The 144,179-nt window shown below is 36.6% G+C and overlaps 2 protein-coding genes across 2 annotated transcripts; one reads left to right on the plus strand and one right to left on the minus strand.

Annotated features, from left to right (window-relative positions):
* Positions 1-297: 297 nt before the first annotated feature.
* On the plus strand, positions 298-3,459 carry LOC129253014 (uncharacterized). Its single transcript, XM_054891227.1, has 3 exons — positions 298-521; positions 2,623-3,059; positions 3,149-3,459. Exons 1-3 carry the CDS (start codon positions 393-395, stop codon positions 3,237-3,239), a joined length of 657 nt encoding a protein of 218 aa, XP_054747202.1. The 5' UTR covers positions 298-392; the 3' UTR covers positions 3,240-3,459.
* Positions 3,460-16,115: 12,656 nt separating this feature from the next.
* Positions 16,116-58,786, minus strand: LOC129245978 (odorant receptor coreceptor). The gene is made up of 8 exons (XM_054884452.1): positions 58,675-58,786; positions 51,027-51,354; positions 50,460-50,596; positions 49,945-50,322; positions 48,139-48,337; positions 22,751-22,955; positions 19,588-19,743; positions 16,116-16,799 (listed from the first exon to the last, which is right to left on the minus strand). Exons 2-8 carry the CDS (start codon positions 51,320-51,322, stop codon positions 16,749-16,751), a joined length of 1,422 nt encoding a protein of 473 aa, XP_054740427.1. The 5' UTR covers positions 51,323-51,354; positions 58,675-58,786; the 3' UTR covers positions 16,116-16,748.
* Between the last annotated feature and the right edge of the window lie 85,393 nt (positions 58,787-144,179).

The raw sequence follows: 144,179 nt of genomic DNA on the forward strand, positions 1-144,179 counted from the left end.
TAATATATTAATTATATATATATATTTATAATAAATAAAATATTTCTTTTGCCAAGTATAATATATATACACATGTACACATCTACACTTTTCAATAGCTGATAACCTATGGTAAATGTGTCATTACTCATTTTTCTTGTAATTGGAGGCAATTTTTTATCTACAAAATAACAATACTGAGCCTCAAAGTAAGACTTTCAGGTATGCGCTAAAATGTGTCAGCTACGAAGATATTAATAACGACATGATATAAATGATCGAAAATACGTCCTCTTTCAGTTTAGTTTTACCACTCGAACGAGTTCCACGAAACGCGGTGTACAATTTCAAAACAAAAATTCGATTTATTAACTGTGCTACTGCTTTTGAATAATCGCGAAGGAATCTTAAAAATGCATTCGTTTTTACAATACGCACTAACTGTGGCATTACTCTGCCTTTGCAGCAGTAGCGTTATGGCACAAAATAATACACAAATTTCGTGTCAAAATGCCACCAGCTTAACTAGCCTTAACAGCTCAGTGAGTGTCATATGCTTTTCAAGTTAAAAAAAAAAATATTGGATCTTTATCGATATTTGTATTGTAATGCAACTACAATTCTTAAAGAAGGAATAAGGACAATAGTCGTTTAAAGGAGAGAAATTAGAATAAAATATTTGCATACAAAATTTACTGCTTTCAGTTCAGATCGATGGAAAAAAATGTCTTTAGACATATGATATGTATATATGTATGGTGGGTGTGCACGAATATCTTCAAAATGGTGTCGATTTACCCAAGTCTGCTTGCGCTTCCGGTGGACAATTCAAGCCAAAATTGAAACAACTCAATCAAAATTGACATACAAGATCGGTTAATAGCCACGTCCACTCTTGCTAAAATATGTTTAAAGAAACACACAAATAATTAATTAAATTCGTCTATAACTAATATGCAAGCATTGCTAAATCTTTTTCTTTCAAAGAAAGAAATCCACTGTGTAAAAGTGTAGTTTAAACGGATTTTACTTCGCCTCAATACTTGAAATTCGTCGATAGATGTAAAAAATGAAATACCTATAACGATTTAAACTTCCTTTTTAAGAGAGTGAAACATTTTTAAGCAAATATATTTTAGAAGTTAATTGTTTTACAAAAAATCTTAGGCAGTACGTAGCAAATTTTATAATTTGTATAATTGTTTAGAGGAGGAGTTTTTTATGCACTTATGCCTTGTTTCACCAATCAATTTTAAAATTTATCAAGCTGTTAAAATTCAAAGTTGACCCATTTCGAAATACGAAAGTTTGGTATTTTTTGTTAAAAAAGTCTGATAAATTTAAAATTGATAAGTGTATTAAAGATTCAAAAATTTGCAAAGTTAAAAATTTTTGAAAATCAATAGTTAAAAATTAAAAGAAATTTTTCAGTTTTTTAAAGGCTTGAGAAATGTTTAGGTTTAAAACTTTTGGAAGAATTAATGACTTAAAAAGCTTTGAAAAGTTACAAATTTAAGAGTGACAAATGTGAAGAAGCAAAATCTTGTAAGGAGTTTTAAATTTTTTTTTCAAAAGTGAGACACTTTTAGAAGTTTAAAGAAAGCGCTAAACATGTAAAACTGAGTTAAAGATTACACTTTTTTTTGAGAAGCCAAAAGTGCCATATTTAAGCAATTAAACATTTTTAAGTACTCAATATTTCGAAAGGGGTAAAGTTCTTTTTTTTTAAGTTTGAATAATTAAATTTTCACAACTCGTTAGAGATTTTCAAATATTTAAAAACCATTTGGAGCTAAAAATTTAGATATTTTTGAATGGTAAAATTCTTGAAAATTCAAAATTTTGAACAGTTAAATATTTTTAAAAAGCTAAAGGAATGATTTTGAAACGGTTAACCCTTTTAAAATAGCTTGAAGAGGTACCAATTTTTTAAAGAGTTGGGGAAAGAGTTTTGAAAGATTTACAATTTTTTTGATTTTATATAATAATTTAAAAATTTTTGTAAAGCTTAAAATTTGAATTTTTTGAGAAGTCAATAATTTGAAGGGGTAAAAAGCTTAAACAGTTTAGAGAAATAAGTTTGTTTGAGGAGCTTGGATTAAATATTATTACTCTTCAAAGAGGTTTTTAAAAACTGAAAAAAATGATGGCGATACAATTTTTCATAGAGTTAAACATTATTTACATTATTTAAAATTTACAATTTAAAGAGTTAAACATCTGTAAAGAATTAAGTGATTTACAATAATATAATTAAAAAGTTTTGGAACATCAAGACGCACAATACAAATAGAAGTAGGAGCCCGGCCATACACCCAATGAAGGGTGGAAGTGGCTATTATGTATTTGTTAAACAGTTTAAAGAGTTAAATATTTTTGTATTAAAAGTTAAATATTTTTATCAACTTACTAAATTTTTGGAGTTAAAATTTTTGATAGGGCTTTAAATTTATATAATAAAAATTTTCTAATAGTTTAAAGCATGAAGTGAGAAAGAGGTAACCTTTTTAGGAAGTAATTAAGCATAATATGGCAAGGCTATAGTAGCCAATGCTTTAGTGTTTTAAGTGGAATAATTATTTGTAATAAATATGTAAAGAATGTAGTATAAATTTACAAACGAAATTTATTTTTCGTCTACAGTTTGTTGGCGAATGGTACGAGGCGAGCCGCAGTCCAGCAAGCAATTCGAGTTGTGTCGGTCTCAACATCTTTACAAATACCTCCGGCTTATACCTCAATCTAACCGTATCGGCTAGTAATACATTGCTTTACGAAAATACCACCGTTAGCTACAGTTTGGCAAATTCAACAGTAGTCTCATCGAATGAAACTTCACCAGCTGGCGGTTATGTCTTTGTACCCACCGCCAATGTGAATGTTACAATAAAAGTCTTGATGACTGACAATACCAATTATGCGCTCGTTTGCGGCTACTACAATAACACAGGTAGTACATTTGGTGCCATCCTTACACGCCAACGTCCAGTTTCGAATGCGACTCTAACGTCCTACGTCACTATGGGCAATGCCTCCTATGCAGACTTCGCTAATATGACTGCCGTTGTGCAGAACAGCACGTAAGTGTGAAACAATTTGTGATATAAAAAAATATATTGTTTTGCTTAAAAATATTTTTCCAAATTTGAAATTTTTGTTTTTATTACAGTTGCTATCTAGCAAGCTCAGCTGCCTCACATGTTTCGATGCTGTCTTTGATTGTTGCAACTATTTATGCTATGCTCAAACTTATTAATTAAAAGCAGAAAAAACACAGCAAACTAGTTTATGAGTTTATTTATTAGAACTTTGAAATTCCAGTTTAACACAAGCTCCTGTATATATATTTTTATTTTTGTTTCTTTATTTCTGTAAATTAATTAAAAAAGTTTAGTTTATATATTACATAATTAACGGTCCAAAACATTGGCTTAAATGAACAAATAAAACATCAATAGAAGGAGTCCTTAAGTGACTTGTCCTTGTTATTAAATTAATTTATTCATTTATATTATTTCATTAATTAAATTAATAAACAAATATTTTAGAAGCTTAGATACAATTTGCAGCTCATTTGATGTGTCAATCTATAGTACAGTGTTCATATGAAACATTTTCTATGATACTTTTTGATTTCAATTCTAATGGAGTTCCAGCCTTACATAACGTTGATAAAAAAAGTCCGGTAGAATGCTTCTAAATTAAGAAAAATCGCTTTGTCATTCTGTGCTTGTATCACAGAAGCGCTTATACTTATGAAAAATCATATTATCATGCTGTCTTCTATCATATGTAAGTGTGTACAAAACCAAAAAAAAAAAAAAAAAAAACAATTTAAAACTTTTATACCATAAATAGTTAGTGACGTTCTCCTAAGAAATAAGAACAAAAAATACCAACAACCCACAAGCCAATAAACTACGCCTTAAGTGGCATATAGGAAAAAAATGTTTCAAACTCACATCACAATTTAACAAGCAAAAGGTAGGAAAGAAAAACGAAATAATCAAGGCGCAGCTCATCAAAAGCAGCCACCCATACTGATACGTATGCCACAGCACTGCACTCCAGTGTTTCGGTAATAATTAAACTAAATATTTGTTTTTGCTTGGCTCTTGTTTTTGTGGAAACACCTTAACACACACCTATTCCTACGTACTTACAATTTTTTAATTTCTTTTCGCTGGTAAATTACGTGACATACGCTAGCGACAACATGCCACAATGATAAGATAAATCAGAGTTGAAATAATTCCTCATTAACTCCTTTGTCGCCAACCTTCTGCAGTGCACGCTGAACATCATTAGTACATATGTAGGTATGTACAGTTACAAATTAATCATGTATGTACATTTACTTTTGATAAGAAATAATTGATGTTGACTTATGCTTATATACAAACGCGCATACACATATACACACATTCACACAATATGTACACATGTGTAAGCAGAGTAAACAAGTGACTCATACGCCATGTCGACTGCGGCCGGAAGTATATCTACGTTCAGAGTACTCGTGCGCTAGGTTACGATACGATTGTTTGCAATCAATAGGCAATGTAAAAACTAATATAACAGTTGTTTGTAATATTCGAACGGAATTATACAGCCTTTTATGCATACATTAGCTACTCTAAATTCATTTCACACATAATGCGCTGAGTTTTCACACAATCGTGCTGCCTAACGTTGGACACTTCCGTTGGTTGGTTGGTTGGTTAGAGTGGTGATGCATCCAGAATCTAACTAGCGCTTCCGCACCATTTTGTTGCCACATCCTCGTTACCAAATTGTTTAACAGTTATTTACAGCAAGACTATATCCAGCCTGTGCGGTTTAGGAACCTTATTAGGTTGTTGACGTCTAAGCCAGACAGTTGCTCGAGACTCTCGAACAGCGGTTTGCCCAGGGTTAACATTCTGTCCTTCCATGGGGCAGGGCATTCGCAGAGGAAATGGAAGATTGTTTCCTTTTTCTTCGGTTGTTTACAACTATGACAGTATGTGTTGTGAGAGATGCCCATTTTGGCGGCTTGTTCTCCGATAGACCAGAAACCAGTTATGACTGCCGTTAGTCTACAGGCGTCCCGTCGTTTCATGTTTATCAATGTCGACGATTGCTTGAGGTTGTAGGAGGGCCATAACGTCCTGCTGATTTTGCATTTCGTCAGGTCTCTCCATTTACAATCTGCAATTCGAAGGTATTTTAAGGAAAATGCATTCTTGACCGCACCTAACTTCCGGCTGGAAGACACTGCTGGTATTAGGGAGACGCACAGATTTTTCAATTCCAAGTCTATGAGAATATATACCAGCTCCAGCACCACAATCCATTTTACTGCCATCTGTATAGACTGTGGTATCGAAGTTGTTTAGAGAGAATCCCTTATTCCGTTCGTCTTTAGATGGAAAGAGTGTGGCAAAATTCCTATTGAACGTAACCATCGGGACGATGTAGTCAGTCCTCACCGTGATTAACTGAGCTTGTCGCAATAATAGACATACGTTTTTTCTTTCCAGCGACCCGCTGCATTTAACCTAAATGCACTCATGGTTGCCGTCTTCTTTATATGTAGGTCTATTGGAATAACGTGTGTCAGTGCATTGAGAGCTTCTCTAGGACAAGATCTTGTTGCACCGACCGTTATTGCACAGGTTGATCTTTGTATTTTGCCGAATAATTCGGAATTGTACTCTCTCCCTAGAGCTTTCCACCGAACTACCGAACCATACGATAAAATAGGTCGTATAACTGCCTTATACAGCCATAACACCGCGTTACACACATTATGTCCTATGAACCAAATATACTTTTTCGGAAAGGGGATAAAAAATAAAAATAACGTGTATCGGCGATTTTCATATACACGTACAATTTTTTTTGTATTTTATAACTTTAAACGAACAATTCTTGTATGCATATCTGTATAGCCACACGATCTCAGGATTAGCTTAACGGATTTGAATGAAATTGGGCACACAGATAGTGTATCACATTTCTAGACTTTTGACCTAGGTGTTGCCACTGACAATGTTTCACAGGGTTGCCACCTGTTCGAAATTAAAAAAAAAATTGCATGAGTTATGCCGATGTGGGTATCAAAAGAAAGGTATTTCATTCCGCATTACAATAGAGATATAAGACCCCGAATTTTTTTACTAATTTTATTATATTAAAATTAAAAATTGTTACATTAAAAATTTTAATGCTTTTAAAGAAACTTAGGCCTTTTATTTTTTTGTTTGTAAGCATTTGTATCAGTATCGCGACAAATAGACCCACAGTATTCGCCAAGCATATGCGTAATGTCTTGTCCTTTAAAGCGCTTTTCAATAGCCGCAATGTCCTGATGGAACCTTTCGCCATGTTCATCGGGGGTGAATGCCATCTCGAGGGGGCGGTTCTGGTGTTTCATCTTTATCTAACCATTGGCGTTTGCGAATAGGATTATTGTAAAGGACCCATTTTTCATCACCAGTAACGATACGGTTCAAAACACTTTCATTTTCAAGCCGTTGCAGCAGCTGAGAACACACATTCACTCTCTGCTGAAGGTTGGCGACGAAAAGTCTATGCGGAACCCATTTTCTCAGCTTTAAAACCTTTCCCAACTGAACCAGGAGCCTGTGAACTGTTGCACGTGATGAATTTAACCTCTGAGCTATCATATCGACTGTCAAATTTGGCTCAGCTTCCACGAGTTCGAGCAAGGCGTCAGAGTTAAAGACTTCAGGACGACCAGCGCGCGGGGCATCCTCCAAGTCGCACTTACCACTTCGGAATTTTGAAAACCACTTGCGCGCAGTCCTTACACTCACGGTATCCTCTCCGTGAACAGTGTTTAATTCTGCAGCAGCAGTTGTTGCATTTTTACCACTTTTATAAAAAAAAATTCTAAATATTCCTCTTATACGCGTTCGAAGATTCCATTTTATTTTTTAACATGTGCTTCTATCCGCGATTAAAATCACTTGCTGAATGCACAATATATCACAGAAAGTATAAATAGTTCCGTTATATTCCGCGATTGTATGCAAAAATCGTACAAAATTGAAATTAGGGGTAAAATACGCACGAACTTATGGACTGACCTGATAAATAAAAAGTATCTTTACTCAAAATACCTTTCTTTGCACATTCGAATATGGCGGAATTTGCCTTGGTACTGATAGAGACGACCACGAAAAGTAAAATAAAATACAAGAATATGTATTACGAATATTTAAAATTTATAAAAATTAGTGTAACGATAAGTATAAATATATAAAAATAAGTGTTTCTAATAGCAGCCGCCCCTCAGCAAACTATGGCACATGACACATGCCGTGATTTTCCTCCATGTGCAGGAGTAGTCTAAAACTCATCGATCCTTCCAATAAAAAATCAACAGGTACAATGAGGAATGCTACACGGCCTATACTTAACGCCAGCCATGTGGGATCGATAGAGCAAAGGGCTAATGAAACTGGCCGGTAGAATAAAGCTCGACAGAGAGTTCGGCGGCTCATAGAAGGTTTCAAGGCAGGGGTGATTTCCTATAAGGAGAAACTAGTACCTTGGTAACTGGCAGGCTTTTACCACCTGTTAGTGATCTACATTAACTATCGCGAAATTTGTCCTCTGGACATATCGTAAATGTTCATACAGGCAGCTGTATGAAAAACTGAAGCCCATCAACAACCAAAATATTGGACTTTATCAATCAACTATACACCACGTATTCACAATATACAAAGTCCTTTTTCTTTGTCGATTTTAGAGCCACTTTCGTGACCACCAAAACGTCGCTGCAATACCAGCAGCTCTTTCAAATTGTGAAAGGAATCTTCCGAGACATATGATACCCAATAAGACTTCGAGTGCAGCTACTCTCTGTCGTATGAACTTTTTAAAGTAGTGTTGGAAAAAATTATTCGAGCCGTAGGAGCTCTGCCATATGTCTCCGATATTGATATTAGCGATCTTGAAAACCGCGCTTTTTCTAAGATGCATTAATAAGCAACATGAATAAGGTTAGTCGTAAACGAGGAAAATATGTCTTTGAACGGGCAACCAATGCACTAAAGGAAACCTCATAAGTTTTAAATGTGTTCCCAATAGGCAGTGCCATTTGATGATACCAACTACTGAAATAATGGACGCTGGCTAGACTGATGAATAATATAGTTCTCTGTTCATTCCTTCTAGGCCAGACCTGTCTAGTTATCTTAAAAGTGGGATCCGTGGTACATCAGATGTTGGGCTGGGAGATGTAAACAGATTTGATCTAGAGCTTACATTTAGGTAAAAAGTATACGCATATTTTCAGGAGTTTACTGATTTAACATCAGTTCTATACAGCCTGTTTGCGATTCAATTTCCTTGAATGTCCTTGAGTGTATCGCACAGCCAGCATTTTTAGAATAGCGCTATATTCAATTGCTGCCTTTTATGAAGTATTTTGTCACTGTATATATTTAATAGATGCCTGACTGGCGGAGTAGATAGTGATAACATGTGCTAGAGCAGACGTGTCTCTGATTTACTACGCAGCCCTTCTTTTTGCCATTAGCTCAATTTTAAAGAAGTTGTCGTAGTCAGGTAGCCACAGACTAAGCTTCAGCTTTCGCTCTTTTGAGTGGATGCCACTGTCGACCCTGTTGTTTCATCTTAAGCCATCAGTGAAGATAGCGACTCACCCTAGGTCAAGATCCTTAAAGTTATCGCGTTCACATCTTCATGGCATTCTTGTGAAAGAAATACTTTCAAAAGAGAATTGAGGAGCAGTGTAATTTAAATGAATAGTTCCGAGAATTTACGAGTGTCTAAATCCGGAATTTACCATTGACAACATGAACATTTCTGGCGAGGAGGTCCAATAGAGTCTTATGAACTTTAGTTGAGGTAGAAGGCAGTGCTCCTGTGATAAGCTGGATACTGCACTTAGCCCTCTTGCCATTGTGCTATTGGATATCATCTTTTCCAACGCTGACCACTAAATAGTGACCCCATAGAAGGGGTTGGGTTTTCTTGAAAGGTATTTCATATATATGGATCATGTTGGTTTTTCCGGAGGGCAAGTGAGTAGCGAAGTACTCTCTCGACGAGCGAAAATCACCCTTTTTGTCTCAATTTTTATTGCTGATGTTGCAATGAGTCATGAGGGCTTCATGGGACATAGACATAGTAGAGCGAATAATCGTTCAGTGGTTCCACTGTTAGGATCACGTCGTCCGAATGGAGACAAACACTCCAGTTTTGATAGTATTCGATGCGTTGAAAAGGTAAGGTTGAGAAAGAATTGGCTTAAATTGGTGTGCTCTACTGTTGTGGGTTAGTACGAAAAAGAAACGATTGGCGCGCTTTACTAAATTCGGCCAACACATAAGCTAACGGCTAATGGCATCAATCAAGATTGAATCTCAAAAGGGATCTTATTGGCACAACGGCAACATGGAATGGACTTCAAAAAACGCTCATGATTCTTTATCACCGTTCATGTTAACACATCATGCTGCATTTAATATAAATGGCTCTGAAGTAGTCTTACTAATTTTATCTTCAGGTAATTTCAGAAACACTCAATCACTTTACTTATATTATATAAAATATTGTGCATATCTCAAAAAAATAAAATTTATAGCTATGCCAATTTATGCCTAATATTGCTGGATATTTTCAAAGCAATTTTAAAATAATGGAAAAAATCAATTAAGGCGATAAAAAGTATAGGAAAATATTACAAAGTGAATCACAAGTTGAAGAAGAAGTTCGGTTATAACTGATAAAGATTCTAGTATCTGCCAATCTGCTATCTGGTTATAATTTGAAGAGAAAATTAACATGCAAACATGTATATATACATACATATATATGTACCCAATTATTGACATATTGACAGAGAGATACATTCGGCAATAATTAAACGTTTTGAGTTAATCATATTTAACTGCGGATCCTAATCACCCAAGGGCATTTTAAAAATTGGGGTGATAAGCTTCGCTATGTATGTAAGTATGTCAGAATTGAGGTGTTTCGGACTTTTCTCGCTGTTATTATCATATATTGCCAACAAATAATTTAAAGAATGCGCTTGGCAACTTCTTCGGGTATACCATATATTTATTTATTAAGATTACAATTGAGATAGATTATACAAATACAAGTAATTCTTGTGATAGAAATAAGTAAATAGAGTTTTCTTTGACCTTGAAATGTTCGGTAAAGTAATTTATTTCAATTAGTTAAATACAAAATGATTGAAAGTTATAAACATAATATTATGAAATGTTTAAAAAATTAATTCAGGAACGGCTGGTATCATCCGACGAATTCACGGCTTGACCATTAACGGCTTAGACAATGTCAGCGGCTTTTCAATGAACACATTTTTTGGCTACTTGATGACGTGAAGGACGATTCGACCATTTTCGATGCACGATACTAGCTTCAATTTATGCTCTATAACTTCCTTATTGCCGCAACTTCTGCTTACAACCCTTTTTACATATATGCAAACCTCCTTTGAGAAAATCTCTATTCAATGAAATATCAAAAAAAAAATATATATTTTATTAGTAGCTTATCCAACTTTGAAAGCAGGCTAGTGATAACTTCATTTAAATCATATTTGGTCCGATGTAAGTTTATATGAAACAAATTGTTAAGTTGCAGGTATTTAAGACGAACATTAACAGCACAGATCAACCAGTTCTGCCATTAAATTCAAGTCAATTTGCAAACACTATATGAAACTACCTGAGAGCAAAGTATAAAGAATGTTAAGCGAAGCATACGAATCTCCTCTGAATGCGCAATGTACGATGTACAACAGGGACTCACAATTACGGGTGCGCATTCATGCCTTGAGTCAACAAACAAAACACATAGGAGCTGCAGAGTGTAAAATCAGTAAATTCCTTGCTATTACGTCGAACAAAAGAGAATAAGCTTTTGGTAGTTTCTAGTTTCAGTGGGCAATGACGGTGAAACGGGAATCAAAAACAACACCAAAAGCTAGGATGTCATCAAAGCTGGTTGTAACAAAATTTCAAAGAATTTTCATGACAGAAATACACTCGGAGGTTTGCTATTGCCTGTCGAGGAGCGACTGCTATTAGAAAAAACTGTTTCTCTTATTTAGTGTTTCATGCTCAGAGATTCGAACCTACGCACCTCCAAATGGTAGCCAAGCTCCAACACATTCGGCTATGGCCGACATAAAACATACTATGCGTTTAAAAATCATTGAGAAATATCATTAAACAAAACAAACAATACTTCCAAGAATACTTCCTTGTGCAACACCTGACGATGCAATCAATGAATACGATATAACATTGCCCACAACTACTACCGAATTTTCTACTTTCCTGCATTCATTTTATATGAAGGCGACTTAAAATATTTTAAAACTACCTTAAGTCTGTTTGATTCATTCAAACTTCAACAATGTCGTGGCATTGTGTGATAACAATATATTTCGACAAATTTTAAGAAATTTTCTCATGCTTCATTTTCTAAGTCTAGCCTATATTAAAAAAAAAAAATTCGCGTATAAATGCTCTTAATGCAATTTCTGATTTGGGCGTAGTCTTAGCTTCTACTTTTTAGTTTGAATTTTGTCATCGCCAAGTCGTATTCTATATTTGCCTTCATTCGGCGTTTTGCTTCTAATTTTACGGATCCATACACTCTAAAGCCACTATTTACCTCGCTTGTACGGTTTAAGCTGGAGTATGCCGCCTCTATTTGGAGGCCATATCATCAGTGCCACATCAGTAGTCTTCAACGCATTTCAAAGAAATTTCTTCATTTTGCGCTCGAATCTTTAAACTTTGCTGATCCAATTCCATCATGCATTGCAAGGTGTGCATTATTAAATTTGAGATCGTTACAAAATAGAAGAAGTACACTTTCACTCTGCTTTGTTTTTGATATTTTAAATGGGATAGTTGACTTACCAATGCGCTTAGAGCGCACTCATTTTCACATACATCAAACAAATCTTTGTAGTATTATTCTTTCCAAAGCAGGCTAGAACTGTTTATAGCTCGAGTGAACCTTTGAGGTATGACATATCGGTTACTAGGGTAAGATTTAAGCCAGTTAAAGAGTGCGGCATAAAGTCCAATTTTCGAGAGCTTAGAAAATAAAATGCTATGTGTTGGAAGGTCTAACCGCAGCAGAGCTCCGTACGATAAATTTTAAGCGTTGTGGCATTTTATTCAGCAAGCCAATTTCATGAGTGAATTTTTTTGTGTGCTTTTAATGCAATGGACGAGAGGTGCATCGTATGCGTGTCAGCTACCCAAAGACTATTGTTTCTACTTGTCTAAACTTAACAAGAAAATTCACTTTCATGAAAGTAAAAGGAATTTTATTGTGATGACTATAAATATACTTGTCCTCACATGATTAAGTCACTTTATATTTTTTACAATTTTCGTAATATTTCTTCGAGGCCATGGCATTTTTTTTAAATATTTTTAACAAAATAATTATTAATAATGTAAAAGTTCTAAATTCAGAAAAATTTAAGAAATTTCATAAATTGTCATAAAAATTCTCAACTTTTTCATCAGGATATTTGGAAAATTTCTAGGTGTGCAGTTTTATAGCCGATTCATTCTGGTGTGATAAAGTATAAGTTTGGAGGAGTCTAAAAATCCGAACAATCAGTTTCTGTATAAGTCTGAAGGCATAGCTATATCCTATAGTTCGGCAGGTTTACTAAAGTGTGGTTAAATTTCAAGGATCGATGTTGAATGTAAGCTACACCTAAACGTCAAGTTTTTTTCTGTATTTCATTTGACATTTTTTAATTTCAGACTAATTCAATTTGAATTATAGAAAGATGCATAATCGAGAAACGCGTTAAAGTTATTCAGGCTTATTATAAAAAAGGGCATTCAAATTCGTCAATAAGCAGAATTGCCACATTTGGGCGAATGATAATCCAAGAGTGATTGCCGAAAAACCAATGCACCCACAAAGAGTGACTGTTTGGTGCGGTTTATGGGCCGGCGGCAGCATTGGGCCGTATTTTTTCCAAAATGAGGCCGGTCAGGCAGTTACTGTGAATAGTGTTCGCTATCGTGAGATGATAACGAACTTTTTATGGCCCGAATAGGAAGATATAGATGTGGGCGATATGTGGTTTCAACAGGACGGTGCCATTTGTGACACAGCTAACGAAACAATGGCTCTTTTGCGCGAAAAATTTGATGGCCTAATAATCTCACGTCGCGGCGATGTCAATTGGCCGCCAAGATCATGTGATTTGACACCGTTTTACTTCTTTCTTTGGGGTTATTTGAAAGAAAAGGTGTACGTCGAAAAGCCAGCAACAATTCAAGAGCTAAAGGATGAGATAATTTGGCACATTAACGGCATTTGGACAATCGGATGGAGGTGTGCCGCGGAGGCTGCGGCGGCCATTTGGCCGATATTTTGTTCCATACGTAATTGAGCCATACCAATATTATCATAATAAAATAAATAATTCCGGCTTTTCGATCTCTTATGTTACCCATTTTCGAACAAATGTTACCATCCAATGGACCAACTTAATCTTAATTCGGCGTAGGCGTTAATTCGATTCAAAAGGTTATTTCTGGTCAAATTGTGTAGCACTCATATATTCAGCTACTTTTCGAGTCTAACCTTATGCAAATGGTGCCAAATGGTTTCCTGCCTAATCTGTAGTTTCTGGACTATATAATAAGTATGCTAACGCTCATATTGATATTCTTGACGTTGGCTTACCAGAACGTGTCTCGTCTTAAACCGTTAGAGCGGCCTTCAATAACACAGATATCTTCAGCCGCCTGAGGTATTTCATCTTATCAACCCAGTGTTCCAAGAACAAGTTAAAAGTTATTAGTTGTATCAAATAGTTTGCCTCTAAAGAGATTATTGGTTTATTGTGTTGCCAGAATAACATGGAACTTTAACGATAACCAACAAAGAAGTTCGCAATAGACGCCACCAAAAGTTGACTGTACAATATTCGAATTAGGTGCGCCAAAGATTATTTCTTGGGCTCCTTGGAAAATTACTAAATTACTATTTCTACTCTCACCTTACTATTTTCACTACTACTGTTTTCAACTTTATTTGAAATTTCGTTTAATGGCTTTAAGCTGGAGTTATGCGAAGAGCTCCCGATAAATATTTATTTGAACTACCTATGCTATTGCTGTTTTCAAAACGGAAGTAACAGCTATCAAAGAAGCATTCGATTAACTGTTAATTAGTGGATACCCTTTTCCGACTCTTATTTACAAATATATGGATTTGATTGCTGAAACACTTATGAGTGAAGCTAAGTCTAACAGAAAGTTTTTAAATCGTAATCTAATTTCACTGCTTATTAGGTTGCTTTCAGGTTTTAAGTAAAAAGTAAGATACATATTTGTTCTAACAGCCGTTCAATAATCAAGATTCCAGGCTCACTGACGGTGCGTTAGAAATTGACAAAGGGAGTGGAGCGGAGAGTATAAATAATGCGTGATTGATATAAGAGTACCCGGTCACAAAAAATTGCAGAATATTATACGGCACATAAGCTGGCTAGATACGGAGTATGTGAGATGATTTCTCTGGGTAAAGGTGCTCGGCATTGAGCAAGACATCTTTGGGCGCGTGGTCACACTGCCTTTTTTATTATTAAGTAATTATGATAAATTTATGAGTGTTTTGAGGATAAGATGAGGGGTATCATTCGCATGATGACGTGAATTGGCCACTAAGATCGTGCGATTTGGCTTACCTGCTCAATCGATTGAAACCCGCAAAGCCAACAGCATTTAATTACGGCTCAAACAGAGCCGGATCTATTCAGCGGAGTCATTGAAAAATGAAGCCAAGTGCTAGTGCCACCTTGCAAAGCCACTTCTCAGATTTCAGGGATGTTAGAAAGGGTGATTTTTTAAGAGTTATAGGAAAAATTTTGAAAACTGCATGAAATTTGTATTTAAATCGATAGTACAGTCCATATAATTTAATGTTTGAAGATTATTTCATGCAATTGTTGACCGCGACTGGGCTTCAAATGGTCCATCCGCTTAGTCCAATTTTGGCATACTCTTTCCAATGGCATACTCTTTCCAGGTCCTGAACGTGAAATAAAATGTTCACCGAACTCGCTTCTCAACCAGCCCATTGTTACGCGTGCTGTGTGGCATGTGGCACCGTCTTGCTGAAACCACATGTCATGCAAGTCAAGCACTTACATTTTGAGCAAAAAAAAGTTGGATATCATTTCACGATAGCGCTCACCATTCACAGTTAAGTTACGATTGGCAGCATCTTTGAAGAAGTACGGTCCAATGATACCTCCAGCCCATAAACCGCACTAAACTCTGACGTTTTCTGGATACATTGGTAGCTCTTGCAATTCTTCTGGCTGATCTTCACTCCAAAATCGACAATTCTGCTTATTTACGTACCCATTGATCGAAAAATGAGCTTCGTCGCTGAACACAATTTTTTCGATAAAAAAGTGGATCTTCGGCCAACTTTCCAAGAGCCCATTCACCAAAAATTCTGCATTGCGGTAGGTCGTTCGGCTTCAATTCTTGCACCAGCTGTATTTTGAAAGGCTTCACACCTAAATCCTTTAGCAAAATTTTCCACGTTGTTGATAATTAATGGTCATCATTAACACTGGCCGACACAGCTGCGATATTTTCTTCAGTTCGCCATCTATGTAAGCGTGTTAGTGGTTTGATGTCCAATATGGAAAATTTGGTTCTAAATTTAGTCACAATAGCTCGAATAGCCACTTCAGTGGGTTGATTAAACTGACCATAAAATGGAAGAAGCGCGCGATAAACTTTCTTAACAGAACACGCATTTTTATAATAAAATTCAATGATTTGCAAGCGTTGTTCGTTTGTAAGACGATTCATTGTTTAATTATAGACCAAACTGAAGATGTTTGACAGTGAAACAAAAAACGAAACGTGCGTCAACTGTTTAAAAAAATAATAGCTGAAGAATCACCCGTTATTATATATCCAAGTGCATAGATGGGTCTTCTAAATAAATAAAAAATCGTTAGTACTTCACGCCCAGTTTATTTGAATCTACTTTGATCCTCCCACATTGAAAATCACGAAATATTAAATTTTGAAATATTAAAACACAGATTTTATAATGTTTGATCGTCAAGTGATTCACTACTTGCTTTATTTATTGTACTTTTCACTAAAGTAAATACTGCTAGCTGTGTTTAAAAGTGGCTTATAAAATATGTGTGTATGTAAATGTATTGCGAAATTTTGCGATCTCGTAGGGAATGCATTAAAAGAAAAACTTTATATAGAAGAATTCATAGAAGAAAAATATGCTGACATATTCTGTAAATTATATCTATCAACAAAGTATGTTAACAATCTGCAGTGCTTTGCACCGTTATACGAGTACATACGTTTAATTTAGGCAACAATGTTGCTGTGAAAAAATATATTTTGTTGCACTAAAAAATGATAAATTTCCTGCTTTATAATCCAAAAAAACAAATTATAATTTTTGCTCTTTCATTTCCTGCTTGAGTCATGCTGTTGTTGTTTCTGCTTTTAAGGTGGTCACAGCTCGAAGAGTCTCCACACATTGTGCCGATTTTCCAGGCGACTGCTAACACAAACTTGTTTTGGCCCACGCGTTCAATTTCCATTTCTCCTCTGCTGCTTGACAGTGTTATTGTTCTGCTTAGTATTGTTTTTGTAATATATTCTGTTAGTTAAGTCAGTGTGGTTGTTTATGCATTCGCTTACGCTGCTTCACTTCAATTGTACCAACACCATGAAGTAGGTGACAACAGCGCCAAGAACCTTAGAGAGAAGGAAATATAAATGCGGAGAAGTTGTTAGTGATTTAAAGCTTGCATTTAGAAAGGACGAAAAGACTTGGTGAAAGTGAGAAAATAGCAAAATAACATATAGAAAAACAAACATGCCGTTGAAGATAAATGCTGAATATTTCGTGTGGAAATGGTAAGTGGCACTTTGGCCGGCGACAAAGAAGCCAACAGCAGCCTAGACTTTTAGCAACCCACACACACATAAGCAAGTGAAAGTATTTCGATGCAGTCCATTCAACTATTTCCTTTATTACGAGTGCCAGTTTGGTTTGGAGCTGAAGTAGTTCGTTTTTTAACTTTCATCAATGTTGGCAACTGGTATTTTTATCGTGGCGATGCCCTGTGAGGGGTTAATTGGCAGCCTATGCATCAGCATCTACATTTTAACAAACTCAGAAGTATAACCAACGCACCTTGGTACGTCCCAAACGAAGATATTCATCGCGACCTCAACATCGATACAGTAGCAGAAATCATCCGCAAACCCAGCACAAATCGTATTGTCCGTTTAATGAACCATACGAATACTGACATCCGACAACTCCCATCAGCAGAAAGGGCAATCTCCAGGCTGCTCAAACGTCCAACCCCAACTCAGCTGATGACTAGAATAATTTAAAGCTATGCACATACACTTGTAAACTCACACAAAAACTTAACCAAAATGTAATATTGATATTGATTAATGTTATGAAATCCAAGCTGTAGAAAGAATTACTTAGTGTCATACGACAGGTGTACTTAATAAAGGAGGCACATAAAAAAGTTAGCCCATGCATGAACAATACAATGGCCCAAAAAAATGCTTGATGAATTTATGCTGAAAATGAAAGAGCCAAGACCAGGAAATCGTGCTCAAGTACTCCTTCCGTTGTCTATTGTAAAGAACCTCACGCTTACTCTTCTTTAGATCCAGCATCTCTTTGCAGATTTCTTCTGTTAAAATTTGAAATAAACTCGGATGTAGTTCATGAGTGTCACTTGTACATGAATTCCTTAGTTAGGAATTGGAATTCGGTAACTCAAGACATCAACAAAATCTGATGTTGATGGGCTATACGCTATTTCATATAAATTTATTATAGAATTTTATATTTTAGTTAAAAAGCTAACATTTTATTAAAAGACGAGGAGATCCTATAAATCTTTATAATTAATATTAACTAAATTTTTTTGATTTATTTCATTTTTTTAATATTAATTATTTAGTTGGGTGATGTTAAAATTTAATGAACTTTAAATTTTTTAAAGTCATTAATTTATAAATTATTGATATTAATAATAATTATAAGATTAAGTTACTTTAGGGATGACAGCGTTTTTTTGTTTTTTTTTTTTCAGAGTTAGTATCGAAAAAAAAGTTTGCGACCTCAATGTTGGATTAAGGCATACTTTTGGGTGTAGCGGTTTAAAAATTAAGTCTGTTCGACTTTTAAATCATTACATGATAAAAAAACGAGTTAAAGTTAAATATAAGCAAGTGTTTTAATATTTCTTATCTAAATCTTGTTCTCTTATACTCCCTTTCTACTATATTGACTGTTCTAGTTTATCAAATCGAAGTGAAATTATTGATCTTACTGTGGTATTTGACTCTAAATTCTCTTCTACTATTTAAATTACCTATTGCAAACCATATTCCGTATTTGCTTTTAATCGCCGTTTTAGATCGGACTTTGTTGATCCATATACTCTTAAGCTGTTATATGCCTCTCTGATGCGTTCTAAGCTGGAATACGATAATGAACCTTTGTCTATTATATTTTGCGTTTGAATTTCACTGATCCAATTTCTTCCTATATAAGTCAGTGCTTGCTCATTAACCTAAAACTATTAAATATAAGAAGCATTATTCTCCTCTGACTTTCGTTTTCGACAAGAAAATTAATTCCAATATTCCTCAGCGAAGCTTACATAATCATGATATTTTCTGGTGAGGGATGGTCAGAACTAATTATGCTTCCAATGCTTCGAGAGAATTAAATTCGCTTTCAAATATATTGGTGTAGATTTCTCTTCCACAAAGCAACACGTCAAAATGTTACTAAATGAGTTGTTGAAATAGATTCTAAGTATTATTCAATATTCTTTGTCTGTAAACTATGAGAAAATGAAACAAGCAAATTATAAGTTTAATTTATTTTTGATTGAACTATTTGTGTTTTCATAGTCGGTAAGAATTGCTGTATGTTTAGATTATTAAATAAATACAATAATAAAAATCACCAGATTTGGATAACTTGAAGAAATAAATAAAAATGTATAAATGAGCTTTACGAAAATAATTAAATTTAGATTTTTTGTTTGACCTAATATGATTTCATTTTTAAAAACTATATATCTTTTTTTTTATTTATTCTAAAAAACAAAAACCACAACAACAACATTATAGGAGAAATTTTTATTTTACAAAGAGTTATATTTGGCCATTTTGCTATGGTCCAATTTTAATCTCTCTCGAACTAGTAGACTTCCTTCATCAAATATCGATTCATAGCCTAAAATGTCTGTTGAGTATTTTCTTTTAAGGGTAAGAGTGGCTATGTGTGTGTATGTTTATGTAGAAGTGAGTGTGTTTATGTAGAAAGGGAAATTTGTGAACACTTTTGATGAGAGTTCGCTGCAGCAGCGGCAGCAAACAAACAAACTACCACAAATTATATGGAAAAATAACCGTAAAAGTGCATTCACTAACTATTAGCGCACAGCGAGTACAACCCCATTAACAATACCAATGACAAGTGTCCATATATACATACCGATGCAAACAAATCCAATGAAACAGTGAAAAACTTCGCTCCTGATATGGACATCGCCTTTTGGCACTGTTGGCAAACGATCTGGACAAATGTCTTAGCCTCCTCGGAGCCATCATACCAATGGCAAGAGTAGGCTGCCTCCATGACGGATGAGCTCTGTGGGTAATAAGAACGGAAAAAGAATGTATAATAGCAAATGGAAAATGAAAAATTGCAAAATAAAAAGTTGTTGAAAAAGTTGAAGCGGAAAGTGAAATAAAGTTGAGCGCAAACGCGGGTTTGGTGGAATGCCCGAGTTTAGTGGAAGAGAATGCGAAAGCCGTGCGACCAAGGAAATTCGCGCGGAAGATATAATATTTTCACCGAAACTTGCAACGTGCTACAAAGCAAGTTGTGCGTCAGGCAACAACATATGGCGGAAAGTAGCAGAAAATGGGTAATCCTAGCAGCGCTAAAAAAAAGGGTGGAGGAGTAGCGTTGAAAAAAACATGGAAAGCGGAATTGTGTCGAGTGCATTTCCGTGCATTGGCGCATGTTTGTGCGGCGCGCGGCACCTTTTCCGCACCTATTTTACAAATTTCGTTTCCATTTTTATAATGTATTGGTTTACAAAGCTTTTAGTTACGCTGTGATTCTCACTTTTCTGTTCCAATCTGATCTTCTTGATTTTGTTTTAAGAGAAACCCCCTTGCTTACATAAATAACAATGGTGAAAATAAATATCGTAATATACTGAGTTTGATTTCGTTGTTTAGCAGAAGACCGTTCTTTCGAAAGTTTCAGTTGTCTCCCATGGATCGTTTGCCATTTATAGAATATTCGCTTTTCATTACTTAATTTAACGAGTGGTAGGACTGTTTAAATTGTCTTCACTAAATTCACTAATTTATGCTCAAATTCCTTCTTCTTGCACCAGCTCTGCAATTCTTACAAGACTTATGAGATGCGTACCAATCCTGAACCTGCAACTTTTAGTCGTACAAAGGATAGTCAGGAATATCCAATTTCTACAGTTATTTCACAATGAATTAGATCATATATTAATATTCACAGTAATTGTTCTATTAAAATTTCATTTTTCAGGAATGTCCAAATTGATTAGAATTAATAGTTTCACCACATGAACTGACTACCGTTCTGCTTCAACGTCAAACAGCGAATGCCCTCAATGCTCTCGCAAACAAACTGTCGGTGACAGGATGTAAATTACCATTGAATCGTTAGCTTCTAAGACAGTAAGACATACGGTAGAGATGGTAGGTTTCTGCTTATTAAGCTTTTTCTTCTTCTGCATTGTCACTATAATGGTTTAAGCGATTTTGGTCGAGTTCAACAATTCGTTCCAGCAATCTCTTTTTCGCACTAATCAGAGTCAAGTAAGTTCAGTTCCTCCACCAGATCTTCTTAAAGATGTTCAAACGAGGCCTTTCTCTTCCTCTGCTATTACCAGTATCGCATCGAACAATTTTGGAGCTAAATCGTTGTACCATTCGGACGACATAAGCAAGTAAGCGGAGCCGCTGTATCTCTATTAAGCTTCACTATTTTTCAATATTTGCAAGCAAAGCCTGAAGTACGCACAACTATTCTTAGGGTGGCGGAAGGGATAAATGATTGAAGGTTGTACCGAGGGAAAATGTACAGGAGAGAGATCGAACTAGAGTCCTCCGTGGCCTGCTCTTGCTTTCTTAAAAATGATCCAAAAACTTACACTGAGACTGAATTCCGTCGCGATGCGGCATGAACTTGAACTTATTTGAGTACGAGTAGTTGTCAGGAAAACGGATTAGTTGAAAATCAAGATTATTTAATAGATTGGGATCTTGTGCGCAAACATTCTCTCGAACATTGTTGGTGCAGCCTGAGCAGCAGGGGAAAATAATAACATGGCCCTTAAAAAATACTGGATGGAAAGTAGCGCGACTTCTTTTACTACTGAAAATACAGAGGATACCCCTGATAATGGAAGTCGAAGATTACTGCAATAGTGATATTCCCAGAAATGTGGAAGCAGACAAGTGCTTGAGGACGGAGTCTGAAAACCGGAGACAGGAACTGAAGCATGCAAGCTGCTCTCAGGGTTCATCTGCTCACAAGTTGAATATCAAGAGGCGAATCGTAGAGCAGCTAAGAAATTAACTTGAACATCTGCGTACATTTTTTCCATCGAGACCTACAATTTTATGCCACCTCCGAACGCTATAAGTAGAAAGGTTGTGCGTAAGGTTGTGTAAGAATTTGTTCCACATTCTAGACGATAGCGCTTGTTTTAATACTATAAATCCTTCCTGGCTGAACACTCGCGGTTCAGTATATCTTCATCTGGTCCAGTGAGGTGGCATACCTTCTGGACCGGCCTTTGATCGTTGTTGTATTTCACCGTAACAGCTTGAATGAGGTTATCATTGAGGTTATCATTTTCTATGGCGAGTGCGCCATTGCCTGCCGAGGAGCGACCGCTATTAGAAACACTTTTTCTATCTTTTTGTGTTTCGAGCTGCAAATACGTTTAATATTCTTTGGACATTTTACAACAATAATGGACGCACAATATGTAAGCGTGCATTCGGGGATGATGGTGAAATGTTACCTACATATAATATATTCCTTCATTAAGTAAACTAGACAACTACATAAATATTTCAATAATGAACTCTCACCCAAAATAGGCGCTAAAATTGAATTAAGAAATAGAAACTCAAGCTTGGAAGACCCTGTATTTTAATTTTGTGCGGAATTGTTTAAATATGAACTTAACATTAAAAACTAGGTGGCAACACTATTAAGAAATATTTAGTCGTAAAAGTATTCTAATAAAATAATTGGTATTCCCCAATTAAATAATTTTAAAAATCTAACTCGTTATACAAATAATCGGATATACACCTATCTAGATAAACTTCGAAAGTGAGTCACTATTAAATGATAACATTTAAATCAAATTATCAAATATATGTCGCCTTTCTCTTCAAACGTTTTTGGTGATAATAATCTGCTTAAAGTACAATTGCGTTGAAAATTTTAATATTCCTAGAAAAATAAGCAGCACCTGCTTTACTTCTAATGAAATGAGTCACACATTATTTCTTATCGAAATGACGAATTACACTCTTAATTTTTTTAGGTTTTTTATTATCATTTCCGCTCTACTAACTTTACTTACCTCCTCAATCAGCCGATTGCCAAATATACAAAAATGAAATACTTGGGCCAACGCATAGCCCAAGTAACCGATGACCGTGAATGCGTAAACATTGACGCCGGTTACCTTAGTGGCCTGATATGCCAACAACGTCAACATGATGGTAGATGTCAACATGTGCAAGAGCAAAGCACCGCCGTAGGTGTCACCAATGGCTGCGACCAATCTGTGAAATGCAATTGAAAATTTGTGCAAACCATTAAACTAAATTTGATTGCGAGTGAAAAAATAGAAGAAAAGACGAACTAAGATGAAAAATATATTTTCTAAGATTATCGACTTACAGGTACCAACAGCAGAAGCCATAAATATACATGCATATGTATAGAACTGTTTATGAGAATTTACAGTTAGTCATTTTGAACATTGGTGTGGTATATTTTAGAATGTTATAATTAAGAGCCATATATTTATATCGTATCTGCGATGGCTGCCTCATCGATTAGCAGCTCAAATTTACTCAATGATATGGACAAAATTTCCCGTATTAATGACAAATTTGATTTATATTAGACGGCATTCTAAAATGATTCCATTTTTTCTATTATTTTTAGTTGACAGTTAAACTACCGGACTTGATCGTAACAGATTCGAATAAACCCCACTAAAAACTGCATAACAGAGCACGAAGAAATTAAAAGACCAATACGATTAGAAAAATGACCGAAAAGAAATTCATTATTTAGAAATTAGATGGATGTAGCGATCGGTATCTCGTAAAGTATAGATCGAACAATTTAAAGTTTATGCTCGTTGTCAAGGCGACATTTCATACTAAAGAAAATCGTTTGCTGTTTTTGGTTTGTTTCATTCAGTTGTGAGTTACAGGGTGTTTACAATGAAAGTCAACTAAGAGAAAATGTGGTACTTTTTACATTTTTTCTGTTTTTTGTTCTCGCGGGAGCGAGGGATATTTTAAAATTTTCTCCGATAGTCAAGCCGCGATCAAGGTGCAGAACCAAACCATTAAACTCCTGTAAGGATAAGATCAAATCTCTTGGGTGTGCAGATACCATTTTTCTAATCTGCGTTCTAGGTCATAGGAACGTAGACGGAAATGAAATGCTGATGAGCTTGTTAGGAATGGGACTGAATTGGCCTCAGATACCTCCTACCCAGGCATCGGCATCCCGCTGAGAGTTTTAAAAAGGGAACTGCACAAATTATTTCTCAGGAAAGCGCAGAGATAGAGCTCCATTTTCTCCAGTGCTATTTTGAAAACCCTTTGGCTCCAGTACAATATACAATCTTCAAACTCGTGTCTGTGCTTACCGGCCACTGGATGATCGACACATATGCGCAAAAACTAGGGTTACCATTTCACCCACATTGCAGAAGCTGTGGGGACTTTTCAGAGAAGGAGACTGCTTAGCACTTTCTCTGTAAATGTCCGGGCTTGGCAGTTAGACAATTAAGATCATTGGATGCTCCTTTTTTCGACAGCCTGAAGCAGTGCGCCAACCTAAATTCCACGAATCTTCTCCATTATATCAACAGCTCTGGCTGGTTGTAGATATCTGGTTGCTGGAGGGCTGATAATGGTATCAAAACGGCGCTTTAGTGCTATTTGAGTAGTGCCAGACTGGCACTTCAACCATTTCACCTACTTACCTACCTACAGTTTTTCTTTGACAAAGGCGAAAATACAAGACAGGCCACTGAAATTGTGAATGGTGCTTATGGTGCCGATACTGTAACTGCAAATTACATACAATTTTGGTCTCATCGATTCTATTTAGTTATATTTGATGTTAAAAAAATGTAGATAATGCCGAGAATTTCGATAAAATCAATCAAATTTTAGTAGTCGTAGCATCGCCCAGGATCAAATGATCGACAACAAAACAGTTTTAATTTATTTGCGCCAAGTAAAAGTAAATATAGGCCCCTATTATGAGCAACATTCGATCTTCGACTGTAGTCGAAAGTGCTGATCGAACGAATTTTGATTTGGTATTATGGTGCTCATTCGTTGAAGAATAGGACTATTGTGAATTTCGATCGCTCGACGCATTTACAATAGATAATTTTTTCTCAGCTGATACAGCAAATCAAAATAAAAGAAAACCCGATTGTGTTGAAATTCTTTGCTAACATTATTTTTAAAAGTTAAAAAAAGTAATTTATGTGAAAATGAGTACAACGGAGTTGTGGTTCGACGATTCATCGGACGATGAAAGATTAGTGGAACTAGCTAAAAGTAGAAAACAGTTGAGGGACGCCTCCAACCCCCTAGAAATGGTTTCCACTGAGTAAGTTCAGAATTTTCAAAATGTGTTGACGTACTTAATATTACAGAAATTTCCTTACAGATTTTTAAAGAACTTTAGATTATCTAAAGAGGCGTTTGTGAACCTACTGTCCACTACAGAAAACCAGTTGCAGCAGTGCACCCGAGCCAAATCGATTCCTAATATTTTAAAGCTAGCCACAGTTCTGCGATTTTGTGCTCAGGGATCGTACCAATTGAGTATTGGTAATGAAGGTATGATAGGACTTGCTCAACCCACTGTGTCTGTTGTGCTATCAGAAATAATAGATGTCCTGGAAAATTATATTTGCCAAAGATGGGTAAAATTTAGTAGCACAGAGGCTGATCTGCAACAAAGAAAAGCACATTTTTATAGCAAATACCCAACGATGATGCTGAAGATATTGAAGTGGAGTCAAATAACGGAGAAGCAGAAAACATAAGAAATGAAATTCTTAGAATATTATAAAAAAATCTAAAAAGTATTAAATAGAAACCTTTATGCCACAGTTTCTGTTTTATTTTTGTTATAAATTTTCTTTATTCAGTTATTCGTTATTCGAAAAAAATATGTATTTCAGTTCTACGTATTTCAATTTGCTATTTAGTTCAAAATCAATTTCATTTCTTTAATAAAAAACATTAATTCATTTGTTTAACCTACTTTAAATATATACAGTCTTTTCCTTATACTAATATAAAACAAAAAATATCACTTCAGTTTCCTTAACACTAAGTATAAAAATTATTTCGATAGCAATTTCTTTTTGATCTCTAAAATCGCTACTTTTAATTGTAGTTTTGATCTGCGGTATTGTTGCTTCCTCAGAACTTCTTCTTTGTAAACGCGCAATTTCTCCCGTTTTAGTTGCAAGAGTTCGTCGGTTGCGTTTTTTTTAACTCGTAATTTTTTTTTTGAGTATTTCGCTGTTTCTGCAGCACTTTGCTTGATTTTGTGCAATGTAGATATCATTTGTTCATAAAATTGTTTTTGGCCATCAGTCTGCAACTCCAGTAACCTCAATCTCTCTGCTTTTTGAGACTTTTTGTTTGTTCTGGTTTTTCCTGCTGGCTCCTCGTGAACATTTAAATTTAAATCGGCTTCACTTTCCTCATAGTTTTGGACCAGAAGCTCTGGGCTGGGATTTGACGCGGACAAAACTGTGAACTGGTCACTGGTAGTTGTATCCAGGGCAAATTCCACCCCAGGCGGATTTATGCAGACATCAAATTGCAGCAAACCGATTATGCTTTCTTCAGTATTTGAAAGTCCCTGAAGTTTGTTAGGGCCCCCACCTGTTGCTCGGAGCTCAGCTTTGGTTTGCGACATTTTTTTTTCGCTTTTGACTTCATGTCAGCCCATACCTGCCAAGGGAAAAATGTACTTATATAAACATCACACAAAAAAAAAAACCATTATTAACCTTAATCCATTTTGCTGCCGTTCTAATTGGCGGTCCCAAGCAATTCAGCTCCGTTGTGACTTCTTCCCATTTTTTTGCTACATGTACTTTGCTGCAAATCCCTTTTGCAAATTGTGGATTCTCTTCCATTAATGCAACTAGTTTTTCTAGTTGCTGTTTGGTACTCACGACTTTCGACCTGCATAAAATTAACAAAATTAGTATATATTTATTATTTGGTTACTATAAAACCATAAATAATCGCAAACAACTTACATTTTAACAAGTTTACCCACAATACGCAACACAGTCGAAAGCAAAACTGCATTCGACTCTAAATTCGGTATTCAACGAAAATTTCGACAGGGCTGCACCGCTCATAATACCAAATTGACATTCGATTTTCGATCTTCGACAACCAACGAATATCGAAGATCGAATGCAACTCATAATAGGGGCCATAGTTTCTTAATTTTATTGTTTTCAGTATTCATGGGCATTTCATCGTTGAAAGATTTATGCCTCAACAACATTTACAAATCATACAATTGTATTACAAAAATCGGCACTGTGTAAAAAGTGTTCACGCGAGTTCTAAGCGCTCGATGATGAACGACTTTTTGATGCCGGAAATTGAAGCCTGTGATATTCAGAGCATTTAATTCGAACAAGACTGTGCTATTTGCCATTGAGCCTGTGAAACAATGGATTCCCTGCGCCATCGATTCGGTGAGCAATTTATTTCCCATCTCGGACCAGTGGATTAGCTACCAAGATAGTATGATCTTGGACTTTTATTTGTGAGAGTAAGTAAAGTCTAAATACATTGTGGATAAACAAGCTTCGATTGAGGCATTGGAAGCCAACTTTAATAAAAGTTCTTCACGAGATACCGACCGAGTCCCCTCAGCGAGTCATAAAAAAATTGGTGTTTACAAATTGCAGCGCAGTTGTGGCCAAAACTAGAAACGGATTATCTTTAAAAAATAAATATCTATATGGTTTATCACAAAAATGATAAAATTTGAATTTTCGTAGTTTTATTTCAATTAAAAATCCGATACCTCTAAATTGATCACCCTTTATATGAATCCGATGAAATTAGCAGTAGATTCAAGAGATCTGTATTCGTGTCAGGTTCAGAATTTTTTCATGGAAACATTTTCCCATGTCCTTGTTACTAGACTCTTGTGCCTCTTCTGAGGAAATAGGATAGAGATAGGAAGAACTCGTCTACCAAGCAACACAAAACCATTCTGTTAGTTCTCTATCAATTCCGGTTCCCTTAGCAAAAATTACAGTCTAGCAGTGTTGCTTTATTGACATATCTACAAGCAAGCAAGTTTATGCCTATTATGCAATTCACACTCCATAAAACCTTTTCATACAGGAAATAGTGACAATCCAAAAGATGTCTACGATTTCATAAACTATAATATAATTTTAACACTGGATTTAAGAACTGAGACAATTCTATTGTTGTGTATAAATAAAACTGAAATATTATTACAATTTGAACATTGGCTTAAATGCTTCAAGCAAATGACACTCATGGCTTACATCGAGAAAGTTCTTCTCATAATTCTAAAGAGAGCAGATACCTAAACATTCAGGATGAATCTTGTCAATTTATTAGTTAGCTGGTGTGCCAATTTATTGATTACCTATATTTTTGATCTGTTTTATATATGGTCCGACCAGAACTTTTATTTTATTTTTTTTACATCTATTAATTTTACATCTAATTAAGCAGGGCAGCTATTATGAAAATTGTTTTTTGCTAAAAAACTAAACAAAATAAAGGAAGACGAATCGGATGAAACATTGAAAGAGATGTAGGTATACCTTATTCAAAGAGGTTTCGGGTACGGCTGATTGTTGACAAGGGTATGATGGCAAATAGATAGTAAAACCAAGCACCGAGTTTGAAATTGGATTCCATATAAAGATACCACCCAAGCAATGATTTCAAGAAAGAATTTTAGTTTCCAATTAGCTGAAGAGCTAAGAAAAAGCTATATGGTTCGCATTTCAAAAATTCATGGTGTTGACGTATGGAAGAATCAATCAATTTCAAGCATCATGCAGGAGAAATAGATGTAAGAGCCTTTGTGCTAAATGCAATAAAAATATTTACGGAAAATGTATTTAAAAACAGAGTCTATATGTAGAAAATGTTTTCCATGAAATTTTTGATAATAAATGTTTTATTTCAACTTAGTTGGATCTGTTCTTTTTTTTTTCAAAAAGTTTCAATCTTATTATATGATATACATACATTTATGCCACTGGGAATTATACACTAAGTTTTTTGTGTTATTTATATCTTTTTAATTAGCAACAAGAGGATGCAAAATGGCACATAGTGCAAGAAACCATCACTTTATTTAAACGAATTTGTGATGGCCAAATCATCCCAAGGAAGGAGTCAATTTGCTGTGTAGGTCAGTTGACTTGACTGCTTTGAATTATTTTTGGGACATTATCTTGGGATACGGATGGGATAGGATGCAGTTAGTGAAGCCTTATACCCAAAATATTTATAAACTCTTAATTCATGCAATCTGCAAGATAATAATTTGAAATTATTAGTCATCATCTAATTATCACGTGTTTTTTTGGGAAAGAATTCTATGACCCTGAATTAAACACCCATTGGATGTATAAAAGGAAACAGCTCACAATAATAATAAGTCGGCAAATAAACAAATAACTTTTGGCAAATATAATATCGTATACATACTTGCACATACACACCAAATACATACATACATACATAAGTAGGTAATTGTAGATAAGCAAATAACAACACATTAATGGCATAATAAGTTATTTATGGCAAAACTTGTGTACATTGGGAGTTGTATGTGCGAGTATATATTCATAAGATTTGAAGCTATAAATTTGTGAGTATTAAATCAATAAGTATCAGACACACATTTTGCTATCAATAAATTTTATGCAAATGAATTAGTAAAGTTTACGAAAATGATTAAATTTACAATATTGATAAGGTATTGCACAAGCGACAGTGAAATTATTCAATTCAAAATATATAAATTAATTGAATTCAAAGAAGGAAATTATGGTCCGGCCTTTGTTGGGCGACGTGTCGTATGAGTAATTTAGATAAAAATCGTCTGCTTCTATTACCCCTTTAGCGTAAGTGTTACTGTGTACAACTTATAGGCTAGTAATCATACAGTCATGAGTTCGATTTCAAGACAAGAAAATATTAAAGTGGATGTTATACTTTTTTTGTTTTGAGAATGGTGGAGTTGAGTGAGAGCAACAAAATCTTCAATGACTTTGATCTGTGGAGATTAAGTATTTTTTTTTTTTTGTTTTTTGTGACCAAAGCTCTCCAAATAAGATCCACTCCACGAGTCACCGAGCCACAAGGCTTAATAAATTTATCCAACGGTGTTTAGTTGCACCACTCTGAAGTGTGCAAAGCTCAGGTACCATTCTCGCTATTCTCATTTCATCCACCTCATCCCTGAGCTATACAAAGGGGTTGGTTTGTTGCCACATCTTCGTTACCAACTTGCCTAACAGTAAATTCCATCAAAACTATTTCCAGTCTGTGCGGGTTAAGAACCTTATTAGGTTGTTGACGTCTAAGTAAGATAGTTGTTCGATACCTTCGAACAGCGGTTTGCCCAGGGTTCACATTCTGTCCTTCCATAGGGTAGGGCATTCACAGAGGAAATGGAAGATTGTTTCCTTTTTCTCTGGTTATTTACAACTGTGACAGTATGTGTTGTTAGGGATTCCTGCTCATTTTGGCTGCTTCTTCTCCGACAGACCAAAAGCCAGTGATAATTGCCGTTAGTCTCCAGACATCCCGTCGTTTCATGTTTAACAATATTGACTATTGTTGGAGGTAGGTAGGTAGGTAGGGTGGTTGTCGTAAGACACACTTAGACCTTCGGCAGGTCCATTGTGATACCACTGGAGCTTCTCCTTACTCTACGTGTTCCCTTTCAAACCATCCGGTTGCTTTAATAAACGAGCAGAGCTTCGTTAGTTTTAGATGGGCTATATCCGCTACATCGGTTAGAAATGCTGTATCGAGGGTGCGCAGCCTTCTCCTAGCTAGGCTTTCACACTCACATAAAAGGTGTCTGACTGTTTCCTCTTCTTCTGTATTTAGACAGCTTCTACAGAAATCGAAGTAAGGTAGTCCTAACCTTCTAGCGTGGCTGCCTATTAAGCAATGACCTGTTAATACACCTATCATTTTTCTTATAGATTCTCTGTTGAATCTTAGCAAGATCTTCGATCGACCGCTGTTCCAGTTCGGCCATGTCTATCTGCTTAGTTCGCATGTTGTGAGGTTTTGCCAGATTGTATTTACCTTTTTGATGGTTTCCCTGTCTATGAGTGATTTACAAGTGGCTATAGGCATGGGTATCAGCGCCTTATCCGGTTCGAGATCGAGCGTTGTACCGGCTCTTGCAAGTTCATCCGCCTTACAATTTCCTGGAATGTTCCTGTGGCCTGGTACCCAGATAAGGTGCACCTTGTAGCACTTAGATACGTCATCTAGTAGTTTAAAACATTCTAGAACTGTTTTTGACGAGTGTGTTTTTGATTCCAGCGCTTTTATTGCTGCTTGACAGTCCGAGTAAATGAAGACTTCATTTGTGGATAATACTCTCGTTTTTATTTCTTTAAGCCCCTCTTTTATGGCAGTGACTTCCGCCTGAAATACACTGCAATGATCAGGTAAGCGAAATGATTGGCATACTCCGAGTTTGTCGGAGTACTACTTTGTTATCCAGTTTTGAGCCATCTGTGTAGATGTTTAAGTCATTTATCTTAACAATGAGCCCGTTATCCCATTCCTCTTTGGAAGGAAATACTGTGACAAAGGATTTATTAAAATTGATGTCCTTGGTCCTACAGAAATCCGTTGTGTTGGGAATGCAGGGGAATTGTTCTAAATTGAGGAGTGTCCTCTTTGGTTCGTTCTGAGTAGGCCGATTTCTCTTAGTCTGAGAGTTGCTTTGGCACCTGTTTGCTTACCGTACTGCTCTATTGGTAAAATGTTAAGCATAATATTTAGTGCATCTGTGGGTGTGGTTCTGAGGGCCCCGCAGATGCAAAGACTGGCCATTCTTTGTACGTGTGCCATGGTTCTTTTAATGTACAATTTATCTAAAGCTGGCCACCATACTAATATGCCGTATGTTAGGATAGGTCTGACAATTGCCGTGTAAAGCCAGTATACGATAGATGAGGAGAGACCAAAACTTAGCTATTGTCGCCCTTTTTACTCTATCTTCGACATTTGCCTTCCATGCTAGCTTTCGGTCTAGTATTAGACCTAAGTAGCGGGCCTCATCACTAAATGACAGTGCCGTTCCGGGAAATTGTATTCTTAACTGCACCTAATGTTGTGAATATCGATTCTGCAAGAGCGTTATTCATGGCATTTCCCCCTCTTACCCGTTCTTTTGCTTTTTCATTACCTTCAATATTCCGATGTCCCGGGACCAGGATTAAGGTAGCTTTATGGTTTTCACTCAAGGTGGAAAGGCTATTCCTACTTTGTTCCACCACTTTAGAGGTTGTTGTAGCCAAACCCTGTGCCTGAATTCTAGCTTGGCTATCCGAAAGAATAGCGACATTGCCCTTAAAAGAGAAATCTGCTATTAGTAGAATACAGGCTTCCACAATTACTTCCTGGAAGACACTGCAGGCATTTCACATTTTTAAATTTTAAGTATATGAGAATATATGCCAGCTCCAATACCACAATCCATTTTACTGCCATCTGTATAGACTGTAGTGTCGAAGTTGTTTAGTGAGAATCCCTTATTCCATTCCTCCTTACCGTCGTGCAATTTTACCGTCGGGACGATGTAGTCAGTCCTCTCCGGGGTTAACTGAGTTTGTCGCAATAATACCTGTAGACTGGCATGACGATAACTTTTTTCTTTCCAACGACCCGCTTCATTTAATCTAAATGCACTTATGGTTTCCGTCTTCTTAATATCTAGGTCTATTGGAATAACGTGTGTCGGTGCGTTGAGAGCCTCCCTAGGACATGATCTGATTGCACCGACCGTTATTGCAATCTCTCCCTAGAGCTTTCCACCAAATTACCGAACCATACGATAAAATTGATCGCCACCTTGTACAACGATAATGTATACTTAGGTTGAAGGCCCATCTGCTTCCAGAAATACGTTTACACGCATATAAAGCAATTTCTGCTTTCCGTACCCGTTCCTCGACGTTTAATTTCCAGCTAAGTTTGGAGTCCAGAATTACCCTTAAGGAGCATTCCATGGAAAATGGTAAATTTCGACCGTTGAACAAATTGCATTTCCGGATGATTATATTAGTGCTAACGTATTTAAAATATATCAAACTTTATTATAAGCATCGACCTTTTACTTGACCTCAGTTTGAAGTATCTTTTTTTACAACAAAAACAACTAATAAAAATTTTATTTTCTTCTATCGAAATTTGGTCAAGTTTAAGCGCTTAGTTCTCATTATGTGTGACATATAGCGTGAAACTGATAATTGGTGTTAAAAGAACAAACTTTTACGTTTTGAAACGTAATATTAAAAAAAAGAGTATTTATGAACAACGCAGATATGCTCCTTTAAAAAAATGGTTCGATGATGTCCCGTACGAACGCACTTAACACTGTACAGTTATTTTTGTGCTCATCCGAGTAACTTATTTTTTTTGATTACTTTACATTTAAAGCAAACTACTGGTGCTCTTTTTACTTGTAAAGCATTGATTTCAGTTTGCGTCGCAAATAAGTTCAATATTCAGTCATTATTTTGTCCCGTACGAACACGGCATATAAGTTTTTCTTTTAACTAAAAAATGGAGAAAAGTAGTGAAAATAATAACACCCATAGCGTGTCACGTTATAAAAAATGGAGAGACGAGAAACGAAAAAAAGGTCCAGATTTCAAAAACACCGAAAAAGAAAGAGTGAGGAAAAGAAAAACTGAAGCCATGACCCAGGAAGAAATACAGAAGAGGAAGAAGTACGAAAAAGAAAAAAAGAGAGTTCAAAGAGCCAAAAAGTTGATCCAAACCCAAGACAGGGAGGCTGGTTCAAATATTGTTGGTGATTGCGAATCTGAATGTTTTCCATACAAATGTAAGCAAACGTATGCTAAGGCTGTACAGAAATGTATGCGAAGTCTACCCAGTTCACCCACTAAAAAAAGGCTGTTGTAGCGGGTGTGGCAAAAAAACTTGGACTTAGTATTGATAACGTTAGGAATAAATCTATAAATTAACCAATTAACGATGACGAAACCACCAAAATGGTGAAAGATTTTTACTTTCGTCCAGACATTGTTTATACCTACATGCCCGGGCATGAACGACACAATGGTCTGTTGGACTAACGGTAAAAAACTTACATTACAAAAGCACTACCTCACCTTATTTTTAAAAAAAGCTTTTTATATATTTAAGGAAGAGTTTCCGAACATAAAAATAGAGTTTTCTAGATTTTGTGCACTACGACCGAAAAATGTTTTGTTATTAAAAGACACGCCATCAGAACAGTGCAAATGTATTTACCTATGATTCACGAGAATTTTATTCTAAAATTGAAGTGTTTGAAAATAAGCTACAATAGCTCCTACTGGAGCAACATTCTCTGTGATACGGCTCTTGATTCAAGCTGTTGGAGTATTGGAGGGAAAATGGAAGTAAAATAGTAATACCTTATGACCCAGGAAAAAAAAAAATTATAAGCAATGGAAAAAAGGAGACGATCAACGAGTAAAACTGAAGACAGAAGAAATCAGTTGTGGAGAGTTACACGAAAACCTTATATTCGACTTACCATATGTCATGTATCACATAAATATAAAAAGAGTACAAGCACAAGCATTCCAAAGCGATAAAAATAATGAACATGCAAGAATACTTCACATTGATTTTGCTATGTCTTATTCTTGCGCATATCAAAACGAGGTGCAGTCAGCTTTATGGAGCAGGGAAAGTGTTACTCGTTTTACCGCTGCTTCATTTTTCATGGCACAATGTAAAACTTTTGTGATATGCTCTGATACAGTATATTCGCCTTCGTGGCATATTTGTATGATAAAATTTTTGCAGCAGATCATGACGAAAGAATTAAAGAAGTTATATGGAGTGATGGTCCTTCCTCTGAATTCAAAAATCGTTATATGGTCTCGTTATTGGTATATCTCTCTGAAAGATATAGCAAACAATTTGAATGGAAGTATTTTGCCACTTCCCATGGTAAGGGAGTTGTAGACGGAGTCGGTGGCAATATAAAAAGACTTCTTAATCAAAAAGCCCGTAGCCAAGGAAGTAATACTGTAATCCAAAACGCGAATAATTTCGCAAAAGTTGCTGCCACATTAGTTCCTTCAACATCCATTTTTTATATTTCTGCATCCGAAATAGCTGACAAAATTCGGGATGTTCGTCCCTGGGAATCGTCCAAGCCTATACCCAGAATATCCAAATTTCACGAAATATTAGCAAATGGGCGCGAAGTTACATGTAAAAGCCATGCTCAAGATAACAACAGCATCAAATTTTCCCTTTAGAGAACGTTAAACTCAAAATTTAAGAGCTGAATTTCGTACGCGTCCCGTACGAACACAATTTGTCCCGTACGAACATTGTCATTTTTACACTATAAGTCATTTAAACTAAATATGTTTTAAATGTTTTTGTTGTGTTAATAAACTCTACTACAATCACAATCAAATGTCATTTTCGTTTTCTTGTTAATATTATTAGTTTCGCTGAAATTTCACTTAATTCACTATAACTCAGAGTAGTGGTAGACTGCAGCTGTCCCGTACGAACATATAATATTTTTTTGATTTTGCAAAGATATGCGAATATTTTAAAGCACGTTTATAGGTTTCGTTTAGAAAACTACCACACAGTATTAGTGCACTAAATAACTCGTTTTAAAAAGTTATGGTTTGTCTATAATTAAGGTTGTAAACTGTAAAAATTCGTACGATCTGTCCCGTACGAACCATGGAATGCTCCTTAAGTACTTTGTACTGGGTGAAAGTGAGAGGGTTTGTTCGGTAATATTTGGTAGGGTAAAAGTTGTACTATGAATATATTCCTTGGAACTATTTCCTAGTTTTTTTCCTGTGTGCACATGCAAGGGAATGCATACAAACTAATATAGGTTTCATAATTCTACGCTCCTCCTATTTTTAAATACTATTAGTCAACCAGCGTCATTCCAAAGGTCATTCCATAATTTTCGTTATGTACTATCGTAGCAGTAATTTTTTTACCAAAAAAAATATTTCAAAAACTTAAGACCTTTCTTCCGAGCTACTTTTTGAACTACCCACAAAGGAGCGTAAATTTATGACACTAAGTGTAAATATGTGCTAATGACTTTGAATATGGTCTAAGTTACTAAGTAAAAAGAGAGACAATTGCTTATTAGTCATGTTACCTCAATCCTACTAAGTTCACAACATTTTTTTTATTATAATTATTTTCGTTACTGCCAAAGGTAAAGACTTCTTCTTCTTATCTCTGTTTTTTCACACAATTAAATAGTTATAGATTACAAAGTATTATTAAAATTCAAAATGACGAAATGTTATTGTCCTTTCGCTGATGTTGAAATCCAGCTTTCACGCCATCTCTTTGGTGGTCTTCCAGGACCGCGCTTTCCATATGGTATTTAGTCCCTCGCCATTCGGATAATTCTGTCGTCAATAGCTCTAGAAACGTGATTATTCTAAGCTCATCTTCTTGTTCTTATAAATTTCAGTACGTCATTAACGCCAGTTTCGTCACGAATGACCTCGTTTCTAATGCAGTCAAGACATGTTTTTCCTACGATGGATCGTAGAACTTGCATTTCAGCTGTACGCAGTAGCTGTTTTGTTTTTGCATTTTCAACTCATGCTTCGACTCATAGGTCAGGATTGGTCTTATTACAGTCTTGTATATACGCGTCTTGCTTTCAGTGGCCATATATTTGTTCCACCATACAACATCCCTAATGCAACCTGCAATACGTGCGCTCTGCATACATCTCTCTCTCTCTGACTTCCTTAATATGTCGCGGTTACTGGATATTTCTATCTCCAGGTATTTAAATTTCATAACTTGCTCTATCATCGCCCTTTCTATTTCAAGTTTGCATCTGATCGCATTCTTGGCAACTACTAAAGTTTTTGTTTTTTCTCTGGAGACCTCCATATTAAACTGTTTGGCTGTAACTACAAACTTATCTTTGCAAATTGTCTTCAGAGTCCGCAACTAATATGGCATCATCTGCATAACACAAAATTGGTATGCTCATGTTATTAAGACGATACCCATCTAATGACTTGACTTCTTTTATTATTTCGTCCATTATTGTATTGAAGAGTATTGGGCTCAGCGAGCCTCCTTGTCGTATTCCGCTTGCGCATGGAACTTCGTTGATATATTTTCCATCTATTCTTATTTTTGTTTTGCAATCACAGTTCAGGTTTTTAATGACGGTAAGAATGTCTGCTGGTACACCTTGTTTGGCAAAGTTGTTTAAAACATCTTGCAGTTTGACTCGGTCGAATGCTTTTGTTAAGTCAACAAAGCACATATACTATATGCTGGTGCATTACATTCAATTGACTTTTCCACTATCTGTTGAATGATATATATGGCATCTACAGTGGATCTATTTACTCGGAAACCTTGTTGTTCTTCCTGTGGGTCCAAGTACGAGTTTAGTTTGCTCAATAATGTCTTTGAGATTAGTTTTTGCGTTGATTGAAGCAATGATATACCTCGATAGTTTTATGGATGTTTTTTTCACCTTTTTTAATTTTGGGTATCGTAATGCTGGTTTTCCATCCTTGCGGGATTTCTCCGGTTTTAATAACGATATTGAATAAATTTGTTATTTGCTGGTGTAATTTTTTACCGCCATATTTAAGCATTTCATTTGTTATATGATCTTCACCTGGTGCCTTTCTATTTTTTATCTTAATGGTAGCATCATTAACTTCATCTATATTAACCTCTGTACCGGACGCATTTGTAGTTTGTGGTATACTTATATGGTGAAGACGTGGACAGTATTTGTTATTTCATTAATGAGCGAAAGTCTTTTATTATTAATTATGAAAATAGTCTAAGAAAAAAGCCCAAAAATTGTTAATTAGTTATAGCAGTCAGCCAACACTGATAAACAATACGATGGCGCCTCCAGTGGAACTAGAAGCGCAACTACAAGTAAAGTGCCAATACTATAGATTGTGTTAGCTATTAAGTTATTATATTTATTTACAGGATTTTTTGCCGAATTTCTTTATTAAATTTGTGTTTCCAATAAAGTTCATATATTATTAATATACTTTGAATTATTTGTACGTTGGTTATTTAGTTGACCTTGACAATGGGCTAATTCATTTAAAGCTAAAAAAGCAATTTTGAGCACGATTTGTACAAACATTAATACTCATAAAAAAATTTTTTTTTGCTGAAGTCCATAAAAAATCGAACAAAATATATCTTGCTTTATAACAATATTTCTTAAGTTACTCAAATGTAAACCCTTAATTTAGTCGTAACAACAAATGTTCAAATTATGAGGTATTTGGCCAAGCGCCTGTTCCTGTTTTATGTGACTTCGAACGGTAAATGGTTTTATACACTATTTACGCAATAGCTATATGGGACACTCAAGGAAGAAATTTTTTTGTAATAAAATAACCAAAGGTTAAAAATTTTAATCATTTTCAAGGGAGTAAAAAGATTTATGGGACAAAATTAATATTAAGTTAAATCTTAAGACCACAATATAAAAAATATATATAATTATATTTAGCTGATACTAGTGATCGTGGCATTGAATTTACGAGTGACTGCAGAAACTATGGCCGATTATTGTCCATTGTCTTGAATAGCTTTTCTAAGCTGTAATAGGTTATTAAACTGGATTTTTTCTTTATAAACTCGCTTGCTGAGAATACTTCAGATATTCTCCAATAAACCTACTTGTAGGTCTGGACTAATTGCAGGCCACTTGAGCACAGGAACATTTTTTGACTAAAAATTCGTATGCATGTTTAGCGCTATACATTGCTGATACGTCCAAGACTCACCGTGAAATTCTTCGCAAACTTCAATAAAATATTATCTAAGATCTCTAAGTATGCGTTCATCTTTTGCGAAATAAACCATATTGAGGATTTGCTATGTTAGCTAGAGTGCCCGCGTGGAAGTTTCGAGAGTGATGCGTTTGTACGGTTATGACTATTCGAGTACATTTGCTTTGTGGCGTAATGTAAGCTTCGGTTTAGCCTGTTTATTTTGATATTTTCACTTTGAATCTCTACTCAGAATTTTCTGTATTCTTTTCTTCGTAACATAGAGAGAAAGTTTTGCATTAAATTTGGTTAGGCCTGATATTTTTATTGAAAGCCTACCATCTTATCTCTCTCTCTTATACCTATAGCCAATCTTAAGCCTTGGACCAGTTCTTCTAATTTTTCCATATCCGTCAGGATTTTTCGGAAAGTTGCGGATGCCATATTCTCGCTATTTTGTGAACTGAGACTTCCGATGTACTATAAGCGAGAACACTAACGCGCTCCTCGGTAGAGAGCTGCGTGCCAACTTGAGCCTATTTCGCTTAGTGTACGAGAAGCTTTCTCGTGGCAGAAATGTCCTCAGAGATTTGCAATTGCTTTCCTAGGGGTGGCTACCATAAGAGTACATTTTTTTATCACTTGATATTCTTTGGCAAAAATGGTCCACCAAATGAGAATTCCTCATAATCCCACTTGGCTATGACGCACAGTATTGTGAATGCGGTCCAATTAGACAAAAGATGGTTCAAAATTTAGTAGGAAAAATAATGGGGATTTCTCAAAATACCTAAAATTTACCAATTCCTAATTAATATTGCAATTGTGTAATATTACTAATAATTTAGTATTTAAAGTGAATAAAAATATGCTCTGGGAAAAAATATATTAGTTTTAAGTGATTATCACCTGCTGTAATTTCACCGTTTTTTATCTGTTGACAGTTGTTTCACGCACATTGGGCTTTTAGGCGAAGAAAAAAGACACTTGATTGATTGGCTTTAAGCCCGAGCATGACTTGTAATGTCGTATGATCAATATTTTCGGAATTACACTTAATACGAAAAGATAATTGAATAGTCAATAGTCGGTTTTGCCTAACGCTGTTACAAAACATCGTCCACCTTATACCAATAAAATTAAAAAGTTAAAAATGAAAATGTCAAGTTTCAAAGTTGCTTATAAAGTTAGAAGATTTGGTTTCTGACATAAAAAATTATATGTGATTTTCTTATACGCATTATATTTTGGGTTTTGGTGTAACATAACATAAAACATCCAAAGGTTAATCAAGTCAACCCTTTCTCGTAGTATTTTTCAACTTTTGAAAATTTGCACATTCATGCTTGGGGCAAAAAGGGACGATATGCCCACAAGTAGTGCAACAATATGCCATCTCCATGCGGCATTAGTTAGCTATGTGGCAATGACAAGGGAAGCAAATGCTACAAAGAATTCATGCTTCATAGATACATACAATCATTTCAAAATATCACCATTTTTGGCCTTTGCATGAGAAAAGGAACTAAAAAGTTCGACCCAAATTGGGGGACATCACCTCGTTTTAGAGGTATGGTTCCTTCGGCAAAGTTTCTTATTTTGATCCCTAGAATATGATTTTCACAGAGCAATGGGCGATTTTTTTGCCTCCCCACAAATCGACCCGGCCTACTAAATATCCTATAAAAATATGCGCAACTAAATTTTGTTATATATACATACTATTAAAGACGATACCTTTGCTAAAAGTCGATTTGTACGAGTTTTTAAACAATTTAGATCAACTTGAGTTCAAATTAGGAAAATTTTAATAAACTTTAAGAAAAAGTGTGATGTTAAGGACTAAAAGGGCAGATGCCCCAATATTTTACAACTTTTTCTCATTCATAATTCTAATATCTTATTCTTGTCTTTCACGTCAAATTTATCTCACAGTGTTATTTTAACTTAAAAGTAATTTCTTTGAATTTCTTTCCAAAAACAGAGCCTAATTTTCATCCAGATTATGGTATTAGTGAGAAATATCACTAATGTAAAAAACTCATATCCGGAAAAAATGCGGAGATCGCGGAAAATCAGGAAAACAGTGCTAAGCTCAGCTCAATAGTGGGAGTTAGTACATTGGGAAAATGAGCAAACTATATAATAATGAATGTCAAAATGGTTAACCCGTATGTGATTACTTTGCTGGCATTAACAATTATTTAATTATACATATATGAAACTTGTTCCATTGAATAAGTGAACCCAATAGTTACAACCCTTAATTTTTAACGGGGAATCGTCATCGATTTGACGAATACTCCACCTCTCTTTCCATTTTTCTCTCCATCCGCTTATTATATAGGTTTACTAATATTAAAAGTACTGAGATAATTTTATATATTACCGCTTTTATGAACAAACAAATTGAAAAGGATTAGGTAGATATGACGAATATTGCCCTTCATCCGAGATATCTTCATTTCCAAATTTTCAAAAATTTCATATCTCCTCTGATGACATTTTCAAGGGGATGCTTTCTCTCAAACCTTCGTCATACTACATATGCAGATACTGACAGTCTTTCAACTATCTTGCTTAAGAATTGTCCAGCGTTGGAAATTCCTGTTGAAATTATTCTTTATCTGCTGGGACTATTTTAATTGAATGAAAATTTACAATCATCACACCTTTTTTTAAAAGCGGAAGAGAAATGATGTGCGCAATTATAGGCCGATTTCCAAGCTATCAAGCATATCTATGTAGCTACTAATCTTACTGTTTTTGGTGAGTTCTGTATGTCATCGATTTCCAAAAGACTTCAAGTTGATTGCATTTACACTGACTTCTTTCAGGCAATTGACAAAGTGTCGCACGATATTCTAGTAAACAAGTTAGCTTGCTTGAGCTTTTACTCCACCTCTCTGCAACGGCTTAAGTCATATTTGATGGGCAGTAGATACGTGGCTGCTTAGGGCCACATCTTTTTGACAGTTTTACCAATGACATAAGCGAATGTTTTCCTTTTCGAAATTCTTGCTCTTTGCGAATGATTTCAAAATTTCCTCATCTATTAAGGACTAAGTGGATGTTCAGAAGCTTCAACTCGACTTGAACAATCTTCACTGATGGTGCAGGAAATCGCGTCTGTCTTTGAATACTGAAAACTGTCAGTATATTTTCAACACATCCTACGCCATTTCTAATAATGCACTACAAAGTGTAACAGAGTTTAAGGATCTTGGAGTTTTATTCGATGCAGAATTTTCCTTCAGTGGTCACATTAATTTTATTCTTTCAAAATCGTACTTTTTTCTAGGCTTCATTCGTTGTAATACATCTGAATTTTCTGATCCGTATACCAGTAAACTTCTGTTTACAGCTCTTGTTCGTTCTCACTTCGGGTACGATGTTATCATTTGGAGACCTTACGACCAACTTTTAATAAATATGATTGAGCGCATAAAAAATATTTCTTAAGCAGGCATTACGTTCCCTACGAGTTGAGGCCCCTATTCCATCCTATAATTCTCGGCTAAAACTAATTAATCTACAGGGTGTTTTTATAGAGGTTAGGCTTTCACGATGAAATAAAACATATAAAATTTAATGTTATGGCCAAGAATTTAGCTTTATTATAAAGATAAGGGTTTGCCATTATGTTTTAAAAATGATTTCGGGCAAGTGGCCGCCGCGGCTGGCTTGAATAAATTCCAGCCGAGAGGCCCAATTTTCGACCACTTTTTGCAGCAATTGGGGCCGTATGTCAGCAATAACGCGCCAAATATTCTCTTCCAAGACGTCAATCGTCTCGGGCTTATCTGCGTAGATAAGCGACTTCACATAGCCCCACAAGAAATAGTCCAGCGGTGTTATATCGCACGATCTTGGAGGCCACGCCACAGGCCCACGGCGCGAGATAATGCACTCACCAAAAGTTTCCTTCAATAAATCGATTGTTGCGTTGGCTGTATGGCATATAGCGCCGTCTTGTTGGAACCAAAGGTCGTCCACATCAACATCGTCCAATTCAGGTACGAAAAAGTCATTAATCATGGCTCTATAGCGCTCTCCATTGACTGTAACATTATGGCCGGCTTCATTTTTAAGGAAATATGGACCAATGATTCCCTCTGCCCATAGAGCACACCAAACAGTGACTTTTTGAGGATGTAACGGCGTCTCAGCAATGGCTTGTGGATTATGTTCACTCCAAATGCGACAATTTTGCTTATTGACATACCCATTCAACCAAAAGTGAGCTTCATCGCTGAACAAAATTTTCTTCGATGCGTCGCGCGAACCGAACCATTATTTTCGTAATAAATTTGCACGATTTGCAAACGTTGTTCAGGTGTAAGTCTATTCATTATGAAATGGCAAACCAAACTGAGCATAAATCAAGTGACAGCTGTCAAAAAGATCATCTACGAAAAAAGTAGTGCCAACTTGAAAACCTAACCTCTAAAAAAACACCCTTTAGAACCTTTAGAAAAGAGAAGAACAGTCGTTTCACTTTCGTTTAATTTCAGTATTGTTAATGGCATCGTCGACTGCCCAGTTCTACTTGAGCGGAGAAGCTTTAATGTTCCATGAAAAAATCTTTGCAATCTTTACCCTTTTTATGGGGGAAATTTTAAAGCTACACTTGCGAGTATTTCACCCACTGCTCGAACACTTCGAAACGATAATTCATTTTCCAGATCCAACCCGCTTGATTTTGTTTTATCTAAATCTGATTTTGTAAAAAATTTAAACTTAGGTACTTAATATTGAATTTATATTGATTGCTTATATTTTATAATACAAATAGGTGAAATAATACTAACCCTTTAAGGGTTAATGCCCATGAGCACAAACAAACACGTAAATAAAATAAGTGCGTAGTTAAATTTTTTGACGTTCGTTAGTTTTTTTTACAGAAATGCATGTACGTGAATTAAGTGCACAGGTACTTAAGTCATGTGTACGCATTCCCATGATTTGTTTATGAATTTACTACGACGCGTTTTAAAGGATAAAGTTTTCGTGCGTCCTTTCATATTGGTAGATGGGGAGAAGAATGTACGTGTGCCCTCATTGAAAGCTGCTTATGAATTCTACAATTGCAATTGTGAGAGTACTTATGCACCGTATACGTGCATACAAATGTACTTAAATATAATATACAAATCTAAATTTATAGATTGAAAGAGTGCTCCGCTTTAGAAATGGTTGTTTGAAAAAGTAATAAATTAGCAGATAAAATAGGTGAACTGTTTAGTCGTCATAGGAGCAATTAATCCCTGTTTATAAATATTTTGGAAGCAATTTCAGTAGCATATATAAGATAACATCCGACGACCTAGAATGTTTGATGAAGCATTAGTCACTTTTTAATTTAACCGTAATTATATTAATTATTATAAATCGTCTAAAGACCAAAGCGCTATCGTGTGGATATGCACGTCACTACCGGCGTTTATAACTTTGAAATAGTAGGAGACTTAACTTACTTAGTAATCAGATAGCAGTCAATAAGTTTAACTTTGACTTGCCACAAGTGCTGCTTTGGATGAAGTAAGCAATTGAAAAGTGTCACGTCGGTCTCCTTGCTGCGGGGATGAGGTTTAAGTGGTGAATTAACCACATGTTATGGAGATTAATTTACCACGAACAAAGAGGGCAGCTCCATATAGGAATTGGGTATCCACCCATCCGCGGAACGGCGGAATTGGTGACCACCAAAGTGCTATGTGGAGAGTACCGTACCGACAACCTGGCAGTAGGTATAAAACGCATTTCTCTTTCGTAATGTGGAGGCTAACAAAGGATATTTCTGCACGAGGTAACCCACTTTCGGGAGATCCTCCCGTCGAGCAATCGACGGCTCGGGCATTGGATGCGCAGGCCCGGACCCCACAACCCAGCGCACTACTAGTGGTGAAACATGGCACATTGGCTATGCCAATGGTGAACCAAGAGAGTGTGGGCGATACACCGTCGTTGAAACGATCCGAAGCAACTGAACGAGTTGTGGAGGATGTGGAGATGGCGGAAAATTTCTCAGTAGACTCAGATGGATCTCTGGTACGAAGTAAATCTTTGAAAACAGTCAAACCTGGTGCGACATTCGAACGCAGGTGCTGTCTGACAAGGCAAAGGCTAAGGGACCTCAAATTTCGAATGACACTCTTCCGTCAACGTCTGACGAATCATTCGCGAGAATGGCAGCAAAGGCAATGACGGTGGAGATACATACCGACAAACAAGACGGTCTACTGTCCAAAGGACAACAAGACTATTTTGACAGCTATCTTTGGAAAACTATCGGTGAGTCGAAAGACGCGCCGACTTGCGAGGGTAAAAGCGTGGTGAACGCCATCGTAAAGGTGCACTGTTCCAATGCTTTTTCCCGAGAATGGCTGCAAAAAGAGATAGCAAAAATTCCAGCCTGCGAAAACAGCAAGTTCATTCTTGTTTGTTTTTATTAATTTTGCTTTCACCGAGATTCGAACTAATGACCTCTCTGTGAATTCCGAATGGTAATCAAACACCAACCCATTCGGCTACGGCGGCCAATGAAAATAGATAGCCCAGCTATAAATCCCTTCCAACGGGCATCAAAGCTGGCACGAACCCCAGAAAAGACATCACCTATGGTGAGTGATGTAAGATCAAGGCCATCTCCACCCGCCTTAAACGAAAATAGACCTGCAGTGACACCAGTCCAAGTGAACAGGACTACCTTTCTAAACTAGGAGAGAGCATTAACAAACTCTCTGAATTGATGCGACATCATCAGCGCTCGATTAATAATAGCATGCGGGGCCTTTTTAGCACTATTACGAAGCAGCACGCATGTGATAAAGTGGAAAACGCAGAGCTAAGGAAGAAAGCTAGCCAGAATCTGGGGACCAGAAAAATGGTCGAAGCAACACCAAAGAGGCCACGTGAGAATAACTCTACACGGCGAAAGACGCCCCCAAAAAGGAGCATAATATCGCAAGAACTAGCCAGAGAAGCTGACGTTATTACGCCCTGCGACAAAGATAAGAGCCCAGCTAAAACTGCGAAAGTGGAAACTCCAAGAGGCGAGAACTGAGTGAAGGTCAAGTACAAGACGCGAAAGAGCAAGAACAAAAACAAGAAGAAGATGAATCTCTTTCCGCGACCTGATGCCATAGTCACGAAAAGAATATATTTCCACCAAAAGTTGAAAACATGAAGTATTTTAAAAACTAAACTAGTACCTACTTATTTATTCAAATTAAATGACTTGAACAGAAATATGCCGCTCTCCAATATAAAAAAAATTCATTTTTGTAACATTTATTTAAAGCTGATTTCTTAATAATCAAATACTACAGAAAATTTTTTTTTCACCCAATCATTAAAAGTATTTAATTGAATAAGTGCATCTAATGGGAAGCAGTGAATTTTCCAAACCAAATTGACCCACCAATCAATCAACACCTTGCCATTCGCCAATCCATGGCATTCAACAGCTTCTATACAATTCATTTCACTTTTCTCCCTGCCATTTAAATATCTGAGTGCTGTTATAATAAATTTAACCATTTAAATTGACCGAATTTCGAAAACTAAGACTATCGACAAACCTCCCAACATTCCAACATAAGTAAGGCGCAAATGAAAAGGAAGGTTGGAATAGTCGAAACTAGTCGGAGCGCAGCTAAACAAACGGAAATGAATAAACAAAGCAAGTTGCAAACAACGTTGTTGTTCCACACACTGTTTGCTGTTATAGGGGATGCTTGCTGCGCAGTTTTCACATCTTCAACAGCTTTTGCCTGCCAAGCTACAAAGCATCGTTTCACGCATTCCACTTATCCAGCCCGATAAGTTCAATGCAACTTTTCAGTATTGACTATACGTTTGCGATTGCACACAGATTGTTGGAATTTGCAGTGATTGCAAAAGCAATATCAATAATAACAAAAACAAATGGCGGTAGTTTGTGATAAAGGCCAGCGAGGTTTACTTGCAACAGTTGATCATTGGCGATTGTTTGGCTTTGTATGTAGTCACAGCGGCATCAGCTACGTCAGCACGATTTTCTCCATTTTGAATGAGGGCAATGAGGGGAATTTGAAAATTGAAATTTCCTCAGCAATCAACTGCTTCCTTCCGCTCGGGCGCTGGAGCGAACGACCGCCAAAAGATTGTATCTACTGGCCTTCTCTGTGTTGAAAAAAATCGTTGGCGGTCAGCAAATAGAGACTTTAAGTTTTAACGCCCGATCTTTCATGTTGTGTACAATTATGACCAGAAAATTTGTTCTGACAGAAGCTATCGATATTTGTTCTTAAAGAAGAGAGCCCTAACTACGAGCGAAGTATATATCTACCTAGAGTCAGTAATATTATACACTGACCATTTAAATTGACCGAATTTCGAAAACTAAGACTATCGACAAACCTCCCAACATTCCAACATAAGTAAGGCGCAAATGAAAAGGAAGGTTATAATAGTCGAAACTAGTCGGAGCGCAGCTAAACAAACGGAAATGAATAAACAAAGCAAGTTGCAAACAAAGTTGTTGTTCCACACACTGTTTGCTGTTATAGAGGATGCTTGCTGCGCAGTTTTCACATCTTCAACACCTTTTGCCTGCCAAGCTACAAAGCATCGCTTCACGCATTCCACTTATCCAGCCCGATAAGTTCAATGCAACATTTGTCAAAAATTGTAGTTGAATGCCACAAATTATTATGCGAAGTATTGCAATATTTTAAAACAAACTTGATCTGGGTGCTGGTGCATAGAAATATAAAAGGTAATTGCAAAGCAGATGAGCAAGCAGGGAAAGGTGCAACACTAAATATTCACCCGGATAATGAATTAATACTGATTCCTTTAAATACGTGCAAATTACTAATAGATAGACACTATACTCGTATCAATGTTGCTAATGCACGTTGGAAGCATTCATGTTTTTGACAACTAATTAGGCAAACTTCGCGAGAGTGCAACCGAGGCTGCCTAAAATCGTTACTGAATCATAAGAGACAGAACATGAGAAACACGATAGGTATACTAACAGGGCATTATCTAATTAGAAGGTATGTAAATAGACTGGGGTACCACATAATGACTTTTATCGAAGTTGTCAAGATATTGCAAAAGAGGAAGCCGTAGAACAATGCTCTATAAAGAAAAGGCCTCTTCACGCTCAGATTCGTCCTTCTTGTCAGCATTGAAGAGGTCTCAGAAATAGGGTTGCCGGTTGGTTTAGGGAAGGCTGAGGAGTGTAAATAATGAACTCCAGTGGTGTCAAAATAGGACTATTCAGCAACCCAATTTAACCTAACCTAATCTATTATGAATCGACTGTTTCACGGATTTTCCCTGTAGACGAGCTCATGAGGGAATTTTAAATGATGCTATTTTTCACATACAACTGTAAAGAGCTGTATTTTGAACGAATATAGTGAAACATGAAAGAATATAATTTTTATGTGTTTTTTTTTGTTTTGAAAACAACATCTATGCGCGCCTTTGGAAAGATGCTCCATTATTAAAAAAAATATTTCTACTTTTCCAAATCTGATTGTCCTCATAATTTATGACTTTTACAATATAATAAGTCTATATGTTTATTAACTTTATCAACTCACCGCACAACATGCTTATGCCGTTCCACCCAATACTTTATGGCACTACGCACCATCATTTCCTGCTTTCTGGTCAATCCATTAGGGTTGCCACCATTCATCCCATTGAAGGTTTGTAACGTCGATGGTGCACGGAATTGTGCACCCCAATCAGCTTTAGAGCTATAGACGCCACTTATGTCCAAATCAGTGGGCTCTTTCTCTGAAACGGAAATATTAAAAAACAATGACTTGTAAATATCTACTTGATTTAAAATCTCGCTCCATACGCTTCATATAAATATTTACTGATGGCTTGAAAATGTTGGATAGAGTAGGTATATGCATTTGTTGCACAGAGCTTGGCATCAAGCTGCCATAATCGCACTGGCCACTGCAATATCCTTTAAGCAAAAGTAGTTGCTGTAGAAAAGGCTGCAGAAATAGCATTCGCAAAGGCATCGAGCAACTCCAAAATAAATCTATATGTTGGCAGTCAAACGGCGATAAAGGCAATAAATTTATGTGAAATTTCATCTTAAGATGTCCTTAAGAGCAGGGAAGTCATAGAGAGATTGGCTGCAGACAAACGGTTGCTCATATATTGGCTCCCCGGACATAAAGGTATTGCGGGAAATGAAATAGTATATGAGATTGCTTAAAGCGCTGTTTATATTTGAACAAGAAAATGACATACTGAAACCTTAAATACAATACACAATGACACCAGTGCGGACATGAAAATGCGGATGGACAGGAGGTGGCCCAGTGTAGCCACTTGCAAAACCACGAAATGTGTACACGGAATGTAGACAAATACACCAGATTCATACTACCCTGTCTAGAAAGGAAACTACCTACAATAGGTACTGACAGACCACAATTTGCTAGCGGCACATGCAGACAAAACAGGAATTACAAACAACGATAACTGCAGATTTGGCAATGAACTGGAAGAGAGGGAGACTCTAGAGCATCTTCTATTTCTTGCCCTGCATTAATTAGAACCCGAATGAAATGCCTAGGAGCTCTACAATATGAGAAGTTAGAATGTATCCCGGGGTTTGAGCTTTAGGGCTGTTTTAGATTCGGAAAGGACGCAGGCTTATTACAAGAAGTCTACTAAAGGGTTTTTCAATTGGCGCGGGTCGATTTTGGCGCCCTGTGGCAGCCATTTTGTTTTGCTGACATTTGTCAAATCTTTTGTTTATTATTCAGTTGTTTATGCCAAATTATCATGGCAAGTTACACAATTGAACAGCGCGTTCAAATGATAAAACTTTATTATCAAAATGAGTGTTCATTTACGCAAACGTTGCGTGCATTGCGCCCATTTTTCGGTAGACGTCTTGGCCCTTCCAATTTCTTATGGCCCATATTGAACCATAAGGACCTAGACGACATGTGGTTCCAGCAGGACGGCGCTACGTGCCACACAGCAAACGCCATTTTATTCCATTTCAACATCTACCCGCCCTTATTGATACCATCTGGTACCACTACGGGCCAATAGGTCTACGTGAAGGCTTTCAGCAAGACAGGTCAACCTAATCTTACCTATTTTTCTCATCTGATCTAATCTTATCTGTTCAAACCTAATATAACTAAAATTTGCTAATATACAGGGTATCGTAAAATGAATCACCCTATCGGATGATAATTTTTGCAAATGGCATCGTACTACGCCGATTATATTTGACACTTGTTAACTAGCCAGCTGCAGACAAAAATCAAAATAGAGATTTCCATCACTCAACATTTTTATTCAAAGAGAAAATTGGATGATTAATTTTGCACCACCTTCTCACCTGAAATTCTCGAATCACTCACCTTCATTATTGATCAACTCCGATTTCGAACTGGCCGATAAAGAACGAAAGAGCGCCGCTGAATTGGGCCTGTAAGTGTCCAAAGAGGCTGACAACTCCATCAGTGGCTTCATAATTCCCTTCAAATGCTGCAGCTGTTCACATGCGAAAATCAGCCACGAACAGAAGAGCACATCACACAAATTCGAATGTACCATGGAGAACAGCAGATAGTAGAATTGATAAGCGAAGCTTATTATGTAAAACATGCCCGACATGGCATTCCATGGGTAGAAGGATTTGATCGGCAAACGTGGAATTTCAACAGTGATGGATGAATTTGTATCCTTGTCAAAGGCGAACTTGACGCTCTCACCAAAGAAGGTGATGGTAGTCCATGCTGGAGCAGAGAAAGCAAAAGCATTAAAAAGTTGTATCAAACAAATTTAAATTTCGTTATATGTATGTATATACTTGTATGGTAATTACATCGGTATGTATGCAGAATTATGTAAAATACAATATAAGTGCACTCACCTACAGCCGAAGCAACGGTTGTGAGCATAACCAAAGTGAATAATTTGCGCATCTTGGCGAGGGCGATTGCATGGTAGCGTGCATCCGACTCGGCGAACAATGGATGCGAGTTAACTTGATTCCAGATATTCAATGTTCTACAAATAAAATGCAATGAATTTTATAGTATATAATTAAGCTTGGCACACAAAAGCTGCTCGCCCTGTGTGGTGTGAGTGAAAATTGCTTTAAGACCTGTGCAGGTGAAACGCCTGATTGTGCAGCTAATTAAACGAATTCATGCGCCGCCGGAAGTCCCATTCAAACAGCGGCTGTGCTACGCTCCATTTCACTTTAACTAAGAAAGTCGATGAGTTGCTTCGATTATTTCTTTCAATTGGTTTTCACGCTCACCCTCCTGCCACGCAAGGTCGCACTTTCATTATTTCTCATTTGCAAACATTTCCGTTACTCAGCGAAATGTTAATTAGAGGCGAAGAAGGGCACGTCGTTCTCCCTTTACTGGTATATCTATTCTCCCCAAGCCCCTCTATTTAATTTTTTACACTCTTTTTTGTTTTTACTCACCTGTAGAAGTGCTTTTGATTAACAGCCAAATACACGAATTTCGTAATGCAGTGGGTGAAGAAAAGCACCGTAATCGTGTTGCCCGACAACTCATTCACTTCGTCTGCATTCAATGCCATATTCACCAGAATCAGCACAAATTGTACCAAAACTAATACCAAATGCATGGATGAGTAAATCTTCTTGAAAAGCCCTGAGCCACCTGTAAAATTGTGCATGAATAAGCCCGAGTACTTCATGAGCCGAATGTTGGGCATCAAATCGGCCACAAGGCCCACATATTTGCTGGGCTGCATGTTGACTTAGTGCGAACGGTGAGGTTGATGGGCTGAAAGGTGGAGTGGAAATAAAATGTTTTAATGAAATTCGTATATGCTGTGATGATGAAATTAGGCCAGTGTCGGAATTTAATTTAATTTCACGAATTATGCAAAAAGCCTGTGTGAATCGTATTAACTGTTTATATAAATTTTATTTATTTGTTGAAATAAATTTATAAAAAATTATAAAATAGGGGAGTGCATGAAATAGCGGTCGCCCCACGGCAGGCAATTACAAACCTCTGACTGTACTTCTGCCATGAAAAAGCATAAAAATATCGGCCCGCCGGCCGCCGTAGCGGAATGGGAATTCACAGAAAGAATAGCTCAAACAGTTTATTGGCTATAAAATTTAAGCTTAAAATTTTCATAGAATATTGTATAGGAACTTTTAGGCAATATTGAGAAAATAAATCTTTATTCTTTTTTATGATTATGAGACCGATATATGCATCTAACCGAATTCCGTTTAATACAATAGCTTATACTCGCGCTCAGTATATATTAACATAGAATTCACTAGGTTGTTGTTTTTGCGGTTGTTTGGTAGATACGTGAGCTCCACCTTTATATTATATATTGGTATGGTCCCTCCTTCGTCATATGTGTAGCGGTGTTTTACTTGAAACGCGAACTTCCGTTGCCTGATTTTCTTCTGCAGCCTTGCAGAAACCAGCCTCCGTCTTGAAACCATTTCCTTACCGCTTTATTTGCTATGGAATTTGAAATCTGTTTATGAGCATCTTAAGCTCTTTGTATTTAAACTTTTCTCTCTCCTTTTTTTTTTAAAGAAAAAACTATTGTTCAATTGTTGGGTTAGATTAAAATGGTTACCCAGAGAGAGGGCACACTTAGATAAAAATCGAATTCGTCCTCCGTGATATCATTGCTCATTTATTGCTCTCGGCACAGATGACTGTAGAGAAGCTTTATAGGATGAGTATTTCTGTGTTACAGCAGCTGCAGGTATGGATAGGCAGATAACATTTTAGTTGGCTGGTTGGCTTAAGTGGTGATTCTTCCAGAATCCAACTAGCGCTTTCGCACCATTTTGTTGCCACATCCTCGTTACCAACTTGTTTGCCAGTTATTTTCAGCATGACTATATCCAGTCTGTCCGGTTCAGGAACCTTATCAGGTTGTTGACATCTAAGTCAGACAGCTGTTCCAGACTCTCAAATAGCGGTTTACCCAGGGTTAATATTCTGTCTTTCCATAGGGCAGGACATTCACAGAGAAAATGTATTCCATTGTTTCCTTTTTCTCCGGTTGTTTACAACTGAATGTGTTGTGAGGGATGCCCATTTTGGCTGCTTTTTCTCCCACAGATCAAAGCCAGTTATGACCGCCGTTAGTCTCCAAGCGTCCCGTCGTTTCATGTTTATCAATGTCGACGATTGCTTGAGGTTGTAAGAGGGCCATAACGTCCTGCTGATTTTGCATTTCATCTGGTCTCTCCATCTACAATCTGCGATTCGGAGGTATTTTATGGGAATTGCACTCTTGACTGTACCTAGTTGTATGAATACCGATTCTGCAAAAGCGTTATTCATGGCAGATCCCCTTCTTGCCAGTTCATCCGCTTTTTCATTGCCTTCAATGCTCCGATGTTCCGGGACCCAGATTAAGGTAACTTTATGATTTTCGCTCAAGGTGGTAAGGCTAGTCTTGCTTTGTTCCACTATCTTAGAGGATGTTGTAGCTGAACCCAGTGCCTGGATTGCAGCTTGGCTATCCGAAAGAATAGCGACATTGCCCCTAAAAGAGGGATCTGCGATTAGTAGCCTACTAGCTTCCCCAATTGCCAGTACTTCCGCCTGAAAGACAGTGCAAGCATTAGGGAGACTCACAGATCTTTCAATTTTAAGTCTATGAGAATATATGCCCGCTCCAACACCGCAATCCATTTTACTGCCATCTGTATAGACTGTAGTGTCGAACTTGTTTAGTGAGAATCCCTTATTCCATTCTTTCCGAGATGGAAAGAGAGTAACAAAATTTCTACTGAATGTTACCGTCGGAACGATGTATAGTCAGTCCTTTTCGAGGTATACTGGGTTTGTCGCAGTAATAGACTGGCATGGCCATGCGCTTTTTTCCTTCCAGTAAAATTTTAGTACTTATTTATATTATTTCGTTGAGAGTTGTTTGTTTATGCAAGACTTGGACTATTACATTTCAACAGCTACCCGATATGGTCGCATCTCAGATTGAATGCATTTATGTTAAATTTGCTCAAAATTTACCTTTTGCCAATCAGTCAACCTCTATCCATTGTGAGGTACTAAATTTTGCGACTGTTGTACAAATTATAATTGTTTCTGCTGGTTAGCTTTCTCAGAATAGACAAAAGTCAGATACCCACTACAAACTGGATCTAAAATTATGGTATCATTGACTGTTTTCTTTGACTGCAACTCAAAATTTCTTCTGCAAGTCCAAATCAGTAAATTAAGATTATTATGGGAGCGTACTGAAGTATTTGAGAGGGGATGTTCGTCATAAGTGAAGGGCAAATGGTGCTTTTGCGCCCGAAAATATTTGAAGGGCGAACGGGTTCTTCCTTTCTCAAATTAGTAGTAACGGCTAGTGTGGGATAAAGCTTGTTGAATGGAGTTTGTCGTGTGCGTAACAAAAGCAAAAACAAAATGCATGTAACGTTTTGTTTTGCGACTACCTTGAATGAATTTGCCTTGATTTTGGCGAAACCATATCCCCAAAGAAAAAGGGGGGAAAAAACATGCTAGCATCACCCAAAAAGCTTCAATATCACCAGGCCCCATACAAATTTTTCAGAACTCTACGACTCAAGTTTCAACTTCCCGAAAAAGTTTTGAGATGTTTTCTACATATGTATGCTTATAAGTGCCATCAACTTGAACTCAGCTTTCTTAGGCACTTATCTTAACCCGTACGGTTCTTTATCTTCGGTGACCCCGCGTAAAATTGTTTGCTAAAAATTTTCGTGGAACATTTTAGTTTTCTAATTGCCCTTTTTATAGACATTTCATTATAACTGCTAGAGTACGAGATAGAGGATTACTTCTACTACAAAAAAGTTTATTGTTTAATTCTACTATAAAAATCTGAGGACAGAAATAATATTTGAAATCGTTTTATACATAACATTCTTTATGACTTTAAACCTCCGCAAAAAAAAGAAACCAACCCTCTGGACTAGTACTGCTTTAGAAAAAGTGAATCCTAGAGAGCTGAGTAGCCAGTATTGGACAGTGAAGTTATCATGGATCTCAACGAACTGAGGACAGTGTTCGCTTCTTGTGAACAGTTTAGACTTATATTATATCACTTCACCACTTATGCGAGGTGTGGCCTTGTTTGTCCTGAAGCTTTCTTAAATGCTTAGGGTCCGCCCGTGGCAAAAAGGTCTTTAAAAAATTTCAATTTTCTCAGTCAGCACTTGCTAAGCAAACTCGAGGCCCATCTCTCTATGAGCAGGTTGCAGATGACTAAAGGAACCTCCCCCTCACTTTACGTGGACAGAGCACTTCAAGAGTACACTGACTAACCAGCTCATCAGCTCTGCAGTTTGCTACAAGGCACCTATGATCTGAAATCCGTATTAACTTTATGGCGAAATATTCAGATGCGATCGAATAGAAAATGAGATTAATTTCGATGTAAAAATCAGTGTACCAAGAGACTTTAAACGAGAAATATGTTCTGGTTGGCCAGCCACCGAGAATATTGATAATATCCGACCATTGCCAGGAATCGAAGTTTGATTATAAAACTATTTGGAATTATAAATAATATACAATTTTTCCATTATTTTTCTTTTCATAAATCGTATTAAATAAAGCTATTTCCACCGTGCAACAAACGTTTGTCAATACTTTTGAAACGTTTCAGTGAAAATATGAAATGTACCAAAACTTTTCTTTATAAACTAATTTTTTGGAACAAATAATTTTTAATCAAATCTTAACTGTGTACGTATAGTCATTACATTCTGCACTGAAGTACAAATTACACAGGCCGACAAAATTTAACCAACATTCAGACCCAGAAACCAGACTATATATTTCCGAAGGTTTATGATGCGCTGAATCCAAATCTGGCCTCAGAATTGCTCTGGCCTCAGAATTGCCATTTGAAAAAAGAAGGATTGTATTTAAAGATGCCATCCTTTAATTTTGGTGAAAGAAAACATCTGCAAGGCTACATAACCTCAAATATGGGCAAAAATGGGGTTTTTTGCACTTTTAGGTTAGGATATCTCGAAAACCAGAGCTGATAGAGCAATTCTGAGGCCAGATTTGGATTCAGCGCATCATAAACCTTCGGAAATATATAGTCTGGTTTCTGGGTCTGAATGTTGGTTAAATTTTGTTGGCCTAGTTCCATTAAACACGAAAGATACGATTATCGTAAAAACTCAAACTAATAAATTAATTTTAGTTATCAATCCGAATTTTGCATGGACAGAGAAGCAGATATTAGTTTAAATTATTTCGGATACTTTTCCTTGTAGACTAGTGTTATTAGATTTTTCTAAATGCGCTGTGTTTCCGAGAGTCGATCTTTAAAACAAGTTTCTACGTATTTCTAAAGTTGTGTAATATTTTTTTTTTAAGAAATCTAAATGGCACTAGCAGGCTTTTAGTAGAAGAGATGAAGATGCCCTCTTTTAGAATCGCCAACTTCACATATAAACCCCGTTGCATGATTATAAGAGTACAATGACTTTATTCACATTTTTTATTATTTTGTTATAGAGAAAATATTTTTACATGCACTGTTTGGACAAGTGTGTTAAGAGAAACAAGTTCCCTTGACAAGCAACAAAAATCACATCATTTGTATTAGATAAATATAAATCTTACAAAAATATAAAAGCACAGTACTAATTCTCTTTTTACAAGGATGTTTTTTAAACGAATTCGATTTAACACGAGTTAAAAAAGGTCTTTTTTACACGAATTGTTTTATTGTATGTGTTTTAACTCGATTTTCAATATTTTATGAATTTTTCTTGAATCTCATAGAGCAAATTAAATTAACTAAATTAAGAATAAATAGTTTCACAAGATGACGAACAAAATAATTCTAGTGATGGCAGTGATATTGTAGTCTTATGCAAACGCATGCGTTTATTATCAGAAAGTGAAAGATCATGAAATTTTATTAGATTTATATTATTTTAACTTTTCTTATAAAGGGTTTTTCAATTGGCGCGGGTCGATTTTGGCGCCCTGTGGCAGCCATTTTGTTTTGGTGACATCTGTCAAATCTTTTGTTTATTATTCAGTTATTTATGCCAAATTATCATGACAAGTTACACGATTGAACAGCACGTTAAAACTTTATTATCAAAATGAGTGTTCATTAACGCAAACGTTGCACGCATTGCGCCCATTTTTCGGTAGACGTGGTGGCCCTTCAAAGTCGACTCTTCAACGTTTGGGGGCCAAATTTGAGACGACCGGGTCTGTAAACAATCAGCCAACACCCGTACGTTCAAGGAACGCAAGATCAGTCCGTGAAAGTGTACAGCAGAACCCGAGGCAGTCTATTCCTCGCCGTGCACAAGAACTTGGCCTTTCGCAGACTTCAACTTGGCGAATTTTGCGTCGGGACTTGAGCCTACACCCGTACAAGATCCAACTGACCCAGGAGCTCAAAGTTGATGACCATAGACAACGCCGTTTGTTCGCTGACTGGGCTTCGAATCGTTTGGAAGAGAACCCCAGTTTTGGGCGAAAAATCATCTTTAGTGGCGAGGCGCATTTTTGGATGAATGGCTGTGTTAACAAAAAAAATTGCCGTATATGGGACGACACCAATCCACACGAGGTTCACCAGGTGATAATGCATCCTCAAAAAGTTACCGTTTGGTGTGGATTTTGGGCCGGCGGCGTCATTGGTCCGTACTTTTTTGAAAACGACGTTGGTGAGGCGGTCACCGTCAACAGCGAGCGCTACACAACGATGATAACCAATTTCTTATGGCCCATATTGAATCATATGGACCTAGACGACATGTGGTTCCAGCAAGACGGCGCTACGTGCCACACAGCAAACGCCACGGTTGACATTCTGCACATCTACCCGCCCTTATTGAAAAACCCTTTATAAATGAATTTCAGATATTATTTTCTTTTTTTTTCAAAGTATAATTTACTTCTTCCAAATATATGTATGTATTTAATGAACTAAAATATGTAAACATGAAATAAATTCTTATGTGAACTCTAAAATGCATTTTTTAATACTGTTTTTTCATAATTCTCTTTTTACACGAATTTTTTTTAAACGAACTTTTTGGGAACGTGTCTATCGTGTAAAAAGAGAATTAGGTGTACGGTTATTAAGAAATGAAGAGATTTTGCCATTTTATATCAAAATGCTGCGTGGTACACAACTGACGGAAATGCAAAAAGGTAAAAGCGTTCGGGGAGTATTAAGTTTTCTAAAATAAAGCCACCTCCAAAACTTACCGCTGATCACAAAGTGAGAGGGCAAACCTTCGTTCGACGTAATATGGATCGCTTTGGAATGTGTAGTTTAAAATAAATAAACCAACTTTTCAAAAATGTATAAGTTTTGCAAATTTCACCAAATTTTTTTTAAGGTTATCTTTCTTGATGAAAATAAATTTAGCTTCGATGGGCCAGATGGATTTAGTAAGTATTTGAGAGATTTCCGTTAGAGCCAAAATATTTTTCAAAAAGAATTTTTGACGGTGGATCTCTGATGTCGTGGGGAGCTGTGTGTACACTTGGCTGCTATTTCTCTTCAATGTATTGTAGCGAAAATGATATTTTCCAGGAAGATAATGCGGACTGTCATTCATCTCACCGCACTTTGAGTTGGTTTACTGAAAAATGTATTCTCTTTCTTGAGTGGCCAAATCAATTTCTCCATATCTCAATATCATGGCGAGCGCGTGGGGTGAATTGGTTGGAGCAGTTTACGAAGGAAATAAGCAGTACTCTGCAAAGGAAGAGTTGAAGGATGCCATTCTTCATTGATAAGGCTCGTTTATCTTTGAAGTTAATAAGTTGAATAATGGAAACACCACATATTTAAAAGAAATTCCCAGTTATAGTTGTCTACTCTCTCCTTGCCTAATACAAATGATGTGTTTTTTTTTTTTGCTTTTTATGTGATCTTGCTTCTCTTAGCACATTTGCTGTCTATAACACAATAAATAATATAAGTAAGATTATTGTGCATTCATAATTAGAGTGGCGAATAACTTGAGGGCATTAGAAAGAAATTGAGAAACATATCCATTACGCCTAATATTAGGCATTTTAAAAACCTAAAATGATTTTGAAATTTCGAGCTTAATTAAAAATCACCTTTATTCAATATCTTATATTTCTGTAACACAAATCTCCGGTTCTTATTTTACTAATCAAATCACTTGTTTAGTAATTCCGTTAAGCAGCTTTTTTTATGGTTTAGCCATTTTTTTCTGTAAAACCGAAGTAAACCGAAGTTGGGATTTTTGACGGTGGGAATTGTAATTTCAGCAGGTTTCAGTTCTAATTTAATATTCACTCTTCACTTTTTGTTTGTTGAAAAATTAAAGAACTTTGAATTTATAACTTTCTTTGTACACGTATTAGTATTCAATTTGTATATACACCAAAATTCGTTTTCCAATTTTATTTTCTCTAATAATTCAAATTGGAGCAGCTATTACCAGCTGCCAACGCGTCTGTTACGAAAATGTAACACCACTTCGATTGACAGCGAATTTTCTACAAAAACTTAACATTTCTTTAAACTGCTAAATCAATCAAGCAGCAACGGCTTATTTTCTCACACATGCGGTCATTCATAAAATCGACGACGTGTCCTTAACGGTACAATAAGTAAAGAAAAAAAAAATAGTTCTCACGCTCATAATAAATGGGCAAATCTACTTACGTTTTGAAGTTTGTATACATCCATAAGCACCATAACGATGTGCGTGGCCACGTTCATATAAATAGAAGAGTGGGAATATGCGCCTTCGATGGAGCAAACTCACATACATACATGACAGAGCAAATCCATAAGCAGCAGCCTGTTTGCGGTTAAAATGTGTTTGTGTAAGAGCTTATGCATATTGTTGTGTGTTTAGTAGCCTAATGTTGGGGCTCTTAGTAGCGACGCAGGTTGCAAGGCACATCAATTAAAGTTGGCTTGAGTCCAACATATTACTGGAGTACAAATACAAATATGCAAATAGGCACGTGCTACACAAGTGCATGACATTTCTTTATACCGAGTTATACGCACACATGCATACATACTTATATGTTATTTATACGCATCCATACACCCAAAGTGATTGGTACACATTGACCCATTGATATTGAAAACTAGCGTTGAAAAGGTCATTAAAAATTCCTGTAAAATCGACTGATGTAGCCGATATTTTCGGTGAGTGCGAGTGTGCAATGTGTGTGCTGTTGAGCAGTTAGTATGCATGTAAAAAGGTGATATCGAAACGGATGCGTGATAGCCCCAAAATTCCCACAATTATTGCACATACTCATACACTCTAACACTCTCTCATGCACACACACACATATATATATAAGCACTCACAGTTAATAGTGTCGGTGAAAGTCTTAACGATGGCGACGTTGATAGGTCATGACACACATACGTAAAACATACACATGTATTAGCAGATATTGTTTGTTAACCGGACGTTGATGAATATGGAGAGCGAAGGGATCATGTAATGACGGCCAAGGGAAGAGAAATTCCAAATGCAAATGATAATATTGGTATTGAGGCCTGAAGCGGGAGTGTAGGTAAAAAAAAAAACTTAACTACATTGTCTTACGCCCTCGTAGGGCACAAAGGTACTGGAGAAATTTATTCACAAATGCAAATAAGTGTGAGCATAATCTTTCATAAACGTGCATTTCAAAGGTATTAGAATTCACACAGATGATCGCTCAATAATGTCCCTGAAGGATAATCCGTATTCCGGTATTCAAGGGTGGTGCTACTGAATTTGGAATAATCTAAAGCTGTTCTCACTTCTCTTTTCGATATAACCAACTAAACATTTTGTAGTAAGTATTGCATATTTCTTCACTACTTTGCTTACAGGATAGATGGATTAATGCCGAAAACCTAAGGAAATTTTCGGAATTTTTTCAGGAGGACAATAAAATTAATCAAAATTCTGAAAAAAGTTCCTTAAAGTTTTATTATAAACTGTATAAACTATTTTTTGATGAATCCTTTCTGCTTGAATGGTCCGCGACCACATCAACTGCACCTGACATTTTCTATTTACCGTAAAGGAAAATTTGTTTCTAGTAATAGCCATGTATCATGATACGAGTATAATGATGGTTCATCCAGCCGTTTGCGTCTACTATTGAATACAGGCCTCCTCCATTGATTTCCAATTTTCTCTAAGTTAAGCCTTTTTTTTTAATTTGTCGTTATTATTTTGATGCCTGTTTTGATGTTTTCCTCTTCACTTATCAAGGTCTGCATTCTAGGATTCTCCTTGCCCATATGTTATCCGTGAAGCACGCTATGTGGTCAGTCTATCCTCATTTTTTTTTGGGAAATCTCTCGATTACCATTTATAGATTAGGTTAGGTTAGGTTTGGCAGCCGCATCGCACATAGAGACAACGATGCGACTTAGACCATTAAATGGGTCCGTTGTGAGCCGCGGGAGCTGGGCTACATTTCCCTCTCCATATTGAACCGTCCTGAGCTTTTGACAAAGCGTAAAAGGTTGTTGATATCTAAAGAGTATAGATTATCTATATTCGTTAAGAAGTAGGATTTTAAAAATCGGTTCCTGCTTCTGGCTAGAGCTGGGCATGTTGAAAAAAGGTGTTGAATTGTTTCCAACTGCTTCTCATTTCTGCAGCTACAACAGAAATCATGCATGTAAACGCCTAATCTCCTTGAATGATTTCCTATAAGACAATGTCCTGTGAGAGCCCCTACTAAGGTCCTGATTTGAAGTCTACTCAGTTTTATAATACTCTCCGATAAACGTAAATTTAGCCTTGGCCATGTTTGCCTAGCAATTTCACAAGTGTTAACGCTAATCCATCTTTTGTTTGCAGAACTGATTAGTGCGTCCTTAATGAGAAGCTTACAAGTTGCGAGAGGGCTCTCCATCAAATTATTTATGCTGGCATGCAGGTACTTTCTCTTGCAACTTGGTCTACCCCAACTATCCCTGTGGCCTGGAATGCAGGATAAGATTATACGGCCATCTCATTTAGAGATTGGCAACAACGTAAGACACTCCTTGATGTTGTTTGGAATGCATCCATGGCTAGTAAGGTAGCTTGGCTGTCTGAAGAATACAGATATCCGTTGACGATATTCTGTTTATCTCTAACCATTTTAAGGCTTCATGAATAGCGGTTATTTCCGGTTCGAAAACACTACAGTGATCCGGTAGTTTAAAGGATTCACTAAAAGAAAGCTCTTCGCAAAATAATCCTGATCCTACACCGGTGTCCATTTTAGATCCGTCCGTGTAGATCTTAACGGGTGTGTTGGGTGTTGGATCTTCCTCAAGCCATTCCAGTCTAGAAGGGATTTTCATTAGGAAATTCCTTTCGAAGCAAATAATGGGCGGGTGATAAACATAGTCGCTGGGTATATCCGTGTAGGAGTCTAAGATGAGTGAAAGTCCATGTGTGACAGTCCTCCATTGTGAGCTCGCTTTGAGCCTTAAAGCGGAACAGGCCGCTTAGTTTTTGAGGAAGAGATCTAGGGGTGGCAGATGTAGCATGATGTCCAAAGCCATGGATGGCGTGGTTTTCATGACGCCACATAATGCTAATTCCGCTAATCTCTGCACCTCATTCAATAAATTAGTTTAGGTTTTTTTCTGCAGAGCACACCACCAGACAACATTTCCATATAGAAGAATGGGTCTGACAACAGCAGTGCAAAGCCAATGAGCACCCTTAGGTTTAATTGCCCAGGTCTTACCTAAAGCTCTCTTACAGGCATAAAGAGCTAGGTTCGCTTTTCTAACTCTTTCTACGATGTTTGACTTCCAAGTCAATTTCCTATCTATGTTTAGTCTCAAGTAAAGGGTGTTTTTTTAGAGGTTAGGTTTTCAAGATGAAATAAAACGTATATAATTTAATGTTATGGCCAAGAATTTAGCTTTATTATAAAGATAAGGGTTTGCCATTATGTTTTAAAAATGATTTCGGGAAGTGGCCGCCGCGGCTGGCTCGAATAAATTCCAGCCGAGAGGCCCAATTTTCGACCACTTTTTGCAGCAATTGGGGCCGTATGTCAGCAATAACGCGCCGAATATTCTCTTCCAAGACGTCAATCGTCTCGGGCTTATTTGCGTAGACAAGCGACTTCACATAGCCCCACAAGAAATAGTCCAGCGGTGTTATATCGCACGATCTTGGAGGCCACGCCACAGGTCCACGGCGCGAGATAATGCGCTCACCAAAAGTTTCCTTCAATAAATCGATTGTTGCGTTGGCTGTATGGCATGTAGCGCCGTCTTGTTGGAACCAAAGGTCGTCCACTCAACATCGTCCAATTCAGGCACGAAAAAGTCATTAATCATGGCTCTATAGCGCTCTCCATTGACTGTAATATTATGGCCGGCTTCATTTTTAAAGAAATATGGACCAATGATTCCCTCTGCCCATAGAGCACACCAAACAGTGACTTTTTGAGGATGTAACGGCGTCTCAGCAATGGCTTGTGGATTATGTTCACTTCAAATGCGACAATTTTGCTTATTGACATACCCATTCAACCAAAAGTGAGCTTCATCGCTGAACAAAATTTTCTTGCGATGCGTCGCGCGAACCGAACCATTACTTTCGTAATAAATTTGCACGATTTGCAAACGTTGTTCAGGTGTAAGTCTATTCATTATGAAATGGCAAACCAAACTGAGCATAAATCAAGTGACAGCTGTCAAAAAGGCCATCTACGAAAAAAGTAATGCCAACTTGAAAACCTAACCTCTAAAAAAACACCCTTTACTTGGTTTCTTCCGAAATCACAAGAGCTTCTCCCTTGAGCATAATTGGACTTAGGTAAGGGGTTCTGTGTTTCCTACAGAAAAATATTAGGTTTGTTTTGCTTGGGTTGACTCCTAGACCACAAGAGGGTAAGCAAACCTGGTAAAGATGAATTATACTTTAATCAGTTTTTAAAATTAGTTTTTCAAAAAAACTGAGAATGATAGAAGAGTTCAAGCTGAAAATGGATGCATAAAAAGCTGCAAATTTGTATGCATGTAATCAAAATAATAAAACTTTTTGATATTTTGGAAGGTAGATTTAAAGAAAACTTGAATAACACATCCGAATCCTGACCGACTTAGCCTTCTGTATCATTGAGAACTTTTGTTTTTTTTCTTTTTTAGTTTTGATTTCTCAGAAAACTAACCCATTCATACCCAATTTATTTACTTGTGACATTTGTTCGCTTTATGTACATTTTTTTTGTATTGTATTTAAAATTGATGTTAAGAGAATATCTTTAAAAAGGGCCGAAAAATATTCTTTTGTTGTATTTGCGGTTATGTAACAAGATAAGGTACTCCCTTTTGAAAAAAATTTCTAATTTTTTTTGTTGTTTTTTAATAAAATTACTATATGGCTTCTATTTGTATTCAAAAAATTCGGAGGCTTTTTAAAATTCACAAAAAGGTTTGAAGTGTTAATAAGAGTTAAGAAAAGTAGATGTTCTTGCATAATCTCAAAAGGAGCAAAAAATAATATTTGGAATTTCAAAACAGCAAATTTTATAAGAATCAACAAATTTCCAATGACTCTAAAATTTTCTCAGAGTGACCTTTTAACATTTTTGGATCAAAACGTGTTTTAGAAAATGTTATACTCCCACAAGAACGATTATCTATGGTTACAGGCGCTACTTTCCTCTCAGTTTGAGAAGTTGCTAGCACGCCGTGTTGATAAAGATTTGTTCTCATCTAAAAATTTGTATTTCGGACCGCTGATTGAGAAATGCAGACTAATTCTATTGATTCTACTATGGCTGGATTTACTCAAAAGAGTCTTTGTGAAACGTGTTAAAGATATTATGTTGAGGATTTAAAGATATTAACATTTCACATTGATAAATTAGCAACTTTTTGAAGTTGGACAATAAGGGCAGCTACGTAACAATAAACAATTGTTGGTGTGTGCATTGGAAATATTCAATCCAGTTTTGAAAACCGATTTATGTCCATATATTGAAATTGAAATTGAATCCGATCGTAACTGCATATTCGAGCTCAGAAATGGTGTTGATTTTAATTTGTCATAATCTATGGTCGAGTCTGATTTTTTAGCATATTCGTTATTCTGTCTTTCGGTTTATCGGAAATTTCTGATCAAATAGGTGAACGAATTTGCTGGGCACGTTAAAGTCTACCTTTTAAATATACTGAACAATGTATGATACTATCTAGGTGAAGCAGGTGTCGGTTGGGTTGAAATATTTTGGAAAACTATCCATCCATATGATCCATTATAACTAGAATTCAGAGCAGCCAAAACTAGTACAGGTAGACTTTTTTATTAATTTATTTTCTTATTTATTTATTTATTTAATTTCGTTTTCACTTGCCTTGAGAAATTACAACGTATGTATGCACTTACTCGGTAATGAAGTTTTGGCTGCAAAATGCGTAAATGACCTCTATACCGCTTAGCAGTTTTTATTAGGTAGGGGGAAACCTCTTCTTCAAAAATTCAGCATTAGAAGCGAAACCGGAAAGAAATTAGGTAAATATAACATTTAATGGCGTTTTTTGCTCAAGTTCCATTTTTCATTTCAATCCTTCTTGCCTGGTTTTCACTATAAAATCTACGTTTAAGCCGCAAATCGACGAAAGCACATATAAAATTTCATTTATAAAGGAAGTAAAGAAAACAGATTGCCCCAATCGCTAACTATGCTGAGTGAAAGCAAATCGACCAAGTAAATTAAAGCAAAAGTTGGACCGAAAATATCCTTAAATTGGCCTAGTTGAATTTTAATTTTTCTTGTTACTAAAGTGTCACCAACAGATTTATTCCTCAAATAAAAGAACATGTTTACTCTTTTCGTTTGGTCCGGCTTAGATTGGCGGCAAGATAAGTGAAAGGGAAAGACGAAGAAAAAGTACGATGTTTACTTTAAGAAAATCAGTAGTGCATCTGAGATTTTTTGAGAGAACGCTCAAACGTGTGCCAGACTGGAAATATTCATTCACCTATACACTTCTATTGAGCTCAGAGAAAATTTTCATATTTCAGATGTCAACGAAATTCTTCGGTAAACTCGAAACCCATGAAATAGTATTTGAAGTGTTGTTATATATCACCGTCGATATATTATCCTGAATGATATTTTCTCCTTTTTTATCCTTTATAAGATTTATTTATACAATAAAATATTTAAAAAATAAACAGAGGTTGCGACTTCACTTCCTCGTCATTAGTAGATATTTTTGGTCGAAGCTTTTTCACTTTGGAAATATTCTGTACTTCAATAATTAAGGGAGATTAGTTAAGCCACACTTGTGTAAGACAGCTATTGAAACATACAAAGAAGTACACCGTTTTCAATCATTTTTCTATTAATGGTACCTTTTCGTTTCTCTAAAGGCTTTGAGTAGTATATTTCAGAAATATTGACACAGTTTTCATTATAATCGGCCAACAAAAACCGAAAAAAAATTACAGAAACCATCATATTTGCAGCCAATTATGAAATTGTGAAATATTTTATTGTATAAATAAATATTTTAAAGGAGAAAATATCATTCAGGAGAATATATCAACAGTGACATATAATAACATTTCAAATACTATTTCATGCCTTTCGAGTTTTCCGAAGAATTTCGTTGACATCTGAAACATAAAAATTTAGCCTAAGATTTTTTCTCTGAACTGGGACCGGTTTCTAGTGGAAGGGGAAGGTCCAACGATCATTTTCCCCCACCATCGCTTGGCAGACGCTCCGCGCGGGAAGGCTCATTACTTTTCAATCAAAGCCTGTATATATATATATGACGCAGACATTTAATTCAGTCAACAATTGACCAAATTGAAACAAATGTTCGACCAGAAGTGGCCCGAATTATTGAATGGGAAGGGAATTGCACTCAATCAGATGTATGTATAATCTAAATCCCAAGCGAGTCTCATCTTTTCAAGCATTTGCAAAATTTTCTTGATAGTACAAAAAGAGCATTGAAAGAAGCTTGTGAAAATGAGATGGTTACGTTTTTTACAAATGATTATGAAGACTTCTTCAATCGTGAAATTATAAAATTACCCTCGAAAGACACGAAAAATTATCGAATAAAATTACGCATATTTTATGTCATTAGGAAAAGGTTTTGGTGTCACTAGGTGGAAATGCATTAGAAAATCTCTTTATTCCTAAATACCTCTGTTGAAAAAACTAATATTCTGGAATACCTAATAAAAGCGGTCGCCACAGAAGAATTTAATTAATCAATACTAGTATGTAACCCCCGAAAATCGGGTGGGCTTTTTTCCCACGGAAAGTAAACAGCATATGTGACATTTTTTTTTAGAGATCTTTACGTTTTAAAAAATTTTAATAAGAATGGTAAAAAAAATTTTCAAAGTTCATATTCATATATGATTTGATAATGGCTGCATACATAAAAATATACATGTACACACATAGAATACAATACAAAGAAAAAAAAACACTTAAAAATGTATATCTGTGTCAAAAAGTTCGTTGATTTGATGGGTAATAGTGTTCTTTTAAATGGCGTTGGGCATCGTCTATTACTATAAAATTTGTCTGAGAATAGCCCAAATACAGTTTACCTTTGAAATAGTATCAAATAAATAACTAATTTGTCTCTCTCTCTCCTCATTTTTTAAAACTATTTAAAATTTTGAGTTTTGCAAAAAGGATCAAACGCACACACAATTTTTAAATACATACATACGTTTATATGTTGTAGTTCAATTGTACCATATATGAACGAAAACAAAAGTGGATGCTTCTACCAATCATATCCAATACGTGACGTTTCAAACATTTATCACTTACTTACCTGCTCTATTCCTCCACTTAAAGTAGGAACTTTTCTACGAACTCTTCTTGGTCGTCGTCTAGGCATATTTTAAAATTAAATATGGATGTACTTTTTTCTTAAAATAAATTCTATTTTGCGTCTGTCCAAAACTCTTTCTAATTTGCACTGTTACCGTTGTTTTAAGTGAATTGACAAATTTCAAGTCAATTGTCAATTCATACCAATTATTGCCATCACAACAAAATTTTGAAAAAAATTCGTAGCACCCGTTGGGACTATGTTCATGAATACATATTTATTAGTAGAGAGAACAAAACAAAACAATTATTGAGAATCCAAATGTATACAATGCTGTGTCCATTAGAAAGAGAGCTAAACAAAGCAAACGTACTCATATATATGCGTATATTTGTGTGTCATCCCGCTTTGCATAGACATCGCAAATATTTCATGAACAAATTAACCAATTTTAATTTTTATAATTTTCCGGAAATATGCTCATCAAAACCTTTCTTTTGATATATATTTCATATGTGTACATATTGTAGTTTAGTCAGAATAAGCGCCATGCTTTAAAATAATACTATAGATGAACCTGAGCAGAAGCCTACAGGTATATATAATTGGCATTTACTCTCTTTTTGGGTATTTGGCCAAGCTACTTGCCTTATTTGCTTAATTTTGTCGCAAGACAAACTAAGCTTGTACTTACATATATGGGTTCCAGAACACCCTAGTGTTCAAGGAAACGAAATTGCCGATGAATTGGCCAACCGTGGATCAGCGGTGCCCCCACAAGGGCCAGAGCCAATAATCGGAATCAGTTCCGCAGGAATCATGAATTGGATCAGCGATTATGTAGGCAATCTACATAAAAAGCGATGGTCCGGTCTAGAACGCTGCAGAACTGTAAAGCGCTTTGTGAGAAGTCCGAACAGAAAACTGTCAAACTTTCTACTAAAACTTAGAAGGAAACACGTTCGGTTGATGGTCGGTACAGGACACAACCCATAGGGTCAGTATATGACCACCATTGGAATCATTGAGGACCCAATATGCCTGTCATGCTTGGAGGAGACGGATAGCACTGATCACTTTCGCTGTGAGTGCTCTGCCTTTGCTAGAGCAAGGGTACGAGTTTTGGGTTCCGATGTCGTGAGAAATGTCGGAGAGTTGCTATTGTCTGCCGAGAAGCGAAACTTACTAGAAACAACTTTTGCCATCTATTGGTGTTTCGTGCTCGGGGTTGCGAACCTGTGTACTTCCGAATGGTAGTCACGCACCAGCCCATTCGGCTATGGCGGCTATTCGTAATGGCTTATTATATTCCGATTGCCGTTAATTTAAGCTTGACGATCGTTGGGCCAGCGCACCGCAATTTTACTACTGTTATTGACGTATTTTACAATTTTTTTTTGATGGTTTTCATCCATTTCGAAAGTTGGATGACGGCTGATTTCATTATGTTATCTTTATGTTAAATCCCAGGGGCTAATTGGGAACAAAAGCTTATTTTGTACCCATTCGTGTGGCACCCATACATGGAGTTTCTTCTCCACCAACCAATGCAAGCTACAGGTCCAACTTCATGATATCCACGACTTTATTCCCATTTTCTTACCAAAACGTGTCTCTTTATCGACCTTCTAACATTATGTGTTAACTTGATCGTAGAGGTTTTGAAGAATTTATGTAATTTTCTCTCTCTTTACCTTCATTTTAGGCTCCTCTTTGCCAGGCCATTTTTGCTTCACAAAACATAAAACTGTTAAATCGCCGAATACTCGTATGTATATGATCCGATGTATACATTGTGAGATATGGCTTACTAAGCATATCTAGCGGAAAATGGTCAGAGCCATTTACTTCAAATATTCTTTCCACATTCCTTCTAGGTATAATTAAATAAATCCCCTGGCAATAAGAAAGTGTGAATTTCGATTGCGCGCGAAGGGGTCAGTAAGTAATTTCCAATGTTTCGTTTTAACCTCAAGCGAATAACGGCACAAAATTATACTTGTAGAGCCATCACCAATAACCCCAAGAGCACTAATAAAATAACAATAACAACAACAACTTAAGTCACACAACATAAAGTGCAGTCATAACAATAGAACACTACTACCACCCCCTGGGCCGCGCCATGGCTTTTCCGTGCTCTCCTGTGTGCGCCAGTTGATTCTCGGAATTGCTCATAATCTCTTGCAGTCCCCTACTTTGGGGCACCCGCGTGTCATTGTGTTAATCTACGTCAAATAGACGGACATCCATTTAGCGACCATGCATGCTTCCATTGACTTCCGTTATTTCTCTTGACATTGTTTGTTGCATTGTGTATGTGAAGGATTCCACTACACCCAATATGTATAAGTATGTAGTGCTGTACAGATGTTGCCTCTGGCGTATTTCTACTAAGCAAGTACAAACACGTTGTAGTTGTTATTATAACATAACATTGTTGATGCGCAGTACGGGTATGAGCAATTCTGTGCCTTAACGTAACTACTCCTTAAAGATCTTTCCCTTCTTTTGTTTGTCTCACTAACGTCTACTATTTTAAAGCTTACGCTTCCGTTTCTTCCCTCACCCAGCCAACTGCTGGTTTTGCTTCGCTGATTTATATCTGCTGACATTGCTTTGGTTTCATGTGATTTCGCTTTTTTCAACTTCCTATGCAGTAGCTTTAGTGTTTCGTATGGACGACATTGAGAATATATAAATAGGAGAAGCAATTTAAAATCGCTATCTCAGTTACTTCGTAGGCTAGGCTGAGTGAACTGTCCGGCTGGTTGGTTGGTCGGTGCAGTCATGCATCAGATTTTGTTATTTGCCTGTCAATTGGCTACAGGTCTGGGCATTTTCGAAAATTGATTTCGAAAAACAAGCGGTGAGTGGAAATCTTGAGCATGCTCGCTTGCTATGACTCTCAGAGCGAAAATGAACTGCTTTGTTAGTGTTGCCATATTGTAGAAATTTCCTTATTTTAAAAAGTATAACCCACCCATAGCCGAATGGGTTGGTGCGTGACTACCATTCGGCATTCACAGAGAGAACGTCGGTTCGAATCTCGGTGAAAACACCAAAATTAATAAAAACATTTGTCTAATAGCGGTCGCCCCTCGGCAGGCAATGGCAAACCTCCGAGTGTATTTCTGCCATGAAAAAGCTCCTCATAAAAATATCTGCCGTTCGGAGTCGGCTTAAAACTGTAGGTCCCTCCATTTGTGGAACAACATCAAGACGCACACCACAAATAGGAGGAGGAGCTCGGCCAAATACCTAACAGAAGTGTACGCGCCAATTATTTATTGTTTTTTTTATTTTTATAATAAATAAAAGTGTAGATTAAAATTTGCTATTTAATATTGCGTGGGCTTTTTAAGCAGTTTATTTTAGGGCCATTTTGAGTCAGCACTTGCTGTAAAGGGATGGTAAGCTATTTAAATACTTCTCACATTTTTTATTAATTTTATCGATCAAAACGAAATTGACGAATATATGAGTTTTAAGCATCCGGGTTTCCATATCTATTAAATTTTAAAGCGTTTATCTGAGTCTTGTTATTTATGACATTCTTGTACACCATATCTCAGAATTTACTGAACCAATCGGTTTGAAATTTTGCACAGTTCACAGTTCACCAGGTGTCTGGGAGAGCTTTGTTTTCATTAGATTTCTTAGTGAAAATCGGCTCTGGGTTAATAAGTAAATATAAGAAAATAAATAACAAATAAGTAGAAATATAAAAATAGGGGGAAAAATTCTCCGAGGGATACCAATTCCGGAGATTCATTGTCACCTTGTTTAATTTGCAATATCTTGTAATGAAAATATAGACAATATTATACAAAGGTTGCGCTAAGATTAGAAGTTTACTGAATAAACTAATACTATATAAAAAACTTGCTTTCTACACCTAAGTACGCCTATCCCATATCTTTCCGTCTACAGCACTAATTCCACAAAACCCCCGTTTCTATTTGGTTTATTAAAATTTATACTTGAAACAAACAGCATCATGTCAATGAAAACTGGAAATTATCGCGATTTGATTAAGTGATTAAACTCCTTCTTAAAAACTCCTTCTTTGTTTCTTCTTATTTCGAAACAAATCTTTAGCGAAAAGTAATCGGTTCCTGAGAATTCTGCGCCTTCAAATATAATACCGTGCAGCAGTACTTGCCACAGATGTGAATATTGATATACATACGTGCGATATTCTTACTCAATGTTTGAAAAACTAAGCTTTTAGTTTTCACCATCACGCCAGAAATTTAAAGTTTCAATTAGAACCTAGCGATAAAAACACTATTCAAATTATAAGACACTTTTCATACGGGTACCAAATGAAAGAAGAATCTCAAAATGATTAAAAAAAAAAATATGTACAGTTTACCATAACAATTCTTTTTGAAATTTTCGTCAACCTTGCAGAGTTTCATGAGACTTATTAAAAAGAAAAGTGTGATAAAAACCATTATGCACCATTTTTAAAGTTTCAAATAAACTAATAGATTAATGTTAACCAACCAATTTTTATGTTATCAATTTCAAGAATTAAAATCAGGAAGAACATAAATAAACAATAATTTTATGTGAGGATTGTTATAAAAAATTTGTTTGAATTTTCTTAAAATTACCTTTTCATTATCTATAATATGTCACATAATTTTACAGAATTTAGATAATTTTTTTAATGTTGCGTCCAATCTGACACTTTGAGTTCCTTTAAGAAACTTCTGGGGAAATACTAAAAACACAAATTACCATTGCGTTCTAGTATTGCGCAAACATTGATTTTTTAGTGTATGAGAAAAATAGTTAAAATTTGTCGAACTCTATAATTTAAAGGTAGAAAATTGGGCTCGGCTATTTCAACACGAAAGACGACTTCCACTTGGGCCACCTAGTGACAGTACCAGCTACTTGTTTGCAATTGTTTCTAAATGAAGTCGCTCGTGTAAGTAATTACGATCATTTTGAATCCAGAATTATTAAAATCGGTTCATTTTTGACTAAGTTATGGGCATTTAAAAAAAAAGTTTTCTTATATAATTAAAAAAAATCGAGTTTGAGCCGAAAAACAAAATTGCCGATAACTCTTGAAAAAATTTTTTTTCGGATGAACAAAAAAATATGTGTCTCATTATTTTGACCAGAGAGCAACATATTTGAGTTACATCGAAATCGAAGAACATGACCCGAATAGCCCAGTTGAATTAAAATGGAAAGCATCAAAATAGCTGTTATTATTTGCTCTGTAGTCTAGAGCACGCCAGACTCATACGCTATGCAGATTATGACAGTTCACGCAACTCCAATAACAATAAATTGAATTGCTTGCAAAATCTAAATTACCAGGCCATTTTTACTTGAGTATGAAGTGCCTTATTTTAAAATTCAAAGATATTCCCATTTTTTAAAATGTCACTCTAAAATTTTCTTTCAGACTTTTTTTCATTCTGCCAGCCATTTTCCATTTTTATTGTGTATTATTCTTTTCTTTTTTGATTTTTTTACTGGTATTATACGTATTTTCGTATATGCGGCGTTTTATATGCCATTTTTATACTAAAGTAGCCCTCACAGACAGATTTCAAATTAATTTGCTATACTTGGTATTGCTCGCGATTCCATCTGCAAAGTGTTTTTCACTTAGCATTACATTTCCTTTCTTGGTCTATTTAAAATCTCTAATGCCACTCCCACAAAAATAAGCCAGTGTCTGGTGTTCTTAGGTAAAACTTATGAAGATTAAAACAGTTTACAATTGTCTCTCTCCGACCAAAAACTTTATAAAATGGCCATTTTTACAACATACGAAGTACACTAATTACACCTTCGTTTGGGCTCTACTGAAGAGATTTGTCTGGATTGAAATGGGATTCCGATGATTACGGCATTGAATGCACTATAATATCCCCTTCATGCCATTTATCAGGTCTAACGTGAACCTGGCATGCTCATAATATTCGGGTGTGAACCAAATTGGACATTAAGTACGTTTTTTGGTATATGTGAACGCGTCTGAGAAAAGGTGGTTAAGGACCTACAAATTTATTTTTAGTTTTTGTCAGTTCTTTATAGCTTAAGACCCTAAAAATGTAATGTTAGCAGTCTCATATGAGAAAAAAAGTATTTCTTGGAATTTTGTAAAAAAATAAAATAAAAGTTTTATTTTGAATAAATATTTTTATGAAAATTTGGATTGGTTTAAGACAAAAATTTCTCTTGTCATTTTCAATAAAATTTAAATATTACAAAGTGATGAGAAACATTCATGAACTATTGAACCGTATAGCTGTTTTAAGAAAATTATTAGTTAAGGAAATGAGGGAAATATTCGAGATATAAAAATGTGCCACAGGCACGCAAAACTTTAGCAATATTTGATTTAAACACTACCGTCAGTAGAGTGAACCTCTATTAAGATTTCAGGTTAAGGGAATGTAAAAGCTTTACTTAGAATTTAAAGAATTTAAAAAAATTATTTTAAGCTTATTAAAAATTTAATACAACAAATATTTGTATATAGGAATGTTTAATTGAACAAAAACCATTCAAATTTTAATTAATGTGGCAACGTTAACTTCCGCTCCAATATACAGAATTCCACGTGCACATGCTAGCTTACCAGAATATCTCTCTCACAAAGCTCTCAGTTTACCTACTGTGCGCTCTCTCGAAGACACCGTTTTGTCTGGTACCATTATGGGTGTTGCTCCATACAGCGCCGTGCTGTGTTCATTAAACGTCCTGGTATGCTAATGTACACACACACAAAATGCAGAGAGGACGCGATAGCGTTGGCTTTGCCAGCACCAGCAGCAGCAGCGGAAGCAGAACGTAACAAATACAGAATACACTGAGAATTCACAACGCTCAGCTGTTTTTGCTTACAAGCCCCTAAGTACGTTAACTGGCGGCAGCAGCAGCTGCGCCAAATACTACCACTGGCAGCGCTGCTTCCTTACCGCTGTTGCTCCCGTTACACAAAAACACGGCCGATATTAGCGATGGAGCCCAGTTAAAAATGGTCCATCGTGGCGACAGCATCCCGGGCAATTGGCAAAGCGGAATACTGATGATACTGTCACCGAAAGTGTGGACCTCTGCACTGAAATTTAAACTGAAACTTAAACTGCCTTTGATTTTGGTTTGACTTCAACTGACTAAAGCACACAGTAGTGGCTGTATTGAATTCGGTTGAGTTGAACTGAATTTAGCGCAAGTCGAGTTGAATGGAGTTAAATGGACTGTGCCGAAGAAGTGTGGTAGCGAAGTGAAAGTAATAAGGAAAAGAGTGAAGTATAGTAAACGGAAGCAAAACAAGAGGAGATTTGTTGAAAACTCAAAAGAATGCCAGTGTAGTGCAGTGAAGTGTGCGAAAAAGTTTTGAATTTGAAGAAGAAGTGAAAAATACGCTAAAATAACAGAAAAAGAAAAGTAAGAAGTAACCAAGTTGAATTAAACTTAAAAAAATGCAAAGCGATGAAAATTTTACATTTTAATTTTTACTTTTTTCCTTTTTGAAATGAAATTGCAGTTACATAATAATAAAAGCAGAAAAATTGTATACATTGGTTGGTTGCTCGTCGTGGTTTGTTTGTGCTTCTGTCTGTGTTTGTGTTACATTCGAAATGCGTATACGCTAGGGAGGGAAAAATGCGGCCGGATATTTTGGCCGCGCTGGATGCCTTTTAATTAGGCGGCGCAAGAGCAAACAATAGACAAGGACTATTTATTAAAGCAATAGCAGCAGCAACCGCAAGAACAACTACCAGTACGGAACCACATATTCATAGGATTTTTCTAGCAGTACTAGGATCGCAAAGAATAAGCCAACCAGAAAGGTTAACGAGCTTTTGATTTTCTAATAAGCAGAAGAAAGAAAATTATGAATATACAAGCATATAAACAACAACAATTTTGTATAAATTTTATGTGAAACTGGGTGAAATAACAGTAGTAGCAATAACAACGCCAAAAAATACCAAACTTTTCGCAACAGTGATTGGGATTTTGGCAAGGCAAAGGATGTCACCGGAAGTTTGGAAACTGGCTGAAAAGCAATGAAAGTACAAAAGGGATTAGTACTTTGTTGTCAGCCAAAAGGGAAAACAACTTTTTTTTGTGAAAATATAGAAAATAAAGCAAAATATTGATGTTTTTGAATTAAACTTTTACGAAACTTCCAGTGGTCGCGGCAACATATTCGAAAGTTATCAAACACTTTTCTACCTAATGAAATAATAATTATTCGCCAGATTCCAAGAAAGACCAATTCTGTTGTGTTTGACTTAGAGAAAGTGGCGGACCGGTTATAAAGGAGAGAAGTAAGGAACTAATGTGAGAGGGGCGTCAGAATAAATTATCATACCTTTGTTGAGATACTAGGATCGTTTGAAAAGTCCGTCCACAAATAAAAACTACTTAATTATTTGCGGTTAACCTTTTTCATTTTTCGACATAGTCTCCTTTTTTGCTTATATACTTCGACCAACGCTGTGCTAGTTTCTTCATCCCTTCCAAACCATAGAATTTATATAATTTGTCTATGTAGCCGTAGCCGAATGGGTTGGTGCGTGACTACCATTCGGAATTCACAGAGAGAACGTAGGTTCGAATCTCGGTGAAACACCAAAATTGAGAAAAACATTTTCCATTTTTACCTCCGAGTGTATATCTGCCATGATAACGCTCCTCATAAAAATATCTGCCGTTCGGCATCGGCTTGAAAATGTAGGTTCCTCCATATGTGGAACAACATGAAGACGCACGCCACAAATAGGAGGAGGGTACGCGCCATATATTTATATATATATATAGAAAAATGGCCATTCGTTTCTGCAATCACCTCCTTGTTTGAATAAAACCTTCCTCGCATGCCAAACAAAGAAATATATAGCGTTCTGTTTGAAACTTGGTGTGTGTACTTCCAACAGATGGTTCTAACTAAACATAACCTCGATACGCACCAGTAGTGCGACGACCCTCTTAGTGTGCAAGCAGATCACTGCGCGAGGAAAGGCTTTGAAATAGAACTTGGGAGGGCCAGACCAAGTATTCAAGCTCCACTGGATTCACTGTTTTCAAACGTTAGGTAAAACGCTAGAACAGCTATTAAAAACTAGTGCATTAAGCTGAATATTTGCAGAGTATCTCTTTCACTTCAGCAAGCATGAACGAAGCACATGAAACTTACCGAGACTTCACACGGGAACATTAACAGACGGCTGGACTATTAGCTATAGAACCGTCAGATTCTGTAGAGATAAGAAAGCGTTAAAAGCCCGCATCAAAGCTAGCCAACAAAAGCTGAGCGAGGAGTCTAGAACTTCTTGAGACTTCCACAAATGAAAATATAAGATCATTTTCGGCGATACTATAGATGAATTGGATAATTGCACGTGCGGTCGGCAGGTTTGGATACATAAGAACGATCTTAATAAGAGCTGTAGATGTGAGAAAGAGGTAGAATTCAGTTAGTGGTTTATGTGCGAATGTCCTGCACTTCGAAAAACATGCCTCGGTCTACCGCGGGAACATATTTTCAAGGACCAAGGTAGTTTAGGCAAAGTTTTTTTAGAGAGTCTTACTAGATTCACTAAAGGATTGGGACAGGAATGGGCACTGCATTGCGCCCTGTCATTGGGCTTACAGTTAAACTTTATTTAAGGGAAGCCTCTTTGTTTTAACTAAATGGTAATGTACCCAATGTATTAGTAGTAGGCAAATCTCAGAAATGTGTTCTTATAGGTTGTAACCACACACCTACATAAGGATTCGTATTATAAGTCTCGTCAGAAGTGTACAGGTTAGCTAATGACACTGAAACGAAAATGGCTTACTAGCACTTGCCAAAAATGGTTCCTTTGTTTGTGGAGTTTTAGTATTCTTTGTGGAGTTTTAGTATTCTGGAATCGGCTGATAATTGCAGATCTGTATGTTAGATGAATGAAAAAATAAACCAACAAACATAGGTAGCTGGCTTAAATACATTCCATTTACTAACCCTGGTTACATCAGTTAATATTATATTCCGCGTAAGCCAACGTTTCAAAGGGGATCCTTTCATTGCTAAATCTTCAGCAAGGCAGTGGAGACTATACCGAAATCAGGGGTTATGAGTTCTTTGAACTGTATGGATGGGATTAATTTGTGATCATTCCCAATCAACTGACCCATTCAGGTGGTTTACTTTAACTATTAAACTCTGGCCCAAAATCGCATTTACTACATATACCGAGACTTTAAAACTAAAAGCCAAGGCTTAGTTCTAGCTTAGTTTTTTCTCCAATCGCTTGTCACATTGGATTCTCGTTCTTTCTTTCTTTTTGTTGCTTATTATTATTAAAAATGGTATGGCAAACTTCTATACTACATTCTTCTTATAAAAACCGGAGATAAAAGGAACAGTATGACGAAGGTATAGTTCTAGTCAAAAGCCCTCAATCTCACTAACATATTTAAAGAAAAGACCCAGAAGCAGAGTGAAAGTGTAATATGGACATTTACCAACAATCTTGAGTAGACGATTCCGAGTGCTCAAGGAGTCAAGTATATTACCTACGAGATATGGTGTATGGTTAGATTCAAACAAGGAGAGCGTAGTGAAGATCTAACTAAATAATTTGGAATCCAATGCGCTATACGGAACTCCTTCAAATACTTTCATAAAATTACAATCAATCATATCTAGAAAGGGATGTGTGAAAGGTATCCCCTCTTGCATTTCGCATCTTCCCTCAAGGGGGTGAAGCATTTAGGTGTGGTTAAAAAAGTATCGCAAATTTTGAATTTTCGCAGGTTACGTATATTCGACTTTCCATTTTTTTGTGGCGATATGTTGGTACTCATGTCTCTCACTCATGCCGACGAGTTCGACTATTTTGAATGTTCAGTTAATTGTTGAAAGCTGCTTCGCTTGCACTTGTTTCGGCTCATCTTCGATTTTTACCTATTCAAAAAGATGGATCAAAGAACCTGTATCAAATTTTGTGTGAAAAACGAAACTAAGTGTGTAGATGCATTGCGAATGCTGACTGTGTCATACGGAGAAGCTACTTTGGACCAAAGCACCGTTTATCGATGGTACAAAATGTTCTCAGAAGGTCGAGAAGATGTGAACGACGAAAAGTGTGCCGGACGCCCGAGCACATCAACAACAGACGAAAAAATTGATGAAGTGAAGAAAATGGTATTGGCCAATCGTCGAATCACCCTTAGGAAAGTTGCTGAGGACCTAGACATATCGATTGGCTCGTGTCATTCGAATTTTTCAATAATTTGGGAAAGGTCACCGCAAAATTCGAACCAAAACTGTTCAATTTCGACCAAAAGCAGCATCACATGAACATTGCTAATGAGATGTTGGACTCTGTCCACGACGACCCAAATTTGCTCCAGAGGGTCATAACTGGTGACGAATCGTGGGTTTATGGTTATGACGTGGAAACCAAAGTTCAATCATCTCAATGGAAGCTGCTGCACGAACCAAGACCGGAAAAAGCGTGCTAAGTTCGGTCGAATGTAAAAGTTTTGCTTACCGTTTTCTTCGATTGCAGTGGCGTTGTGCATCATGAGTTCTAGCCACAGGGTAAAACGGTCAATAAGAAATATTACCTGCAAGTTATGCGCAATTTGCGCGAAGCAATTCGCCAGAAACGCCCGGATTTGTGGAAGAACAAAAATTGGCCCTTGCATCACGACAACGCTCCTGCTCACACATCGTTGCTTGTGCGCGACCTTTTGGCCAAAAACAACACACTTATGATGCCATAGCCACCTTATTCCCTAGATCTGGCCCCTGTGACTTTTTCTTGTTCCCGAAACTGAAGAGGCCCATGGAAGGGCGACGCTACGCTACGATTGACGAGACAAAGACGGCATCGAAGGAGGAGCTGAACAAGAAAAAAAAAATGATTTTTTGAAGTGCTTCGAAGATTGGAAAAAACGTTGGCACAAGTGAATAATATCTCATAGGGATTACTTTGAAGGGGGAAAAATCGATATTAATGAATAAATAAATAATTAAAAAAAAAAAACACAAAATTCGCGATACTTTTTGAACACACCTCGTACTATTTTGTATGTGGTTATGATTTCATATACATAGGTATATTGCCAGCTAGGCTTGACAGCGCGATTTTTAGATCGAGACAGATGTTCTGGCTTTTCGAACAGCTTTAGCGTTTTACCTGGCTTTCTTACCTCTTTGGTGAAATGTATCTTCACTTCTTGAAGAAATCGTTCGTGCAGTTTTTCCAATTCCTTTTTTGAAGAGGATTGTCCTATATTCTTGCCTTTTTTGGATTAACATCAAAACTCTTAATGTTAATTAGACAAAGTAGGTCGCCTGAAAGGAAAGATGAAGCAGTGCATGTATAGGTGATATTCCTGGTTTTATATTATATTGGGCCAAGTAAGTACAAAGTTCAGAGAGTTGTTCGCCTTTTTCCGAAGGCGAAACTAAAATAGTTAAAATTATTCGATTTATATCATATCTATGCTGTTTTCGATAACGTTCGTGGCTCTCGGGGGCCATTGCTTTGGTATGTTGGAGTGTAAATTCCTTCCCTCCCAGCAAAACCTGCGTGACCGAAACTCTAACACAATTACACTTTTTTGTATGTTACTAACACATATGCACTCGTATTTGTTTGAAAATCGACTTTTTTTTTATTCTCCGTCACCTTTGGAAAATGTGTAAGCAGTAAGCAAACTTCATTCATATATTTTTTCTCATTTTTGCATCAATAGAAAAAAAAAAACAAAAAAAAAAACGGCAAGTGGCTGTCAAAGCAATAAGTCAAAAAGATATATTTTCTCTCTTTTTGATATCAAAGTAGGCCGAGAATCAAATTGTCAACCTTTGGCAAATGTGTAAGCAGTAAGCAAACTTTATTCATATAGTTTTCCTGATTTTTGCATCAGTCAAAGTAAACAAACGCCGTAGCCGAAAGGGTTGGTGCGTGATTACTATTCAGAATTCACAGAGAAAACGTCAGTTCGAATCTCTGTGAAAGCAAAATTAATAAAAACATTTTTCTAATAGCGGTCGCTCATCAGCAGGCAATGGCATAATACCGAGTGTATTTCTGCCATGAAAAAAATCTCCTCATAAGCATATCATAAAACAAAATGAAATAAATGTATAAAAAAAAAATTTTTTTTGTGATTCGAACCAAGGATTTTGGATCGGAAGCCCACATTGCTAGCCGCTGGGCTATCGCGCTGTGCTGTCGCCGCTGGCCTAAAAGTTATTTTATTCGTCGCTACGTTTATATGAAACTGGCACTGGCAAACGAATCCATATATATGAAAGGGATAGAAAATCACACGTACACAAAGTTTTTGACACGATTTTCCCAACGCTTTTAACAACGTGATTGTAAAGAGGTGTGGTTAGTGACCGTTTAACGGCCACGCGTGGCGGTTACGTGAAGGGTAACGTGATCGCCACTCGTCTTGCTGGGCTTGCGTAAAACTAACTCTAATTAAAAAACTAGCATGCATATTCATACTGTTTGTTCTCATTATTTATTTGGCGTATTTTCTTTTTGTAACTTCTACGTATTCTTCAAAATGTGTTCGGTTAAGTGTGACCTTGTTGAGAAAATCGTGTGCAGAAAGCAAGCAGGGGGCCATTTGTCGCACAAAGCAAATAATTTAAATTGCCCGGAAGGTACCGTAAAGTATGTGTTAAAAAAGTTTAATGAAACCTTGTCGGTGGAACGAAAGTCTGGCTATGTATGAATAAAAAAGGATTTGTGTAGAAAGCAAAAGCCAAAGAATTGTTTTATTAATTCGAAGAAGATTGTTGGACGCAATCTAGCCAAATAAGAGTGATAAAATTCGTGCGCGAAATTATGCACTGAAGATATTCATAAATACGACTGGGTCGTTATGGACGATGAAACACACGTCCAAGTAGACTTTGAACAGAGTTAGGGCACTGAGTTGTATACTGCTATGAAGAGAGTAGAGTTCCAGATGCCTTTAAGCTAAAATATTGGAAAAGTTCCCTAAAAAATGTTTGGTTGGCCAAGTCATCTACCAGTGTAGTATAAAAAGCAAAACGTGCATCACCACGGACATTATAAATCAAGAAATTTAAAAGAAGGAGTGTTTACACAAACGTTTCAGCTCTGTTCTGGTCCGAACTAGCATCATATCATTAAAGCCATCTTTCTGAACTGGTATGAAAATCATTGGGTAAATATTGTTCAAAAGGACTACAACCCACCAAACTGTCCACAATTGGGACCCATTCAAAATATTCAGCAATTGCTAAAAGAAAATTGCTAAATTTGAAAAAAAAAGAAATTAAAAATGAACAGCAGTTTAAAATAAATTTGCAGAGAGCAGCAGATACCGTAACAAAAACTAATGTCCATTGCCTAGTGAGAGGAGCCAAATCTAAATTGCCCCATTTTGTTCATAACAAAGAAAATTGATATGAGTTTTTTGTTTAACATAGTACGCTTAATAAAGCAGAAAATAAAATAGAAATGGGTTTGATGGCTTATATAAATTTAATGTTATAACGATTGTTGCCGAACAATATATTTCGAGTCCATTCTTTATTCGTCATTTCTGACGTTTGCTTCTGTTTGGTCAATTGTTAGAAGTAGAGGTCCAAATTGAGTGATTGATCCGATACTTCCGACCGGGGATGACTTACTTTTAACCTCGTGAAATACATAGCAAGGACTTCTTGGGTATTAATGTGGGGCATTACGCTTTGCAGGGGTGGGTTCACCACAAACTGACCATTCTATCATACTTCGTCTGTTGTTCTCGTATGTGACCATTGTGTTTCGTTACCTGCCACCACTTGTGTCAAAAATTTATTGACTTCGTTACGTCTCAGCAAAGAATCGCAGACGTCAATTGGGTCGAAGAAGTTCTTCTGCGTCATTTCGTGGGGCATCCATATATCGAGCTTCTTTGCGGCGCCTCCTATGCTTAAATTCACACCTATACTACTACACACATTTATTTATTTATGCATAATCATGTTGTTGGCGGTTTAAAGTCATTACCCACACTCTAATAAATACATAAAATACATTAAAGTTGTTGACATACATTAGACAGCCGCCTTGTTCATCCATTACACTCCTCTCCTCTCCACTCCAGCTTCAACTGCTCCCAGCAATTCTTTCATACGCCCCACTTAAATTTGCTTAAATACAGTTATTTCTGGCGCAGCGGTTTCTTACTTTTTATATTAATATGCTGCCCTTGTTGTTGTTTTTGTTTTATCATTAAAACGCAACAAAGAACAAATTGTCGCGTATAAAGTTAAGCAACCAAAACAGGATACATACTCAAGAGTGTTTGGATATATGTGTGTATGTGTGTGCTTTTATTATTATGAGTGTTTGCTTGTGCACGCACCGCCCATTTATGCAAACATTTGGCGCACATAGACACTTTTCAAAGTTGTCATCACTTCAGCGCGTCAGCTTGAGGCGAAATGTTGCTGTCATTCACAGCTGTAACAGTAAAAATGGCAAGAATAAGGACAAGAACACCAACACTATTGTAGAAGCAGCAGCAATCAACAACATCCATTGCCCTCTTCAACACCAAGGCGCGAAAGCGGCGGCACATCGCACAACTCAAAGCCGGCAGCGATAGCGCTCGCATGGAAGAGTGGGTAGAAAAGAGTTGTGTCTGTATGTGTGCTTAATGTGTGCCAACAGTTGCAGTGGCTGCTGCCGCAATAACGTTGACAACTGTGTCGAATCAGCAAAATACTGCTGCGGAGAATGAGCGGGACGCGGTGGAAGACGAACATGTTGCTGTGGTGATTATGGCCGCGATGATAGTGATGATAATTATCCTCAGCAGCGATGTCATTAAACGCATCTCGTCATGCCTGCAGGCCTTGTTGGTCGACGCCTCGTCAATTGTGGTTTTTTCCCCTATCTCTTTTCATTTATTTTTGTTTCTCTTTACACTTCTCCTCTTCTCTTTCTTTGTTCACACTCTTCAAGCACGCAGTACCGCGCAGAAGTAGGAAGACTAGGAGGACAGCTAAATTTATACCACTTTCAAACGCCTTGGCTGTGACTGTCGAGTCGTAATTCGTGGCCGAAAACAAGTATATACTCACACTGGCATGCATACATATGTATATAGAAGAAGCACATGTGTATGTGGAAACAATGGAAAAGCTAAAAGCGGCAAAAATGACTTCTTAATTGTGTCTGCTTGGTCTAAAGCGCGCAATGGTAACAAAAATGGCGCGGGGCTGCACAGTCTTCTATATACTGCCACGTCAACGAAAGTTCTGTCTATTTTTTCTTAAATAATGAGAAATATTCAGATATATGGCAGAAGCGCAAAGGACAGCAAATTGTATGTTACTTATGAAGTGCATTGTTAAATAATTGTGATGATTTGCCAAACTTAAATTTTTTGTGCAAAAATACCAACATTTTTGTGAGGTTTCTAAACGCTAAACCCTACAACTATGGCTCAAACTCTATCACGCCTGCTTTGTGTTCTGTTGAGCTATCAAGATCTGGGTGCTTGTTTTCGGTTGGCATAGTAGAGGTGGTCGATTGTACTTTAAAGCGAAGAAATGGGAAGGTAGTGCTTATTAGAGGCGTCAAGTGAGTCATTACTCTATAGTAAATACGTGTCTTCATTTATTAAACTCTGAGTTTCCAAAAGGCAGTCATCTGAGCTGGAATGCTCGGGAGGATTCGGGCTGCCCGGATGCAGATAGTCACCTTAAGAGGCTGTTAAAAGGCAGTGACAGTCGCCTAGACTAGCACCTCTTCTTACTTGTAAGTCATGCGCGCTACTACGAGGATTGTTTGTGCAAATTAAGGGGGTCTTCTGGTCTCGAGGCCCTGAAATGAAGGGTTTTTTTGGGGATTGATTGTGACAAATCCTGTGAATATTTAAAAAAAAATTTTTTTTATTTTAAAGGTACATATCTTGGGTTTTAAAAAATGGTTTTGACTTTGAAAAAAATTAACACCCGCGACCTTGAAATGGCGCTGAAGACGTCCACCTCCAAACGAAACAGGTCTCCATTTTGGTCACGGTTTTTCCACCTGGGTAATCAGAAAGCAAAAATTAGATATGCGTTGTCTTCAGAGTTGCCCTGGTTAAGTTTTTCCGTGACAGATTTTTTTTTTTTAATTTTTTTCAAAAGTTATGCAACAATTTGCAAAAAAAATTTTTTTTTGCTCATTTTTTGAACTTTAAAAGGTTATAAAAATGGAATGAAAAAAAATTTCAAAAATCGTACACGGGGAAACTTAGCGGTAAGTTTTCCGAACCTTTTAAGACCAAAACCATTGAAATCGGAGTATAACTACTATGAAAATTGTGACCAAAATGCTTAAAAAACACGATTTTCGGCCGGAGGAGGGTACACTTCGGTGCCCAGAAAAATGTGAAAAAATGCGATTTTCAAAAAATCCTTCCTGTGGCGTATTCTCGCATACACATACAACAAAATTATGCAAAAAAAAAAATCGATTTTTTTTCGCTGGAGACCAGAAGACCCCCTTAAAGACTAATGGAAATAGTGTTCCAACTCGTTTTACACATATCTTACAACTTTTTTTTACTTATCCAATATTTTAGGTGGTTTTGCGACAATCTTCTATTGCCTTTTACAACAGGGAATAATGATTTCAATTATAGTGCACCAAATCTTTTTCAAATATCCGCCATTTTTTACACTATAGCACTAAAACAGCGCGTTACGCCAAAGTTTTTTCTTTCCTTTCTTATTAATATTTATTTATTATTTTTATTTATTTAATCGAGGAATACAACTATATTCTTATTAGCTAAGAACTTATAAATAGGATCTATGAGTTTGAATATGGATTATCACTAAGTTTTTCAAAGCTTCAGAATGACTAATCGATATCTCAAACATTATTTAGTTCACTTAACGTTCGCACAATGGATGCAGTCATAGTGCATTGAATTTGTTTCATTACACATGAAATATTCCCAAACAGCATAAGTTTCTAGCAGGTATATTGAGAGGCAATCTGCTCAAGGTATCAGTTTAACAGTTTAGCGCATTTAATGCACAAGAACCCGCACAGGAACCCGACCGAAGTGTTCTTCCACTGTGTAGTAATGTTTAATTCGAGAATCGTATGAAGGAAATAGCTCTGAAATATTCATATGGTTACTGAATGTGAATTTAGAGTTGATCTAAATCCTTAGATCTTTAATTTGGTCTACAGTTTTCAGTTTAGACCCGGAATATGGTAGGTATTTGGTTTTCTTGAACAGAGATTTGTCTGAATCACTTTTAGTGTATGGCATTACGCTAATTCGCTGGCAGTGCAGCATAGCTTAACTATGTAAATGATCTTATACAAGGTGGCGCGAAAGTAACCTTGCGATGTTTCTTGGCTGTAATTTAAAACAAAAATGAATAACTTTGATTCTTCTTGTGGATTATTTTTATTTAGTCTTCTAATTTTTTTTACATCAAGTCGAGAATATGATGTCATGTAAATGGCCGCCACCACAGTTTATTGTCATTTGAGCCCTTTTGTATGGCATTTTCCATCACTTTGGCCAAAACTTCCGGCGATAGGTCTTCACATTCTTGACGGATATTGTCTTTATGAGCTGCAAGAGTTTGAGACTTGTTGACATAAACCCGTGACTTCAAAAAGCCCCACAAAAAGAAGTCTGGAGCGGTCAAATCAGGCGATCTTGCTGGCCAGTGCAAATCGCCAAAACGGGAGATTAGGCGCCCGGGCAATGCATCCTTCAGCATATCGGTTATGGCACGTGCAGTGTGTGCCGTTGCACCGTCCTGTTGGAACCACATGGTTTCTAATCCCAATTCATCAAGTTGCGGCAAAGAGAACTCGTTGATCATTGCTCTGTAGCGCTCACCATTCACAGTAACCGTTTGGCCCGCGACGTCTTCGAAGAAAAAAGGTCCGATAACTCCTCCAGCGAAAACAGCACACCATACAGTGACTTTGAGCGGGTGTAATGGCTCTTCTTGGGTTACACGCGGATTTTCAGTGCCCCAGAAGCGTAAATTTTGCTTATTTACGTACCCGCTAAGATGGAAATGGGCCTCATCACTCGTGATTATTTTTGATGAAAAATCATCTTCCTCTTGGTGATGGTTAAGGATGGCTTGAGCGTATGTTAGACGCGATTGGCGGTCAGCAGCTAACAGCTGATGCACCGTCTGGACTTTGTACGGAAACATCTTCAAACCTTGTACCAAATTTCGCTGTAAAGACCGTCGACTGATACCCATTTGCGTGGCACGTCGTTTGGTCGATGCCGTCCGAGCGATGTACTTTTTATATTGCCAGCAACTTGTCTTAACCCTTGACCCAAGCGCTTTCAACGAGCGAGAATTTCTTGTAGCCCTCTCCTGAAGTTGTAATCGCGATTGTGAAGAGAATAGAAGGCAGAAAATAGCCACCAGAAAATATTGGGCTTCATTTGCCATGAAACTTAATGACTATTAAGTGATAGTTTCAGCGCAATGATTTATGCTACTTGTATATAGGATGTTAGTGGACTTAGTAGAAAAGAGTGTTAGGCTCCTGGCAATTGAAACTTGAGAAAGATCGTTGAGAAAACTGAAGAATCGACACGAAAAACGTTGTAAGTGACAAAATCATAATTTTTCAAGAGAGCAAGAAAACGGCTTTTAGAAGCAAGATCATTTCCCTTCTGCTAATTATCTTTTAAAAAAATAAATATATAAATAAATAATTGGCGCTTACACTTCTGTTAGGTATTTGGCCGAGCTCCTCCTCCTATTTGTGGTGTGCGTCTTGGTGTTGTTCCTTTATCTTTTAGCTTGTCAAAAATAATAATAATAATGATAGTTTTTACAATTTAAAGATCTAGCATTGCTGGGATGCTGTTACAGAAATTCACTCAGAGCTATTATGATAAGCTTATATTATGCAAAATAGGCAATTATTAAATGAAAACATAAAGCTCGCATTATAATGAAGCATTTTGACTCAATTTACGTATCTGCTAAACGGCTAACAAAAAGACACTTTTCAAAATGCACAAAAAATTCATTTAAAGGAGAATAAATATCCAGTGCCTTAAACACACTCTCTCATACCAAAATAGAATTATTTGTGCCAAGCAGGAAATCCACGGACACTGAATCGGTTTGAGCTTCGTCATATTCTTTATAGCCTAGTGAATTTAGCATGATTGACTTTTTCGATAATCCACAGCTATAAGGGTTTTGAGTAGGACTTTCGAATAAAGGCGATCAGGTGGTTTCCATGGTGTCTGTCAAAACTGTGGTTTTATATTTAGTCACCGATGCCAAATTAGCATGGAAAGCTACATGATTGAGCAACACGTGGAAATAAAAAAAACTTTATCATGAACAATTTGTGGGCTCATTAAGCGTTATCTCTTACGAGGGTGGAGTAAATTTCATACCAAGATGGTGCGATTTGAGCTCATTCGATTTTTTTAAATTCACCATTGTGCTCAAAGGCATTATAAGCTTAATTACAAAAATTAAACCTTCAGTATATAATAAAGAAAGCAAAAAAGCCATTAGAAATTGAACTTGTGCCATCTCTCAAAACCACAGCCGCGATTTGAGGAGTATTGCCAACTTTGAGTTTCCAAAAGCACCAAAGCTTGGAAAATAGCGGCTTACCACGGTAAAAGCAGTAAATTTGGTTAAGTCAGAGAATATTTTTTTTCATAATTCAGAGGTTTACTACGAGCAGCATCCATCGACCGGCAAACGCATCTTCAGTTACTGTTCTGTTTTTGATATTTTTTCTTAAAAACCGCACGAAGCATTTAAAAAATGAAGCAATTCAGAATTCTAATTTTCATGAATGAATACGAAAAATCAAACCACCCTTTCAGTCCGACTCGAACTATTAACTTACGGACGTAATTGCAATCAGTCAGACGACATCATAGCCTTATACGATAAGAACAATGTTTTCATTAACTTTTCGTCCGCGACACTGACATTTTCCGTCGAGATGTCGTCATTTTCGTCAGCAGAAAAGTGGTTATTGCCGAAATAGTCTGCATCATGGGCCAGAGCTAGTTCAAGAGTTTCCTGCCTGGCATGAAAAGCGAATTTATTCACATAAAGCAGCAACAAAAAATTGGTATAAATCTGCTAAATAAGCATCGGGTTTTTGCGCAAAACAGTATTTTAAGCAAACATCCTAAAGGTAGGCTAGTAAAATAAATGGAAAAGGACAAACAATTATTTGCTAAGTAGGCGTTTAGTAGATATATCTTTTATGTTTGAGTATTTTAATCGCATTAGCCATGGCAACCTTGATTACATCATCAAAAAGCGTGCCAGGTAAATTGGATTGAGATAGCTCAGTGACAGCGCATAAAGGAAGATGGATAAATATGTTTGCAAGTAACGCAAGATGATGAAATTTAGATTAGGAAGCGCAAGAAAGTGTGCAAAATAAATCTACAGAAAATCAATTAAGGCAGCCTAAGTAAGACGACACTTTTTTTTTAGTTAAACAATATAAAAGTTTTGGTAATTAGCTAAGTTATCTCCAAAAGCATAAATATTAAGTGCGACAAGTAAAATAATGATGGGCGCTTTCGTTTCAAGTGGTGGTTCTGCAGTTTGTACTTACGTTTAAAGTGCATCAAATTCGAATGAAAAAAATTTAACTACCGCTTTTCACTGAGTGTCATGTTACTTGTCCGTCTTACAACGTTTTTATTGTTATTTAGTTATGGTTTTAGTTTATACGGAGGCACAAATGGTAAGAATTTGGAGAGGCGGATCGAAAATTCCATAAGCTCCATACCGATCATTATTGGTTTTGCGCTGGGCCAAAAAGGGCTGGAGTTTATTAACCGTCGAGATCTAAAATTAAACAGAAAAAATTCATCAGCTGAATAAAAACCTAAAGGTATACTACGATCGTCAATTATGTATGGAGAGAAGAGAGTAGCGTTTATTTAACGTTGAGAAAGGAGCCCGATATATCAAAAGTGCTGGAATGAGTATTAAAATGTTGGCTTGAGTATCGAAATGGCTTATTAAGGTCATAATTGGTTCAACATGGTTCTAAAAGCAGAGGGCTAAAATACCTTGATATGCAAAAGAATATTATGGACAACTTCTGCTAGATGAAATGGACTATAAATCGCTATAAATTCCCATAATTTTTCTGCGAATAGTGAGAGTGGAAATATTTATGAGCTTTAGATGGCTACTAAATGAGGAGATAATTATTTTGTGAGCCTTATCGGAAACGCCTTAAGCTAAAGGATAAAAACTGTTTTTGACCGGCTCTGGCCTATCTAAATAATTTTTTTTGTTAACACAAATCCTGTACTATTGCCAAATTAAACACACCGATTGAGATGCCCATAATTCACACTAAGAAGAAACTTTTCCGTACTCCGAAGTTTTCATCTGGATAATTTATAACAGTCAACTTTTACATAAAAATGCGCCATTTGAGAGGTAAAGATCTCCAAGAGTGCCGCGAAAAAACAATTGTTTTACAGCATATATCACAACTTGCAACAGAATCATCTGATACAGCAAATAATAAAAATGCATTTATTAAAGGAGGTTAAGTACCTCTCAAAGTATTCCTAGGAGGAGTTTTATTACATTTTTCTTTAATTTTCCGTAGCTCCCAAAACGATTTTCGCTAAAAAAATTTTAATTTGTTAATATAATATAAGATTAAAAATTAATCAGAAAACAAAGATCTTCGAGGGATGCCTGGTGAATTATGTGAAAAAGTACTAGGCAAAATTTCAGGCCATAACAAACATTCACTCACATCTTATTTGATCCAGATACAATTTTTGTAAATTGTTGTATATTTCATAATATTTTTTGAAAATGAAACAGAGTATGCTAATAATTTATTTCTAATTTTAAAAAATTTAAGGGTTTAAGTACTTTGTTGGGTGTCCTTTATTATCAACTACAGCTTGAAGTACACGTTGCATGAGGCCAACCAATTTTTTTGTGTATTCTGGACTAATTTTCCATAAATTTTCCATGACTTTCAAATCCGGTGATTGTGCAGGAGTTTCAACAAGGTGGGAACATTAATATGTTAACCATATCTGCATTATTTATGATTTAAGTCCAGAGCCGTTGTCTTGATGAAAGCGGAAGTCATCTTCAATTTGTAATTTTCTAGCGCGCTGAAACAAATTTTCTTGCTGAAATTTTAAACAAGCGTATTTGTTCATTGTTTCTTTGGAAGTGGAGGTGGAAATTTGACCTTTAAATTTCCACCTCCATTTGATGGCATGCATGTCCAAGCCATAACGGTGCCGTCGCCGAGATTTGAGCTCCGTATTGGCCTCGCACCATATAAAGGTCTGCTATCTGGTTCAAGTAAGTTTATTTTTACCTCGTCTGCAAAATGTACTTTCCTCCAAATGGCGAGGTTTTATTTCGATGCTGGTCGGCGCAAACTGCAATCTCTTACTTCTATTCTCTGCACTTACAAAAGGTTTATTACGGACTATTCTGCCATTTAAATTTGCTTCCCTCAGTACTCTTCGAATAGAGTCCGCTGAACTTTTCTGCACTTGTCGCACTAACCACTGACACCATTTCTCTGTGGAAGTTTTATTTGGAGCCTGTCCTTTCTTATTTACCATTCGATTTCCATACATAAAGCGTTCAATAATGTGCCGAACTGTTGATGCAATGAAATGTATAATTTCCGCTATTATACGATGCGACATTCCTTTTTTGAAATGCTCCAAAACCAGCTTATGTTTTTTATCGAAGTACACGGTCCTACAAAAAAAAAGCAATCTTGCATAAAATGTTTTGAAACTTGCACCGGGAGTAGTATTACTTTTAACAGCATAATTTAAGCTGCGGCGTGAATGCTCTATATGTTTGCATGTTTTTTTCTTTTTTTGCGTGAACACTGTTTTGTATTTTACGTTGAGAAATGAAATACAGCAAAATAAATAAGATGCCTGTTCTCACACTTTCGCAAAATATTGTGAAATGTAGAGAGCTTTACAAAAAAATTCTATCTGTATCAAATAAGATGTGAGTGACTGTATATTGCCATTATTTTTCCTTCTCAGCAGCTGAAAAGGAGTTACATAGCATAGTGCGTTGTGCAAAGGAAATGATCTACTCTGACTAGGCGTATTTTGAACTGCATTTCAACCGTATTTCTGATCACTTAACAAACTGCCGCCTTTGAGGAGCTGAGTAAGCAAGCGGCTTTCTTCAACATTTCTTGTATCCATTTTGAGCTGGTAGAGTCATTGTATCGTTATTCTTCGAGAATGTGTCTAGCATTGCAATAATCGTCAACGATATATGTATGCTAGCATGGGACGATAGATAACTTCCTCTGATCAAATCAATATGGAAGACAGTTACAACAATGAAATTGCTTAGCAAAAAAATGTTTAGGGTGAATTATTCCAGCCCAGCTTGGTTCAACAGAAAAGGTGTATACTTAAAACTCAGGAAAATTCTATAAGGCGAATTGCTGAAATGCGCCATCTGTCACCAGGCGATTATTCATCTGATATTGAATTATTTCCGTGCACAGTTTTGTGTAATATGAAAAATTTGTCTCATAATCAACACTACACTAACACCAACACGTGCATATTTACAAGAACGCGTATAGCATTTGCTGACTTGACAAAAAATAGCAAAAGACTCCCTGATTATCTTCAAAAACACTTTCGTGTTAGTTTCATTTCCTGTGAGAAGAGTATTCACTAAAAGCAAACACAATTTCACAATCGAACACATAAAATGTAAATAAATAAACAACAACCAATGCTTATCACATATGTATGTAGGTATGTTCAACCCCGATTATATCATTAGACGCTGCGGCATGTGCAGAGAAAGCTCAGTAAAGTTCGAGCAATATTAGGGAAACAAAAAACTCAGTATGCATGAATCACTTTTACCAAAATAACGGCAATAAAAATTGATTGAAATCACTTGCGTATAACGGTACTCTCCCCGGATACTTAGCTCTTGAGAATATTATATACACTTTTTAATCAGCCATTAGAGTTGACACAGCTCCGACTAAAATACTATGACTCAAATTTCTACTAATCTTATCGAATATAATACCGTGGACAGCAAATGTTATGCAGGAAAAATTTCTGTGCATGTGAAAGTACAGATTTGGTATAGTAACGCTGTAATGTTTTCAATTTCCTTATGAATTAAATTTTTAAAGGATTTTAAAAACAAACATTTTTTTAATAGCTGTATTTATCGTTTCTTTCATATCCATAAAAAAAACTGAGACTATTTTGTGAAAATTTAATTCTTCCTTTAAAAATGGAAGATGAAAATGTATTTTTATAATTTTTTTTTAACATCAACTTCGCGTTAAAACACACTTGAGCACTTTAGGAAGCTTATCATTCGCAAAGCCTTTCAAGCCGTGTGATACTCAAAACAAAGGGGCTTAATGTAAGAAATGTGGGATGATACTTGAAATACAAGAATAATAACGGAAATAAGCTTAAGAGCCACGCATGAATGTATCAGTTGGTGTGTATATTCATGGTAACAGCGGAAATTTACTATGTACCTTCTACTCAAATATGAACGCGACGGTATCAATAAAACGGTCCGCGGATGACATATGGCAAAAATGAACTTTTTATTTTTTGGTAGGACTGTTATAAGCTTACATGGCAAATTTCAGCGTGATATGTCACATAGTTTGTTTTCTATGCTACTGTAAACAAGTCAAACTCGAGTGTGTTCTTCGAATTTAACGATGGAAATTCAAGTTGAACAAAGAATTTGTTTGAAAGTTTGTTATTCCAACAAAATTTCGGCTTCAGACGCTTTAAAAATGTTGCAGACAACCTATGGGGACTCTGCATCTCTGCTCTATCGCGTGCACGTGTTTTCCAGTGGTACAAATCGTTCAAAGAGGGCCGTACATCGGTTGAAAACTTGCCTCATGAACGTCGTCCAGCAACATCAGTAAACGACGAAAACATCGGAAAAGTAAAGGAAATTCTGCTTGAAAATCGCACAAATCGCAAAATCGGTTAACGCTGAATATTATTTAGACGTTTTAAAGCGTTTGCGCGAGAACATTCGTCTTAAAAGGAAGGAATTGTGGGACAACAAATCATGGTAATGCACCAGCTCACACATCACGTCTTGTTCGCGATTATTTGAACAAAAATAATGTTAATATCGTTCCGCAAGCACCGTATTCGCCTGATATGGCTCCATGTGACTTTTTCCTGTTTCCCAAGCTCAAGTTGTCGCTCCGTGGAAAACATTTTGAGACAATTGAAGTCATAAAAGAGAATTCGAAGAACACACTCGAGCTTGACTTGTTTACAGTAGCACAGAAAACAAACTATGTGACATATCACGCTGAAATTTGCCATGTAAGCTTATAACAGTCCTACCAAAAAACAAAAGAATTTATTTTTGCCATATGTCATCCGCGGACTGTTTTATTGATACCGTCGCGTTCATATTTGAGCAGAAGGTATATGCATTTTGTCCAAAAAGTACCGAGAATTGCTCAATAAATTAAAATTAGTGGGAGTGATTAACGATTTATTCCATTTGTGTTTGATGTGCAAATTGTTCCACTTGTAAATTTTGTATTTATTGCTAGTTATAATAAAAAAATTAAATATATGCAATTTCAAGTACAATACTTAAGCATTGATAATCATTAATGCTTAAATCAATGCAAACTGATTTTATTTTCAAATTCACCGGACAAAATTTTTGGCGTACATCGCCCAAAAGGAGATTCGATAGGTCTGGTTGTAGTTAACCCCAATTTGGGAGTAGTGATAACGATAACTATTTTTATAGAAATTATAGATTATACATCAGTGATTCTAACGGCAATCAACGATTTGCTTTTTGTCCACTTTATTCTTGACTATATAGCCTTCAGCCTAAGATATTCTAGTCTCAGGATAATAAGGCTCTGATAATAAGTAAGCAAAAAATTGAAATAAAACTTAACTTGGCCAAAATCGCTTAAGCAGTTATGGCGCCAATCAAGAAGAATTACTGATTCTTCTTCTTCAGTTTAATATATACTTAAAGTAATAAGGCAAATATGTACATAAGTTATTTATTAACCTGTTCAATCCTAACTTTCTTGGTCCTATTAAAACTTATTTATAAAAAGATAGTGCTTTAAAGTAAAAAACATTCATATAAACATTTTTTCTGCCATATGAGCCTCTTTAAATTTCATCATAGACGTACCTGTTTCGTTGAATCTTTGGGACAGAGACAGATGCATTTATAACGTCTGGCGGGTTTACAGGAGTAACTGAAGGCTTATTTATTTATTTATTACCATTATCATCCTTATTATCCTTATCGCGAGAATGCAAATTAAATATTGAACCTTATAAACAGTACAGAGAAATTGGTTGTATATGAGGTTCTTCATACTGGGTTCAGTTCACAAAGATTTAATTCATGGAGAAGACATTATTCAAGGAGGATGTTATCTGAATAAGCCTTCAAAGCTCGCAACAAAAAAATGTTCAGAGGAAAAACGATCCAGTATTAGACGAATACTAGGTTATTCAATAAGTTTTGCGGTTAGGTAAGAGAGGGCGTTGTTCTTGTTATGTTGGTAGAGTCTTCATACGAACGTTTATGAAGTTTCATTCAATCTGTTAAAATCTATTCATCCTGTTTATGTAAAACTTACTGAGCATAATTTTTTAGAACCAAATTTATTATTTTTGTGCAGCCCCAAAATCCCCAAGGATTCGCAGGATCGATAATTTTCAGGACTCAGATTTCCGCAAATCTTTTAATTACACTTAACCTCTTTAGTAAACTACTATAACGGTGTGCCAACAAAAGCGTAGTGATGAAATGAAGATATAAGACATAATCTGCATGTACGTAAAAATGTAATAAATTTAAATTTTTTATGTCAAAATGTAACTGTGAAAGCGATTTAAAGGAATTTCCAATAAATTTAAATCGAAAAAGTTAAAAATCAGCTCAATAAATCGTCTACTAATCACCAAAAACCGACTATTCTAATAAAAAACAGTCTAGTCTAAAATATATCAACAAAAAACTTTCTGCCCCGGGTGGCAACAACGACGCCACTGTTTCATTCACATCAATTTTTCGCTGAGGCGGTTGACTGGAAACAGTTGGCACCACGTTGCATGCAGCAGGCCTCACACCGCTTTTTGTGGCCGGAAGCGCTTCACCAACAACAATAATACCAAAGGCTGAAAGTGAGTTACGTGCGACGGTAACCGTGTAACTGCCACAGCTGACGTGCATATCGGCTGGCGAATCAATTAATTATGTAAAAACAACCTGGAATTTTAAATGGAATAACAACCGAATACCCACAAAAAATATTTTCACTTCGAAAAATGCCCTTCTTGCGCTCCATTAGTTGCAAGTGCTTTTATTTATTTACTTTGCATGTGTGCGTATATGCCGTAAAGTGATTAAAAAGAAGTACTTTTACTTTTACATTAAAAAAAATAAAGTTCTCCGCCTGCAGGCGATTAAGTATTTAATTACAAGAACTACAACTAGGCGTCTACGCATATTCTCACTAGGGCACCCAATTAAATTTATTTAACTTAATATTTGTGGATTGAGAAACGTTCTCACTCCAAGTGCCGATGCCAGCTCCGGCCACGCTTGCGGTTTCGGTTTCGGTGTCTCTGTCGGTCCCGGTCTCGGTTTCGTTTTCTATCTATCTTTGATTTTCACTTGAACTTTGCGTTTTCCCTTAACTGTGGTTTTCCGTTATTCCGCATAATTACCTAATCCTCCTCAACGCTCGGTCAAACACTCGCGAGTTGTTAACCTTGAAAAGATTAATGAGTCAGTGGATTCATTACAAAAACTCTGAAAAAAGTCGTAAATAAATAAGACAAACTCAAGTGAAACAAAAGCAAACAAAATGCATAGAAAACTATGTAGGCGGTGCGGAAGTACGAGAACAATCTTGAAATAAAATAAAAAGTATCAAAGGCAAGAAAGCAGCAAAGAAAAAGGATTTCAAACGAAACAAAGCACGCTACATGAAGGTTAGTACACATTTGCTTATTTTCCTTACATTCATCTAAATTTTTGCAGATAATAAATATTGTAAAATTACAAAGGCCTTAGTAATATATCTTCTTATTTTTCTAATTTCACCCTACACTTCCTTTTTTCTAATAACACCAGGCGGAAACCAAGTATTTCCATGAAATTGACATAACTAGGGGTAACTCTAGATATGAAGCAGATATCACCTCTAGTAAGAAATGGGTTCTGAAACCGGATATTATATTTTGGGCTTTAGTTAGACCAATCTTAACGTATTCAAAAACCATGGTTTCTGTGTTAAGCCGACTACTTAGAAAAGTGTATCTGGATATTACGGGCGACATGAGTATAATGTCAGGATAGGTTCTTAATGCTATGTGGGATTTGCAACGAAACAACAAATGTGGCACGATGATCAGAGTTCCGGACACAGGGAGTTTGTTTTAAGTTGTCAGAGCAGTACCCATTTTTTTTGGCACCTAACAAACTATTACGCCGAATCTCTCTTTGAAAAAATTTTGTCGTCGGTTTTTATATAAGAGAGCACCGAAAAAATGCAGGCACTCTCTTCTGAAGCTCGGTAAGGTCTTCCTACTTATACACCGACACTTTTTCTGCCGCTGTTTTCTCTAAACTCACTTATATGGTGGTGTTTTGGGTCGGTTGTATTGAGCTTCATTCTCTTTCCTTAGCAAACAGCTGAGGTCCATAAAAAGACTCTGAAGTTAACTGAGAAGCAAGGAACCCCCACCCCACCCATGGGGTACGATACGGAATTGTTTTAAATCCTACCTCTTAGCCTTAAGAGCAATTGCAAATATTGCTTGAGGGCTTGGAAAAAAATTCTGGCTATCCACTAGGCGAAAAAGTCAAGAAGAAAATGTCTACCCCGAAAATCCGTAAAAAAAGTTTAGCGAATTAAATTTTTTTCTAATAAATAAAGGGTGATTTTTAAGAGCTATAGGAAAGTTTTTCAAAAACACACACGTAATATTCAGAAAAATGCATGAAATTTCTATTTAAATCCATAGTACAGTCCATATAATTTAATGTTTGAAGATTATTTTATGCAAATGTTGACCACGACTGCGCTTCAAATGGTCCACCCGCTTAGTCCAATTTTGGCATACTCTTTCCAATGTTTCGGCTGGAATCTCATATATAAATGCTTTAATGTTGTCTTCGAATACGTTAATTGAAGCGGGCTTGTCTGCTGAAACCACATGTCATGCAAGTCAAGCTCTTGCGTTTTGGGTACAAAAAAGTTGGATATTATTTCACGGTAGCGCTCACCATTCACAGTTACGTTACGATTCGCAGCATCTTTGAAGAAGTACGGTCCAATGATACCTCCAGCCCATAAACTCCACCAAACTGTGACCTTTTCTGGATACATTGGTAGCTCTTGCAATTCTTCTGACTGATCTTCACTCTAAAGTCGACAATTCTGCTTATTTACGTACCCATTGATCCAAAAATTGACTTCGTCGCTGAACACAATTTTTCGATAAAAAAGTGGATCTTCGGCCAACTTTCCAAGAGCACATTCACCAAAAATTCTCCAGCTGTATTTTGAAAGGCTTCACACCCAAATCCTTTCGCAAAATTTTCCACGTTGTTGAGTAACAGAGGCCCAATTGCTGCGAACGGTGACGAATCGATAATTGATGGTCATCATTAACACTGGCCGATACAGCTGTGTTGGTGGTTTGATGTCCAATACTGTAAATTTGGTTCTAAATTTAGTTACAATAGCTCGAATAGCCGCTTCAGTAGGTCGACTAAACTGATCACAAATGGATGAAGCGCGCGATAAACCTTCTTAACAAAACACTAATTTTTATAATAAAATTCAATGATTTGCAAGCGTTGTTCGTTTTTAAGACGATTCATGGTTAAATTATAGACCAAACTGAAGATGTTTGATAGTGAAACAAAACACGAAACGTGCGTCAGCTGTTTAAACCAACTGTTTAAAATGATAAAAGCTAAAAAATCACCCGTTACATACACACAAAGGTTAGGTAAGGTTAAACTGGATGACGTGCAGTCACGCATAAACCGGTTAGGTATATAATGAAACGAGATGCAGTTAATAAGTTTTCTGTCCATATAGTCCACCCGCATGATGCCTGTTTGTATTGCGAATTTAAGGAGACATTTCCAACCTACTGCTGAAGAAGTGGCTTAGAGCAAAATTTAATTGATTGAGTGAATGCATATGCGAACTGTTTTGGGGAAAAGTTACCCGAATTGGGAAAGTCGAGAAAATTTAAGATGGGCATTAAGTTAACGTCTCACAGGCCGGTAGTGAAAAGCCGTACAGTATTCCCATTCCAAAACAGCGCGTAGTTGAAGAAATATTGTTACCGATTAGCAAGCAATCACAACAGCTAAGACTTTCAACCGATGATGCCAAGGGTAGCGCGTTGGCTTTTGAGACTGTTAGAGTATGATTGCAACATACTACATCGGCCCGAGTCGTCGATGGGTCATGTCGACGCTATTACTCGTTCCCCAATTCTATCGAACGGCTTAGCAGAGCGCGTAAATCAAGCGGTGTTGGCATACTTAAGAACAGCGACTAACGATGCAAAGGACTGGGGTACACAAATTCGTATGTTGCAATGGTCACTAAATACAAATGTGAATGCAAAAACGAAATTTGCACCGATCTGCCTAGTTTACGATTTTCCGAGTTATATGGAAGGTGCTAGACATAGGAAACCAGTGCCCTATGAGGAAGGATCTTCAGTCCTCATAGACGCTCCACTATCAAGTACAGACGAATCGCGAAAACTCCAGCCAAAGTACAAGAGCCCATACATTGTCAAGGAAGCCCTAAGAAGATATTCAAGGTATACAACGCTCGCAAAGAATGTACAGTATAATTGCACACCATGGATCCTGGTGTGTTTTATTCCCTGAAAATGATGATGAGGGTGAACTCGGGGTGAGTTTCTGCCAGGAGAGGATGAGCTGTCATCGCTAATTCTATGTTATTTGGCATCCCTTAGTAGGGGCCCTCACAGGACATTGTCTCATAGGAAATCATGCAAGGAGATTAGGCGTATACACGCATGATTTCTGTCGTAGCTGCAGAAATGAGGAGGAATTGGAAACAATTCAACACCTTTTTTGCACATGCCCAGCTCTAGCCAGAAGCAGAAACCGATTTTTAAAATCCTACTTCTTAACGAACATAGATAATCTATACACTTTAGGTATCAACAACCTTTTACGCTTTGTCAAAAGCTCAGGATGGTTCAATATGGAAAGGGAAATGTAGCCCAGCCCCCGCGGCTCACAACGGACCCACTCCGTGGTCTAAGTGGCATCGTTGTCTCTATGTGCGATGCGGCTGCCAAACCTACCTACCTACCTTGGCATCCCTGTATATTCATTTTTTATTATTTGCTTACTATTCATTGTTCATGCTATTTTCACGCAGCTCATTCTTTTGCTGAATACGAAATCTTTTTAAGCAAATGTGAAAATAGTCGTTAAAGTGATTTGAATAAAGCTGGTTATCCTGAATCTGTCCATGGTGACACTAACATCTAATAGAGTTCAATAGTACAGAAAATTCTTCCTTTGAAACTGAGAAATCTTGGAAGTATGAATCGGAGATCTCAATAAAATCTCGAAGAGCACATTCAATAGGAGCATTACGAGCATAGTTTGTAAGAAAGAATACATAGAAAGAAAGAGCGTTACGAAGAATTCTTGGAGGTGTGCGAAAATTTATATTTTAAATAATATTATAACGGTGAAAACTAACGAGAGAGCAAGAATCGATCTTCTATAATACTTTTTAAGAGCTTCAAATTGATCAATAGCAAATGTGATGTGTGAAATGTGATAGGATCAGATCTTAGTCCAAATATCAGAGACATCGGTTGAACACCCTTGAGCCTATCGATTAAAAATTTATAGCATGGGCTCCGAATAAACGCCTCGTATTTCATTCTAGAGCGAACGAATTCAGTAAAGAGCAATTTCAGGGTACCAGTGTTCGTTTGAGCTATTCCGTCGTACAGAGCCTAAGACAGAATATGATTTTGATAAGATAAAATTAATGCGACTATTAAATGAAAAATTACAACTAAATTATTAGACTCCTTAATAAATTCAAGTGCAACAATAGACATGCTATAAGAAATATGTAAAAAGTAGAAATTTTGGAGAAAGTGACATGATAGCATTTTCTGATATTTAAAGAAAGTTGTAATTTTTGACACCACACAAAAATTTATCTATACCTTCAAACCTATATACATCAGTTGTGTTATTTATAATTGAAATTATTTTTGATTAGCAATTGAGAGCAATGGCTAATTTTGTTGATATATAACACAAAGAGCAGCGGACTTCAAACACTTCTTTGAGGCACTCGAGAGCAGGGAATGAATGTTTCAGAGAAATGTGTGCCATCGATTGTGACCATACAACTTCTTCCGCATAAATGAGATTCAAACCAGGAAAACAGAAACGCTAGCGTAGATAATTTATAAAATAAAATTTTGTGAAAGACTCTGTCAAAAGCTGTGGAAAAAGCAATGTAAATACAAATGTAAATAAATGAGCAGTAATGATTTATTCTTTCTGGAGCGGGTTAGCACTCTTTACGCCTCTTATGCTCCGATACATAGAACACTGAAATAGTTTAATAAAATTTCAAATTCTTAGGTTTTCGATTTGTCGCCCTCTAAGTAAACTTACATATTTTCCCTGAACTGAATTTATAAATACGAATATGGTCTAATTCGAATATAGTTGATCTTTAAAATTTGCGTATCTGAAGTTAAAAAAATTATTGGCGCATTGTACATTGTACATATGAATATAGATTTATGTATGTATATGTACGTATGAAAACGGGCGTGTTTATTTGCAATGTTACTCGACTCATACATATTAATGCAGAAACGTATGTCGCCCATTAATCCGTAGGTAATGTAGAATGCAGGTAATGCGGCGGCCGCCATAGCCGAATGGGTTGGTGCGTGACTATCACTCGGAATTCGGAGAGAACGTAAGTTCGAATCTCGATGAAACACCAAAATTAAGACAAAATTTTTTCTAATAGCGTTCGCCCCTCGGCAGGCAATGACAATGGCAAACCTCCGATTGTATTTCTGCCATGAAAAAGCTCCTCGTAAAAAATATATGCTGCTCTGAGGCGGCTTGAAACTGTATGCCCCTCTATTTGTGGAACAATATCAAGATGCACACCACAAATACGAGGAGGAGCTCGGCCAAACAATCAAAAAAGGGGGTACGCGCCAATTATGTAATATATAAATAATGTTGAATCAAACAGGTCAACTTCATCCATTCCATCAACACTTTAATATAAACTCCACAGCTCACGAATATATCACGGAATATGTACATATTTTTATTGGTTTTTATGTACTATCTGATAATGAAAATGATAAAAATTGACGCTTTCAATCCAACTTGATTTTTATTGTACGAGTACAAACAAATCAAATTATCGCGAAAATATGTACGCACTTAGCTGGAAAATGTTGTCACATTGAAATCTGATTCCAAAAACAAACAAAACCAAAATAGATTACGTGACGGGAGTGCATATTATGACATTTAAAAAAACAAAAAACGATTATGAAATTAATGATATTTTAAACCCATTAAGAATTGCGTAATTGATGTATGTATAGCTTATATACATTGAAATGGCAGTACTCTTAAAAAATTATTTTGAAGATGGCATTGAAATAGCAGTGAAGGCATTGAAATAGCAGTACTTTTAGTTTGTTTTTATTTTATACAAGAAATATTAATAAAATATGACGCAGATTTAAGCGAAGAAAGTTTTTTATTTTTTATTTATATTTTTATTTAATTTTGATGAGTGTCATGGAAATATTTCTAATTTTTTGCCTATAGTGGGTCGAGCTAACTGCACCACAGAACAACGAAAGCAGATTCTGAACTTGAGAGCAGATGGAAAATCTTACACAGAAATACTCTCTTTCTGTGTAAGAAAGAAAGAAATTAGAAATATTTCCATGACACTCATCAAAATTATGTTCAGCAAAAATTATTTCAAATGCAATCAAGTTTGTGGAAAAGCCTAAGAAAGGAGGAGAGAAACGAAAAACTTCCCTGCAAGGCGGAAGAATCACAGAATTGCAAAGTTCTCTAAAGAGAATCTCTTGATGTTAGCCATAAAATCAAAGAAAGATGTGAACTTAGATGTTTCTGACATGACTGTACGTAGAAGACTACAAGAAGCTAGATAATCAGCCCGCAGACCACGAAGAAAGTCACTCCTGATACCAAAACGTTTGAAATTTGCAAGAAGGCATTCTAGCAGGACAGCTGACAAGTGGCGTCATACTTTATGGATTGATGAGTGTAAAATAAATTTGTGTGTTTCAATATGTTAGATGTCCACCTGGCACCGAAAATCATCCACAGTAAACTCTAAAAACCACTAAACACGACGTCTAAAAATAATGTATGGGAATATTTTTCAGGATGGCATAATGGACAGCAATATTTGTTTGGAAGTAATGGATAATGCTATGTTGCCGTATTGCTGAGAGAAAATACCAATAAAATGGGTATACCAAGAAGTTACGGCGGCCGCCGTAGCCAAATGGGTTGGTGCGTGATTACCATTCGGAATTCACAGAGAGAACGTTAGTTCGAATCTCGGTGAACCAGCGGTCGCCCCTCGGCAGGCAATGGCAACTGGAAATTCAACTAAATATTAGTTTCAACTTTGTATCTGCAAACTTGATCGATATATTGGGCAGAATGAATTTCTATTTTTTGTTGTACAATTTTTTTTTTTTGCTCGTACATATGTACACTTATGCGATTATAAGAATTTTAGTGTTTTAATAATTTCATATCTAGATATTTAAAAAAATAATAGAATCGCAGTGACATCATTCTTCAAAAGCCATATATTTTTACTTTTGTTACGTGAAAAATAGATATACATAAATATGAACCCCGTTTATGATGTACAGTAAAACTACGCATAAGTCTTGAATATCTCTAGCGTGAAGTGGAAAGAGCTAAGTTCAGTTTATGAAATTTTACAGGAGAGAATTAAAATCTTTCAAAATTATTTTCTTCAAGCACCTTCTGTGTTGTAATTTCTTATACTCGTACGAAATTTTGTGTATTTGAGAATCTAAAACAACTTCAAATGGACCAATTTCTACAACGTTGAACAAAAGTGTCTTTGGGACTTATCACATTTTCGGTGAATATGTTTGACTTGCACATTACTGAATAGAAACAGGCTCTTTTGATATTTTTGGAAACAATGAACCTTTTATTTTTCTTGCTTCTTGCAAAAGACTGGGAGTTTTCAGAAGAAGTAGACCTAGCAACTCTTCATTCTAAGCTAGCGATATAGGACTCTATTTCCTAATTTTAATGGGAGTATGCCAAAACTCAATAATTGTTTATTTGCTATAAGTATATAAAATATATTACGGCGGCCGCCATAGCCGAATGGGTTGGTGCGTGACTACCATTCGAAATTCACAAAGAGAACATAGGTTCGAATCTCGGTGAAACACCAAAATTAATAAAAGCATTTTTCTAAAGCGGTCGCCCCTCGGCAGACAATGGCGAACCTCCGAGTGTAGTGAGTCGGTTTTAAACTATAGGTCTCACCTTTTGTAAAACAACATCAAGACGCACACCACAATAGAGGAGGAGCTCGACCAAACACACAAAAAGAGTGTAATTGTATGTGTATACACACATATATATATAAAGTATGTATATATATATATTAAAACTCTTCAGTTTAGTACCGATGCATTTTTTTTCTATTGAGGTGTGATAAAAAGCAAAGTTTATTCATTTATTTGAACACCTTTCCTCAACTCATCCCTATTTGGCACTGATAACTTTTTTCGAATCGAGATCTTGGCCACAAAAAAAAATTGCTTACGACTTTTAAAATCTTTACTTCTTCTTCTTAATTGGCACGATAACCGCTTACGCGATTTTGCCCGAGTTTAACAAAGCTAGTCGTTTCTTTCTCGTTCTAACCGGCGCCATTTGGACACATCAAGTGAAGCCAAGTCCTTCTCCACCTGATCTTTCCAACGCAGAGGAGGCCTTCCCCTTCCTCTGCTACCACCAGCTGGTACCGCATCGATTTCTTTCAAAGCCGGAGCGTTTGTATCCATTCGGACAACATGACCCAGCCGCTGGATCTTTATTCGGTGCGCTATGTCTATGTCGTCGTAAAGCTCATACAGCTCATCGTTCCATCGTCTGTTATATTCGCCGTTGTGAACGTGGAAAGGACCAAAAATCTTAAGCAGAATCTTTCTCTCGAACACTCCAAGCGTCGCTTCATCGGATGTTGTCATCGCCCAAGGTTCTGCGCCATACGTTAGGACGGGCATAATGAGAGCCTTGTAGAGTGTTAGTTTTGTTCGTCAAGAGAGAGAGAGGACTTTACTGCTCAGTTGCCTACTTAGTCCAAAGTAGTACTTGTTGGCAAGAGAGGTTGTACGTTGGATTTCAAGGCTGACATTGTTATCGGTGTTAATGCTGGTTCCTAAATAGACGAAGTATTTTACAACCTCGAAATTATAACTGTCAACAGTGACGTGGGTACCGATATTTACTTATTTTTCTAAATATATTAAGCCTACTAGGTTGTTCAATAAGTTTTGCGGTTCGATAAGTAAATTGTGATGTTGGTACGGATGTTGTGGTCATATGGACGTGTGTGAAGTTTTTTTCAATCTGTCAATTCATTCTTTGTTTAAAAGCCATGTAGTATCGACGTGTTACAGTATTTTCTACAATAGAAAAAATCAATTATCGTACATTTAGTGATTAGATTTTTATTTTTGGAAGGTTTAAAATCAAAGGAAATTTATGAACGAATGTTGAAAGTATATAAGGACTCTTCGCCATGAATGAGTACAGAAGAAAGGTGGGTTGTTGGACTTAAACGTAGTCATACAAGTCTTGAAGACAATCCACGTCAAGGACGTCCAAAAACAGCAACAATACCAGAAATCGTAGAAAAAATACAGAATATCGCATTGAAAAATTATCATCATGCCTGAGAGAGATTTAGTAGAAGCCCTAGGCTTCTCACTGCGTAGTGTAAACAAATATTTTGGCAGAAGTATTGGGTTTCAAAAAACTGAGTGTAAAATGGGTACCGCTTTCGCTAACAATGGAATAAAAACACATTCGAATGCGACTTTCTCAGCAACAGATGCAGCGTTTTCAAGAGGATAAGATGGATTTTGTGCACCGATTCATCACGGATCAGACTTGGATCAATCTTAATGGTCCCAAATCAAAACAAGAGGCTAAAGAGTGTCGTGAACCGGGTTCTTCGACTCCCAAACGAGGTCATACCCAGAAATCGGCACCAGTTATTTGGTATGCGAAAGGAATTTTGCAAACTGGTGAACAATAAATTCTGAATATTATTGTAACTCTTTGGACCAGCTGAAGGAACAAATTTGTTTGCAAAAGAAAAAAATCTTTTTCTCAGTACAATGCACCGAGTCACAAGAGTATTTTGACAAGGACTGAAATCTATGAATTAAAGTTCGAATTCTTAGAGCATTCACCATGTTCACCAGATTTGGCCCCTAGTGACTTCCATCTGTTTCCAGACCTACAAAAATTCATGCGTGAAAAGAATTTTTCGTCAAGTGGTAATTGAAGTGTAATACCCTTTGGCAATTCTGGCCACTGGCTTAAAAATTAATTTGACTTTCGCTACGACTTTGTTACGTTTCATTAAACACCGCACTCGATGTTTTTCTTGGTTCCAAATAGGATAATCTCCGGTTCTTGGACAGTGGAATAATTGCTTACTTGCCTATTCGATTCCTCGTTTTTTATGATTTTATAGACATTTAGTATAATTGGGCAAACAGAGCGTGTCTCATCTGCGATTTCTTCGAAATAGTTGGAACCACCGGTTTGCTATCGCATTCAATACTGTCCAACAAGTGCATAAATAGCCGCCAGCTCTGACATTTCACTTGAATTGTGATAGTACTGAAGACTTTATCAAATTGTCTCTGTATCAGCTTCCATTGTGGAGCACTACAATAAACCACTGGTTTCATCAATCACTGAGCTGTCAAAGAAAATTTCTTTGGAGCATAGTGCCACCTTTGACGCGTCGAATAGTCCTGAACCGATGCAAATGGTACGTATTAAGGCGTGACTAATTACAGAAATGTATAAGTAGTAGGGAGCAATCCGAATTTCGATTCTTCCACCGTAACTCAGCCCTTCCTATCAAAACTTTTAGGCTTTTGACAAAACGACAAATTTGACTCTAAATACTTTGATTTTAGATAAAGAAATCTTGATCTTTCAATGAAAAAATGCATAATCGAAATAATTCCATTTATATATTGTCGATGGCTTCAGAAGATATACATTTTATTTATAAAGCTAAATCAAATATATCTCCGGTATCCAGAAAATAATCTCGTTAGAATGTACTAAGGCAAGATTACAATATTTTATTTATTAAAAATTCTCAGACATTGAACTTCAATGCAAAAGCTAAAGTTGCTGCCTAAAATGTATTTCAATTGACCTCAAAACAAAACAAAATAAAAAAAATAGTTCCACATAAATAAGAATTGTACTAATGCATATATATATGTACATTTCTACACACGCATGTGTGTGTCAATGCATAGCCATGCACGCCTGTGTCACACTGAAACATCAAATTGTGAAATTATAGCCTTAATTAGTGGCGGCAAACGAATTCGAACTTTTATTCCGATATTTCAATAAATACACAAATACATTATTTTTTTCTTGGTCTTTACGAATTCGTATGTATGTATTTGTGACATTACTAATAGTGTTTACGCATCGTAAATTTTAATGCGAATTACTTAAGTAATTGGAGCATTAAATCAAAAATGATAGCAGAATTAAATGGCTTTAAACTATTTTCCAGAAATTGTGACCAGTTTAATAGGAAATGAGTATCAATGAAATCAAATAGCTATAGGATTATTTTTAAAATATGTCTTTGTTAGAGAGATAAAAGGAAATTTTAATTGTTAACGATTTGTAAGCCCATGTGACGTCATGCGATTTCAATGAAATTTCCTAGGCCGTTTAAATGTATGGTATGTAGAAATTAATAATGATAATAAATGAATTAGTCTGGGCCACAAAACAGAAATAACAGATATATTTACTTGAGCGTTAAAAACTTCCACTCTGCAACACAATGGACTTTATGGTTGTTTTTGTTGTAGGCAGCATAAACACTCTACATACATATACGGGGCATGCTGCTGAAGTGACAGCCCTTGGCCGGATATAAATCCGGACTTTGTGGTCGAAGGGTATAATTTCCTAATAACCCAATAATGGGTATGAGAAATAGCAGTTCGTAAAATATTTACTCAAGCTCAGTTGTTGAGGGTTTAATGAAATTTACTTTTTCTCATAGCATTTTTCGTTATTTTGTTACCCTTGCAAGGCAAGGTCATTAAGTAGTAATTTAGTTACCAAGCCGGTCGCAGTTACCAGCCTTCTCATATGCACCGGTTTGCGCTATCTATTGAGAAATATTAAAATACCATTTATTTCTTCACTTGTTTAAGTTAATACTAAGAAACACACTGATTAGATTTACAGGATTACATAACAAATACTTAAGAACTAAAATGAAATTGATAGTTTATTTCACAAATAATAAGACTCAATAAGTGACTTAAATAGAGGAGTTGGCATCGCAAAGACTTTGAGGAAGCCGATTAAGCTCTTCAAGTCAAGCGAAATTAAGGAATTTCAACATAAAATTGGTTATTAGAGCGAGGTGCTCTATTAGGAACATGAAAATTTATTTGCCCGAGTAGACCTGAACAGTCAATGGTGATGGATATAATATCGTATAAAACCTTTAAGCTTTGAACAAGTAGTCAGTGATAAAACATTGACAAACATGAGCCTAGTGATTTAGGTTGGCAAGGGACTATCAAAGTGTAGAGGTTGAAGAGCGAACCGTATAAACTGGCAATTCCTTACTCTCCTCCTATTACAATTCTAGGAGGAGAGTAAGGAATACATCGGATTCCAGATCACGGAAAACACCAAGGTCACGAATTTCATTTAATGTGACAAGAGTTACATTTGAAACATAATAGGTTGAGAAAAGTGGAACACGTCTTGTGATAACTCTTACTAGTATTAAGACATGCGAAAAAGTATCAAATCGTCTGCATAGAGTAAATATTTAGAATACTTGAAACAACGATCAACATCATTAATGAAAAGTATTTATTTGGGGGATAATTTAATAGAGTTTTTATCGAAAACTTTTGTTTAAATGCAAAATAATAATTGTATCAATAAGTTAATCAATTACCTGTTCGCTATTGCGGTTTACAACCTCTTTGAGCAATTTGTGATACCGTTCCGCCAAAAATCGCCTAATCTGGTGTCAAAGAAGTTGTTGAGCCAATTTTTAAGGACGTCTCTGTTATCGAAGGTAACACCCTTATGGTTTGACAGGGAGTGGAAAAGATAGTAATCGATCAATGCAAGGACCGGAGAATACGGCGGATGCTGAAGAACCTCCCATTCGAGCTCTTGGAGTGCGGCTTATGCAACATGGGGCCTGCAGTTGTCGTGAAGAAGTATGCTTTGATAATGTCGATCAAGTCTTTTCAGTCGAACATCCTCATTCACGAGGTATAGCTGGGCAATGTGGGGCTCCTTGTTGACCGGTACTCTTTTCGAGCATTTCTCAGTGCACCGTGCCCTCCCAGTCCCTTCTTTGGATGAAGATCCGGGCTGACTATCGACGTGGGCGTATCTCCTGGAGCCACCCACTCCTTTCTTTCCTTCATATTAATGTATAGGCACCATTTCTCATTTCTCGTGACGATTCGATACAAAAGCGCTGTTTCTGACCGCGTGTTGTTCGATGGCATCTCAGCATCTCGAGAAGCAATTTGGAGGCGATTTTCTCTGTTTTTTTTCAATGAGCTTGTGAGGCAGAAGGGTTCTACCGAATGAATACTTATCATTTACCAAATAGCAAACAAATGCGAACGCATTCCTTAAAGTAGTAGGTCAAGTTTGGCTTTGGACACAATCACACAGAAAATGTAACTCCATAGACAGGGGCAATTAAAAAGTGAGAAATACAGAGCTACAGCTGCTGCATTTCTTAACGAAAAATTAAATACCTAATGCACTAAAAAAAGTGCGTGTAGCCTAGTACATATAACAGAAGTGAAACTTTCAAAGCAGACAAAGAAAGAGGGAGAGACCCGAGAGCGAATGAGAGAGAGAGAGAGAAAGAATATATATCTAAATACATAAATTCAAAATATCTGCAGAGAATACAAATAGATAAAGTTTACAAAAAACGGAGAAGGGTCGACCGGTGCAGGTAAACGCCACGGCAACAACATGGACTACTCGGAGCGTTTATCACCCGCACAAATGCAGCGATTTCAGGACCGCAGCAACGGTACAAATTACCGCAAGGCAATACCAATAAATCCGACGCCGGAATGAAAAGCACTTAATAGTACGAACAAGCACTAGCCAGGAAACGGAAATAAGCGCCAAAAAGTAGGCAGTGCTATTTCTCACTAGAAATTAGCAACCACAAAGAAAAACTATTGCTGCTGTAACCGAGGATGTCATGGAAGCGCCGTCGACATCGACCAGCCGGCGTGCCACGCAAATGGGTATCAGTCGACGGTCTTTACAGCGAATTTTGGTACAAGATTTGAAGATGTTTCCGTACAAAGTCCAGACGGTGCATCAGCTGTTAGCTGCTGACCGCCAATCGCGTCTAACATACGCTCAAGCCATCCTTAACCACCACCAAGAGGAAGATGATTTTTCATAAAAAATAATCACGAGTGATGAGGCCCATTTCCATCTTAGCGGGTACGTAAATAAGCAAAACTTACGCTTCTGGGGCACTGAAAATCCGCGTGTAACCCACGAAGAGCCATTACACCCGCTCAAAGTTACTGTATGGTGTGCTGTTTTCGCTGGAGGAGTCGTCGGACCTTTTTTCTTCGAAGACGTCTTGGGTCAAACGGTTACTGTGAATGGTGAGCGCTACAGAGCAATGATCAACGAGTTCTCTTTGCCGCAACTTGATGAATTGGGATTAGAAACCATGTGGTTCCAACAGGACGGTGCAACGGCACACACTGCACGTGCCACAACCGATATGCTGAAGGATGCATTTTCCGGGCGCCTAGTCTCCCGTTTTGGCGATTTGCACTGGCCAGCAAGATCGCCTGATTTGACCGCTCCAGACTTCTTTTTGTTGGGCTTTTTGAAGTCGCAGGCTTATGTCAACAAGCCTCAGACTCTTGCAGCTCTTAAAGACAATATCCGTCAAGAATATGAAGACCTATCGCCGGAAGTTTTGGCCAAAGTGATGGAAAATGCCATACAAAAGGGCTCAAATGACAATAAACTGTGGTGGCGGCAATTTACATGACATCATATTCTCGACTTGATGTAAAAAAAATTAAAAGACCAAATAAAAATAATCCACAAGAAGAATCAAAGTTTTTCATTTTTTTTTTAATTACAGCCAAAAAACATCGCAAGGTTACTTTTGCGCTACCTTGTATAAGGTATAGCTCTCTGTCTCCTTTTCCTCTACGTTACATCTTTTTTCTCTCTCGGGGAGCAAAAATGCCCAAAACGTTGCGTGGCCTTGCAATTTTACTCTCCATTCTCGCTTGTCCATCGACGCCTAAGAAGTTTCACTTCAAGAAATGTAACATTTTTTAATGAAAGTTATGAAATTTTTTAAAAAGTTATCTAATAAGCCGACAATGAAACTCGCACAAGCGGTTTCTAACATTTCGTTATGAATTGTTACGGTCTTAGCCAAGTAAAATGTCTCCTAATAGTTTCTCTGTGTTAGATCACTGAAATGCAGCCTCGTATTTATACTCTGGATGTCAAACAAATGGCTATATTCCTCCGCTAAAACACAAAAGGTAGTACCTGCTTTGGGTAGATTTCCGTGCCATTTATTTCGAAAGATATTATTCGTCAAACTCTTGCAAGACTCTGCCAATGAATCGAATCTCCTAATTATCGAAAATTTTTAGTTTTTATAGTTGAATGCAAATTTTAATAAATTACATAAATTTTAAAACCCCAAAGAATTTTGCGCAAAAAAAAAAATTGTTACGCTGCAAATCAAAAGTCATACTACTAAGAAAAATGCTAACAAATAGGCAAGAATACAAAAATACTTTAATATACCCTGAAATTATTACCATCCAGTTCAGTTTATCCGATGTAGACATGCTAAAATATTCATATGACCATAAATGAGCTCTTCAATGGCTATATTACAACGGAATCCAACCAGACCAAGTCGCCTACGTCGTACCTTTCGCTATCATTATCAATTCAACAGCATACACGGCGTATGAGTAATGCACCTCTCCCTGTCACAAATGAATGAATTATATATTATCGTCGCGACTGAAGAAAATACCGCATAAGTGGTCGCACTCATTCTCAAAACACAACAATTAGCTATTTACATAGAGCGTGAGGGTGCGTGAGGGAGTGTTAATATTCGTGCCAAGCAGGTTTTTAGGCGTTTTACCTTGACTTGTGCACTTAGCAATGCGCATACGCCGTGTAGGACAATGACGTTTCTTGCTGCTGTGAAAAGCCAGCAAAGGCATTACATATGAATAAATAGAGTGTGTGCAACACAAACAAGAAACGAAATATATTTGAATGGAATAAACATAAATATTTACACATATGAATTTGTTGACATAGCAGGTATAGCTGGTATGTCTACTTATGTGTGCACAGGGCCCTATCAGCTGCAGAGGTGAGAAAATAAAAAGTGATGCTGCATATGAGTATACAATCAAATACTCAAAGCGTAGATTTCGCAATGCATTCACTACCAGATACATTCGTATGTGTGTCAATATGTGTACATGTATGTGCATGTGCATTAAGGTGACTGCTAATTATGAAATTGTTAATATTATTTGCGGCATCCCTCTAGAGCAGAGGCAGCCATTTATTGGCACGCTTGGAAAACTTTTATCTTCTACTTTCACATGTACGCGGCTAATATGTAGAGCTATCTATGAAGCAGTGATGCCAACGCTTATTGTCTTGCTGTGATTGCGCTCAATCGATATGCCACTTTCAAGCAATCAAGTCGTAGCTACGGTCTGACGGACATAAACTTATAAGATCTCTCAAGAATTACTAGATAGAAAAAATAATAATAATTGTAATAATAATTGGTGTTATTAGGTGTTTGGTCGTGATCCTCCTCCTATTTGTAGAGCGGGTCTTGATGTTGTTTTACAAGTCCATAAACCGACACCGAACGGCATGTTAATAGGTAGATAAAACCATGAACTAAATATTTTAAATTTGATTAATAATTAAAAAATCAATACATTCCATTTGCATTATCTAATTTTGTTATAATTATTGCACTGATAAAATATCTACGTGCATAAATAAAGCAAATTAATTTAATTACCTTTAAAATTGGTATTTTAATATAATTTCAAGCTTTATATTCCCATACTTAAGGTCAACTTTCATTTAATTCAAAATTAGAAGAATAAAATTCTCACTTTTTGTTTTAATCCTACTAAAACTTCAGATAAGAAATCTAAAGGAGAATGAAAGTGAATTCAACTATTAAGTTACTAAAACGTTACTTATTCAATATAACTTCAACACTTCCCATTATTTACAAAACACAAAAATTCGCTTATTTTCATTCGCTCAACGTGGACAAAATTGAAATTTGTGATTTTTGTGATATGTGGTATGTTTAAGCCATCAATGCTCTGGAGATATGAGGTTACCCAAAAACTACCAAATATGAAATAGATATTAAGTCAATCGGTTAATATTTAGAAGTTTGGATTTAGATCTGAAGTTCGATAACTTTGTACATTATTTTAAAAGTCAAAGCGATTCAGGAAATCAATGAAATGGACAGTTGGAAGATAGAGCTCTACTAGAGAGATATTTTTCATTTATTTGCTGAAGAAATTATGTTTAGTGCTTTTCAGAAATGGCCAGACAAGATTTGTTTCCCCGGAAGCATTTTTGAAACTTGACTCCAATTGGAGCCTCTAGGCCTTCTTCGACCAGCCTAAAATTTCATATTTAGTATTTTTCGTTTTTATTTTTTGATGAACTGATGATATTCACAAACAAATATGAAATACTCGCTTTCTAGGCCTCCTCACTAAATCGGATGGTACTAGTATTTGCCAGCGAGGTAAAGTATCTCGGAATTATTCTAGACCGTAAACTCAACTGGAATTGAAACATCGAAGAAAGGTTCAGAAAAGCAATATCTGCCATATATGCATGTAAAATAACTATCGGAAAAAGAGGGTTACTTCTCTGGATGTCTGGCAGACCTCGTATGTGCAGCCATCAAAATGTTTCCATCGTTTAACAGAAAGACGAAGTGGTTCTACCACAGGCAACTCCTGTAACCTTACGTAACCCAGGTACATACATTTAAACTGTTGAATTACGCTTTGAGCAAATTCAAACGCATTGTAATAACTTCTTACCCATTTTCAAACCAGTCCTTTTGCACATAATTGTTGTTATAAATAGTTATATGTACATATGAGTATGTATGTGCGAGTGTCTGAAATAAGTAAGCACACACATGCTTAACCATAAATCACATTCACGCTCATGTCTGCAAACACAAATACATACATATATATATATATATATATATAAACTCAACATGTATGATACATACCTGCGAATGCAATTTATTCTGTGCAGTGAAAATCCACTGATATGCACAAAAACCAAATATAAAAAAATGTAATGGAGATGCAACGAGTAGCGAGTCAAAGGCGCTAACCATTGACGATGGCCAGTCAGGGGCAAATGGGTCGAGTGAAGTGAAGAACACTAACGAGCATTTTCATTTGATGTTTTAACATTCATAACATGAATGCATGTAATGGGTGTTTCTTTTTTAGAAAGGTAGTATTTCTGAAAAACTAAAGAAACTACCAATACTTTCGCTTTATTATCATGGAAATTTGGTGCATTTTCTCGTAACAGTGGCCCGATAGACTATTTCTAACTCTAAAGTTTCATAGAAATCCACTGTGATGCCCAAGAAAAGATTGCACTAGACCTGTGCCTACATGTCTTTAAAACATACCTATTATACCTATCTTGCGGCAAATACAACCAGCTCCTCTAAATTGTGCTTGCCCGGTCTCGAGAGCATCAGTAAATTCCGTGATGAGAAAAACTTATTGAATTTTGATCAAAGTGAACGCATTACTTATACTATGCAGATATTCAGATTAGTTCACCTTCCATTAGCAGATGTTTTAGCTTTCTCCTCATCTACACGACGGGGTTGTATATATACTCTCAGATCGTGTCTCGATGTCAGATCCTGCTCACTTGTGCCGTTTAGCTGTTTTTATTCTCTCAGCTTAACTTCATCTTCTTCTTGATTGGCGGGATGACCGCTTAAGCGATTGTGATCGAGTTTAACGAAGCACGCTATTCGTTTTTTTCTCGTACTAATCTGCGCCAGTTGGACACCCCAAGTGAAGCCAAGCTCTTCTCCACCGAATCTTTCCAACGCAGAAGAGGCCTTACTTTTCTTCTACCAGCAGCTGGAACCGCATCGAATACATTCAGAGCCGCTCCGGCTCTCAGCTTAACTTACTAGCTCCAAAACAACGGCAAGGTTCAAGTAAAGCGTCCACTTGTGTTAACTAAAAAATTTTAGTTCCAATTATATTCATTTATAATGGTAAATCTGACGTTCCCTTCACGCCAAGATATGCTCTGTGAAGTAACAACGTTCTGAATGCTTGCTGGAGTTGTGAGATTTTGCGCGATGCACCCGCTCATTTGGTTCTGGTTTTGATATTCATGTGGAAAGTAAACCTGAAATGACAGAAAAAGTATTTTCTATTACAATAACAAACATCAGAGTGAGTTTCTGATATGAAAAAAGCTCATAAACATAAGCTCAGAATATAACATTGAATGGCACACCGCAAATTGGGTATTCAGAGTCTTATCAGGAGTTTTTCTCTCCCAAATATGACAATCTTGCTTATTCACATTTTAATCACGACTTCAACTACTAATCAAGTAACTTAGTCACTTAAGATAAGGACAATCTGGAGGAGGAAATTCATATCAATGCCTTCCCAATTTTTTAGCCATTCAGGTTGCGTGCATTCACCATCAATCATTACCATGCAGCCTTTATTGGATAAATAAGATTTCAACGATTAAAAGAAAACAGAATGAAATCCAGCGAGTCTAATTTACGTAACAGAATTGTGTGAGAAACTCTATCAAATGCTTAAAAAGTCCATGTCAATTGTTGTCGCAAAGTACATACATATTTCCTTTTATAGATATTTTCTTTCACCTTCCTATATATATATATATATATATGTATATATATACAGTAGTTGGATATAGTAATTTTCCAATCATTGATAAAATCTCCGGAAGATAAAGATTTATTAAAGATTTCTCTGCCAGCGTATAAATTTTTAACCCCATGATTTTATACTCAATGTCCAGAGAAACGAAGTTTTAATAATCAAAATTCTGTGATGAAAGTTGATTAATATGGCAAGAAGAAAACGAGCCAACCTCGTCGCGAGTGAAACCAGATTTGCAGCGATCGACAAACAAAATGGCGACTTTTATAGATGTAAAAGCAGATTTATCATTACAGCGAATGGTAGAAGAGCCTCGACTTTTGAGATGTAACTGCTTTTTCTTCTTTATTCGCATGTTCATTATCGAACGTATTTATGTTCTTACAAAATATTGGTTTTAGCTTCTCCATATCTTGCCATATTCCAGTTGCAGAGTAATGACTTTGCCATTTTTAAACTTGTTTTAATTGCTTCGGTGCAGTCCCAATGCTCATTAATCCAATATCCAAGGGTCTGAATTTGGAAACTATTTCTTTGGCTTCACCTTGGATTGATAAAGTTAAATTCTTAGGAAAATTTTTTTTGAATACAGCTATGAATTTAATTTTGGTGTCATTAGTCTTAGGACCGTAATTATTGCGGTATTTGGCAATTTTATATAATAGGATTTGTAAATCTTCCATATTGTCTGCAATAAGTGTCGTAACATCAGCATATCTGATGTTATTAATAATTACACCATTCACTTTTATGCCTTGGTGTGCAATACAAAAATCGTACCTGAATTCTTAGTAATATTTGAGAGAAAGGGTAATAAAATGCATCCTTATTTAACCACTTTTAATATTTCGATTTCATTTGAATTTTCATGGTTTACTTTACCTCTCTGCGGTTTGGTTCCATTAATGATTTTGATCTTCGTTTATAAAACCGAATTGGCAGTCTCTCATGTCGCTCTTGCATTTAGCATGTATAGAATGCGATTATGAATAATTTTGAGGAATATTTTAAAGGAATTGTTCATTTAGCTGATCAGCCGGTACTCTTTACATTTTTTAGCTTGAGGTTTCTTTGGCAATGTTATGTATTATAAATGGCGTTTAGCCAATCTCGTGGAAACTGCCCAGTCTCGTAGATATAATTAGGAACTTGCAAAAGTACATTTAAATTTAACAAATCGCCAAAAGGCTTGGACTTGACTTAATATTCTCTTGATTCTTAAGCTTTCAAACTTGTTTATAAAGTTTATTCCGGTTGCTTTTAAGCTGATAAGTGTGCCATAGAAGCTTAATAATAAGTGCCCACGATTGGTAAATTTTATTCACATCTAAGATTTGGCAAACGAATTTTTCAGGGTATACTCAAACTGCACAGAATTGTTAAAACGACGTTTTCACTTGGAAAGCTGCGTTGGCCGACATCCTTGTCCAAAGCTTTATACGTTTAAAAATACCGTTATTTCAATGCCCTCGTGTAGTACTACTGTGGGCAAAAAGTAAGGTGAATTTATTTGTCAAACTTCGCGGGACTAAAATTTCGCTCTAGTTATTTTTTTCATGAGTTGGCAGCACTGTTAATAACATCTGGGCCAACTTTCATGTGTATGTCATTATCAGTAATATATTTACGCTTGTGTTTACCAAACGACCAAGAGTGCATTTTTCGATTTTTACAATGTCTGATTTGATTGAGCAGAGAAGTGCCATCAAATTTTTTTTGCAGAATGAAATTTCGGCTGCGGAAACGTTTAGCATGCAGAAGGCATTTGGTGATTCGACCATGTCGCAGAAAAATGTTTATAAGTGGTACAAAGACTTCAAAGAGGGTCGAGAACGTGTTGATGACTTGGAGCGCTCCGGACGACCATCGACGTCGACAGATGACCAACACGTCAATAAAGTGAAGGAGTTAGTGCTCAAAAATCGTCGGTTGACTGTTAAAGACCTTACTGATATGATCGGAATATCAGAAGGATCTGTGAAAACCAATTTGGAAGACCATTTGGGCCTACGAAAAGTCAAATCTCGTTTGGTACCGAAAACTCTCAATTTCTTGGAAAAAAGTCGTCGCGTTGATGTGTGTGAAACAATGCTTTCAGACTATCAGGAGAAGCTCAAATGCATCATTACGGGAGATGAGACTTGGATTTATGCTAAAGGCGAGGCCAGACCGAAAAGAGCACGTCGTGGTGTGGTGCACTATGAATTCCTTTCACCTGTCCAAACTGTTAATAAGGAATATTATTTGAGCGTTATGCGTCGTTTACGTGAAGCAATTCGTCTAAAAAGACCAGAATTATAGGCCAACAACTCTTGGTTTTTGCATCACGATAATGCACCGTCTCACACTGCACTCGTTCTTCCTGATCATTTCGCCAAAAATTCCACGCATATCGTTCCGCAACCACCGTATTCGCCTGATTTGGCTCCGTGTGACTTCTGGCTATTTCCAAAACTCAAGAGGCCACTCCGGGGAACGCGTTTCGAGTCGATTGAGGAGATAAAAGCTGAATCGAAGAAGGCGCTGATGGCTATACCGGAAATGGACTATTTGGCATGTTTCGGGGATTGGAAAAATCGTTGGCATAAATGTACTTCATCGAGAGGGTATTATTTTGAAGGGGATGAAATTGATTTATGGTACAAGAATAAAGAAAGATTTTTCATTTTACAACCAAATTCAACTTACTTTTTGCCCACAGTAGTATTTATATTCAGTTCGCCCGCGCTTAAATATATTTCAGGGCCACTATTCCGTGTATGTGCTTCCACATCGGTGTTTGTGTAAAAAGTTGTATGTGTGTCTATTTTCAGCGCAATTTCAGGCAAGTGTTTGATTTGCGACAATTGTAATTTGCACGCCATGTGTGTTTGTGGTATATGCGATTGCACGATTTCCAATATCAACTGCAAATATTGTACTTACAATAGCAGTTTTCCAAGTGCTGGGGATAAAAGTGAAATTCGAAATGTAAAGCGTTTTTCAATAGGTGCGCTTCAACTTTTTTCCGATAGGGAGGGCGAACGACGCAATTGTTTTTTATTTTTCGCTTGTCATTTGTAAACTTCATTAGTATACATTTCATTATGAAACGCTACACACTTGAGCAACGATTGCAAATCGTGCAAATTTTTTATGAAAATAATCGTTCTGTTGCTGCTACTTTAAGAGCAGATTTTCCAAAAAATCATCTTCAGTGATGAAGCTCACTTTTGGCTCAATGGCTGTGTCAACAAGCAAAATATGCGTTACTGGGCAGAAAGCAATTCACATGTGATTCATGAGGCACCGTTGCATCCCGAAAAAATCACTGTTTGGTGCGGTTTACATGCCGGCGGCGTAATTGGCCCATATTTTTTTGTTGACGAGAACGATCGCCACGTTACTGTGAATGGAAATCGATACCGCGACATGATAAACGATTATTTTTGGCCGCAATTGAATGGTATGGACTTAGACGACATGTGGTTTCAACAGGACGGGGCCACAAGCCACACAGCACACGCTACAATTGATTTGTTGAAGAGTAAGTTCGATGAGCGCATTATTTCCAGAAATGGACCGGTCGAATGGCCGCCGCGCTCGTGTGATTTGACGCCTCTAGACTATTTTCTTTGGGGTTATGTGAAGTCATTGGTCTACAGTAACAAGCCGGCGACGATTTGTGAGCTCAGAGCCAATATTGAACGCGAAATTGCTGGAATTTCGGCCGATTTATGCAAAAGAGTGGTCGAAAATTGGGTTCAACGATTAGACTTCGTAAAACGTGCACGCGGTGGTCATGCAAAAGAAATCGAATTTCATACTTAAATGTATAATATATGTTCAAACTCGATAATAAAAAAAAAATTAGTTAAAAAAGTCAAACCGTTTGTGTTTTATTCAAAAAAAAAGTTGAAGCGCTCTTACTGAAAAACGCTTTAGTAGTATTCGTAATGCAACACTTTTTTACATCTTTATTAAACAAAAATGGCGACCGTTGAGTCAGTGTGTGAAATATTTTCTGGGTTCGACTGTCTTAACGTATCAAAAATTTCTTTCCAAAGAACTTTTAAAATAATCATGTAACACACATACATATATAAAAGTTTAGAAAGGCGAATTTAATTATAGCTGTGGGCATTTTCCTTGCGAAGACTATATAAATAATGAGGGATTCCAAACACTAAATAGAATATTTTAATGCGGCAGACATGAGTTGGAAGCGTACGAAAATAAATAAAGTTGACATTCTGAAGGAGACATTCAGAACTTGTCTCAATGACAACAAACTAGTCTCTACTTGCATCAGTCCATGTATCCCACTGCCCCGCCATGCCTAAGTTGTTTACAGAGATTAGATGTCTAGAATAGCATTGGATGGACAAAAAGATCTCATGTTACACTCTGTAGGATCAACCACAATGAAGATGCACTCGAACATTTAAGGTAACATCATGGGTATATTTGAAGTCGTCGCAATATTAACGACTAACAATTTATTCAGTCCTTCAAGGGTATCTAATTTATATCCGAAAAATAATTTTTTGGCTCTACTTGAGGTCAGCAATCGATCACAAATTCCAAAAAAATTGCTCTTATACCATGATATTTCCGGATATGAATGAATCTTTGCCTTAAGGCTAGTCTGCGCTAACAACTGCGTTTCACATATGCGGATGTTGATGTCTTTTCCGGATATTCCCCATCGCATGTGAGACTTGGTATTACTTGCAGTCCTCCAGAAGCCGCTGTCTGGAAGATGAGGTGAAATCATCTCAGCGCGTTTTTTCTCTTGCTCTCGCATGGCTGAGATTTAGGCATCGTGGATTTCACTTTTTACTAATATATTTACGAATTTAGCAGATCTTGAAAAACCTCGTTCAAAAATAAATTTCGGATGCTTTTGATTAAAAGTATTTTCCTGGCTTAATTACACTCGAATTATTGAGGAGTGAAAGAACTTTTTAATATGTCATGGTGCTATGAAATGCATCAAATCCATTGACAGAAAAAATATCCAAGGTTATTTGGATAGTTGCTACAAGAAAAACTTCAGACTCATTTGATGTCGCCAAAGGTGTGAAACAAGAAGACATTACCCACCTAGCTTTAAATTTTGTAATCAGCGATATCGACCCTCGAGCTACCATCTTCACAATAAGCGTCCAGATCTGCGGCTATGCTGACAACCTAGCTATCGTTGCGAGAAACCAGCGCGCACAGTCAGCTAGAGCTGATAACTAAAGCAAAGCAAGTCAGCCTTGAATTTAATGTCTATAAGATAAAATACGTCGTTAGGCTACACGCTATAGCAATCTGGAGGTCGGCCGATATATTTTTCACAAGGGGAGAGTTTTAAACACCTGGATGTAGACCTTAGCAGCGCTGCAAACCGCTTAATCGGCATGAGTGATAGACTATAAGCTACTAGTATGATAGAAGCTACTTTTCTCACCTGAAACTTCTCACAAATAAATTACTACGGAAATCATAAGCTGCAAATCTGCAAGACGCTAAAAAGACCAGTAGCAACATATGGCTAGGAAGCATAGATACATCTCACATAAAGAACTACCTTCTCCGCTTCGAGCGTAAAATCCTAAGAAGGATATTTGGACCGATAAGGGAAGCTGATGGATGTTACAGAATCAGATCCAATAATGAGATCGAGCAGCTGATATCAGGTCAAAACACTGTGCGTTTCGCTAAAGCTCTGCAGCTGAGATGGTTTGGACAACTACTCAGGATGGGCAGCAACAGAGTTACGAAAAAGATCTTCAACTCTCTTATTATGGGCTGCAAAAAGATTGGAAGACCGCCAAAAGATGAGCAGACGATGTTGATGCAGATTTACGCCTTATAAATGCTATGAGAAGCGTCGTATTGAACCGAGTCGTATGAAGCACGATTGTGAAGGAAGCACTGGCTCTCCCTGAGCTGTCATTGCTATGTTGATAAATTATGTTATGTATCGAATCTAGCTCACCGACACGACGGCCGCCATTATTTGTAAAAGTTTTTCGAGTAAGGTTTAAACGACGCTGTGACCAGCTCTATTGTGCACGACGAGGTGCTTAATTTTAATTGTTTAGCATTGCGTGGAATGGAACCAGCTCCTTAGGAGGAAGCATTTGTAAGTTACGAACGCAAAATTGAGTATCTCCTTTAACATAATGCTTCACAGTTGGTGATTAAGTGTTCCATGGACTATTCTTCATCTTAGCTGTACCTGCATAAACTAGTGCTGGATAGTCCTGCTGTATTGAAATTTTTATTGCAGGCAAAGTGGCCTGTAAGTGCCCCGCAGAGTAATTTGAGGACCTTTTTGTCTAGGGTTAGAGCAGATTTCGCTTTGTTGGTATTAAAGTTCGGGACTTTTTTGAGTGATTGTGGCCATTTGTGCCACTCCAGTATGGTTTTTATTGGGTCCATTTTTTGATTTCCTGTTTCGGGCTGCTTTTGTTAAAGCCGAAAAATGGGTTTAAGGACCGATTGACTGTCGGAAAAAGTATTTTAGTTTTTACTTCCCTTCCTATTTGGATACGATTTCCCCTGTTTCTATTTGGCGAAAAGTTCCGCATGGAATATTATGGTATCTGTGCTCAGTGCTAAAGATGTGCGTGCTCTAAATCCCACTATTCCTGCTTCTCTCCCCTGGATTAAATTAATATTGTATTTATTAAGTTAAATTGTACGAACAAAAATAAACTACCGAAAAAATGAGATGACGTTACTGGCATCATCGTACTATTACCACCATCTATTATATGTATCATAACAGCACATACAGGGTTTGATTGAAAAGTAATAAGCCTTATTTTTTTTAAGAAGTTTTATTAAACCTTTTGGCTTATACAACTAATATTAGCGGTCCTTCCACTGCAGGAAACATTTTTTAAACTCATCCACCGGAATCGCGTTCAATTCGGCTTTCTTTTCAGGCGCGGGAACAAGAAGAAATCCGGAGAGGACAGGTTTGGACTGTAGGGAGGGAAGCACCGAAACCCCGATCTTGGCCAGTACAGACGACTCTTTTCCACACGCAATTTTGTTCTTCAGTCAAAACCTTTGGAACCAATTTGGCACACACTTTGCGCCTTTCAAGTTTTCCGGTCACGATTTCCCGCCTTCCTTGAACGACTTGTGCCACCGTTTTACCTGGGCACTGGACAGAGATAGCCTCCGTAAGCCTCCTTGAGTAGCCCAATGGTTTCGGTACTCGTTTTGTTTAGCTTTACGCAAAATTTGATTGAGTTACGTTGCTCCAACGATCGCTGCATTTTCGCCACTGCAAAATCCTAACACACTTTTAAAACAGCTTTCACGCGCGGAGCGATGTTGACTGCGCCGCTGTTGCCAGCAAACAGGGACCGGTTTCTAGTGGAAGGGGAAGGCCCAACGATCATTTTCCCCCACCAGCCGATTTGGTTGGTCGCGGGAAGAATCATTACTTTTCATTCAAACCCTGTAACATAAAGTAATAGAACGCAGAAGTTGGCATCGATAAGACCTCCTTGAAACGTGTTATGGGTAAGCGGAGGTTAGGCACTCGGAAAATGGTGAGCGATTTGTCGTGGGCACACAAAAGTATAAACGCTGGAAAAACGAAAGTCAATAAAGTCATATCAGAGCCGGTTACAGTGGGTGCCCAACAGCATTAAAGTATAGAGAAATTTTGGTACCTTGGCTGTATGATCACCACCGGAGGCGACCCTGAGATTAATGTTGAGTGTAAGATGAGCAAAGCCTTTTCATCTTTTGGTATTCTCGTGCTTTTGTGGCAAAAGAATAACATCCATATCCATAATAATCCTTCTATCAAATCGCGCATATTTTAGACTAATATTGAATCTATCTTCTTATATGGTTGCACCACATGGAAAAACTCCTGAAAGCGGTTGTCAACCGTTGCCTGTGCCGTTTTTTGCGAATTTCTTGGGCCCGTACAATATCCAACACGGACTGAAATTTGAAAAAGACAATGCCTCATGGCAAGCGCTGCATTGAAACCCCTTCCAAAAAACTCGTCAAAGAGTGGGTAGGCGACGTACCGCGCAAGATAAAACGAACTAACTTGGTGTTATATTGAACGAACTGTGGTATAATGTTCAGGAGTTAAAGGAGAAAAAAATAATACAAACCAGACATAGTGTACTACGAATGATTTTTTTAGCTATTATCTTTTAAATAGTTGGTTTAAACAGCTGACGCACGTTTCGTGTGTTGTTTCACTGTCAAACATCTTCAGTTTGGTCTATAATTTAACCATGAATCGTCTTAAAAACGAACGACGCTTGCAAATCATTGAATTTGATTATAAAAATGCGTGTTCTGTTAAGAAAGTTTAAGATCCACTTTTTTATCGAAAAATTGTGTGCAGCGACGAAGCTCATTTTTGGATCAATGGATACGTAAATAAGCAGAATTGTCGATTTTGGAGTAAAGACCAGCCAGAAGAATTGCAAGAGCTACCAATGTATCCAAAAAGGTCACAATTTGGTGCGGTTTATGGGCTGGAGGTATCATTGGACCGTACTTCTTCAAAGATGCTGCGAATCGTAACGTAACTGTGAATGGTGAGCGCTACCTTGAAATGATATCCAACTTTTTTTTGCCCAAAATGTAAGTGCTTGACTTGCAGGGCATGTGGTTTCAGCAAGACGGTGCCACATGCCACACAGCGCGCGTAACAATGGACTTGTTGAGAGGCGAGTTCGGTGAACATTTTATTTCACGTTCGGGACCGGTCAATTGGCCACCCAGATCATGCGATATAATTATTAGATTATTTTTTGTGGGGCTATTGAAGACAACATTAAAGCATTTATAAGTGATATACCGGCCGAAACATTGGAAAGAGTATGCCAAAATTGGACTAAGCGGATGGACCATTTGAAGCGGAGTTGCGGTCAACATTTGCATGAAATAATCTTCAAACATTAAATTATATGGACTGTACTATCGATTTAAGTAAAAATTTTCATTTTTTAAAAAACTTTCCTATAGCTCTTAAAAAATCACCCTAGCTATAGCTATAACGTTAAATTGCAGTATATCTAACAGAAGCGTAACCGCCATAACTTGCATAGCAAACGGCATAGTATGGGCTTATAATATTTCTTAAAATCAACTCAATAAAATCTGTAAAATCTGCGGAGTCGGCGAGTTGCCCCATTTGTGGATCAACATCAAGACACACTACAAATAGGAGGAGGAGCCCGGCCAAACACCTAACAGAAATGTAAGCGCCAATTACTATTTTTTTATTTACCAAATATTTTACATGTATATATACCAGGGTCAAAAAGTTCGACGGTTTTTGGACATGATGATGACCTAATTTGTTCATCAGAGACTGTTCATACAGTTATGGTCATATCCCTTTTCTTTCAGAAATACCCACAAAAATCACTTCAAATTGCACGCGTTTTTCACCCTATTCACATTTATTTCTTGAATCTTCAAAATTTCTATGCGGTACGTCGCTTTGAGCAATAGCGCTAAGTTTTAATGGGCTTATATGCACACCCTTTACACGTATATTAAATTTGACTTTAAAGCATATCCCTAAATGAATATTAAAAAGTTGTTTTCAACTATTTCATTTCTTTGTTTAAATCGCAATAAACCACTCATTACAATAACTATTCGTCCAGCTTTCATTGTACACCAGAAAACCATTCACGACCGATGGCGCATCCAAAAAAGGAAGCAACGCGTATAATGTCTTCATTATAAAATGCGAAAATGGTTTTTTTGTATTTAAATGCATTTGTGGCGATTGCACCAACAAAAGCTTTTATCGGCCATTGTGCGCTGAAAAGCGAATATATCTGCAAACTGCAACAAAAAGCATATCGTGACCCGATGGTGGTGCAGCATCTCCGCAATGCCAACCCTTTGCGGCAACCAACACAAGTTTTTACTTTTGACTGGCCAAGCTCCCTGGGCAGCGTGCTTTTTCCCGATTTTGTTTATATTTCTGATTTATGCGGCAACCATCATTGTCGTGATGGTTTGTACGTGCAAAGCGCGCCACAAACTTAGCTGGCACCCACACGCCCTCAGTGCAGACAAAAAATGGTTGGCCATACCTCTCGTAGTCCGTGCTTTAGTGTATGCTATATATGCACTCACATATGTGTATGTAGGTATTCGCTCAAATCGTTCACTTACAGTCCGCTTACCGCACAGCTGGATCACTCAGCCAGCATGATGCAGGCCACATGTGAGCAATTCTTTACCTCGGCTCATGGCTGCCTCAAGCGTAATGTGCACAATATCTCATTTGCTCACTAGCGCTCATACACATTGTATACATCCATATACTCATATATATAAATATCCCCTTTTTATGAGCATCATTAGCGTCGTGTGACAATACACTTCCTTCCTTTATCTCTGCAGTTATTGTAGTTGTGTTCCGTATATATTTTACCATGTTAGTTCAGTTTCATTAACAGACCGCCTCTTCGCAGCTAAATCACGAGTTTATAATTTAAAAGCTGCTATGTCAATGCCAAGCGTGGCAGCTCATGAAACAGCTATGCAGTTGCTTGGTTGCTTTGTATGCCATTTCATCTTTTTAATAATCTAATAATTTTACTATTTTTGGGCAACTGATATTAGCCAAACTATTCACTGGCATGTGGTCCTTATGAAATTTCATCAACCATAAATCCATGTTTATGTGCCCTTTGTCCCACTTTGTGTTTCTAGAGTTACTGGCGCATGTTAGAAATGTAAGCTTAAATGAGAGCGAGAATTTGCAGTCGGTGCTTCTATTTCCTCTGACCTTCGAATCAAACTTGGTACTTAAAGACTAAATTTGATTAGTATGCAACATTTTAAAAGTATTCTAAGGATTATAAAATAATTTAATCAAAGCTCAAGTAAATTGCTAATCACAGGAAATAGCTTATTATGAATCTTCAGCAGCTGTAAAAATATCTTTAAAATTAAAAGGAAAAAATCCCCCCATTGAGTGACACTCGTTCTGTGTATTACAGGGTTAGTCGCTTGGCTGGAAACGAAGCTAAAAAGCAAAATTTTAAGAAAATTGATCCGAACTTTAAATTTGAGCTAATCAGAAACAATAAAGACGGTTGTTAGTTTTAGAAATGTAGCAACCAGTTTTTGTAGACTTTAATGCTAGCCTTTGCAAATTTTAAATCTATTAGACTTTGGGAAAAAGGGACATTTTATTTAGTTATACAATGAAGTAACTATGGATAGATTAGATTAGCTTGGAGGGGGTTGGACAAGTTCAAGCACTCAGTCAGGGAGACCATTGCACTACACCAGGATAGATTACAGTGGAAAGCACAAAGTGACAGCATAGATATTATATGGATTGGTTATGAATTGGTTTGAAGTCACTCTTCCGCAAATCGTTTGGATTCATTAATGAATCTTAAGAGATGCGGCAAAGGAAGAATATGAACTTTAGCCGTACTCAGTACTTCGCAACCCATCCGCCTAAGCCTGATTCTAGACAACGGCAGACAGAGCAAATAGCCATTCTCAGGACAGAATGGGCATATTGGGTCGCCAATGATTCCCATGGTAGCACAGGCGTTGTGCCCGGTTATTACACCCAACTGTCCTTTAGGTCGTTCCTACTAAGTTTCCATAGAAAGGTCGCTAATTTCCTGTTTCGATGCAGAATTGACATCTAGAATGGACCGAGGGCCTAGTGGTATGCTTGTAGATCCTTCATTAGCCAGTGGATCAGCCAACTCGTTCCTTTTAATAACACAATGTCCAGACGCCCAATTAAGATAAGCCGGGCTCTTAGTGCAATTTGACTGTCACTACAAATTCCAATACTTGCCACTTTTTTTCAATTAGCCAGTACGCTACATTCAAGAAGTAACTGTAACCAAAAAGTAACTGTAGATACGATATCATTTGCCTTGAGTTAAGTTAGCTTTCTTTGACATTGTTTTTGAGCAATTTTGGCTTGCATAATGTAATAATAGTAATGCCTATTGGAGTAAATTGTTCAGAATTTAATTTGGAAACGTTCATAGGAATTTTTCCTAATATTGAATTTGAAATTAATATTACCTAATACTCTATGGCGGCCGCCGTAGCCGAATGGGTTGGTGCGTGATCACCATTCGGAATTCACTGAGATATCGTTGGTTCGAATCTCGGTGAAAGCAAAATTAATAAAAACATTTTTCTAATAGCGGTCGCCCCTCGGCAGGCAATGGCAAACCTCCGAGTGTATTTCTGCCATGAAAAAGCTCCTCATAAAAATATCTGCCGTTCGGAGTCGGCTTGAAACTGTAGGTCCCTCCATTTGTGGAACAACACCAAGACGCACACCACAAATAGGAGGAGGAGCTCGGCCAAACACCTAACAGAAGTGTACGCGCCAATTATTTATTTATTTTTAATACTCTACAGCACTCTCCATAGAAAAAAATCTATACTGTCTCTCCATCGAAATTATACAATTTTCCATAATCTAAGACCTCCTTCCAATTATTTTGGAAATATATTAAGATTTACGTGGGCTGAATGGATTTAATAATACCTCCGAAAATTTCATTATTTTGTTTTCATTGATCAAATTTTTAATCATTTTTATTTTATTTATTTAACTTAAGTTAAACATACAACCCTAGATTGTATTTACCATGATTGACCATAGCAATAGATTACATATTTAAATCTAGGTTACAAAAATTAACAATAAGATTAAAATTACAGTAGTAATAAAACAGCAGTAGAAGAATAAGTTGAAGTTGTAGAAGGTATTAAATAAAAGAAAAAAATAGTAATAGTAGTGACATAGGGATTGATTGGAGTTAAATAATAAGAAATTATTTGCGTACATTTAGCAATATTCGGCAAAGTAGTGAAGCAATTCATTTCTGATGTGTAAGTTCTCTTTCATAGTAAATTTTTCCAATGACCGACCGGTTTTAGAAGCGATATCAATAGAAATAAATATAAAAAAATGTATACATTGTTTATTAGTACTTAAACTTTATAAAATTATAATTTTTCTTTACAAAAATTAGTATATAAAAAATCACGTGATCCAAAGTACACTTTCAAATACATATTAAAAAAAACCGCATCAAAAAATATTAAAAACTGTATGAGTTATCATGCAGACCGTACCGGAAAAAGTAGTTTCGAGGAAAACGAGTTTAAAGTTTGAGGTACAGGAGCGCGCGGACCGCTCTCTACCTAGTTATTGGGCTGTAGAAGCTATAATATTGAGAATTTCCGCACGAAAATTTCACAGTATATTCCTAAGATACTATACTTTCGAAATATTAAAAAAAAATCTTTTTTGTTTTTAATTTTGGACGTATCTAATCCCTTAAGTATCCTTAAATTCGGAGTCGGCTTAAAACTGTAGGTCCCTCCATTTGTGGAACAACGTCAAGACGCACACCATAAATAGGAGGAGGAGCTCAGCCAAACACCTAACAGAAGTGTCGTACCCAATTATTAATTTTTCCATATTTTGAAGAAATAAAAATTAGTACTCATAAGTATTTTTCTTGAGAAATCTTTTTGAATATGATATTATAGTATTACCCTCATAAATATTTGGACAGTCATATTTACTTTTCACAGGTTCAATATTATTTCATTTAAATTCACTTTGTTTTCTTCAAAATTTGTTTTGGTTCGAATGACTCTGCTGTACTGGCAATATGGAAGTCGAAGGCAAAGCACTCTCGGCTAATCGTCGGAAATGTGTACAAAATCATAAAAATCGTGTAGTCAGACCGACATGTTAGCAGTTATTGAAGTGCAACTAAAGGCTAGCCATAAGACCAATTGGAATCATTTTCATAAGCTGGTTTCAAGAAGAGGCTCGGTGCTTGGAGGCCAAATGATATCAACATCTAAGGCATAGAAAAATTGTATGCCGATGATTTTAAACTCTTTTAAAAACGTTATCGAAGTAGGCATTGTTTTTGATAATCGCTTTACTTTTGTAAATCATGTGGGTTATTAGCTTCCCAAGGTTTATTATAACTTAGCATTCCTGTGGAGATATGCACAGGATTTTAGTGACCGCTATTTGGATTAGGAAAGTATTTCTTATTCCATTAGTTTTGAATTAAAATAATAAATATATATAAACTGTTTCCAAGTAAACGTAATTTATACAGACTTTTCGAAAGCCTTTGACTAGGTGGACCACTACTACTTTTGTATAAGTTAGAATACAATGGGATTGAAGGAAATCTCTTGAAGTTTTTCGCCAGTTTCTTAAAAGGTAGGACACTATTAGTGAAAATTGGACCAATTGTATCTAAAGTCATAGGCAGTGCATGGTCTGGTCTACCGCAAGGGACTCATAGCGGACCATTGCTGTTTACTATCTTTATAAATGACCTACCTAAACATTTCAAGTTTGCATACTGTGTAATGTTCGCGGACGATATAAAACTCCTCGAAGAGGTATATAACTTAAAAGGTAGTCAAAACTTACAGTCGGATCTCGATGCCTTTCAAAATTATTTCTGAATGTCAATAAATGTTTTATTTTAACATATACCAGGAAGCCAAATTACTTTTGTGCTAACTACAAATTAAATAACTGTATCCTAAGTAGGAAGTGGAAAATGAGAGACCTTGGTATTATTTTTGATACTAGACTTTGATTCACTAAACATATTGATTATGTGATATCTAAAGCATTTGCAATAGTTGGTTTCATCAGAAGAAATTCCACTGATTTTAAAGGCCCTCAAACGTTGAAATCTCTCTATATTGCCTTAGTACGATCTCGCATCGAGTACTGTTCATTAATATGGAACCCATACTATCACCTTCATTCGAAGAAAATCCAAAATGTACAAAAGATTTTCACAAAAATAGCGTTGCTTAAAATGGGCGCAAGATTATTCTGCCCTTTATGTAAGTAGCCGCAAATTACTTGGCTTACAGTCATTACATGACAGGCGAATATACTTCTGAATAATCTTTTTCTATAATATCATTAATGATAATATCGATTGTAAGGAGTTATTAAGCCAATTTCAAAGCCTATAGTTTTTTCAATCTAAGAATTAATGGTTTATCCAAATTTTCTAGTAATACCACTAATTATGCCTTTAATGAACCTCTTGTACGATCTGCGCGATTGTGTAACAATTATTGTAACATCTTTAACTTTAATGATAATATTATAAAATTGAAGCTTGATCTGTTTACCATATTTAATTAACTGAATTAGTCTATAAGAACACTTTCTGTAGACTAAAGTTAATAAATAAAAACATGTTAAATTGCTTAAAATTAGAATGCAGCCTCGGTTATTTGGAAAGCAATTTATAGCTGCCATGTCAATAAAATCGAAGGAGTATAGAGAAATCTCGTTCGTTTTACCTTTCCACCTCTTAATTTTTCTGAACGCGAGCTGTTGGCCTATTGGTCCGACATCGCTGCAAAATAGAAGAACTGGCCAATGTTTAATATTTGTCATTAATCTAATCATTGCTAGCATTTGCTGACCTGATATTCCTGCGTGTGTTCCTCACAGAGTTTGCGCTTCCATTTTCCAGTTCATGTAGAAGCAAATTTCTTTTACTTCGCTCAAATCTTTAGCCCTTTGTGGGAATTTTGTAATGCTTCAAATATTATGTATAATGGGTTTTCCAAACAGACGGGTTATTTTGATATTCAAAGAAAAATGCTATTTTTTAATATAAATGATTGGATATTTATTTCATTCCGCTAATAGTGGAAAATAACATCAGGCAAATGACCACCACGACCACGCTTACAGGGCAATATCCTTTTCATGAAATTTTCCTTAACCGAATTGCAAAGTGGCTGCCCTATGTCCTCGATAGCCTCACTAATTCCATCTTTGAGGTCTTGAATCGACCCTGGGCTGCTGGCGTAGACCTTCTCTTTCACGTGGCCCCAAAGAAAAAAGTCACAAGGTGTTAAATCACAAGATCTTGGTGGCCAATTGTGATTACCTCTTCGAGGGATAACACGGCCTGGAACATTTTTCCGTATCAAGATCAACGGTTTCGTTGTTTGTGTGGCACGTAGCGCCGTCTTGCTGAAAATAAAAGTTGTACTGATCATAAAAAATCGTTAATCATCTCTCGATAGCGCAATCCATTCACCAATAACACCTGGTATTGGAAAACCCTTTTTATTGATTTTTGCTCGCCAAGATTTATATTTCTGGTTCTGATTCTATTTTTTATTCGATTGAGCAATCACTGAATTAAATGTTGTAAGAAATACTTCATGAACTGAATAAAATTAAATTGAAATAAAAAATAAGTTATTAAAAAACATATTTAATTTGCAAATACCTGGGCTTCATTTAAGAATTCTTTACTATTACTATTTATTTTAAGACCTTAATTCTTCCTCATTCTGATAACTGCGGAAAAATACCAGGGAAGTTAAGAGACCTCCTTAAATTTAAACATTCTTTGCTAAACTTTCTTCTTCTACTTCAACCCTTGCTCCAATGTATTCGGAAATAAACAGTGCACCAGGAAAGATCATGTTTTCCGACTGTATGTAGTTCTATACCAGAAATAATTATAATTTTTGAATTTTGCTTCATAGAAATATTGGAAAAGTTTTTGAAAATATTGTTGTTTGTTTCTTCTTGAATAGCTTCGCACTACTTAAGTAACTTACTGTTTTCATTATAGGAAACGCAAAACGAGGTTTCCCTATTTAAACAATGTTAGATTACCGAAAGCGTAGTCCTTAGAGGGCTTTGGTGGAAGTAAGGGAAAGTGTTCGTCACGGCTTGAGTAAAAATGACCTGTCAAATAAAGTCGAGCAAAACAAATGCTGATCGAGTGAGGACAAAGTGAGAATTTTTTAATTGACTTTTAAAAGTATTATGTCAAATAATAAAAATTCTGAATGAAAATTCAGCGTCAGATCCTTACTATCTCGGTAGATTAATATTTCCCATAAAAATGACCAAATTGCAAAACAAATGAGAATCACCCCTACCATTACAACCAATATCATCTTTAAACATGACATCTACAGTCTCATAAAACACCAAGGGCAAAGTGACCTCCTACGCGAGTGGAGTAATTATAACCATCAGTACTCCTTAGTTAATCCTAAGCGTGTAAAACCAGGTTTTAGTGAGTCAATCCCAACGAATATGGTCACACCATACATACGCCTTCGACTAGGCCACACAATACTTACGCACGGCCATATACTTCAAGGCATTCCACCCAATCTATGCCCGTTTTGCAAACTCCACCCTGAGTATAAATCACATTCTGTCTTCATGCCCTAACCTTGCATCGACTAAACATCATTACTTTCGCAACATTCACCCTCTTGAAATCCAACCGAAGTCAACATATCTATATTATATAATAACTATCTCAAAGATACTGATCTACATCGTCGGATCTAATCGAGCCATAATCAACCTGCCAGCCGAAAGTCTCCGATGCTAGCGCTGCACTACTTTCAGTTTGTATAATAATTTTATTGTTATGTAAACCTTTATAAAATAAAATAAAAGAATAAAAATAAATATTTCCCACATCGAAGTGGAGGACAATTAAAAATTACACTACCATTCAAAATAATGTTCCGCGTTTGGATTGTTGATGTCGAGCACAGACCACTCGTTTAGTACCCATTGGTTAACTAGTGAAATTTCATATCTCTTTTCGCGCTCACTCCCACTGGTTCTTGTTAACAAATTTAGCATAAAACAAATATTTTCGTATATACTCAATTATAAATGAGAAGTAATGAAGTTGGTTGCCAAGAACAAAATAAATAATTCTCAGAAACAAAACCAAAAAGAGACAAAACAACAATGATGCAAAAGAAAATTAACAAGAATGGCAAAGTAAAGTGAAGATTCAAACGAAATTTCTATACCAATGGAAAAATAAAATAAAAATAAAGTCAAAAAGAGAATATGCTAACATTTAGGAAAACAATGGTAAAAATAAAACTTCCAAAACAAATTTTTAGTCAAAAACTATTGTGGAATTTCGAGTATTGTCCCTTGAGATAATTCAGTCAACAACTGACTTTCTGGTATTAACCAAAATGCAAACTACAGCTAACGATGCACTTAGGTATTTGGCACGTAAGAGGTGTTTTTGTTTTTTTGTTTTGTTCTACATATTTTTTATATTTTTGTACAGTACACCCTTCCATACTTTTGTAGCATGCGAAGACTTTCAGCCGAGTAATGATTACAAATAGTGGAAATAATTTTTCAAAATCAGCGCTCAGCGAAAAATTCTGACAAAACTCTTTGTCCGGTTGTTATTGTTTTCTTTGTAATTGCGTAAATTATTTCATGTACTTCTTTGAAGTATATCATTAAGAGAGAAGCCTTGGTGCGATAAAATTCAGGCTTCTATCAAAATGGGTAAACTTAAAGCCGTTGGTGAACGCTGATATACCAGCTACAATTGACTACGGTAAAAATAGCATAACACGTTTTGGGGATATGGTTCTTATGAGGATTTATGATCTAAAATCCATATTGTTTACTCCTGTAATGGAATTACTTTAAATCATACTTCGTATAAATAGAAAAGAGGAAAGTTGTTTCTTTTCCATTTGCGTATGTTGCTGGTAATTTCTGAAGCTACTGATGCGTTTTAAACATGGTTCCACGAAAGCTACAATATTTCTTAGGGTTATAGGCTATTTCAAGTGTCCAGTCTTTGCCTCGAATTTTATTCGGTATTTTGAAATATACGTGGTCAGCCTGAATTATTTTTGTATAACGTAAACAGGAGTATGATATTCCTATAATTAATATTAGAATTGTCCCGAATTTTCGATGCGTATTTATGGCCAGCGTAGCTACATATTTCCCATAAATGAAAGAGAAGACCTGCAGTGGCATCCACTAACATATTTTAACGATATTCGCTTTGCTATATTTCTTTAACTACAATTTTAACCCTTGCGGTTGATGCCGACACGAGAGGAAAAGAAAGATTTCCGGGATCACTAGTTGAAATCAGTAGAAAGCTAAATACCAACTATTTCTAATATCCATAAATTTGCTTTAAGTCACTAAGGGACAAATCACTCCGAAAAGCTAAATCTACTTCGATTAAATGGTACTCCCATCAAACGAGTTTGCCTATCGCAAAGGTTTAATGGTTTTACTGCTTGGTAACTCATTTCATAACAAAAATCGATAAGACAAAAGCTGCTGTTTTGGCTTCCAAGTCGATTATTGTAAACTAGACGACAACACTTTTTGTGTGGTTAAATCGATAAAATAAGAATTAGGAATGGTAATTAAAACGGTGAAATTACATTCCTAAAAGGTTATTACTCATTTGGCTCTCGAAGAGTCAATCGACGTTCGCTCCGAGAATCCTTTCTTTTGACTGCAGGAGAGTTAAAAAACCTAACTCCAGACTTGACTGGAGAGCCAATTCCTCAGCTTGACAGTCAACTTAGAGGTTCCAGAGTAACAGCGATGTCGACTGAAAAACAGGTAAATCTTATATTTTCTAGCTTATACAGTTCCAAATACCGATTTTACACCTATGTTACCAGGTTCTGCTGCATTGCGATATGGTTATCTACGACCCGCAGGAAAGCAATGGTGAATATCCAAGAGCCACTCGTCAGTTATCCGGTGTAACAGATGAAATCCAGCGCTCCATGTTTTGTGTAAAAGTGAAGCTCCAATTGACCTAAGTGGAACGGCAAGCTACGAAATAAATATTTTATTTAGTTTCCCGGCTGTGCCGCGGCTTCTTTTAGAAGGTTTCAGGGATATGGTAAAGCAATAGATAGGTAGGTAGGTGAAATTTTTGAAATACCAGTCGGGCACTCCTCAAATAGCAACAGGCAGATATCTACAGCCAGCCAGAGCTATTGATATAATGGAGAAGATTGATGGGATTTAGTTTGGCGCTCTGCTCCAAGCTGTCGAAGAAAGGCACACCCAGTGACCTTAGTCGTCTAGCTGCCAAATCCGGACATTTATAGAGAAAGTACTCAACAGTCCCCTTCTGTGAAAGGTCCCCACAGCTTCTGCAATGGGGGCTAAATGGTAACCCTAGCTTTTCCGCGTGTGTGCCGATCGTCCAGTAACACAGCTACGTGTTTGGAAAATGAATGGCGAGGAGTACAAAATACTATCTGAGTCCTTCGTATATTATACTGGGGCTAAAGGGTTTTCGAAATAGCACATGAAGAAATGGAGCCCCATCTTTTCTGCGCTCTCCTGAGAAATAATATCCACAGTTCCCTTTAACCACTATCAGGGAGATGTCGATGACCAGGTAGGAGTTCTCTCAGGCCAATTCAGTCCCCTTCCTGGTAAGCTCATCAGCAATTTCATTTCCCTCCATGCTCCTATGTCCTGGAACCCAGATCAGAAAAATGTTACCTGCGCACCCAAGAGATTTGATCTCCTCCTTACAGAAGTTTACTAATTTCGTTCTGCACCATGGCGTCATCAGAGCCTTGATCGCGATTTACCTATAGGAGAAAATGTTAATATCTCCTTCGCTCCCTAAGCACTTTGCATGCCTGCAGGATCGCAAAGACTTCTGCTTGAAAAACACTAGCAGAATTCAGCAGTTTAAAGGAGATGATAAATTCACTGCTTTAGAGAAAACCCCTGCTCCAACTCCCGATTCCATCTTGGAACCGTCAGTGAAGACAGAGGTGCACACTTCGGAGCAGATTTTCCCCTCGATCCAATCCTGCCAAATCGTTTAAAGTGGGTGAATCGCACTATTGGGAAGCCTTAAATCGATGTTTTTCATTATAATGCAACTGACACAATAAAATATGCGTACCAAATGAAAGGTATTGAAAAGGTTAGTTCCAAAATATTTTGGAACATATTTGCCATCTAAGTTCAACATAAGAGTTCCAGATGAAACGACGACAATAGTTTGAATCGAAATTAAAATTAAAATAATACATTATAAATTTGACATGAAAGATATTTGAAAACCACTTGGTTTAGAATTGATTTCGAACACACTTCCCACTTCGCCCAATCTTTCAAATGCATAGCTGAACCTTTTTTGAGTATTGTTTACTTAATTATTTATATATATCAGGTTAGTCCATAAGTTCGTGCGTTTTTACCCCTAATTTGACTTTTGTACGATTTTTGCATACAAAAAATTATTCGCGGAATATAACGGAACTATTTATATTTTCTTTGATATATTGTGCATTCAGCAAGTGATTTTAATCGCGAATAGAAACACGTGTTGTTAAAAAATAAAATGGAATACTCGAACGCGTATAAAAGGAATATTTTGAATTTTTTTATAAAAGTGGTAAAAATGCAAGAACTGCTGCTGCAGAAATAAACACTGTTCACGGAGAGGATACCGTGAGAGTAAAGACTGCGCAAAAGTGGTTTCCGAAATTCCGAAGTGGTAACTGCGACGTGAAGGATGCCCCGCGCGCTGGTCGTCCTGAAGTCTTTAACTCCGACGCCTTGCTCGAACTCGTGGAAGCTGAGCCAAATTTGACAGTCGGCATGATAGCTCAGAGGTTAAATTCATCGCATGGAACAGTTAACAGGCACCTGATTCAGTTGGAAAAGGTTTCAAAGGTGGGAAAACGGGTTCCGCATAGATTTTCCGTCGCCAACCTACAGCAGAGAGTGAATGTGTGTTCTCAGCTGCTGCAACGGCTTGAAAATTAAAGTTTTTTGAACCGTATCGATACTGGTGATGAAAAATGGGTTCTTTACAATAATTATATTCGCAAAGGCTAATGGTTGGATAAAGATGAAACACCAGAACCGACCCCTAGAGATGGCCTTCACCCCGAGAAGATTCTCCTGTCTATTTGGTGGGATATGACCGGTATTGTTTATTATTATTACTTCTGAAACCAAACCAGACAATAACTGCTGATTATTATTCCCATCAGCTATCAAACCTGAATGAGGCACTTAACAAAAATTGACCGTCTTTAGTGAATAGACGCAATGTTTTGTTTCACCACGACAACGCAAGACCTCATACCGCAAGGCAAACATTAGGCAAGCTGAACGAGCTCGGATGGGAGCTAATGCCACCATACTCTCCGGATATTGCACCTTGTGATTATTGCCTTTTGCGTGGAGTTCAATCCCATATGAGTAACAAGAACTACTCCTCAAAAGAAGCTATGAAAAGGGATATCGAAGCGTATTTTGGCTCCAAGGGCAAACAATTTTTTGAGCAGGGAATTAAAAATTTGCCTAAACGTTGGGAAGACATTGTAAATAATGAAGGAAAATATATTATTGATTAATAAACACTTTAAAAAGATGCTGCTTTAAGTGAAACAACGTGCCGAGATTGGTTCTGTCGTTTCAAAGGCGGTGATTTTAATGTTGACGACTGTCCGCGTGAAGAAATACCAAAAACCTTTGAAAACGCTGAATTGGGGGCATAACTCAGTGAGGATCCGTGTCAAACGCAAGAAGAGCTTGCTTCAGTATTAGGAGTTACTCGCCAATCTATTTCCAAGCGATTGCATGCTTTGGAAATGATTCAAAAACAGGGGACTTGGGTTCCTTATAAGTTAAAACCAAGGGATATTGAACGTCGTTCTTTCGCCTGTGAACAACTGCTCCAGCGGCAAAAAAGGAAGGGTTTTCTTCATCGCATCGTGACGGGTGATGAAAAATGGATTACTTACAGCAATCTACGTCGGTCATGCTTCCACGTCGTCTCCTCGGCCGAATATTCACGCTGCGAAGCTTATGCTATGAATTTGAGGGATCAAGTTGGTGTTATTTATTAGGAACTGTTAAAACCAAGCGAAACCATCACTGGGAATAGGTATCGACTTCAATTGATGCGATTGAGCCGAGCGCTGCGCCAGAAGCGGCCGCAATACGCGGATAGGCATGGAAAAGTGATTCTACAGCATGACAATGCTCGGCCTCACGTTACCAAATCCGTTAAAACCTACCAGGAAACACTGAAATGGGAAATCCTACCCCACCCGCCATGTTTTCCAGATATTGCGCCGTCCGATTATCACCTGTTCCGATCGATGGGACATGTTCTAGCTGACCAGCAGTTCCATTCATATGAAGACATCAAAAAATGGCTTGAACCGTGGATAGCCTCAAAAGATGAACAGTTTTACCGTGACGGTATACGAGATCTACCAGAAAGATGGGGAAAAGTAGTAGCCAGCGATGGGCAATACTTTCAATGATTCACTTGTAACCTTTGTTCAAAATAAAGTTGTATTTTCAGAAAAAAAACAGCGAGAACTTAGTTGCGCAGCTAATATATTATATATAAGACGTTATGAGTATTTCAGTAAGAATTTGTAACTTCCTCAAATAAGAGGTTTTATAATATTTAAAAAAAGACAAAGAGGCGATGCTCTTCTTCTAACTGCCAGATGAATGAGAGAAATCGATGTTACCAATCGTGATTAAAAAAAAAAAAAACAAAATCAAACATATCTAGGAAAAGGAAAGTAGACATATATTAAAAAAAATATACTTTCGAAAATTTAGATGCACATCACGAAGTTTTGCTACGACAGAAAAAATTTGCATACCTCCAAAACAAAAACACCCATTATTTGTGCACTGCAAAAGGCCAAAAACTTCTCCAGCAATACAATACACAAACACTAGTCCATAAATGCCGTTCAGCACCATAGAAATAGACTCTCCAGAGAAAGACAAATGCGATGCGAGAAAGTAAGATTTTTTTCCGATTTTGTTTTGAATTTTTTTTGCTTTCTATTTTCCCACTGAATGGGAATGCAGCCGCAAACTAAATGAGTGCGCGTGCAAATGAATGACTGCATTGTGTTGGTGTTGTTCGAAATTTATTCATGGCACGTGCCCATAATGGATTCTATACAACATTTCATACTTGCATATTAATTTAGCAAATGAATTTTTCACTTAAATGTACAAATGCAAAAATCAACGTTTTACTTAATACTCGTACTCTAAAATGCATTTTGGACTGATTGCACCATTTGCAGAGACTTATTTTTGTGGGCGAATGAGCAAACATGCAAAATGCGTTAAAATGTGATTATGGAAAATGCATCCCACTTGTATTGTAGAAATGCGTGGTAAGAAGGAAGAAAACAGAGAGAATTATAGTTTCTTTGAAAAATTTGTTGGGTACAAACTGCATGGCGGATCCGTAACATGAGTTTGTTTTGCCGTCGCTCCGTATAGCACTCATACGCAGTGGCGTATGGAGTTAGGGTTTTACTTAATCAAAATATTTAAACATTTTTACGTCTTTCAATATTCAACAATAATATTTATTAGTGTTTGGAAGAATTTAGCGCTTCCGAGAAAAAAAGAGCTGACTTTTAGAAAAGGCTGAGACTCCAAAGCCTTAAATTTGGGGGAAAAAGCAACTCAAAAAGTAATCATCTCTCTATAATACACATTTGTACTGATTAATCTTGAGAGCGGTTATTCTGCTCTAAGGACAAGTACTCGTATAAGGCTTACTCGGAACGTGACACTGAGTGTAATGAAATCATATTGAGTACAATTTTCAATTTAAAGTCTAATACTGACAATTTTGAGTATTTTAAGTACTACTCAGCATCGGGTACTGCTGATTCTGTCCAATAAGAACGCTTCAACTTTTGAACTTTTTTGAATAAAACACAAACGGCTTGACTTTTTTAACTAATTTTTTTTTTTATTATCGAGTTTGAACATATACATTTAAGTATGAAATTCGATTTCTTTTGCATGACCAGCGCGTGCACGTTTTACGAAGTCCAATCGTTGAACCCAATTTTCGACCACTCTTTTGCATAAATCGGCCGAAATTCCAGCAATTTCGCGTTCAATATTGGCTCTGAGTTCACAAATCGTCGCCGGCTTGTTACTGTAGACCAATGACTTCACATAACCCCAAAACGGGACGGCTTGATAAATGGACCGTAAAATGGCCGTAATGCTCTTAAAGTAGCAGCAACAGAACGATTATTTTCATAAAAAATTTGCTCGATTTGCAATCGTTGCTCAAGTGTGTAGCGTTTCATAATGAAATGTATACTAATGAAGTTTACAAATGACAAGCGAAAAATAAAAAATATTGCGTCGTTCGCCCTCCCTATCGGAAAAAAGTTGAAGCGCACCTATTGAATAACCCTATATATAGCATTTACATCCTCAATACATATATCCTAAAAATTCGTCACCCTTGTCTATCAAACTTCAGAAACACACAAAATGTTCTTTATTGCATTCCGCCTCAAGACCAAGTCTTAGGACCAAGGAGATCACTTCACTTGATTGGTTGTTTCCCGTCGGGCTTTGCCAGTTTCGCAACTTCATCATTGTCAATAGAATAAAAAATTATTGGTTTCGTCGCACGGTGTTGATGCCCCCATAATCTATTCCTTTCTCAGGTATTCTAAAACTGAGCTAAATAAAAATTATCTTATGAAACTCACAAGAGTAGACTGTAGACCAGTACCTAGTCTACTAACGTGACACTTGCCGCCTTTGACCATCTCGGGCGGCAAACCAGGACCGTTGCAATGGGAAGCATGTAGAGCTTATTATTATTATTAGAAGGCCATTACGCACTGCGATCAGAGCTGACCTATTGTGAAAGGCCTATTTTTGTAACCCTAGAGTTTTAGGCTTTTTAGAAATTTTAGCACAGTTTTGGGTTTGTTGTTCCAAAGATTGCATGGAGATACTACGATACCACCAAGGTGGTGAAGTCTTTGTCTGCCCAACGCAGGACATTCACAAAGCACATGTTCTGAGCTTTCTATGTCCATTTCGCAAAAGCGGCAGACATTGGTCTCGGATAGACCAATATTGTTTAGATGGTACCCCTGCAGTGACCTGTAAGATGTCCTGCTAAAAGACGCAGATCTACTCTGCTTAGTGAGAGAAGCTTGTCAGATATTCCTTTGTTGGGACTTAAGAATAGTTTGCAACGTACACTTCACCCCCATGGAAAGCTTAAGTAATGCTTCTGACTACAACGGAGAGTTCACTGTCCAGCATTTTGTAGATCTGGACGGAGTTTTATTGATTATTCGTCCCTCCTTCATTGCAACATATTGCCGACCAGATGTTGAGCAATTTATCAAATGCATCATCCGTTGGATCTAGCGCCAAATAATCGTTACAAAATAGTGTTCCTAAAAATATATATACATTTATATATGTTTTCTTCTATTTTTGGCCGAAGCCGAAGTGAAACGAAACCGACGAGTTTCAAGAGCCGAAGTAATAAACAAGCAACAAATTTTAAAAGTCTAGAATTTTTATTAAAATAATGTTGAAGTTTTTGTACATTTTTTCAATATAAAAAATTCCCCAATCTCTTTTTCCCCATTTGTTCACAAATCTCTCAGCTGGGGCTCAGTGGATTTTGATAATATTATATATGGATCGTTGAAAAACTGTGCATTTTCATATAATCATACGATTCAAATTGGAATATGAAGTCTTTATTATTATTAATATAGACCATATTGTGCCTTTCGTCTAAAATGGATTTAGAGTGATTTAGGAGAAGAACTATTCTATCATTTACATTGGTTTCTGATGTAATACGTGGTGAAACTGATTCGCATTCTCCATTCTTTCCTGAATGTAAATTCTTATACTTTCTAGATTTTAATTAAATAAATAAATGCTGGTAAATAAAAAAAGGCCGATGGCGTCGATAATGACGAGTAAATAAATATAAAGACGCGATAACCTATGAACAATTGGGTTTTTGTTTTTTTATACTAGTTTGTTTTTCTACAGCATTTTCAGCATCATTAAATAACCAGTAGCGAAGCTCATCGGACGAGCAGATAAATATCTTGAACAGGTTTTTTCCGTAGAAAATTTGGACCTTAATACCAGTATCCAACCATTTAAAAAAAACTGGCGAAGCCGGGCTGAACTTATCTCGGTGTTGATCTTCTCTTTCCTTGCTCTAGTCTATATTTTTGTTAATAAATACTTTGTCAAAAATAACACTGTGTTGCAAAGAATTTCCTTGTTTTTTATTTTCATACTTACCTCGGGAGTTGAAAAATAAGCTTGAAAAAAAGGACGGCAATAATCATCCAAATTAGTTGAGGATTCAAAGATTGGTGAAAAAAATTCAAGAAGCTGCCCGTCAAAGAACTGGACGTTCTGTTACTGCTGCAGCGCAAAGTGCTGCTGAACGATCTTCCAGTCGAGATACTCGTACAACGTTCTCAACAATTAGGCATTCATGCATCGACTGTTTGGCGAATTCTACTTGTAGAGGTGCTCATGATGAGCATTTAAATGATGCAATTTTTTGCATGCAATTATTCAAAGCCGCATTTTGAATAAAAATTTGTAAATGATTTATTTTCAAGACACTTCGTATTTAAAAGACCCTTTATTACCCAGAACCGCCATCCTGAATTCTCCATTTTGAGTTTTGTTAAATTAGTTTTGAGTCTAATTTAAGTATGCTCAGGCCTCAAGCCCGCGGCTATTCTATGTACATTTTCAAGGGAAATAGATATGCGCCCAATCATTTTTGACACAGATACATTCCTTGGAAAATCATGATAAAATCGTGTTAAAAAAATACATGAGATGTATTAGAGGATATGTTCCACAACTTTGAAATATCCTGTAAGATGAAATAACTTCACATACTTTCTCGAAGGCCCATGAAAACAAATAATGATCACATCCAAGTCACCTATTTACGCAACAAACACTCTTAATTTTACTACAAAAATAGTTTTAAATTTGTGTCAAGTTGAAATTTAATCGATGTAATATATATACATACTCGTATAAAAATTAAAATTTAAATCTGGGTTAAAAATCTATTTCACAACTATTCACTGAATGCAAGCATGATTGTTTTTTAGTACTGAATAAAAAGTACTCTCGACAGTAGGCATGTCAGAAATGTCCAGCCCATCCACCGAGCTTAATTCAAATGAAAAGTTTCGTTGATTACTAACGCCTTGTGCTAGTTTTTACGATTCTACAAAGTCTGTTTTTTTTAAGTTGATTATACAGTTTTTGATATCCTGTTAGAATCATGAGTAAGAAAATATTTTGGGACTTGGGTAGTTCTAAAATATAATAAATATGATACAATACATAAGAACTTTTTTTTTTATTTGTCTCGTGCAGGAACGAAAATTTCATGCAAAAAAATGTATGGTTCAGCCGCGTTATTTTAAGCTCGTATTGCAACATATATACATATATGATATATTGGGTGTTTAGCCGAGGCCCTCCTCCTATTTGTGGCATGCGTCTTGATGTTTTTCTACAAATGGAGGCACC

Source organism: Anastrepha obliqua, chromosome 1 (genome assembly GCF_027943255.1).
Source record: "Anastrepha obliqua isolate idAnaObli1 chromosome 1, idAnaObli1_1.0, whole genome shotgun sequence".
Classification (NCBI taxonomy): Eukaryota; Metazoa; Arthropoda; class Insecta; order Diptera; family Tephritidae; genus Anastrepha; species Anastrepha obliqua.

What these genes read in the sequence shown, in the direction of transcription:
- LOC129253014 (XM_054891227.1), top strand. Translation starts at nt 393, where the DNA reads ATGCATTCGTTTTTACAATACGCACTAACTGTGGCATTACTCTGCCTT. An exon ending in TAACTAGCCTTAACAGCTCA is followed by an intron (nt 522 to 2,622) that starts GTGAGTGTCATA and finishes TTTCGTCTACAG; the next exon opens with TTTGTTGGCGAATGGTACGA. An exon ending in GCCGTTGTGCAGAACAGCAC is followed by an intron (nt 3,060 to 3,148) that starts GTAAGTGTGAAA and finishes TTTTTATTACAG; the next exon opens with TTGCTATCTAGCAAGCTCAG.
- LOC129245978 (XM_054884452.1), bottom strand. Translation starts at nt 51,322, where the DNA reads ATGCAGCCCAGCAAATATGTGGGCCTTGTGGCCGATTTGATGCCCAAC. An exon ending in GGAGTTGATCAATAATGAAG is followed by an intron (nt 48,338 to 49,944) that starts GTGAGTGATTCG and finishes TTTCCGTTTCAG; the next exon opens with AGAAAGAGCCCACTGATTTG. An exon ending in CATTGGATTTGTTTGCATCG is followed by an intron (nt 16,800 to 19,587) that starts GTATGTATATAT and finishes CTTCTCTCTAAG; the next exon opens with GTTCTTGGCGCTGTTGTCAC.